Here is a 126,228-nt window from a genome sequence, read left to right as displayed (position 1 = left end):
TTACGAAACGTCACAACGACTCAAGTAATTTCGAGCAAATAGGATAAGCAAGCACCCATGACTAAAAGCTTTTTCATTCTGCATCGCTTTTCCACATCGCGACAAACCATGCTATAGTCAACGCCTAATCCGTAATTCTATATATTCACGAGTGACCTTCTGCGCATGGGTACAATGACAACTGCTGTAAGCTGTTTCAGCTCATACGCCAATCTTATAGCTTGCCAATAGTGCTACACCAAGATATATGTTGTTTACGAACTGTAGGGAGCCATAAATGAGTCACTGAATATTTGCAGTGATTGGCGCTGGATATCTAGATTGAAAATGTTAAGCAATTCTCGATATAAACATTCCCATGCTAAGATAAAATCTGTGTCGAATTGTTATTGTATAGCATGAATCGGGTAATAAAAAGGTGTTCACGAATCACGAGTTAGTAACCGAAAACATGTCCTCAAGAATTATTAGACTCATTCAATATCTTACATTCAATGTTTTGCTTTCTTGGCAACTACCGCTGGCACAGTGTAATAATAATTGTTGGTTGCAAGAGTTGCCTTTAAACAGCATGTCAAAGCAATTGTCGCATTGTCAGAAATGCGTTATAGCAGGTAATTGTAATGTTCTTCTGAAGCTTGAGGATTCAAATACTATGAGCGGAGGTATAAATGTGGGGATTATGGTGCTTAACAGCAATAGCCTTGTGTGCCACAGCTATAGGTGTGGAGTGGTAGCGCAGTGGTATAATCCGCGGCTGCAACACCAATGGGTGCGGGTTCCTAAGTGTTGGAGGTTTATCTAGGCTACTTCGATCGCCACTTCATCCACGTCAGCGGTGTCTTACAAAAAGCCTAGAGGTGGGCCGTGCTATAAGTCGGCAGTTACGGAAAATAATGAACAATATTGGCCTGGTGTAAATGACCATATAGTCGCCAAACACCATGAATACCACAAACAAACAAACCTATAGGTCCTGAAAATGCTATATATACCAGTGGTCTTTTTGGCATCCTGGACTATTAAAACTTGAATATTGCGAACCGGCGGACCTTCAAAATCAAAACAAAGCCTTAATTTATTTACGGAAAATGCATGCAATTCAGACGTAGCATTGTAAACTTCATTTACAGCTGCCTTTATGATATTAGATATTTATACGTGACGTTTTTGCAAGGCGATGCTCGCGATATCCCGTTAAAGATCATTAACTTCCTTTTGATTGTTCGACATCTTGAAGGAAATGAGACTTAGCAGTCAGCTATAGTAGGGTCACAATATTTTGGGAATTGGAAAAGAGACTACTTTTTCAAAATTTTCAGACTTACAATCCCGGAGTAAAGTCCGAAAAAACTGGTAAATGTATTCCGAGTTTGTAGCAGGTTTGCTAAAAATAAGTCATCTTTCTGGCTCGACTCCCGAATGACCCGCCGGACTGTTACTTGATTTCTGATTTCCTATATCTCAGTCCAATTTTCACATACATTAAACCAAATTTTTAGTTGTATGCTAGTTTCAAACTGTTTCGCACAGCACTCGTGCCATTTGTCACGATACACCCAACGTAGACAATGAACTCCCTACTATACGACGCCACGCAGGAAAATATGCCACAAACTTATAAATCAACTTAAAATTCGATGTTTACTTCTCTAATAATAGAAAAGCATCTAACCTCTTGCGTTTTAGAATTGACATTTCAAATTCTTTGATATTTGGCGGACAGGCAGAAAGCTTGCCACCGACCAGCGGTTCAGGACCACTGATATCAACCACAAGACACAGACTCTTTACATTACTATCATTTGCAAAATCTGTAAAGTTTTTGAGATTGAAACATCATCAAGTCATGTAATCAAATATTATCTCGTAAAATCACAGATATCTGTCACGTCTGTACCGCTTTTGATGACAAATCGCTGACAAAGCGTCAATTTTATTCAACCCAACAGACGTGTGCTTGGTGTAGTCCCGACTTTATTCGCACTACCCTAACACGGTTGGAACCATTTCAAGGTGTAATGCGCAATATTAACATATTTTCAGAATATTATATTCCGATGAGATGCCAATAACGCCATTTCATTACCACCCGCAAACCAGATATGTTGATATGGATGCTTGTGTTTATTTTGATAGCGCAAATGACATTTTGAAGTGTCTGAAAGGGTGAAAAAATGAAATTATTTTATTCACAGACAATATAAATGCGAGATATGGATATCTAATACTGGTTTTTAGTATTCGTGAATCTGCAATGCTAGTAATCTAACTAATCCAGTGCAATATCGGATACTGAAACTTTGCGATATCAAATTTAGAATTGAGAAATGGGTATGATATACAGATAGTATGTAAAATTAAGGGTTTATATATACAAAGGACCGCATCGCATGAAGATAGCTTGTCAGATGACAAGTCTTGTCAAAATGTGTGTCATGTCGCGTGCGAAACATCGTGTCGCATAGGGGATAAAAGAAAGCTAATCGCTCACTAAATGCAGTTACTTCTCGTGCGTGCGCGGTTGTGCTGCTTGAAATGTTGTCTGTTTCATTCACTTCTAATTTCGACGGCTAAAGTCGGGCTGTTTTTACGATGCCAATGCCAGAATATTGCCAGAAGATTTCTCTTAACAGCCATTTTACTTCTATATCCATGCGGGATAGTTAAATGGGAATTGCCCGAACTGAATAATTGCAATTGTAGCATTCAGATAGAGTCGAGTAGCAGACCGACATCTGAATTCGTGATCTCTAGCATATTCACTCAAAAATTGATATTATATTCCATGGGAAGGTTAGATAAGTGATTCATAGTTTGAATAGAAATATGAGGCGCCTTGTGTTGGGTGTTCACAACGCGAATGACTTTTAGTATTCACTGCAATCATTTAATATTACAAGAAATGACGAAGACTACAAGATATAAACGTTTACAATCAATATGTATTAATAACAGATTGAAAGAACACAAATTATCATGAGAAACTCAATCGTTTATGGAATAACGTCATAATCAGCAAATACATCCAATAAAAGTAATCATGTTGATATAATTTTGATTTTCTTATTATCATAGCCGATATTATACGCACTAAACAAAAAATATCGAATAAATAATGCTGCACAAGCATCGACAATTTATACCTTTATATTATTATCGTCAAATTTCATCAGGCTTGTATGTTATATCTTATGTGCGTGGATTACCTATTGCATCATACCAATGTTTTTCAACTTTCTGAGGATTCCAATTTTGACCGATAGTAATTACAGACTTGGGCTATACTGTTATCTATGTAGTTTAACAGTTCGATACACCGCCCTTTCGTAACAATTAACTCATTACGCCTTATTTCCCTCTCGAATCTCAATCAACGGCGACTCAATTTGTACAACAAATCCTTTGCACAACTACAATGCCTTGACTTAGCTAGCTCGCGTCACTTCAAAAATATAAGTGACTTGATTTGATTCGCGGGTTCGCATCATCCTACTTTTCATCGCACGATCTTGATATACATGAATCGCAATATATAGTTGAATTGATTAGAATTAAATATATTGCTACAGACTAATAATATAGTGAGGTGGAATCAAAACTATTTACCGTGATTATGTGAACATCCAAGTTTATCAATGACTATAATAACGGGCTTTATTTCTCGACAGTAAACGCGGTACTTTGTACTAGTCAACATCTACATCACATATATCTTTCAAATATGTGTCGAGAACTTCTGCACAGATAGGAATTGTCGAGCGCAGCCACGAACCTGAACCCATAAATGTCATGACCGTGTTGACTATCCCGTCTAGCCACTATAACTTCATGTCCTAATTATCGATCTGCTGATGCTCATGCGAAACTAGTGCTCTGAGTCTCCGATCACGCTACGTCACATTCAATCTTATTTGAATTTTTCGCAGACTACTTCCCTGATCTAACTATTATCTCGAAAATTTCGCAGATCTATCTTTTATTACTTGATGGCGCCGGCGAGAATTTATTGGTTAATCGCCATGATAGCGGTGCTATCTCTTGTGATAATGGATACAGCACTTGCCTATCCTATAGTGATGGTACAATCCAGGTAATTAAAAAATTACTTAGCATACGATGATCTCTTTCATTTTAATAACGTCTGAAACTCCATGGCACCTTTACTGCTATGCATGAATCAGTTTCAATGTTAATCGGTCCTAACTTACATAAGCGCAAAAATAAATTTTACGTTTCATGCCCCATAATAGTAATGTGAGTGAATATCTTGAAACCTTGACTGGTCTTACTGTAAAACTAATCAAATTTCATCGTCAATGCATTTTATTATTGTGCCTTTAGGACCTCATTATTTTATGAGCTCTGTGCATACCACATATGTCTTTAGCCCTGGCAAAATATATGTTACAATATTACACCGACGAAAATTCACTTGTATGCATGTATGTTGAAATTTCTATTTGAATGAAATGAGTCCAGGCGATAACCATGAACCCAAACATAACCTAACCTAATCTAGTAGTCATCCATCCCTAATTCCTAACCCCATGTAGCCTTTTTTCCAAACCACAAACTCAACCCCGCTCTGAATTCAAACTTAATGCATAACCAGGGTTTTAACCAAGTCACAAGGTCCCGAGTCACAGGTCCATCTCACTTTTATATGTTTGACTCGAGCCGAAACGAGACATTTTCACTTCACCACCGAGTCAAGTCCGAGTTCAAGAGGGTAGAGGGTTGGGTCCGAGTCATGGTGTTATGACTCGAGTCCGAGTCATTATGTTCACGGTTCAGTTTTCAGTTCCTTGTGGTTTAACCCCCTTTTTCAACTCTGCTCGAGTGATATATAATGGTACGAGTTCATAATGTAGTGATTTTACTCAGTCTTGACAGTTTCTGACTCTGTTTCCTAAGTATCAGGACTGATAGACGAAATTTTACGCATTTGGAAAAAAACATAACCCAAATCTTGCTCCTAATCCAGAACGAACAACTCATTCATGTACATAATTCAATTCGGTATTTATCACTGAATGATCTTAACTTTCATTTGTCATTTAATTGAGCTATCAATTAAATAAGTTCTTAACAGGGTTGAGTAAAATCGAATACCTCAGTAATTGGATTTCGAATGAATTATAAAGCTTCTCGTTGATCAAGATAGCTAGTATAGTAACAAGCATCTGTAATATTTTAAAAGCTGAACTAAATAAAATCTCTATTTCAAGTTGGTCACAAATCATTTAGTATGTGTCCACCGAAAATATGACATAACACGTTGTGACTACGTTCCGATTCCTGATTGCCTGAATGATAAGTAGATATTATGAATGTACAAATACCTCTGAACCATCAACGTGTTTCGGATGTTGTGGTGTGAAGGAATTATTGATACGATAATTCTTTGTCCCAAGACGCCGATAAATTCAGTATTTGAAATAATTGACTCACACTGCTCGACACATATCAATAGAACATATATGCGACTAAGAAACGAATACCCTTATCGATGTGCCCAGCCCGAGTTGTTACACATATGACTGTCTACCTCCCAGAAATACATATCCGAAAATATTCATGCGTTGAATTCAGCGGTATTTCTTTTTCATATCCAATTATACGTCTCAAGCATTGTTTTTATCTTGCAGTCACGGATCAAGGAGTCCTCAGTCGTGGTGGGGTGGACGACGAAAACGTGGCATCCATCAAATCATTGCCGAACGTGGTGGGTAAACATGCTGCGATATCTACGACTATCCGAATGTAACACGCCGTGATCATCCCGTTATCAGGTATTCCCGACTAACCGGCGGGTCCATTATCAAATCGAACGTGGACGTGATTCAACAACGGAATGCGTTCAACTCCACGGAAAGCAGCAAACTCTCAATAAAGCATTTGCATCAAATTTTATCGTTTCATCACTTAACTGAATCTTTTAGCTTTACCTTGTCAGGACATCTTGCGATAACTTTGGCCATTTTCAGAGAATTTTCATGATTTAAGGAGTTAAGCTATCTTGTAACGACGTGTAGCGTTTGACGCTGTGAATTTTTATACATGTTGCTTGTTGTTGTTGTTATTATTAATATTATTATTATTATTTTGGCATATTTGGTGTTTCGACGACATTATTCATTTGCCACAAACCCGATTTTCTTTATTATGACTCCAAATCTGTATACTATAGTAGCACGGCCCACTCTCGTACTGGTTTCTGCGCTACGCCGCTTAGGCATATCAGATCTGTAAGTGGCGCTGAGACGTGCGCATTTAGTATTGGCGATTCGAGACTATCAAGATTATGCGATTATTGCGTATCGCGAAGTATATGTCAGAGCAATTGGAGCACTTTAACGTGAGCTAACTGAACAGAGGACGACCCGTTAACATCATGTAATGGTTCCAGAGATATCTAGGTCATGTGATTGTTTATTTTGGCTGGACCCATAGATAACCGATCATATCCAGGACATGAAAACTCAACCATGCTGAATCCTCGTAGAACTTTGTGGTAACCGGTGTAGTGTGGCGAGATAGCCTATAGGTGTATGATCCACAGCTGCAACACCAATGGATTATGGGTTCGAGTCCGACAGAGTTCGACTCCAGAATTACTGCCCAAGTGTTGGAGGTTTATCTATGCTCCTCCTTGTCACGTGATCCGCGGTATTTTATTAGTGGGCCGAGCTGCAAGTCGGTAAATACGGAATAGAAATATTGAGTATCGGCCTGGTGTAAAAATGACCAATGTAGTCGAAATATCATGAATAGCAAACAAACAAATAGGTGTCATGTAACATTTATAAGACGTTGTAGGCTGTTACTTGGCGTTTAGTCAGTTTGCCAGCTAATGCTAATAAAAATAAATATTACTAATTAATCACTTTTGTTGCATTTCTTCATAGTTAATACCTATACGCCATGGTGAAAGTCGACTGAAAAGATATATCGTAAGGCGTTATCCAAAATGCTTCAAGCAAAAAGTCTGTGCTGTAATTAACAGCGGATATGTTCAAGCATGAACATGACTCAGCATTGTCGATTTGTACTCCATGTTGTGGAGTCAGTGGCGTAGGTAGAGGAGGGGAAATTCGTCAATTACCTCTCCAAACCCCGAACTTGGACATTGTGATTGCATTCGTTCTCGTCTGGTCACACTGAATATGTTCTACGTCACATTGATATTAAATAAGAATCGCATCCAGTGCAATTTTCCACCTCATAATACCTACGACAAAAGATATATAGGTTTCCCCGATAAATATATGAAACTTTTATCGATCACAGGACAAAGCCTTATAGTCAACATATCGGGCAAATTATGTATATACTTTATTTCCCTTGTTAAACGGCGACAATGCCTGCCACAAGCGACAGACGAAATCTGACGACATCGACAGTCTGTTTATTTGATAAGAGTCTGTTGCGATCACGTTTCGATCACATCCCTTTCATCCCGCCAATCGATGCGTTTCTCCCACGTGACCAGGGGTTAACGCGGCGTCTGCTAAGTTATTGTATCAACACCTCGTTATCTTGTTTAGCAAAATGACGATTGTGTCGAGATTTGGACCACATCAACGAATCCCGTGTCAAATTTGCCAGAGATGTCTCGTCTGAAATTAACCTTATTAACACGCGATGCGCGCATATTTTTGAGACATAAAAAATCATACCTTATCAAATCGATATGCCTTCATGACGTTGATGGGAACATTAGGTTTGCGAGGAAACGGTTACGCCGATATCAATTCCACATCACTCCCGATTGCATGAGTTTGTCCTTATCCCATCACGGCGAAGGAGCCGCAAAGCCTGTATCAGGCTTAATCCTAGGGATGGTGTGAACCTCTGAAAGATTCAGGTTCGTGTGAACGCGAACCTTTTTGAAAGATTCTGTGTGAACGCGAACGTGAACCTCATGACGTCACGTGGTGTCATATTGTAAATTCCAACCCTATATTTCGGTGAAGTGATGTGTAAAACACGCTAATACCAACGGACGACTCGGGCCACATTATGTCACAATGCTGAAGTACATACTGACTTTTTAAACGTTGCCAAATATATCAACTGGAGTTATCAAATGATATGATAATCCTATGAAATCAATATCTTCCGTCTCATTGCCAACAATTTTGACGAAGACTTGCAAGGGTTACGCCTTAACGGTCCAGGCCAGACCGGAATATGTATTCGGCGTCTGCGTATTGATGCATTGATATCGAGCAGAGTATCGAAAGGGTTTCTATACCTGCTACCGATACTATCCCATTAACAAGTTATACAAGAGTAGCCAATACCCCAATAACACGGATTTGTTTTTGTATGATACAATAAACATAACAAATGAAGATGGTCCCCGTACGCCTGCTAATTTTTTTACATTCGACAACGATGTATTCTCCATATCAATTTTATTGATTGGTTGAATAAGCATCATTCGCTGACCATACCTACATGCAGCGTATTTCGCTCTTCATATTGTGTGATTGCGGGTCAAGCTCACAGCAGAGGGTCACTAAATATTTACAAACTGAAAAATGGATATTTCGGGCAAACTTTTGTAACAGAGCAAGTAAAAGTTTTGAGATTGTCAAGGTGCATGCTTGTTTAGTGTTGATTTTTTTATGTTGCCAGCGCCATGCATAGAGTGTTGAGCATAGAGTGACTCGCAGTTGAAATGCAATGAATTGTAACCAAACATATTATAAGGACGTGGAAAATTGTAATATATAAAAGGTTCACAGTGTAGAACCTACCGAGGTTCGTTTGTGAACGTGAACCTCTAAATTTCTGAGGTTCACATACAGAACGCGAACGTGAACCTCACGTGCACACCATCCCTACTTAATCCCCATAAATTATTTTATATTTGTCAATAACAGTTACAGTTTATATTTGTCAATAACAGTTACATGCAGTTAGAGATTTGTCTAGGCTCCTCCTCGACCCGTGATCCACGTGAGCGGTGTCTTATAACAAGTTTTGAAGTGGGCCATGCTACAAGTCCGTAGATACGGAATATAAAATACAGAAAATCGTCCTGCTGTACAATGACCAATGTAGTCGAAACACCATGAAAATCAAACAAAACTGACAAAACAGTTACGTGTGCAATACACATTGTCCAGTGTACATTCACCAACGCCCGAGTAATCTCAGGTTTCTGTGTGGTCGATTTCAAAAAATGACTGAGAATTTAAACATATCCACAATCAAATTGGTCAAAATCATCTGCAATGTAACGAAAGTAAGTTTCAGTGCACTGCGCAGTGAACGCATTACGGCAGGGCTGGCCAACCTTTTCAGCCAAAGGGCCACATTCGATTGACGAACTATTGCGCGGGCCACTAGTCGCGCCAAGCGCGAAAATCTTTTGAAGTTTATATGTCAATAGTATTGTCACTTGACTATATTGCGGGCCTGTTGTATATCGCTGGGCTAACTTTGCGAGGACTGGGCTATTCGGCGCATGGACATTGGACAATGGACATATCGATATCAAAAGCTGCGACCAACATGCGTTAATCATTTCGTGCCTAAGGTTTCATAGTCGACGGTCTTACTGCGAGCGCAAACGCAATGTCGCATATGTTGAACGACACTGTGTCGCGTAATCACGAATATAGTTAGACTCAATCTGATACATTAGGTGTTCTTCCATTTTCACAAACGGGCAACAATATTAAAAACAAGAAATCGAGTGACAACGTGTTGCGCCAAGCTTGTAGAAATTTTTTACCTTGGATAGATCTATCGCAAATTATTCTGCGTAATTGTAGTGAACGAAGATATACCAATATGTGAATGGCTGATGGATTTGTCAATTATGCGTCGGAACTGATATTCTGGTCATCACATCGCAAGTGTTGCGGCCTGACTAATCAAATTTTTGGTTGGCCTTGCAAGTTCACAATCTGTGCAATCCATTTTAGATGATATTAGAAATTTTGAAATTACCTCGCGGGCCACGGGTTGGCCGGCCCTGCATTACGGTAATAGAGTCAGGTGATGATGCCATAGGGCAGTGGTTCTCAACCGGGCGTTTTCAGGGGGTCCATGAAGTCTCTAAATTTGAAAAACGAGTAATAATCTGACTTGTACTCGTTTTTAAATTAGGTAAAGTATGGGACAGTTTTGTTTCGTAATTGCAATAACTTCAGGACTCACATCATTGAAATAGTCGTCTGATAAAAAAATATCCAGCTGTCCAAACTCATTTTAATTGCCAAATTTCCAATAGCCTATTGAAATTCCTAATTCATTTCCTAATCTCTCCCAATGAAGGAATTTAAACCTCGCATCTCGCAACGACATCCATCTTTTCTGTGCTACACATAACCACTATTCCAGAATAAATTTAAGATGAGATGCTAGATAGCCTACTCTGTTTCTCAATTTCGATGGCATATAAGTTGCGATCACACCCAAAGGTGTCGTCGAAACCGATACGCGTTAATATTGCATTCGTCAGCGCCTATGTTTGTGGAAATATCTTCGGGACTCGTTTATATCAAATCGAAGACGAAGACATTAAAGACACTTAATACAGCTGTAGAATTCGCTTCGAAATAGTAAAAGTACGTCTACTCAATTTCTACATATAAGCTACTATGATGTTATTTTCACGAAACGTCATTTTGTTGGTGTTTCTCAGAAGCCTACAGTTACACAAGACAGATGACGGTTGCTCGATAACTGGGCTAAATTTGAACGAAAACTTGTGGGGGTCCGAGAAGGTTCAAACGGGGTCCGCAAAGACAAAAAGGTTGAGAACCACTGCAATAAGGCATAGAATATCATTCTCAAATACCCAAATAAGTACCTGAGCTGATAATTAACCTGATAAGCTTGGAACATTTTCCTTCCCGTACATGAATTCCGCTTGCATGTCATCAAAGTCATTCTTTGCGTCACAGTCAAATACCGGTTTTGCACAATTCGAAAAATTGTAGGAAGAACTGCGATATTGTAATAGATACATGATCCACATGAATCTGGAAAGGAAAGGGTGCGCATTAAAACAGTTTTGTTGCAAGTATACGTAAGGCCAATCATAAGCGGTCAAAAATCGATTAGACGCCAGTGATTGCTTAGACGAGATACGTTACGGGCTCATTACAATATCGAATTCCGGATGATGTGGCTATTATAACATCCGTTTCCGATTGTAGAGTTATTTCGTATCGCAAATTGTGTTGGAAACTTCGTGTAATTCGTTATGACTAATACAACATTATATTTCTTTCTACAAATAACAGTGGAGAGATAGAGCGAGAGAGAGAGAGATTTACTTCTTCGACAACCGGGATCACAGAATGAGTATGCAGAAACAGATACACATACACATACTAAAACACATATACAACAATATTGATGTGTAACTGACTCTATAACGGTGTAGACGGGTGCCGGCGATATGATCCCCAAGATCTTCGTGTCAAGTCAGGACCCGGGAGATTACAAATAAGTATATACAATATAAATACACTCGTGCATACTAGTTTGTAAGAAACGAATAAAAAGAAAAACAACAACAAAGAACACAGTGGATGACTTGATGCAACAGTAGATACATCCGATTAGTGTTTACTGAGAAGTAAGTCAAGGAACTCAGCCTTAAATGACGGGAAACTTATACTTTTCAGTCGCAAGGGCAATTTATTCCACACATCAATTTCAGCACGTTTCAAGGGAGGTAAAGCAATGTCGGAATTCGACATAAGTTAGGTAAAAGAGCTCTTGGAACGAGTACCGTACAGTTGTGTATATGCATCCAGTATTCAAAGTAGTTAAAAAGTGAATTTAGAACTTGTTGTTTGTTAAACTTAGACATCAACTTCGCTAATTCAAAAATATATATATCCTGAATTTTGAGAATGCGACGTTTCTTATAATATGGAGATAAGCAATGATAGATGGTCAGTCCAGCAATGGCCCCAACGGTTTTATTCCGCAGTACGTGTACGGGTTTCAAAATAGTTGGGTTGAAGATCCCCGCGTAATATTGCCGTATTTTAAATGACAGTGAACGACGGAGAAGTAAAGACTTCTTAGCAGAGGCCCAGGAACAATTCTATTTAGTCGCCACAAGACACCAGTATTACGAGAAATTTTCGAGAAAACATGGCTTACATGGGTAATCCAACTGAGGTCATGGTAATTAAAAACTCGCATATAATTCATTGATTTGCAGACACACATTGCTTGACCAGTCACAATTAATTTGGTCTTGTTTGACGATAATTTAATCGCGATGAATATTACGAACAGTCAAATGCTCGTTAGGTCCTGCTCGTATAATGTCCATGGTTTGTTGTTTGTTGTAAGCAACATTCAATCATTTATTGACTGTTTTCTGCTGTATGTAGAAGTATTGTAAATGAAGTACATAGTTTACTTTTTTTTAAATTAAAAGTCGCATATTCAGGCCTTTGGTATGTTTGTTTATGATATCCATGATGTTTGCACTACATATGTCATTTTACACCCGGCCGATATTCTGTGTATTTGATTCGCTATTTACCGACTGGTAGCACGGCCATTTTCTATGCTTTTTATAAGACGACATGACGGGCAGAAGCCTAGATAAACCCATAACAATTCGGTAGAAATTCTGGAACCGACCTGGGTCCGACTCGGACCTGCAACCCATTGGTGTTGCAGGTGTGGGTTACACTACACTACCTCTCCACCAGGCTTTTGGTACATTGGCGATAATGATGATTACACTGGTCAACACAATTTTTGTTGACTTTGATCAGACAATTGATTTTGTTTAACTTACGGGGGCTGAATTCAAAAATGAATTCAATTTCAACATTTCAAAATGCTTTATTTCGCGTTTTTCCAAAATCACAAATCTGATCGCCGGCGGCATGTGGCCCTCGTCTTGGTGACCCTGGTGAGTCCAAAACGAGCCAAGCTTGGTGTGCAGACGTAAACCATACTCATGTTTATGGGGACGCACTGTGATTTGATATGATCTGAACCTGATTTTTCGTATTTATTTTTCATTCACAATTTCATTCAATCCCCAAGTTTTTTGCGAGATTAGTAGTTATAATTATAATCTAATTTGGAAAAGGCTGTGTAGCTTTAATTCAAATTTAATCTAATTTGGAATGATTGTGTAACTCTAATTCTAATTCTAATCTAACTTGGAAAAAATGTGCAGCTCTAATTCCAATTCTAACGTAATTTGGAAAAAACTACGTAGCTCTAATTCCAATTCTATTCTAATTTGAAAAATCTCAAAATTTTCTAGTTGTTCTAGTCTGGATCCAATCGTGCTCTTGATATTGCATCAATTCAATGTTTCTGTATAATTCACGAATACTAACTGAGTATGCAATTGTTACTGTTCCGAAGATGTTGGCATTTTGGAGAATGCCACACCTTATGATTCTTTATGAGCAACCTATTGGCAACTGCCATTTTCATGAGTTGTAAATCGGGATTCCTAACTCCTCCAGTAATCCATGGTAACAGCATCACGCCAATGCCAGTATCACGGCAATACACAAAGCTTCCAAAAGTAGGCCTAAGAAGAAAGTGCTGTTTCTCCTGATCGAAAGTGAGATACTTTCTCTACCTTGCCAAGTAATCTTTTTCAGTTCGTAAGGATGTTAAAAATTCCGAAGATTTCCATTCCAAGTCCCAAAGCTTATGTCAGATCAATAACTTGTGTTTATGAACTACTCTACGTTCTGAATCATCTTCGATATCAAAATCTTCACCATTAGCCTGCTATCCCTAAGATCTTCATCTTGATCCAAATTATCGGGCGTATAGGAGTTTCAAGTTACACTGGATAAGATGAATGGGCCGTTGGACCTATAGCTGATAGTAAATGTAATATTTATTTTCCCTGCCATATCCTGCAGTTTGCATCAAATATGTGCGTGAAATATTCTTGGATGATTGCATCCTCTAATTAAAAATGGTAGAAAGCGTCGGCCGAGGTCGATACCAGTACCTTTTTTCTTGATAATTCAATTAAGCCCTTGGCTATATAACTTATACCGTGGTAAAAGTGTGGATTTTTATAAGGTATCGAAAAGTAATATGGCTAACTAGTGAAACTTTGCCTATTTTGGGCATATGGCATAGAGAAAAAACTTGATGTGGTGGAAGAAAACCAACGGCATTTTTGGAATCAGCACGTCAAATTTAGCCTAAATCAACTGCAAAATCAAAGTCAACAATTTTTTCGTTCAAAATTGTTGCCCAGTGTTAGCTATCTTTTATGCCTGAAAAATCGAGAAGGCCGGAGCTGGTTACAAGGGATCACAGAAATCATCTAGTAGTAGCTTACCACCGATATTATGTAAAAGGAGCTGTACTCAACTGCACACAGTGGGATGATTGCATTTCGAAGTCTTAAGTATTGGCCATGTTGCATATTTTTCCCAAAAATATCTGCATCCCACATAAACATTCTTCTTAGACTCTTTTACGCCTTTCCTTAAACCAGAGATTCATACAGAACTTATTATTTGTTCCTCTAGCGGCTAGCGCATGTGTGCATACCCGCTGTTCCAGAACACACACGCCATTATTGTCCGCAGGAGGCAATTTGGCGCGATCACTAATCGAATTGCGACTGTTATGGTGTTACATCGTACGCCTACGCAGAAGAGGTTAGGGATTCGAAATGGAAACCACATGTTTCTGAAATGCCGATTCTATCAGCAATATTAACTATAGTCATTTGTCATCAAGCAATAGATATCAAGTTATTGCGTTTCGCCGAGCAATACGAAGACACTTTCCAAGGTGAATCCTCGCATTTCTGGACTGACTCTCGAAAGGAAGCAGTTTAATTCCCCTTACTAGCATATTTATTCATTCCAATGTTTTCATTTTGTGTACGGGCATTCTATACCGATGTTAATGAGTGATTGCTGTATGTAGACTTGGTTGTTTGTGTGCAGGCTTCCGTATTAGCGTAATGGCTCCCCATGCCAGTAAAGGTTGTACGTAGAAACCACTGCTCTAGCGACATTTCCATCATCAGCAACTCCGTAGAAGGAAGTTGGCTACAAATGCATCTGAAACTAAGCGACAGCAACAACGAATGCCATTCGGTCATAAAAGGCCGGTTACGCAGAATCGAGTATGCTTTCGTGACAACTACAGAATAGCATAAATGTATAGTATTGTATCAACACTAATATTTATGACTGACACTTTGTGAGCAGTTGAAATCGAACTTCGTAATATATCTATAAGAGTTTTTCTCAGCATTTTTGCGCTCGTATACTCCTTGAGTTTTCAATCAAATTTCTCGTACCCTCTAGTACAGGGGTTCTCAAAGGGTGGGCCATGGCCCACTGGTGGGCCACAGAGCACTTTGAGGTGGGCCACAGAGCTATTTCGAAATTTCAGAATTAATGTATGTTTAGTTATATTTCTTATGTTATTCGTTAAAAATATATTCGTATTACCTAATTATACGTAGGCTACATAAAGCTTTTCATCCGACTCCGATTAGACGTAGTGGCACGTATGAAGTCAGCATTTGCATATCGAAAACGTTACGGAAAAACGGTGGGTTTATCTACTGGCAATGACAACCTACGGCTAACAGCAAATAATATAATTTCAAGCGTATAATAACTGGAAGATAATGCTGAAGTAACCAAGTATTCCTGCAGGGTCATATGTCGTACGCCGTTGAAAGAGGTATGCAATGAACTCGCAATGAAGTGCAATTGATGTACAGATTTACTGTACTTCGGCAGGCCGTATTATTGCAAGCTATGAATAGCCATAATTGCAAATTATTAGAAACTTCTGGCGGAGGTATACTGCACCACCGCAACGGATCTTAATGGATTGAGGATTTATCGGAGCGCATTAATCTTTGAAGTCAGTTTAAAATGTCCGACCTGGAAATCATTGTACAATGTACATAATGAAAGAGTCACAGGAATTGATTGTATCATTGGATTGAATATTCTGTCATCGCAACTTCAGTTGTTTTGGTACAAAACATACAAAGTACATCATGCATATTGAAAAATCATTCTCCACTTCTCTGTAGTACCCCATTCACCAACGAATTGTTCGATGCTGGCCCAGAATGATTATAATATTCCCCACAATGGTATCACAAAAGTACCAATCCCACAGTGCTGGGATCTGATCATTGTGTTTCGCGACGCGAATGGAGCAGCGTACGAAAATAATCTACTTATGATCTACCAGGGCCGTAACTGCCACACCCAAACCCCCAATTGGGGGGGATCGAAGGGGCCCTAGATTATTTCGTTGGTCGTTTGTTGGAGGATATTTATTCAACTTGAAATTTTTTTCGCGCTTCGCGCCATTTCATGTCCCGGGAGATCGAGATTTAAATATTATCAGTTGGAGAAAAATGCGCATATTTTAGAGGAATAGGCATATCGGAGCTGTCCATGACCACGCAAAACAGGATTATGAGACTAAGATATCAGGTGGGCCACAGCACATTTTTAAACCGGAAAATGGGCCACGGCCAAGAAAGGGCTGAGAACCACTGCTCTAGTAATTTTCAACACAACTTGTGGTGGTACCTATATCAAAAGCTATAAGTGCATTGACACGAGATCGTGCGAAGAAAACATTCTTTGCCAAGCATTGTACCCAAAAAGATTCAATTTTCTATCACTATGTAAAATAATGTTAGGTAATAGATGCGCTCATCCCCTGAATTGGTGCTCCGTATATCAATGCGATATGTAGACCCCTGGTCAAAAACAGTCTATATCTGGAACAGGGGTCACTAACACGCGGCCCGCGGCATGATTTGAGATTTCAACAGAACGTTAATTATCGCATTTTGAAATGCCGTAATTTATTTCATTTTCGAGATATTGTTACTGCTGTTTAAAATAACCAATCTTCTAGTGTCCAACATCACTATTCCTCACTAGCTGATACAGCTTCAGTATTTTTCATACCATTTCACGGAGCAAGTCATTAACTGATATGAATGGACGTATTGGCTTGACGCGGAATAGCCAGACACTGCCGTGTCTAGCTAACCCCGAAATCGATTCTTTAGCCGCTGCTCAGAAGGTATCGTGCGCCGCTAATAGTTAACAATAAAATGAACTTGATGAAAATGATATTTTTGTTGTATTTGTATTTCTTTAATAAGATAGTATTTCTATTGTGTAGACCAGGGCTGGCCAACCTTTCCAGCCAAAGGGTTACATTCGAATAACAAACTATTGCGCAGGCCATTAGCCGCGCGAAGCGCGAAAATTTTGCGAAGTTCATAGGTCAATAGTATTGTCACTTGACTATATTGCGGGCCTGCTGTATATCGCTGGGCTCAGCTCGCAAAGACTGGACCACTCGGCGCCTGGACACATCGATATCGAAAGCTTTGACCAACGCGCATCAATCCTTTTGTGCCTATAGGTTTCATAGTTGACGGTCCTTCTGCGAGCGCAAACACATGGTCGCATATGTTGGACGACACTTTATCTCGTCATCGCGAATATCGTTAGACTCAATCTGATACATTAGGCGTTCTTTCATTTTCACAAAGGGGTAATAATATTAAGAGGAAGAAATTGAGTGACAACATGTCGCGCGGAGCGTGTAGAAAATTTTTACTTTTGATAAATCTATCGCAAATTATTCAGCTTTATTGTAGTGTACGAATATCTACCAAAATGCGACTGCCTCATGAATCTGCCAATCCGTCGGTACTGATATTTTAGCCATCACATCTCAATTTTTTGGTTTGACTTGCAAGTTCACAATCTGTGCAATCCATTTTTGATAATATTACCAATTTCGGAAATTACCTCGCGGGCCACTCAAAATCTTCTCGCGGGCCACATGTGGCCCGCGGGCCACGGGTTGGCCGGCCCTGGTGTAGAGTATGCCCGACGCCCAGGTTATAGTGCCCAGCGTTGTACTGGTGTAAAGTTGGTTGTTAGTCTGTGTGGCCTATTTTATCTCGATGTTGAATTCATGCGGCCCGCGGCCTGTACGAAATTTGAAATGTGGACCGCGACCCGTTTTGAGTTGGCGACCCGTGATCTAGAACACAAATATCTAGGTGACTGCAGGATTGGATTCAACGGTATGGCCGATAAACTCGCCAAGGACGCGGCTACGTTTCAAACACAACGATCATCCAGTGACATCCCACTCTTCCTACAAGAGGCCAAAATAATTATCAAAGAACTGACTCACGAAAGATGGAAAAGCGAATTTGAAACGAATGATTCCGAAAATATCTACAAGCGAATTCACGCCGCACGTGATATCTCGCAGCCACTGCGACTATCAAACAGGGAAACAGCAATATTGTTACGGCTTCAGACTGGGCATTGCAAACTCAACGGGCACTTACATAGAATTCAATGTCACGACGATGGCCTTTGTGCAGCATGTGGCGTTATAGAGACGGTTGGGCATTTCTTGTTACAATGCTCTCGATATAGCTCACAGCGTAACTATTTTAAGGACATAGCACTACGAAACCATGTGCCAATAGACTTTGTGTCACTTCTCGGCGACTCTTACACAATTTTGCTTGTGATTTATTATGCTTTCTTCACCGAGAGGCAACTATAATGTAGCAGTAGAATCTAGTACACATGCCTATAACACTTTGGTCTGGTGCACAAGGCCATAGCTGCTAAGCACCATAACCCCAATATACATACATACATGGAACATGGCTGACTGAGTGTTTCGGTGACAGCGAGTCGGTCCTTACTCGAAATATATCATAAATAGAACTGATACTACGATCGCTACGTTGTGTGTCCCAGTGTTGGGATCAAGTCACTACCTTCGAGTCACGAGTCATTTCGAGTCATTGCACATTTTGACTCGAGTCAAGTCAAGTCATTCGATTTTCGAAGGTGACTCGAGTCAAGTCAAGTCACTCGATTTTTTGAGGTGACTCGAGTCAAGTCGAGTCAAGTCAAGTCAAGTCAAGTCACGAGTCAAGTCACAATTCAAGTCAAGTAGCCTTTTCGAAGTATGAGGCATGATTACATCATTGCATTTTACTATCTGTCTGAAATACAGATTGAGTGGTCATTGATTCTGAACCGATGAGCGAATATATAGTTAAATATACACGCATGAAAACGCTGGATCACACACATATACGTAGAACTGTTAAACTACGAAAGTAATTGCATAGCATCAGTTAATAGTTACCAGCCAAAATAGAGAATAAAGAAACGAATTGATAAGATGCAATACATTACCCATTTACAATTTGATATGATCCAATTCGAGCCTGCGCCAATGGCGGAGGACTAAATAAACTATATTCGAGTTCAATTTCAATAAAACAAGAGGTTTGGATAAGGTAAGAACAGAAATCAGAAATAGACATTTTGCATTACCTTACTATACTAGTTTACGATAACGTAAGCTGTAAGCTTCGATCACTTCGTTTGTGGTCAATTTATTTGTGAGAAAACAATGTATAGGCTCAGTAAAACGCACGATCATTGAATGATTGGTCGCTATCACGGGTTACACCAGCGTTTCGCAAACAATCCGACCATATGCAAAATACAGTGATTTTTATCGACACCGATTACTTGATGACTTGAAATTGACTCGTGAATTTTGCTCCGAGTCACGAGTCCATTTACATTTCTGATACGCCGAGTCAAGTCAAGTCAAGTCATTTTAGCAAAGCGACTCGAGTCAAGTCAAGTCATACGAAAAAGGTGACTCGAGTCCGACTCGAGTCAAGTCATGACTCGAGTCATCCCAACACTGGTGTGTCCCCGTATACGTATGTCAGCATGAGCATGTTCCCCAATATATTTTTATGGTGTGTAATGTTGTTTGTGAGGGAGAATGAAACCAACATATTGCAAGGCATATAGTAATTTGACGCCTCAAGTATGTACGAGGATATAACTAAATGCCTGAAGTTGCTGCTAACTGCGACCCGAGCTGTTAACTTATTGAAATTGGTGACAGAAGAACGCTACTGTCACTCTGACTCCGGAAATGTTATTCTAGTCAAGACACTAGCAGCCCATCAAAATCGCGCTCTATCATGAAACTACCATGAGTACCGACAATCGCAGCATACAAGTAACACATTGCACTCTCCATCGTGTCGCACCAATGCGTTCAGTTGGAACTGAGCCATATTTAAGCACCTCTTGACGACTTTCACATCGAAGTGCAGAAGCTCCAGTTTAGTCTGTCTTCACTTCTTCTGAACCGCAGCGTCACCAAGTGGCTAATAAATAGGTAGCTGAACAAATTAAAAGACGTGGTATGTCGACACTTTCACCCTAGAGCAGTGGTTCCCAACGGGGGCGATATCGCCCCCCAGGGAGCGGTTTAGGGGGGGGGCGAAAATGACGAAGGGGGCGACAGGGGAGCGGAAATGGACAAAGGGGGCGACGGGGGCGAAAATAGCGAAGGGGGCGATGACGCGTTAAAACGGCTGACTTTTTTTTTTTAGTCAACCCACGGAAATTTAGTTACAAAAGTGTGTAAAAATAGACATCGAGCCGAAAATTTGACCTTTTTTTTAGTCAACCCGCCGGTGATTACAGTTTGTATGCCCAATTTTCGGTACACAAAATTTGGGGGGCGATGATCGGTGTTGACCTTGAAAAGGGGGCGATGGGAGGGAAAAGGTTGGGAACCACTGCCTTAGAGCATATCAATTGCTGGCACCTCGGATGAAAATATATGTTAGTATGATACACGGTAAGGCTTCTTTACGTGGCGCTAGTAGTGATATTGCGCTGCGATAAAACAGAGACTTCCAAATCTGCAAGTATTGCCATAAACATGACGTCCGCGCAACAGATTATATATCATTATTAAGCAGTTAAAATTCATTACAGTGATTACACAGATGTCTGTTGTACTTTTGTTTGTGACGCCAATAGGACAGCTGACTTCAACCAGTGTGCACGGTGCCCCCAGGGTGCATTAAAACATTTATTAGGGGCGCCATTTCGAAAGGGTAAACAGCGTTGCCTGACACTTAAAACCAGTGTGTGAAACTGATGGTATTGACTACCGTGTTTTCGTAATCTGCCTTTTTAATGGACCAATATTCTAGTAAAAAGGAGTGAATGATGTCCTTTTTTAGTCGGCCCAAGTAAATTAATTAGCAAAGGATACCGATCTCTGACAATTTCACCGTCATAATAAAATATATTTTCTTTTTTTTAATCATCTAATCTGCTCTTGTCGACGGCACACTGAAACGGTGTATGAGCCACAGCTATAACTCTTCAAAAAATAGTAGACGGGCGATGCTGGAATAACACACATTCTGAAATGTCGCAGGAGATTGTAATACGCACACTTTTGTGAAATGATGCTGATATACATGTTGCGATAAATTGGCATCGGTGCGAATTTATTTGGTTCTCGCCAACGTCGCGGTGCTATCCCTGGTGATAGTTGCCAACGCAGTGGCCGACCCAGCTATTCTACGTTTTCAAAATAAGTAATGGAAGAATGCATACAGTCGACTTAACTGAATTCGGGCACTATGGTTGAGCTATAATACCTACCTGGAAGATCACTACACCGATGGAAGTGGATTCGAATACCGGTTATGAACATCTTCTATATGGGTCGGAGGTTTGTTTGGGCTCATCATCGCCGATCTCACTACTGCCGTAGTGCATTGAAAAGCCCAGACGGAAAGCGAGCCGTGCTACAAGTCGGCAGTAGAGACCACGATAGGGACGCATGGGAGAGAGGGCGAGCTTGACGAAGGACTGAGAGAAGAGAACGAAAGTCGTCCTGAAGATTACGAAAATCGAAGATAGTTGAGATTAAAAAAAATTGTGTCATGGAGCACATACTCATGTTTCAAGGTTGACAACGCGTTTTGGAATACCTTACTGTTTCGTAATAAATGAATTGCTGATGCGGTATATTGCAATAATGAGAACTGATGGCATAAAATAGTGGTTCTCAACCTTTTTCACCTCGCGGACCGGTAAAATTTTAAAAAATTTCTGGCGGACCGGTGAACTTTCACAATTGAAATGAAGCCAAAATGTAAAGTATGCAACCGTTTTGTGAAATTATATGGTGCTGGAGAGTGAGATTTATAGGGTTTTGATCGCAATTAACTATCTTTATGACGGCATCCATGTGATTTTATGGTAGCTAGTCTGCTGGGTCGAGGTAAAATTGCCTTGTCCAAATAAACGTGCTACCGCAGAGAGTCTTTTACAGTTTTCGAGCCGAAGGCCGCGGGCTTAACCGACCACGCAAACTCGAATAATATTCTTCTCTTTAACAATATCGAGAGAAGAAGCGTTACGGAGTCGAACCAAGCACCTTGTCGTGCTACCTTGCTCATTCCTAACTGCCACCTGACACATAAGCTAGTCTGGCAACTACGAATGCAATGCGGCGAGTACCGGCAATCCGCAAATACGGGCCGAACAATCACTTCGTAAGCCAACCCCTAAAAACGTTGGTCTTGGGCCACCACAGGGCGATAAGCCAAACTCCCGGGGATTTCATTTCCAGATCCTACAGTTGGGTGGCTATTTTCACCTGTACTTGTTAGCACATTCATTCTGCTCGGTGTAAGCAGAGTTTATGGAGCTTAATCGCGCCAATAGCGAAAATTTTTGGTCATTCATGACTGAATCGGTTTTCTCACTGCCGTATTTGTGGCACACCTTTCAGAGTCCCATGTCAGCCTAAACTTGATTATGTGTTGGTAAGTCATGGCGCGGTAACGGCCGACGCCGAATAGCTATTTCCATAAATAATGCGTATATTTCCCGGAGAAGGGCACCTAATAAGCAAGACATTTAGCGACACTAAATCGCGCGAAGGGCGAAAAGAAATTGAAAAATGTTGGAAAAAGTTTCAAAAGAATACACTGTTATCCATGTTTTATTTGCAAAATAATTTTGGCTCTTTTCAAGCTCGGCCCCTCTCCAATTGGGTGGTTTGGAGTGCCCCAGTTACGGTCCTATACAAAATGAATGAACTGAAAATGAATGATCGCGCAAACTGCGCTGCTTAGCTCATATCTGTTCTGTAGCCTACTTGTCGCTCGCATGTCGTCAAATCACACGTCTTGAACTTCAAGCCAAATCGAACACGTTTCCAACCCTAATGTTACCTCACGAAGTTCTGAATCATTTTAAAATTTGATGTTTTATTCATTTTATCAATGGGCGACAGGGCTGTTCAAAAATAACTTACATCATTCACTAATTAAATTGTCAGGTGACCATAAAAAACGCTGCACACCAAAGTTGGTCATGTCCTAACAACTATAAGACTCCGCAGGTCAGTGAATGGCTGGAACCCAGAAAATAAAAGTTATTTTTGAACAGCCCTAATGGGAGAGCCTTCAAAATTGCTTCTTGAAATTAAGGTAATTGTAATATACCTGGCGGACCGGCAGGAATGTCGTCGCGGACCGGCGGTTGAGAACCACTGGTATAAAACACATGCTAGTTTTACATTTTATTTTAGCCTACAGCATTTCGATATCGATCGATTCAACGGATACTGTATACCAGGGTGGACAAACCTCGGCTCTTTTAGCCTTTGATTACAGCTCTTTAATGATTGCACACTGCACATACATTTCGCCATTTTGCTAGAGAGCTTAATTATATATTGATGCATTTATCGCGTTTTAACAATATGCGTATTGTGTTCGTGTTGTGTCCTTCCTTGTGGTTTACGCAAGACTTGCAAAATTTATGCGACAGGTCTACTACAGGGTAAGAAATTTAAGAAATTTACAATCAGAGCCTCGAATCGAATTCACTTGAACGTTTCACCCGCAGCAATGATTGCCTTGCCATCAATCAATGATAAAGCATGAAGTTGAACAATGAACTTGGTAATTATTTAAGCCACCAAAGGTCACAATAATTTCCGGGCTAGCATGGTGAATACGGCTTTTCCATTTGTATCGTAAAGGCTAGCAATACCTGCTGAATTTGGCCAAGAATAAGTCGCGAGATTACCGAGCTGAAATCTTCCTTAAATTCTCATCAGCATTTAAAGGAACTGCTCCGCACAGCTTGGACGTCATATCCGCGCGTTTCAATCACTTTGCGTCCCAGGTGGAGACGCTCGGTATCAACACACTATAATAAACTACATTTGAAGCATATATTTCCTTGTGACGTCATAAATTTTCGAATTTTTGTGTTGTGGCTCTTTTACTGCTAAGATTTTTGATATGCAGCTGGTGCAAAAAGCAGGTCTGCCCACCCCTACTGTATACCGACTCGTACAAATTACCGTTCCAGTTAGTTGACGTACAACAAACTACGAGTTTTGTTAGTAGTTTTAGTTATAGTTCCATAGGAGCACTTTGAAATGTGATATCTAGTTGCGGATTTTGAAGAGTGGTTAGTTCTGGTTCTGGGTCTACTTTCAAATTTTGATTATCCAGTTGTTCGTACAAGCCTTTCTTCATACCAGGGGCCGGGAACCTTAGGTTCGCGAGCCATATATGGCTTTTTCGGGTGTAAGATATGGCTCTTTGCCAAATTTTTATATTTTTACCGATTCATCAATATTGCAGCAAGTTGTTGGTAAATTTGCAGCATGGCCTGAATAATTATTTTCGTGGCAGCAGAAACATGTCTTTAAGAGGAAAAGACAGTGACGTATCCAGGATTAGGTCTCAGAGCCCTCTTCCAATAATCGTTAAATGTAAGTTGCTGTCGTGCCTTCGACCAATATCACTCGTAAATTCGATTATGCACCTGACATCGCGCGGCTCGAAATCGTGGATTGCACGATACGTTGTTCGATCAAAGAGAATAGCAGAAGAAATACGCATTGTCTTCTTGATCTACGGCGGAAACGAACTGTATTGAAAGTGACATTCCAAATTATACATTATAATTATAAAGAACGCCATAATTATCCACTTTCTTCATTGATGAATAGCTCAACTTGGGTTGCATTTAAAACAAACGGTATTTTAAGACACTTCGTGTAAAACACGTTTTAAACAGTGTTTTAAAGAAAGGGCTTTAATTTTTTTTTTCAAGTTGTAAAATTATGCCATAATTGTGTACACTGTACATACTTTGCAAAAAAACATGTTGTTTGAGCCTACGGACAATTACCAGCCGATATAGCCGACCTATATCGATATGATATGGTTGGAATCCACAAAATAAGTCGGTTCAACATTAATAGTACAGATATTTCGTCAAAGGAGCTACATTTACTCTATATTTTCAATTGTCAATGTCAATCCAATTCGTGACGTCATTGCAAAATAAAACACAATAAAAAACATGCTTTAAATCAGGGCATACTTTTAAACATGTTTGTTTTAAATTTATTTTTGTTCCAATTGCCACCCTAAGCTTAACCGTCGTTGAAATGTAGCCGTGTAGCGCAAAGTCATGTTTTATCGCCGAACACTTTGAGAATTAAGAAGTTGATCAATATTTAGATTTTTGGATGCAGTGCGACGATTACATTGATTATTTGTTAATTAATTAATTAATTCTCAGCTAGTTACGATGATTTTCGCAATCACGGGAGAGGCTTGGTATGCATGTGCCTCACCTGTGCCCTGCATCTCCTTTCGCACTTCATTTTCGAACAATAAATAAGCAAATTGCATGATTTTAAGACTAAAAATACACAAAATCTGTGAATTCATGAACATGGATAGAAAGTAGCAATAATCGTGCAAGATTTCATAATTTTCCTTCGCTCATCCCGATGACACGTGAGACACTGCCTCATTTGCGTCCCCTGACACCACGTCACTGACGTATCACTCGGTAGTTTGGATCTGTACTTCTGTGGTGACCTTGTTTGCTTCCACATAGGAATGCCATCAGTGGTCCTCGTATTTAAAACTAGCATCAAGGAGAGCCTACGATCTCGTGTGACTGATGAAAGTCTCGACTTTTGTATGAAGCTTGACCTCAACAATTCATCAACCAGACTACAAACCCATCAGTAACAACATGCAACACCATGCATTCACTGTAATAAGCGTGTAAATCGCAGATTCACGCCTTTATTCTTAGCTAAATCTGGTGGATATCCAAGTTTTAATTGTCTTAGGATTCGAAAAATATCGTATGACTTTCACTGTATCACAATTTAAAATATGTAACGCAATTTTAGCATGCTAAAAAAAGGCACCAGGCATGATTAGTGCTAGTTTTTACAGAGAAAACATGGCGCACACGACGAATCCCATGATTTGACTTCGAATTAGTGTTACCGTCACGTTACGAATTTCCAATTGTGACGTAACAGTTGATTGACGGAGGAGGAGTTACAATGGAAAATATAGACCCAATATGGCTCTTCGGGCGAAAAAGGTTTCCGACCCCTGATCGTAAACAGTGTTACTATGTAGCACACACGCATTAGGATAAAACAGTACATTTATTATTTAGAAACAGTACTGAGCCATGCAACATGGTGCTAGTTTTAGTCCCAGACTAGGTCGGATAAAAGACCCATCAGTGAAACAAGTATCAATGACTTCCCCGTTTGACGCTCGGCATTTCCGGGATAACATGGTGGTTTGGACAAGATTGGTAACGGTACAAGGTTATCCCCGTATCTTTCTTCCTCGACCAGTGGAATATGGACATCATACATGCAGCAATCTTGGTGTGAATATGCAGATATCGCGTGTATGGATATCATGAGTCAGTGTATATGCTACTGAAAATTAAAGACAAAAGTATATAACGTCCTATGCGTATTTCTATTTTTACATGAAAAAAGTACGGTTCAAATTAATAGCTTACAGTCTGACTTGAAATCATTTACAGAAAAACTAAAAACTCTAGCTAAAGCGTAAGTTGGTAGTTCTTAAAGACTTTGTTCCAAATTTAGTGTCAGCGCCCCTCTGGTAAAATACGATCAGTAACTGTCAAGGCACAATGTGCTTTGGAAACTCCTTCACGATTTTCCACTTAATCATTATTCTGTCATATGTGTTCGGCGAGACTATATTTGACGCCGAGTGAGTAATCGATGAATGTTTTCGTCTCATAGTGAAATCTTCCTTCTATTGTCACGCCCAAGTATTCGTCTGTACATTAATCAAGCGTTAAAATGTCAAATGTCAAAAGCTCACACTCATGTGCCCCTCATTGGCATAGTGGTCTTTTGTATTTGGACCGCATCACAAAATCGTTGTTCACCTCCGATCTACATATGTATTGTTTATTTCGAATTTCTTGCAGTTTCAAGGAAAATCGTTGGAGATTAATTAACCTATACAAGGAAAGTAACGCAAGACTGACAAGAGTAACTTTCAGCTAGAGTGATAAATTTGAATGTGGCTGCGGGAGTGTAAAGAGTTTGATTTCGGGGGCTTCCAAATCCCCAGTTGAAACTGAATGGATGTACAATGCATTAGATACAGAGAGTAACATGCATATTTTTATTGAGTCTATCACATATTAGCTAACTACAGAGATGACACACAAAGTCGGAAGGACCGGTTATACGTTGAGTACGAGGAAAGCTGTTTAATCGACACAATACATTCATGATAATACCTAGTTCGACATAGATCACAACTTGAAACGGAAGTGTTAGCGTCCATTTAACAACCCACATGCGTTTGTGTATCATTGTTGAGTCAATGGTAATTCTGCGATGTCTTGATAAACAAATCGATTTCGGTAATTTTCGAAATTTCCCGACGTATTCACTAACTTTTAATGCATATTCCAAACACATTCTTCATATTACATGAATCATTGCCACACGCGCTACACCCACACTGTGCATCTCTAACACGATTTGTTTGTTATTACGGGACATATGATGTGTGTATGTATTGTGAAAGGCTTCAAACATGATGACTATAAAAATAAATTGCTATCGCTTTCATCATCATTAGTGTTCAGTGCGACGAAGACATGAACGGTCAATCTACGTATGAAGAAACTTTTTGCGGTGCAGGCCAGGCATACACTTTACGTGAGTATTCTTGGCAGTTACATGCGGTACATTCCAGATATAGACTATTGGTTCAGGGTTTTACGTGTCGGAAGCCGCTGAAATCTGGAAAGAGCTCGGTCTTATTAAGATGATGAAGTTTGAATAAAATTAGGGCTATTTTAATCAAGAAAGTGCGAGGACGGACGCCAAAAAATGTGAGAGAGTCGCATAAATATCACAAACATCAACAACGGCCATCGTCGCGATTTGGGCTCTTCTCTAGAGTCTAGACCAGTGGTTCTGAACCGCCGGTCCGTGGCTCTAGTTTCATGCCGGTCCGCCAAATAGAATTTCATATCTCAATTCCAAAATGCGAGAAGTTAGTCGCTTGACCACTAATTAGAGAAATAAAACATCAAATTTTGAATTACTACGTAGAAGTTTCAAACCTATTTTTTTGCATTTTGTCGTTATATAGTAAGTTGATGTCCATTAAAGGCGCAAGTCACAATCGTGCAGGTGTTGTACGAAACTGTTCTAAAGCAACCTATACAACTCGCTGAGAATAAGCTATATTTGTGAAAGCTACGGCTTCTTTTAAACAAACTCCGTGTAATTCTGACAGTGCAATAGGCGACACGTGTCAGTATAATACCGGCTATAGCAAACGTCGCGTTCCTTTCAAAGGGTGCTGAGCAATCACAATCAAATTAGTGGTCTTCAACAGGACTTTTCGAGCTTCGCCTTGTAGTAATTTTAATAGCACCACGTATAAATACCTGAGCTTCGCCTTGGAGTAATTATAATAGCACCACGTATAAATATGAAACACGCATCATTAAAAGAAGTTCCCAATATTAAATTTGAGTTACATGCATTTGCATCACCAGTGTTGGGAAGACTCGAGTCATGACTTGACTCGAGTCATACTCCAGTCACCATTTTCGTATGACTTGACTTGACTCGAGTCACTTTGCTAAAATGACTTGACTTGACTCGGTGTATCAAAAATGTGAATTGACTCGTGACTCGGAACAATACCCACGAGTCAATTTCAAGTCAATCAAGTACTAGGTGCAGATAAAATTTACTGTATATTGCATATGTTCGGATTGTTCGCGAAACGCTGGTGTAATCCGTGAGAGCGACCAGCCATTCCATGATCGTGCTTTTTACTGAGTCTCCGTTGTACCCTGACAAATAAATTGACCACAAAAGAAATGAATGGAACTTACAGCTTACGTTGTCCTAAACTAGTAGTAAAGTAATTTATGGAAAATATATATTACTGTTATCTGTACTTACCTTAGCCAAACCTCTTGTTATCGAATTATCGAATTCGAATTCGAATACAGTTTTATATACTCCTCAACCCTTATCGTAGGCATGAATTGTATCATATTAATATGTAAACAGATAATGTTATGCATGTTATCAATTCGTTTCTCTATTCTCTATTCTCCAATTTGACTGGTAACTATAAACTGAGTTTTACGTATATGTGAGCGATACAGCGCCTTCTTCGATGTATATTCAACGCTATATTCGTTCATCGGTTCAGAATCAATGACCACTCAATCTGTATTTCAGACAGCTAGTTAAATGTAATGACGTAATCATGCCTCATACTTCGAAAAGGCAACTTGACTTGAATTGTGACTTGGCTCGTGACTTGACTTGACTTGACTCGACTTGACTCGAGTCACCTCTAAAAATCTAGTGACTTGACTTGACTCGATTCACCTTCGTGAACCCATTGACTTGACTTGACTCGAATCAAAATGTGCAACGACTCGAAATGGCTCGTGACTAGAAGGTACTGACTTGATCCCAACACTGTCATAATTGAATTTCGGGTTGATTTTGATTTTGAACATTCACCGATCCGCACCATTTGTTTTGAAGTTTTATCGGTCCGCGTGGTCAAAAAGGCTGAGAACCACTGGTCTAGACTACAGATCTAATTTTCATGGGAGTACCTCAAGAACACGCGCTACCTGTTCGACGACTCCACAGTGACTATATGATGCATAACTTTTCACTTCTAACAGTGATGTGAATAACGATGCTACAAATCAGAAAGTGACGTAGTTATAATTCATATATAATGGCCATTCGGCACTGGTAAGTGCGATACTGAATTCACATTAACATTCGGTACTGTGATATTAATATCGTCATGGAGCCTGAGCTAGCCTGCATTATACTGCGCTAAAATGCTATCACTCCGTCATATCAGGATCAGTGGTTGTTAACCTGCGTTCCAAGTTCTAGTTTTGTGTGAAAATTCTTTCAGGAGTGTTGTTCTTTTTCCACTCTACTTATGCGCACGGTGTGTTTTCCGCACCAGCACAATAGTATAAGATGCGTGGATAAACGTGTACTGTGTAAGATTTCTGAATAAGGACTCAGTGAAAATTTAGGGTTCCTCGAATTCTCGTGGATTAGCGAACATGTTTTGGATAGGTTAGTAAAGCTTGAGAACCACAAATTAGGATTGACTGGCTCCACCAAACGACGATTAATGAAAATATGAAATTCCATAAACTTCTCGTTTCCTAAAGAAGTCATTGCCTTGTAGGGCTATGCTGTGATGAGAACATTCCCAACGTCAGTACTTCGCTCGGCATTTTAAACATCCGTGAAATGATCGGCTCTGATGGGTGGCAATGGCGTACTCAAAATAGGCTTGTAAGCTGGCCACTAAAAAGATCCAAAAGTATGGATAACCGGAGAATATCTGTATCAAATTGATTATTATTATGGGCGAACAGGCAACGGATATGAATTCTGTAATCGTCAAATACTCAATAAATAATTCTATTTGTATGAGAAATTATCCATACGACCGATTTCGCGTCGTCGGAAAAGGACGTTCAATATTTCAATGGTATGTCTTGAAGTCGACTTTTATCAAATTTAGCCAACCCGTTCAATGCAAACGCATGGATTCATGCACGGCAGTGTTTCTCAAACTTTTCCACCTATATTGTTTGATACTCAGCTGCGTGCCACTTACCTTCAGATTGAATTCACAGGCTAACATTTTTTTTCTTCAAAAATCATTATATGCTAGATCGAATTAGGGGTATATCAGATGCGGTGAGTACTTTTGCCGACTTAGCTCTATTCTTGATAAATTGCTTCTTCCTACATATGCCATGAAAATTGTATGTTATTGGGTAACATAGGGTATCTTGCGTTTGGGGAAGTGAGTATGGGTTTAGATTAGTTTATAACATCTTTCATCCAGAAACACTGACATATGCGTTGAAGTGCACCCACCAGACAATAGTTTGGTGAATCCATGGAAACTATCATTCAGAGGCCGTTTTCCTGACAGATTACTTTAATCAACCCCACCGCCTATATGAGCTATAGAAAGAGTCAAATTACGGTTATCACATCACCAACGGTTAGTGAGCTCAAAGGTAACACGCTTTCAATATCAGATACTTTCCCTTGCTATCAATTTCAGAAATTATAATTCATGGGGGTTTTAAGTAAGCTACAGCTGGGACGAGAACACGATAAACATCTGCCGATTCAAAGTGTGGATTGTCACCAAGAGAGCTTACAAAGAATAGGCTACTTTTGTATGACGTGAAAGTGAAAGTGTGAAAGAGAGTTGAGGCAAAGACGGCCGACTCATCACAAACAGCTCGAAATTTACTGTAACTGGTATTAATCGAATGCTACTGCCGTACTGATTCTCAAAACTTATAATAATATTGTTGGAGCATCAAAACCCCTCAAAAGCACCAAGGCAGAGAAAATCCGGCTTTTTTACCTATAATAACAGCGCAGAGAAACAATAACCTAGTGAGGCACCAATGAATATGCGTCACTCTAACTGAAAACATTTTCAAATCCAGATGGCCTACACCCGAAGCAAAGTATAAACCATTCGTACGCCAATGTCGATATACCAACTGCACCAGAGCCAAAAAAGAGAAGTTGGAAAAATGTTTGGAGAGCGAGCGCCGTATTGCTAGCAATTGCAATTCTACTAGCGGTTACGATACCTTTGGCATCAAAGGCTAATAATGGAAATAATAATGCAGGAGGAGACAGCAGGTGAGAAGCAGTATAGCCAGAGGACGACCACCGACCAAAGTCGTAATGATACTTACCATATCAACTAATTTTCAATTGAGATAACCATATACTAGTGCTGCCATACGTCCGGAATTTCTCGGACATGTCCGGAATTTCACGGTTCAAACTAGCGTCCGGGAGGAATTTCTAAAATATGCCAGATGTCCGGAATTTTGAAGATTTGACGACGTAGGGTGATAATTTTTTCGTAAATCAACATAAAAACATTATTTTTAAGAATATTTTTGCTGATGAATGATATTTTTCTTCGCACTGCGCGCGATTTCCTTTCACATTTATTGATTTTAATATGAAGACTATCACACCATCGCAAAAACTGCAATAAAATATAAATAAAAACCACCTTCATTTACTGGAATAAGCCTAATTGTAATCGCAATTATAGGAGAACGGTATATTCCTAGAGATCGTTAAGGCCGTTTAAATGCTTTATTCAAAGATAGTGGTTTCAAACGTGGGGGTCGTTTGCCATGTTGAATGTAATTAGCTTCCAATATAGCCCGTGAGTAAATCCGGGAAAAGGTGCTGACTTCTTTTAGTAATCAGCTCGTCAAATTTTGATCCGGGTCACGGAACATTTTCAAATTGGAGACGTGGTCGCGACCATAGGAGATTGGAAACCACTGGATGTGGGGTGTTTATAAAGCTCCGTGATGCGCACCGGCATAAACGATCTTATCGGTTGGGCATGAAAATGACTTAACGATGTACAATTACGCTCCCTGTATTTTCGAACTGATCATCCTCCACCAGTTCTACCGCCAACTCTGATCATGTGGGCGGAGAGTAGTAACTATTTATACAGTAATATATGGAACAACCGAACAATCAATATTATTGACAGAATTGATTCAAAAAATTTAACGACATAATGCATATAGAAACCAGATTCATATAGCAAGCCCCCAACCAGAATTTGCATCGATTACCCTATGATGGGCTCAAAATCTTTGTTGATTTGGGCGGGAAGGGGCTGAAAACATGTGCTTTCGGTCCCGGTCACACAACACACAGGCACATAATCCTGAACCGGATCATGACCACCTCTGGTCTATGAGCAAAGCCTTACTGGTGTGACGTCATAACTCATTTTGAAATCCACTAGTGGGCGCTAAAGGGTGTCCGGAATTCGGGTCACAGAAATTGGTAACCCTACCATATACGGACTTTTCTACTTCTACCGTTGGCTCTATCTTAATAACAGCATGTGAACCCCGGGTATAAATGAATGGATTGATTTATTACTAGAGTGATACAAATACAGTTAGTCAGAGTGAGTAATATTTCCTTTTAAATTAAACATTAAACATTGATCACATCAACTGAACCTAAACTGCCTCTAAATAGAACATAACCTATATCCACCCCAGACCTAGGTGCTAGGTCAAGTAGACAAATACAGAGGCGGTCAGTAACGACGTACTTCTACTTTTTAAAAATACTGTAGTAGTTGTTCGCTACTTGCGGTACTTACTCAAGTAAATCTTATTTCGCGCTACTTTTACTTCGTAATGTTTTGTGAAATACTTACTTTTCGCTATTTTCAGTTGGACAAGGAGAAGTAGTTTAATCCTCCAATCAGAAAGATAGCCTGAGGAATTTCGGGGCTGTTTTCACAGAGTAGGCTACAAACATTTACCTTCCATAAAAGTTATGTGAAGCTCAGTATTTTCGTCGCGCTTCGCTCACAGTAGATATGGAGTGACAAATTTGTTTTCAAGCAGTGTTGGGATCAAGTCACTACCTTCGAGTCACGAGTCATTTCGAGTCATTGCCCATTTTGACTCGAGTCAAGTCAAGTCAATCGATTTTCAAAGGTGACTCGAGTCAAGTCAAGTCACTCGATTTTTGAAGGTGACTCGAGTCAAGTCGAGTCAAGTCAAGTCAAGTCACGAGTCAAGTCACATTTCAAGTCAAGTTGCCTTTTCGAAGTATGTATGAGGCATGATCACGTCATTGCAGTTTGCTAGCTGTCTGAAATACAGTTTGAGTAGTCATTGATTCCGAAACGATGAACGAATATAGAGTTCAATATGCACGCAAGAAGGCACTGCTTCGCTCACATATACGTAGAACTATTAAACTACGTAATTGCATAGCCTCAGTTTATAGTTACCAGCAAAAATAGGGAATAGAGAATTGGAATTGATAAGATACAATACATTACCCATTTACAAATAGATATGATACCATTCGAGCCTGCGCCAATGGTTGACGACTATATAAACTATACTCGACTTTAATTTCAATAAAACAAGAGGTTTGGTTAAGGTAAGAACAGAGAACAGAAATAGACATTTTGCTATTCTATTACTTTACTACTAGAGTTACGACAACGTAAGCAGGAAGCTGCGATCACTGCGTGCGCGGTCAATTTATTTGTGAGAGAACAATCGAGGCTCAGTAAAACGCACGGTCATTGAATGATTAGTCGCTCTCACGGGTTAGGCAAGCGTTTCACGAACAATCAAGATACAGTGATTTTTATCAACACCGATAACTTGATGACTTGAAATTGACTCGTGGATTTTGCTCCGAGTCACGAGTCAATCCACATTTCTGATACGCCGAGTCAAGTCAAGTCAAGTCATTTTAGCATAGTGACTCGAGTCAAGTCAAGTCATGCGAAAAAGGTGACTCGAGTCTGACTCGAGTCATCCCAACACTGTTTTCAAGGAAGTATCGATGAACATAATTTTTGTAGCGGGCTGTGTGGTACCGTCCACACCGGATAGTCGCCCCTATGAAATATTTCATTACAATAAATATGGCCAATCAAGACGTTTGAAACTACCGTTTCGCAATCTAGCAATTATACCTATATAATATCGTAATCTAGCAGCCCATGGCGTGTCCTAATCTGGAAAAGGAAATTCTGACTTTTTTCAAACGTTAGACCTGTGTTAGCAGACAACCATTGAATCATTCTGGACAAGGGACATGAAATATATTTTCCGCTGTTCAGAAGTAGTATTTGTATTTCTCTATCAATTCCCAGTATCTAGTTTGAGTTCTACTTAGTTTCAGTTCTTTTGTCTGGAGAACATACATGTTGAAGTATAAAAGTAGATGTAGTAGTGTCTGTATTTTCTGAAAATAAAAGTACACCATATGACAATTTTACGGTCGGGCGTAGTTTTTTACTAACGCATACTAATCGTGAAAAGTGTTAACACCGTATCTTATAACGCTTCTCTATATTGCTTTTCGACTAAACTACGGGCCTTATAATATGGAGGAGATTTTTTTAAACGGGGTGTTCGAGAAAACCAAGGATTTCCATATCGATAATATCATTTGCATCCCATGACGTGGACGAATACTTAATCTATCGAAAATTGATGCATCCTGGGATGCATTTACACCTCTCTACACCTTCCGCATAGATCAATATGCAGCTTTTGACAGTTCACGCGAGCGAATTACGACCGTTTTCACATCTACTTACTTGAGTAGATATTAAGTCAGTCAAATTATACTTCTTCAAGAAGTATTAGGATGCATTTAAAAGTACTACTTCTACACGTACCTAGGTACATTTTCACGTCGTTACTACTACTTGAGTATTTCTCTTGACTACTTTGACCACCTCTGCGAAAAACCCTTCCACAAAGACTAAACTTTCTGCGATGAAAGGGCCTGACCAGAACTATAGACCAGCTTGTAATACACGACTGCAAGTTGATTAAACTATGAAACACTATGTAATGTCAAATTTATTGAAATACATGAAATGATGGTAACATTATCTAATCAAGTGAACTGCTGCTGACCGAGTCGACATTCGAATCATGTTTGGATCTCAAGTACCGAGGAGTCACAGGCAGTGGAATCAAATCATTGGAGGCTCTTGGAGACAGAAACGAATTGAGAGAGGTTTGTAGGATAGTATGGGCGTGTATATTGACACCGAGTTCTAGCGTTATCCTCTCTTTCGACGAAGCCTGCCTCGAATTCGAAAGACGTGAATAGACAACATTATTCGATATTTGGATGACTCAAGTTCCGTTTTTTGATAGCTTGACTTGACTCCTCGTTTCATACAGCGAGTGTGACTCATTTTAGAAAAGTGAATGTGTATATATATAGTATTTATGTAGTATGTCAGTCATGTTCAAGTCATCAAATGTTCTAGTTCGCAAATCATTCTGAACCTGACCGTGGCAATTGTAATGACCAAATCATCGATACCAATACGTAAATTAAAGAATTATATTTCAATTTGTGTTTTGATCTATTCTACTCCGTCAGCAGCGACAGGCAAGACAAAACATATTCGGCCAACCGGCATGCTCTCAACTGCCGACATATTAGGTTCGAATGAAATTATGTTGTCATATATTCTGGATTGAATTAAATGTAATTAAATCCAAATGACATTTGAGCCGAAAGTCATTTGGTGATCCAAACACTGTTATATAATTCTATAAAGGTGGTGTTCTCAAACTTTTTTCACTGCGACCTAAACGCGAGTTTAATTGGCATCTCGCGAGGCAAGCATAGCATATCGAAATATATGCATTTTAATGTTAGTTACTTGGTTTCACGGGCATGTAGGAAATATATAAGGTCGAGACAATAAGTTGTTCAAAACACAGTTCTATGGAACATGTGTGACGCCGGTGTTTCCGAATGGGGGTGCATTGTTCTACTCGATGGGTCACATGTACGATGCAGGGCTCAGATTGCAAGAACCATTTCGACGATCGGCCATATCAGTATCGAGGGTTTGGACCAACCAGCGATGGTTTTATCGCCGCTGATCTTTTTTGCGCCGCTCTTCGCTCAAACGTATGTTGGTCAAATAAACTTGATGTCTTCATGCGTCCTGGTGCGGAAAGGGTCAGCCCAGACATGCCTGTGGCTAATACTCACGTACCTAGTAGCTAAGTACCTAAGTAGCTAAATCCATGTATCGTTTTCACAATAAACAGCTTGCTTTTAGTTTGGAGGATAAATTACAACTATCAACATCCACCCATAGTCACAATACCAGATTTTCAGCCGCACCTAATTACCGCCAAAATTTAGTAAAGAAGAAATTCTGAATACGATCTCTTCTGCTAGCCGGTCCTAACATCTGGAAGAACATACCCATTACAATTCGTGAACGAAGCTTCAACGGTTTTAAAAAATCACTGATAGACTATCTGCTGGACCCTCCTAATCAACCTATTGGTCTGTGATTGATGCACTGTTGCTATTGCTGTTCGAGCATGGCTTTCTTATGTGTATGTTGTTCGTTTATACCGATCTCTTCCATTTTTGTGTTTTTGAAAATTATCGTTGTGTTCGTCTGTCTCGTTAGATATAATTTGTATGCTCTCTAGGGAAGGGCTTGACTAGATGACCACTCGGTCGTATCGTCCGTTTCCTGTCCATACCGATTATTTGAATGTTTCAAATTTACCCGGTGAGACGAATTTAATAAATGATCTACCTATCTACCCGCAGCATATCCCTTCCCCCCCCCCCTTGAATAAAGCATCCAGATGGTCTACGACAGTGTTAAGCGATATAAGGAATTTACCGTTCTTTTCCAATAAGGAATATACGGAGAAAATCATTTCTGCAACTTATGCGCATTAAAAAAACTTTATGGTTCCGCAGCTATGGCCCCTATCTACCTCTTCCATGTCCGAGTATTATCCACGCAAGTTACAGCTTTCCAGAGAAGCCAAGGTCAGAAAAATCTTCTCATGACATTAAAAAATTATTTCAATACAAATGTCCGCACACATTTATGATCAAACCATATTGAAGTGACCGTTTTTCTGCACTTCCTGCTTATGAATGAACACGGCCACGAACAAAGTATCCTCTCGAAGATCGTGCGATGGGAAAATAAATTTTTTGATTGCCGAAAATTCGGAAAATATTACATACATATTAAAAGATCGCTCTAGTGCGGCCACGACCCAAATATATAGGCTTCGGGACCTATACTTATCAACCCCTGCTATAGAGCTTGGAGAACTCTCCCATCAATTACGTCAACTTTCAGGCGATAGTAGGATCTGCAGATATGCTATATATCAAAGGTTTCCAACTGAGAGCCGCGATCCAAGAGGGTCGTTTTCCCTCTCCCTGATGGTCGCGGAGACGAAAATTAAATGCAAATGATTATAACGAACATATAAATTGAACGTATGAGTTTGATGGCGGCTTATTTTTGAATTATTTTAGTTCATTTTTGGAACATAGAAATTACCGACCTTTGAGAGATGCGGACCTGCCAACCAGGTATCAATCGGAGCGTGATATCAATGTTGCACCCGCTATTACTATAGTATGATGTCTGGCAATGACTTTCAAGATTAATTGTTTTTAATCCAATGGAAAGTACGTGGATGCATTTTGCGGCATGATTACTGACATCAAAAAGTATTATATCCATGGATGGTCCAAACGCTGACCACATCCAGCAGGTACATTCGATTTAGGCCGCCGTAAACATAACTCAGTCATCTGAGTTACTTCACTCCCCAATTCTGATTCCCAGTAAAATTGAGACCGAATCAACCTATGTCCAATTATACATCATTCTGCACAGACAGATTGAGTTTCACTGTTTTCTTTTGAATCGCATATAACACGAAATGTGCCCTCAAATTGATTTTTCATCGAACACGGAGCAGCCAGACCTATTAATTGTCTTGGCTACTTATCGCAAACATAGTTTTTTAATACCCGCAACAATAAAAATTTATAATATGAATTTATTCACTTACCATTTATCTACCAGGTATTGATATTGTTGTGTGGTCACTGTGGGTCTGCCTGGGAGCTATAGGTGATTGAAATAGAGCTGGTATGGCTTCAAAGCACTGTGAGATACTTCCTGCAAGTGTGTTGGTCAGAACTAGGGATGGTGTGAACGTGAAGTTCACGTTCGTGTTCTGTGTGTGAACCTCGGAAAATTTGAGGTTCGCGTTCACAACAGAACCTTGGTAGGTTCTGTACTGTGAACCTTTTTCATATATTGCAATTTTCACTTCACTACAACATCGTTGGTTCAAATTTATTGACTATCAACTGCGGGCCACTCTATGCATGGGGCTGGCAGCAAAAACATTCAACACTAAACGACCATGCCCTTGACAATCTCAAAAATTTACTTGTATTGTTACAAAAGTTTGCTCGAAATATCCAGCCTTCCGTTTGTGCATATTTAGTGTCTCTGTGCTGTGAGCTTGACACGGAATCACATGACATCAAGAGAGAAATACACTGTATTTTGTCAATATATGATCCTTATTCAACCAATCAATGATATTGATATCGTCTTCTGATGTAAAAATCTAGCAGGCGTACGGGGTCAATCTTGACTGCATATGTATACTGTATCATAAAATCCAAATCCGTGCGCCTGGGGTGATGGCTATACTGCTGTATAACTTGTTAATCGGTAGCAAGTATAGAAACAGAAACCCATTTTACACTCTGCTGAATATCCATTTGGCAATACTCAGACGCCGAATATATTGTCCGATCATGTCGAAATTGTTGGCAAAGCGACGCAAGATACTGATTTTATGGGATTAGTATATCATTTGATTGCCCCAGTTGATACATTTGGTGACGTTTCAAACGTCAATATGTACTTAAGTACTGAGCTATTATGAGGCCCCGAGTCGTCGCTCGGTATCGTGTACAGTAGATTAATATTGGCAATCACCTAATTGAAATATGGGGTTTAAATTAGCAATGTGACGTCACGTGACGTCATGAGGTTCACGTTCGTGTTCAAACAGAACCTTTCAAAAAGGTTCACGTTCACACGAACCTGAACCTTTCAGAGGTTCACACCATCCCTAGTCAGAACTCAACAGTGTATCGGCCCGAAACAAGGAAAATAGCATACGTAGTTGAGTCACCTTTTTCGCTGAATGTTGTCCATAGTCCGTAGCAAGATAGCGATGTGTTATTGTCTTTTATTGCACACAAATAGGTTACGGGTTCCAGGTCTACTACAAAATCTCATCATTAGCGTAGGAGGTTTATTTAGCTATCTCCTCGGCCTCTGTTCCTCGTGAGCGGTGTTTTTAAAAGGAGATTACAAGTGGGCGGTCTTCAATGTGGGCAGATAAAGAATCAAAATGAAGAATATCGGTTTGGTGTAAACAATCATTGTAGTAGAAAAACACCATGAATAACAGAAACAACAGACTGATCAAGCGAATTCCCCCGTAACTTCGACTTGGTTAGGTAACTGGTGGGAAAATTTACGTCTTTAACTTCGTAATGACATTTCATCCTATAGTTTCGCAGTCATCAGGCGATGCCCGGCCGCTAAAACATACAGGTTTTCCAATATCATCAACGTTTCGATAATGAATGTAACCTCTCACGATTGTGATTCTGTCGTCAACGTTTTATTTCAAATCAGTGCATTCTTTTTCTCAAATATTTCTCAACGACCTTTACAAAACAATTGTAAATGTTCGTACCAATCATCGTCCGCCCTTGGTTGAAAGTGATTTGCCCCTCCGGGATTAATTTATCAAGGTCGTTGTCCGTCATCAATGCCGCACGTAACTCGATTCGATAGTTCAATTGATCAAATCACACCATGTGCAGTCACGTAAATTTAGCAAGAATTTTTTGAAAATCAGGATGTATCTCTTGGCGAGATAGAGAATTGTGCAATCATCCATTAGCCCCAGTTTGGCCGCCACAGGATGAAACAATTCAGCAATATTTTAGCGAATGCTTAGAAGCCAACATATGGATTCACAAATATAAGCCGCTGCAATGTCGGTGTAATGATATCTTGGTATTTGGGCTAATAAATCAATCACAATGTGTTTTCACTCTGATGTTCATGCAGCCCATATAGCCCGACGAGTTAAGTTAACGAACACACGTAACGGCACGATTTTAAATTTGACAGAGTAAATAATTTATAACATATGTTTCGGAATAATTCTTTCCACTTTAGTGAGTTTGAGAGGGCAATTAAATTAAAAGGGACGCAGTCTGATAAGTTTTTGTGTGCAGGTCTATTGTGACATGCAAACAGATGGTGGTGGTTGGACACTGGTGGCGAGTATCCATGAAAGTGACATACTTGCAAAATGTACCCACGATGATAGATGGTCGACGTACATCAAGGACAGGTCTTCGCATTATACAGGTGCGGGGTTAATAGAATGCACAGTGCAGTACAAACATATTATTCGATTGACTAGCTATAATGAAGGTTGCAGTGTGAAGTTCGTACAGTCGAAAGACTTGGAAAAATGCTTGCAGTGTTAAAATATATTCTATACCAAAATATTGGCCTGGTCCTGGCAGCAGTTTTGCGACTCTTGGAAAGGTGAAGTTGAAAAAGTTTTTCCGTAAATATTGTTGCCCGTAATTTAATTTTACAATGACTGACTGTTAAAATTTAAACGGAAAATTCCCGTACCCAAATGTAATAGAAAATGGCAGTAATACCAAATAGCTGGTTTGGTTCAGTGCATGCATGTGCAACCTTTTTGACATGTGGGTCAGGCGGCAATAAAATAGTGAAATCGCGAGTCTTTCTAGTAGTTGCATGGCGCAGCATATCATCGAGAATTGATACTGTGATTGCGAGACTTAGCAATAATATTCGATATCATACCGCCGAAAAGAATCGTTCTTAACCCGCGGTAACGCGAACGGTACGTAATTAAAAATTTCAGGATATTTAGAATAAAATTTGTGATAAATATTGATAGTTTATTCGATGTAACCGTGTATCATCGAAAATTGTACATTGAATTAGGCAATCTAGTCACCCTGAATATAAAATATTCCTTGCCGGTGAGGTCATATATTGTGATACGAATGTTGATGTACAATGCTCTTTCAAACTCTCTACTATAATTGTTGACAATTACCACTGAGTGCCCTGACGAGTGTCAGTCAAATATTCGGGTCACATTTCAATATGAATACACCATTCAATTTCATATTGAAGATCTATACCTCCAACAGGCTCTTGAGGTTATATTCGCTATGTTGCCAGGTAAAACGAACTGGGAAAACAAGGTGACGTTTGGTCACGTTCGTGAGTGCTTGCAAGATGACTTTAAAAGCCAAGGCTATTACAAAATGAATGTAAGTGGACTTGACGGAATGCTCTTTCCGAGAATCAGAATGAAGCAGTGCCAAAGCAGTTATAAATTACGCCGGGTTTCCAGAATATGGAAATTTTTTCTTAACAATTTGTTAAATCCATAGATCCGAATTATTGGTAAAGCGACCGAATAATTTCTGTTAAATTACCAATCTTCATAATAAACTATTGCAACGCCTCCCTACATTCATGAATTATGTGCATATGGTAACGTATGGTAAATTGATCCCTATACTTTCAATGTAATTATCTGTTAATATTTTATATGTCTTGAAGCTTACGCACAATTTGGGCTTATGTTAAATTGTTCCTGAGATATGTTGGTATTGCATAGCAATAGATTCCCGGCGTGAGATTCCTGGCCAGAAATCACGACATATATGCACAACAATGTATTTTCAGTGTGAACGGTGCTCTTAAAATGAATGCCAACTTGTGTGACTTAGATCCTACCGATAATTTTTCAGGCATCTGACGTGATGGTGTGGCATGTTCAAGGTCAGCAGGAAATGGTATCGTTGCAATCAGGAGCCATAATGAAATATCGAACTACTAATCGATTTCTGAAGAGCTTCGGGGGAAACCTGAAAAGTCTTTTCAGTGATCACTTCCCGATCGGATCACCTCCCATTGGTAGCTTTTTATATGTTCATATTCGTTTCATTTCTTCTGATAGAAAAGTGTTGGTAGAAAAGCGTTTTTGAAAATCGAGGTAGCAATTTCGTGACTTCCGTTTACCGGACAATGTTTGACCTGGGATTCTGTCCGAAACGCAGAAAACTGAATTTGATTGGCAAATTGGTACATAGAGAATTGATGATCTGTCCGGGTGTGAAATTAAATTCGAAACTCTAATATATACGGAAAATGCGAATTGATAAAAGATAGCACGAACAAATCGTCCAGAGATTAGTGGCAAAAAACGAGCAATTACAACGTATATAAGTATCAATAAACGAATCACGCTCTGTGTAAATTTCATACATTTATTTACCTTGACTTAGCGCCATCTCTGCTTTCTTTAAGAAACAACTGTAAATCATTACATAACAACGTCAAAGCCAATGTTGTGATAACCACCAATCAATTACATCCCGCAACGCGCAACGATATAGGCTACTTCCTGCTTCGCTATAAAGCAATATACCGTAGTTTATCAATTCAAATGCCATTCTGATTGTCATTAGCCTACTTGGAAAGAACAATCCCGCCAAGAATAATCCATCTTCATCTCTGCTCTGCAGCCCGTGCCAATTCTTCATCTATTGCAATTCTGTAATCTGAGCTCTTCATGTATTTCATATAGGAATAACAATTTGACTGCCTTACTGAAATTAAAAAACAATTACTTCATTCTCGCTATTTTCTCTTGGGGCAGCTTCCTTCCCGGCCCATGTGTGTTTTTACCAGTTTCACTGTGAATAAAGAACATAAGAATATTGGTCAAATTATATCGATGGTTCTCAACCGGGGGTCCGCGAACCATTTACAGGGTGTCCGCAAGACCTTGATATTTACAAAATGGTTGACGCCTTAATTTGTATTTATTTAAATTAGGAAAATCACGAGGTAGTTTTGCTTCATTACTGGTAAAGCTCCAGGACTCACATTAACAGACCTACCGTCTGAGATGAAATATCGTGCTGTGCAAACTCATTTCAATCTTTAAATTGTTAATGGCCTACCGATACAAACATATTGCTGTTTAGAGATGTTTTGTTGAACCTTGTGGAAAAATAAGAAGTTGAAGTAGAAAGGTCAATCACGATGACTTCGAAATGTTTACAGAGATCCATTTTCTTCTGTTATATACACAACCACTATTCCATAATAAATTCAAGATGAGATGCTAAATGAAAATGACAAGGTTGGACGTTTTATATCCATTAAAAGTCTGTTTCTCAACTTTGGTGTCATATTTGTTGCGATCATACTTAAATGTGTCGTTAGAAGCGTTGCGCGTTATTACCCTATTTGTCACCACCTGTCTTTGTGGAGTGGATTTAAGAAACCTGATCGTATCAAATCGAAGGCGGAGATGTTCAAGACACTTCCAAGCAGTGGCGAGAGAGCCCAGCCATGGCGAAGATCCTCAGATTCTTTGGAATTCCTGAGGTGATAACGTACGCCATTATGGCCCTCTACATTGACACACGAGAACGAATCCGAACAGATGATGGCCCAAGCTGAGATTTTACCACTTCGGCTTGCGTGCTTCAACGTGACAACCTGGCACCATTCTAGTTCGTGGTCATCCTTGACTTCGCGCTACGCACAGCCTTCCCGGACAACACTAACTTTTTTGAATGGCGGCCACGGCAAGCAACGCGTACGCGTACGACTCGCGAGGCTATCTACGTAGGTATTCCTGCTTACGCAGACGACCTCGCCTTGCTTGACCCGAATGCTGCATCAGCACAGCACCTCATCAACCAGCTAGAGGCCTCCGCCGCTCTAATTGGCCTCCAGATCAATGCCAAGAAGACTGAGGTTCTGGCCATACCAGCTCCGTCGAAGAACGCGACACAAAGTCATCTTGGAAAAATCGGGCTCAATAATGTAACGAGTTTTGTATACCCCTAACCGGTCATCTCGTGAGGCATCAAGACGATCAACCAGTTGCCGCCATCATTAACCACATTCCGACGTAGCCGTGGCGCAGAAGTGGCTGGAATAGAACCACATGGCGCTAGACAATGGAGACCGACCTAGGGCAACACGAACTGTCCCTCGAAGATGCCCACTACCGCTCACGCTGGAGGCGCTTAACAAGTGCCCAAAACTGATTCTCTTGATGTATTTCTGCTTCCTGTTTTCTTTTGCCCTTTTTATTTAATCGAAAAGTCTTTTTCTATATATATCCATGGTTAGGGGCTAATATCTCCCTTTCCAAAATCCTCAAAATTAAGTTACTTTAGCGCCGACGACTAACATCGCTCGCGAATTCTACCTACCCGACATCGTGCACCTCGAAGTCGTGTTTTGCTTGATACGGTAATTGATCGAAGAGACGAGCAGACATGAAAACACTTGCCTGACAATGCAGTCTTCAAATTTCCTCCCTGATCCACGCCGAGAAATAAACTGCTATGGAAGTGACATTGCCAATCACAAATTAAAATTAAAAGCAATGCCATTATTGCTATCCATGTTATTGATTGGAAAGTAGCTTTGCAGTAAGCTACAGCAGTAAAAATGTAGGTTAGGTATGTAGCGCAATGTACGCCGAATACTTAAGAGGTTGATTAATATTTAGATATCCGGAATCGAAGTGATGCTAACATTAAATTATGATAAGTGATTATCAATTCAAAGCTATTTTCGATAAATTGCGCTATATGGCAGGTGAGGCTAGGCAACTCTGTGTCTCACCGGGGCCTTAACTCTACTGTCTTTTCGAAAAAGAAATATGAAAATCTAGTCATTTATAAACATCAAGAGACCGTATCAACATTCATTCAAGGTTTCAAGGTATGCACTTCTGCAGTGACCACTGACCATGTTTGGCTCCACCTACGCATGTGAGCAGAGAAAATATGGCGCACACTACGATTCTCATATAATAACTAGTGCTACCAGTACCTCAGAAATTTTCATTTTAGACGTAACAGTTGATTGATATGAAAATATTGGGCCAATATGAGATTGAGCCGGGCTACTGACATTGTCTATTGTAGCGCACACATTGGTCTTTACCATCCCAACATAGCAAAAATCCTACATCAAATTATCCAACGATATTATGGTGAATCTAAGCTCATGGCGCACAATTTGAATTAATCAAGATCCGCAGAGTCGATTTGTTAACAGAACATTGAACAATTAATAGCAAAAGCGAGGTTTTTTGCGCGGATTTTAAACTATGACTATCAGGAGATGTGTTAAAGGCCCGAGTACCAAATACGGACAATTGTTATTGCAACAGCCGAGCTAATTCGTCGCCAATTTCATCAATACATAAGAGATTCCGCATTCCACTTTATAATTTGTGAGAGCTGATATAATTACCAACTCGAGGTCGCGTTCTTATGTGAACGCGAAATGGCCGGATATCTTGCTGTGTTGTAACTTGATCACACTACTATTGCTCACTTTTGATAATTAAGGGCAAACTATGTATCTCTTTCTGCTGTTATCTCAGCCTACCATTGTGGTTCTATATCTTACAACTTGGTTGAGTGGGTAAGCTACGGGCAAAAATAAAAAAGATTGGAACGTCGGGCGGGCGTTACATTGCACTGAACCATGTCACAAGTTATCACGATATATCAGATTCCGGCTGCACATATCAACATTCGTGAATCTGGTTCTGATACGATATTAGTCTGCACGGGCGTTTTGTCGATTGTCGATGTCGCAACTCGCTCTCAGTAATTAGAAGCGCACCTACGAAAAGAAGTATTGAGGCTTCTATCAATCGTAGCATACGTCATTGGCGCCATCTTTTAGTAGACCATGGCTATGTAGATATAAACGCATAGAGTTGTTAACTCGGGCGAGACTATCTGATACTTGTTGTGGAAGCCTTTTTGCATACAATTAGACCGAAAAATCTGGTATAATTCAAAACATCCTCTGTTGACAAAACATCCTCTTTTATTCTCGGCTGCGGCTACGCGCCTGATAAGACATTTTTCCTAATCGAGATCGAAAGTGCGAAAAGAGCGTAATTGTAACAGCGGGAGCTTGAATTATATGATTGTAGGAATTTGAACAATATTATTGGTATATTTAGATTACAATGCCATGGTGCTGCGCAACGTTTCCCAGGATCTAACTGTTAAAAATTCGATATCTGGTTGGTTTGACTATGACATGATACCAGGCAGGCATTATATAACCGATCGCGAGATGTTTAGCTCCCATGGAAATTATGTAAGTATTTTGAATTTGTATTATCACAGAGAAGACTTGGATCATCGTTTATCGAATTTCTCGTGCCACATTTTCAATATGAAGCATACTTCCTAAACTTACTTTTCTGGTATATGCGTAACGCGAAGAGGTTTAGCAAGGTCGCAGCCAGAAGAAATATATTTAAATCTGGCGAGTTTTTCATAAGATGAGAGAAACTCACCCTTTCCCGGGGAACCCCCCCTTCCCCATATTCGCCCGTCCCTCTATTAAGGGCGATTCCATCACTATAGTCTTCACACAATTCATAGACATCGCACACACATTAACTTGCAGTAGCGAACAAAGTCCGGCAATGCAAGAGAGGTTCACGAACGAGCCCGAATCCCTAATAAACAACAACAACAACAACAACAACGTCAACAGTTAGACACTGTACAATAGTTTAGTAGCATAATTATTATAATAGTCAATAGTGTGTTAATTGAGTTTCAGGCAAAATTTCAGCAGGGGTCCGCAGAATTAATTTGACGAAAGCTGTCCGTGACAACAAAAAGGTTGGGAACCACTGTTGTTTTGTTTTCAAACATAGGAGGTCAGCGAGAAAACAACGTTAAACAGCACTTTGTTACAAAATATTTTTAAGATCTTTCATGCTAGCTCTAACTATAGAGAGAGAGAGAATCTTTATTCGTATACATTACATATCAACATAACACTACAAAAATGTAACAGTGAAATGCGACATGCAAGGTAGACGAGTGGTACGATATGACAAAGTCTTCAGAGCCGAGGAACCATATCCATTTGTCTGTCATAAATTCAATCACCGGGATTGTCACTTGATTTAACACAGGGGTCACCAACACGCGGCCCGCGGGCCGCATGTGGCTTGTCAGGTCATATTTTGCCGCCCGCGACATGATTTGAGATTTTGGAAGAATGATAAAAAAGATTTTGAAATGCTAACATTGGCGTGCAGTGGCCCAAACACTGCCAATACCGAGACGCTTAGAAAACGGCTTAGGGCAGTGGCTCTAAAACTGAGGGTGCGTCCGCCTATAGGGCCGCGAAAGCAGATAAAGAGGGGCGGAGCTGCGATTTGCTTCGATTTCATATTTATAGTTACTGTACTACTCTGTGTATAATCCGGAATTCATATCATAGAATTCTCTCATCAACATTCATAACCTTCCATGCCATCAAACTACCTGTTGCTAGCATTGTGGATGCATTTTGTGATATGACGATAAGGAGGCGCGAAATTTTTCAGTATAATAAATGGGGGCATGTCTAAAAAGGTTTGAGAACCACTGGCTTAAGCCTTGTACCCACAAGATTAAGCATCAAGTGGGGATGGTCTTTCAACTAGTTAAGTATATCGCTAGCCCTGAAAAGCGTTTGCAGGTATCGTGCACAGCTCGGAGTTCAAAATAAAATAAAATTGATGACAGTGATCCTTAGTTGTATTTTTATTCCTATAATAAAATATTACTTTTTGGTCACTATACCCATCGCCTATGTTAGGTAGCACAGCGTTGTACTGACGTATAGTTTTAAAAGTGGTTGCCCACTTTATATCGATATTGAATTAATGCGGCCCGCGGCGGCTACGAAATTTGAAAAGTGGCCCGCGACCCGTTTTGAGTTGGCGACCCCTGATTTAACATTTCCTCGAATTAACTTGTACCTATATGTGCTCTAAATATACATTACTAACCTACGGATGGATACGCAACTCCCGTCGCTACGCTGTAGCAAGCAGTTACACTTCTTGCTGAGCAATCTGAAAGCATAATTGAAACAATGCCGATTTCAAAACTTTCAGGGTTGATCTTAGGTGGTTCCATTTCCCTGACGCGATTTCAATTCGTATTTTTGGAATGAGAGCGACAGTAGCTGTCAATTAGGACAAGTTTCATTAAATTTCAGCACAAGGGTCGCAAGCTATAAAACCATCTATTATGCTCCTTTTAGATAGGGTTACCATATTTTGGATATCTGAAAAGAGGAAACTTTTTCAGAATTTTCAGACTTGTAAAACCTGAGAAGAATTATCAAAAAACGGTCAACTTTTTCCACTTTAAGATCGGTTGACTAAAATAAAAAAAAGGTCAACTTCCCGCCTGGCTCCCGGAATACCCACCGGAGCGTCACTTTGGAGCTGATTTACGGCATATCAGTCGCAGTTTGCTATAAATATGACCAAAATTCTTAAAAAGAGTCAAAAATCTCAAAAAATGGGACAAAATGGCGTCCTCCGAGGACACTTTCAAAAAAGTCAAAAAAGAGGACAAAATCCTTTTAAAAAGGACGTATGGTAACCGTACTTTTAGATTGCTCAGCAACAAGTCCAACTGCTTGCCCGAGCGTAACGACGGGAGTTGCGTATCTATCTGTAGGTTAGTATTCTATACTCTAAATCAGTGATTCTTAACCTTGTCTCCAGCGTCACCCAGGGGGTGATTTGGATTTTAAAGGGGTCGGAAACGCCAAGGGGGCAATATGCGGGACGCTGGGCTCAGGGGGGCTGTATGGGGGGTGCTGAAGAGAAATAACGTAGCAGAACATGGTGTAGTAGAGTCTTATGTTTATGTAGTAGAACAAGAGTTCTCTATTTCCCTGAATTCTCATTACAAATTAACATTAGACAAAATCAGTCAAATCTCGAAATTTTTCGTCTTGCTCTGCGCGAAATTTATTCATACCCTGACTCCATGAATGCAGTGGTTTGTTATAATTGATGTAATGTTAATTGCGCGTACTTTTGGATAGCCAATTCTCCGTCAAAACACTTCCGTCAAGCTAGCTCGGATTATTCCCTACAAAATGTTTCCAACTATACTAATTGTATACACTGCAGCGCATATCGCGTCAAAATCGAAGAGGTACTGCTGTACTCCTTTCGGGAGTGATGCCCTTTGTACATTAAAGAAGATTTGAAGCTATCAAGCCAATGAGAAATGATCTCTGTCACATTCTCAGTCGATTTACTAATAACACGAAGCGATAAAACTAAAACCAATACAAATACCTTCCCGTATATTGCCAATCGCAGATGTGAAATCGGGATGTGTAGATCGTATGGTATGGTATGAACAGGTAGGCCTACCTACCCGGTCGTCCTTATAAATTACAATCTTTATTTGATCCCGAGTATAGCACATATACAAGTATTATATCGTTAATTACTCGAGTGGTCCTCGGGCACGATTCAAGCGCGAAATATTTCCAATAGCAAAGTCTCAACCCGAAAAAAACTACTGGACTTCGACCATATTCCCATTTTTTCACTAAAGTCCCTAAAATAGGGGGTCGCCAGGCCCATGCAATTGTTGAAAGGATGTGCTGGAGTGAAAAAGGTTAAGAACCACTGCTCTAAATCGAACTTTCACTTGAATGGCTATAAGTGGCATTTTTACTCAATCGAGAAGTCATTCAAATGAACTGGAACAAATCTGGTCTTGAGTTATCATTCATTGAAATCACTATTGCCACCTTTGTCCCTCAAATAAGCGAAATATTTGTTTGTCAAAAAGCTGTTTGTCAAGCCGAAAAAATGTACTTTTGCACAACGGAAACACATATTCTACTGTATCAATTGGTCATTCTACCAAGATTAAAGAGGAGTAGCATGTGTCCTTGAAAAGCTTAACTACAATACTTATATGCGTCTCATTTCTTGTAAATGGATAATTTACCGCCGAGTCAACAAAGTGGGTATTCCTAGCAGGAATGACTATCCCTAGCAGGGATTCCTAGTCGGAGTCTGGGTAATTTTAGCTTGATGGAGTCGGAGTCGGAGTCGTGGAAACTATAATAGCTGGAGTCGGAGTCGTGGGGAAAATACTGACTGAAGTCGGAGTCGGAGTTTGTGAGAATGACCCTGACTTCGACTCCGACTGCGACTTCTCTATCATGAAAGCATTTGCTTTCAAAGAATTTTCAATATAATTTTTATGTACCACCAATCCCTGTTATTAATAACCATACAGATCAGGTGCGGCCATCCCGCGGCACGCAGGTCAAATTTGGCACACGAGAAGGATAGGTGTGGCCTGCGAGGTAATTATCGAAATTATTTATGACATCAGGTGCAATTGCAAGGCCAACCAAAATTTGATTAGCATGACCGCGAAATTTGGTGATGACTAAAACAATAGTTCTGACGCATTGACGTATCCAGGGGACAGCCACATTAATCCCAGATCTTCGTATATGACCATAAAGTATAATATTTCAAAGCTGATTTATTTGACTTGAAATTTTTCTCGGTACTTCTCATGATTCATTGTCACTAGATTTCTTGCATTCAGTATTTGAGAGTCCTACTGAAAATTATAAATACATATTATTCACAGAATTGAGTCTAACTATATTCGCAATTAGGAGATAACGTGTCGTCCAACATGCGGCTTCGCTTGTGCACTCGCAGCGAGATCTTCGACAAAACATTTGCACAAAATGATAGAGGCATGTTCACTGATACCGTCAATTTTGCTATGTCTAAACGTCGAATAATGCTGTCCTTGCCAAATGAGCCCAGATGCGACCCCCAATGTATGGTAGCAACATATTTATTGATATAATTCAGTCTTGCGAATCTTGCAAAAAAATTTCGCGCTTTGCGCGACCAGGGCCTGATTGCGCACTGCAAAGTTGCATGACATATTGTTATCAAATTTAGAGCGTATTAATATAAGTATTGTTACCTAATTCGGTTCGCTCCTATCGGACGACTAAAAATAGGTTACCAACATTCCAGCTGCCCGCGCAATGGTTTGTTAATCTCATGTGTCCCTTTGGCCGAAAAAGTTGCCCATCTCTGACATAGATAAAATTAGACATTACTTGCAAATTACAACTCAGTTGTACAGGGGAAGAAAATCGCAATATGCGTTTTCACGATGCAGTCAAAATTGATGCAATTTTTGGAATTATACCGTGATACTGTGACAGAGCAAATGCATCGACTGGTTAAGTAAAATTGTAAAAATGATGAGAATTTGACCAAACGATGCTTTACATTGGACAAAATTAAAAATATTTGTAGTGTAGCTTAGCTGTTTGGGTCGAACAAATCATTAAGAAAGACTGCAAGTCCAAATCCTTAAATACTTGATTAAGTACATGTATACTAGACATAGGCTATGGTCTTGGGCCACTTAACTAAATTCCATTTATGTCCAATGCCTATTAGTAGTAAGAGTGTGTGTGCCTGTAATCAGTATAGTGTGCAATGACAAAATTAGTAGGTTCAATCTCTTTATTAGTTGCTGACTCATACACAAGAGCTGCACTTGGATTTTTTATCTATATTTTTATTATACCGGATTGGATAGCTGCCATATTTGAATGATTCATAAACTTCCGGATATTATAGAGTCCATGTTATAAAAACTTCAAAAAGGAAGGATATCTACCAAATCGTTCTTTCATGTTAATTGCATAGTGGATAATTCGACCTGAGCCACAATGAAAAAATTTAGCATATCACCGTTTATCATATGTTTGCATATGTTTAATGGTTGTATGATAGTCATTCAACCGACAATGAAGTAAATTGGTAATAATGCTGGAGTCGGAGTCGGGAGTCAGAGTCAAAGTCGGAACGTTTAAAGACCCAGGAGTCGGAGTCGGAGTCGAAGTCGGTATATTGAAAATGTGTGTAGTCGGAGTCGGAGCCGGAGTCGTTGGTAAAATTTACCGACTCCACAGCCCTGATTCCTAGTATACCTATCAAACGAGAAGCCCAAATCTGGTATCTTTGATGGATTACCGATTCGAATAGGTAGTTCACTACATTGAATATCTCCTAAGATGTAGCAAAGAAAACTTTTTAGATGACTACAAAGCACCCAATTACAAATAGTTGGTCCGAACATTCGTAGCTGCACATGGAGAACTTGGAACAAACATGGCATAAAAGTTCAATTCTTGTTCAGTCATCTTGATATATTTCCCGAATTTATTGTTTATTAAGAAGAGAAGAGGTTCCGCCAAGTCATCAAAACATCAAAAGAAAGTTACCAGGGCAGTTGAGATGAGCATATTATGGCAGACCATTGCTGGAACCTTTTGAGAAACTGAACTAAATTGCTTACAAGCGAAAATCGTACGGAAAACAATTGTGCTTCAATATAATTTAATAATGTTATATTCCAACTGATTATTTCCAATTTATAATAGGTGGTTAACGTTAAACTGATTGAATAATTGCCACGGTATTTGAGTATCTATAGGTAAAAACTTATATATATGACTGGAGTTTTTTTTTAAGTAGCCTATATGATCCGTGAAAGTCTATAACTATGATAAATCTAATACCCCTATATAGTGCTGTTGCTGTATTTTGATTCAAAATAGTCTACTGTGTGTAAAAATAACAAGTAGATTGAATGTCTAAATTTCATAGTACGACTAAACCGCTTTTCTATCTAGCTATTATAGCAAAAATGGGGGATTTTGATCAATATAGCCCCAATGGTTATATCCAAAACAAGAGCTAATTTGAAAAAAACTAAGGTCATATTCGTAATCAGTGCCTCCCCCAGATATATCACCAAGTGAGGGTGGCCGATCTTTAATGAAGCCGACAATTATTTTGTGAATGAAAATAAATTATGATGCATCTTTTGAATGATAGTCAACTTATTTCATTTTTTCGCGCATTGCGCGATTTGCCATAACTCATTGTTTTGATCATTGGGCGCCCCTTCCCCGTGAAATACGCATGATTTCTTACAATAGGCATTTTGGCATCAACGATTATCGCACCACGACGGACAGATACATAATTAGGTTTCAGCTTACATGGGACTCCGAAAAGTGTGCTGAAATTTCAGCAGCGAATAAACCTTGTTCAAAAAGGACGAGCCTTTGATGACCGAAAACACCGATATATTCATTTTTAATTGTCCACAGGGGCCTAAACGGCTGGCACCGAGTCTCGCTGTCCTGGTATTCTGTACTGTTACTACAGTAATCTGCAGGGTTTAGTGTAGGGATTATTGTCATCAGTTGATCAGGCGCCCCGTGCTCTGTTCGTTATATATGTTGATTGAGCGTCGCCTCTTGGTTTGCTGATGTACGTTGTTGCTTACGTTGCGGTATTCGTGGTCGCCATAGTCACTAACTTGCGTTTTTTATCGTGCAGGAAGTGCCCTCATCCAACTGTGGTGGGCCAGAGATCATCGTTTTTTTGGGGGTGGGGGCTGCCGAAGTGCCCTTTCGGCGCTGATTTTGTGGATTTCCGGGTATAGCTGTTGTCAGGCGTTTTCGTGCCGTTGCCTACCATGTATTCGTAGTAGCCCGATTATAGCCTACGTTTGGTGATAGTGACCAATGCGAGAGGTAGCGCGATAAAGTGTTTGGTTCTACTCCGAAACGCTTCTTCTCCCGATATTGTCAAAGAAAAGAATATTATTCGAGTTAGCGTGGTCGGTTAAATCCACGGCGCGAAAGACTGTAAACGAATCCCGGCGGTCGACTCAGCAGACACACTACTGCAAAATCACATGGATGCCATCATAAACGTAATTAATTACGACCAAAACTCTAAAAATGTCACTTTTCAGCACCATATATATGCAGAAAAACGGTTGCATACTTTATATTTTTGGTCGATTTCAATTTTTGAAAGTCCACCGGTCCACAAAATATTTTTTCGAATTTTACCGGGTCACAAAACGAAAAAAGTTGAGAATCATTGCACGGTCGATTTTAGAATTCCTGCTGAAGTGTGGGAGGCTTACCTAGGCTACTTCTCGCTATATGATCCGAGTAAGCGATGTCTTCAAAAAGCCCAGAAGTTGGCCGTGATACAAGTCGGCAACTACGTAATAAAAATAGGGAATGTCGGCCTGGTGTAAATGACCATTGTAGTCGACAAACACCGTGACAACAACAAACACTGCAATAGAGCACTGAGTAATATTGTCCTATTGTCTTCGTGAAAAATGCCAAAATATAGTTGATTTAAAGAATTTTATGACAATCATAGTTAACTGATTATTATATTTTAACGATATCACCTTATTCTTGTTATCATAACCATAGAAGAAAGAAACATCGTGATTAAAAATTATAAGTATATATGTGTAGGACTAAAACTTTAATTTATGTGAAATGAAGTCATTATTTATTTATGAAGGTGTATATCAGGAGCACCAGGTGGTCTGGCTATGCGACCTACGGAAGGAATGTGACGTAAGTATTCTTTTTTCTCTACTTTCACCAGCAGGGCATATATAGTGTAGTATGGAATGACATGTTATGGAAGTAATCTATGGGATGTAACGAAATTTCTGTATGGAATACGAAAATGTGTGGTATTTGGGGTGGTCTTTAGGGTTACATTCAAAACAAAAATCAGTTTGTTTCAAATTGATTCTTGTTTATTATTTTAGCCATGACATCACAAATAAATAATAAAGACGTCAAAGTATATTGGCATTGACAATTGAGAATATAGCGTAAATATGGCTCCTTCGACGAAAAGAGCTTCCGACCACTGTCATAAACGAATCAAAAATATCTTTAATCAGGACTACATCGCTATACAGCATTTTAACAGTCGGTGGTCATCATCATCAGAACACCCATTCCGTACCAATGATCTATACCACGGGTGGGCAACTTCCCCGGTCGGCGAGCCTGATATGGGAAGTTGAAGTACTTAGTGGGCCAGAATACAGAATCGATACATTAATCGCGCATTTATCCTCCTATATAAAGAGCTTCTTTGAGGTACAGAACTTCAATATACAATTGACAAGTATATTCATATTGAAATAAACCCGAATATTTTCGGCTGACACTCGTTAGGGGCAATCGTTAGCAACTAGTAGAGATTTGGAAAGAACATTGTATATCAACAATCGTATCGAAAATATGACGTCACCAGCATGAAATTTCGGAAGAGAGAGCCTATGTAAGAAATAAACCGTATTATTGTGAACTATAGGTTTAAAGCATAGAGACGGAAGAACAGTATTTGATAAATTTGTTAACCTAATGTCTACTGCAATAGCTGTTTAATTCAATCAGACATCTGTGGTCGATCAAAGTTGTCAACAAGTTCTTTTAACTTTGGCTGCGTGTCGCAGAAACCCTTGGTAAAGACTGCACGTGAACATCAGTTATGTTGGCATGCATTCTTGTCTTGCTAATGTTAACGGTCGAAATTGTTTGCCCGCGAATGTATTTAGACACGAACAGAACCAATAGTGCCATGACTGTTTTTCTCATCTTGACAAACTGGGATTCATTCTGTGACTCATAAAATTTTACAATACTTTCAGACTGGAATTTCACTTTCAGGGAAGGTTGCCCGCTTCTGATCTATATCTAAGTGATAAAACTGTTTAACCGAAGACGATAATTTCGTGAATTGACGTAAATGTAGTTTTTGAATATTTATGCAACTTTTTTGAAACATTTTCGCGATTGTAAAGGTCTACCCCCGAAAACCATTCACCGGAAGGTGTCTGTTTCAATCGCAAATTGCGACACAGACTTGACCACCCTGGTCTAGACATTTTTTGAGGCAAAAAGTTGTCAACGGTGGGTATAAGAATGAGAATAATATTAATGATAATTATTCTAATGTACAAAAAAATAAAAACGAAGGTTTGCGGAAGCGATCCAGCGTTACATATCGAAACGTTTACTGCGCAATCTATGTCAAGAATCTAAAAATCGTAGACTGAAATTCTAGCAGTTAGGCTACAAGAGCATTTAAATGAATTTGCTGAACCCAGAAATCATTACTTGCGCTTTGCTTCCAACTTCCAGTTGGATAAAAATAAGACTCCCTCTCGCTTAATTCATATCGTTCTGATTACCATCACACTATATCGATTTTGATCATTGCATAATTATAATTCACAAAGATATAGCTTCTCGGGGCCGTGTTACGTCATGTCGTTCCTCATGCAATGTAGCTTCATCTACTCTGGTTATCTCTGATTAAAGAATGGACACCGCCGGTGTTTTCTAATGATGCTAATCAGAATGACCCATGATTTCCGGAAATTGGCCGTTTGATCCGTTATCGCGACATGTACATAATCGACCGTTATCGGGTGCTCGCAAAAATCGAATAATGATTCACGAATGTTAATTTAAATGACAGCACGATAAAGTTGAAATTATTTAATGTATTTGATGAAACCTCCCTATCGTTCATTACCTTCGAATGTGTATTCTAGGCTCGAGTTCGAGGACGTAAAATTAATGACATTGTCAATAATCTCGATCACTCTTTCATTAGCGAGAGCGTTGAGATTGACTATTCGGAAGTTACATACCGTGGTTATTATATAAAACCTTGAAATGTTGGCTAAATGAGATGACGACTTGTTTCGTATCACATTAGCACTCTTCACACCCACGCTACCAGAGGTGGTCAAAGTAGTGAGGAAAGAATCTCAAGTAGAAATAGAAGAAGCAACGCTAAAATCTACTAAAGTACTAGTAGATGTAGTACTTTTAAAATCAAACGGAAACTAGTTCAAGTAGAAGTAGAATTAGCTGGCCTTAAAATCTACTCGAGTAAGTAGGCTATTTAGGCAGTTCCGAAAACAGTCATAATACATTCGCAGGAACACCCAAAAGCTGCAAATTGAGTTATACGGAAGGTGTAGAGCAGTAGTTCGCAAGCGAGGGTCCGTAAAGCAGTTTCGAAGGGTCCGCGAAGCCTCAAAATAGTTGATAACCGATTTTTTTTTTTAATTCGGGATATCACGAGGCAGTTTCGCTTCATGACTAGTGAAACTCCAGAGCTCACATCAACAGAATGGCCATCTGAGATAAAAAAAAATCCTACTGTGCAGACTCATTTTAATTGCTAAATTGTCAATATCCGACTGATACAAACATTTTGATAACCTAATTTGTATTTCGTTTCAATTCGGAATATCGCGAAGCAGTTTCGCTTCATTACTAGTGAAACTACAAAGCTCACATCAACAGAATGACCATCTAAGATTAAAAAAAATCCTAACGTGCAGACTCATTTTCATTGCTTAATTGTCAATATCCTATTGATACAAACATTTTGATAACCTAATTTGTATTTTGTTTCAATTCGGAATATCGCGAGCCAGTTTTGCTTCACTACTAGGGAAACTACAAAGCTCACATAAACAGAATGGCCATCTGAGATAACAAAAAAAAATCCTACCGTGCGGACTCATTTTAATGGCTAAATTGTCAATATCCTACTGATACAAACATTTTGATTACCTAATTTGTATTTTATTTCAATTCGGAATATCGCGAGGGAGTTTCGCTTCATTACTAGCTAAACTCCAGAGTTCACATCAACAGAACGGCCATCTGAGATAAAAAAAAAATCCTAGCGTGCACACTCATTTTCATTGCTAAATTGTCAATGGCCTAGGGATACAAACATGTTGCAGTTTAGAGATGTTTTATTGGGGATTGTAAAGAAAAAAAATCGGCTGACTACGGTCAATCATGATGACATTACAAAAAAACATTTTCTCCTGCGATATACAAAACCATTTTTTCCATAAAAACTTCAAGATAAGCTGCCAGATAGACATGATCAGGCTTGACGTTATATGTTCAATAAGATAATATGTTTGTCAATTTCGGTGCCTTATTTGTCGCGATCATACTCAAATGTGTCGTCGGAAGCGTTACGCGTTAATATTACATTCGTCACCACCTATATTTGAGGAAATTGATTTTCGGCACTCGTTCATATCAAATGGAAGAAGCGAATTTTCAAGACACCACCACGTATTTCAAAAAGTGCAGTTGCAGAATTTACTTTGAAATAATAGAAGTCAACCCAATTTCTACATGAATAGTATGATATTATTCTCATGAAAAACCATTCTGTGGCTGTTTATTACTAATCCTACAGTTATTATTTGCACGAGACAGATGGTGATTGCACGATAATTGAGCTAAATTTGAACTGAAACTTCGTGGGAGTCCGTGGGGGTCCGTGACGGTCCGAAAGGGGTCAGCGAAGTCAAAAAGGTTGAGAAACACTAGTGTGGAGCTTGATTTCTATTGATGCATCGGAGGAGTCATTAATTTTCGACAGCATAGGCCAGGGGTCGCCAACTCAAAACGGGTCGCGGCCACTTTTCAAATTTAGTAGAGGCCGCAGGCTGCATTCCATATCGATGTAAAATAGGCAACTTCGTTCGAAAACTCTATACGTCAGTATGACGGTGAGCTATTTCGAACTGTGAGCTGTACACGATACGTGGAAACGCTTTTTTGCGACTAAGGAGGCGATATTGGGACTAGTGAAATCCGTTACTATATGGAAGACCGTCTCCACGTAACGGTTGATCTTGTGAGAAAACCCTAGGCCAGTGGTTTTCAAAATATTTTGGACACGCCCCCCTTTATGATACTGAAAAATCGTCATATCACAAAACGCAACCAGAAAGCTAGCAATCCCAACGGCTAATTTGGTGACATGGAAGGTTATGACTGTTGGTGAGAGAGTTCTATAGTGAACTCCGGACCATACACAGAGTAATAACTATTAATTCGAGGTAAATCGCGTGAAGCGCAAACATTTTTCAGTTGAGCGCAGCTCCGCCTCCCCTTCAGTTGCTTTCGCGCCCCCACAAGGAGCGCGCGCTCCCAAGTTTGGGAACCACTGACCTGAGCCGTTTTCTAAGCGTCTTGGTCTTGGCAGTGTTTGTGCCATTGCAAGTCAAGGCAATATGTCCATTCATAACAGCCGATTATCCCTCGATGGAATGCTGTTTCCATCACCAAAGCCGTTTTAGCTAGTGTCAAATATTGATGTTGGGCACAGGAGGATAGCTTATTTTGAAACAACACAAAAACATGTAGAGACAGTAGTCAATTTCAGCATTTCAAATTGGTTTTCTTAGCTTTCTTCCGAAATCTCAAATCACTGCGGGCCGCAGAATATGACTTGGCGGGCCGCGTGTTGGTGACCCCTGGCATAGGCTTTTGACTGCATCATGGGATGTAAATGATAGTGTTGCTATGAAAAAGCGATTATAATCTTTTGTTTACTCAGAAAATGTCATGTCACTCCAACGGCCTCCCCCGTAATATAAGACACGTAATTCAGACCAAGGGTAATACGTAGAAGTTATATCTGATAGGTCGTACTAATCAATGATACTGCGAAATGAAAGAGAAATAAAAATACTCTTTCTGAATAGCGAGAAATACATTTCATGCCTTTTGTCAAGAAAGCTACGATGGTGGGTCTGCTAAAACAGATATAACGATGAAGAAATTCAAAGACCACTTTTCTAGATTAGGACACGCCGCAATGCCTACGATTGGATAAATAGATGTTATATTGCCTAACGGTAGTTCCCAACATTTTGATGAGCCATTTTTTCTGCGATGAAACATGTCATTTGGACGACCGCGCAAACCCGTTACCCAAATTATATTCACTGATTCTTTCATGAAAACATACGTGTCACTGCTTATCTACTTTGAGTTAAGCGCAACGAAAATGCAGGGCTGAACTTTACTTTCGCGAAAATTAGATTATCGGATGGTACTCCGTGAACACAGTCCCGAAATCCCTGTCGTTCCTCTGATTCAGTGGTTGTCAAACGGGGTAGCGCGACCCCTTGGGGGCGTGAAAGCATGTTAGGGGGAACGCAAAGCCACCTGTGAGAAATGATGTTTCCTGAACTAGGGATGAGTTTCATTTATGCTGAAACTTCCAAGTCTAAACAATGGCAATAATATTAATTATGTTTTGATTCAAATGTAATTATTGCACCGTAACATCCACACAGGGATGCTAGATTTTAACGGATATCGAACCTCGCACTGATCAGAAGATGCCCCCGAATGTAGTGTAACTGGTGAATGCATGTAGCTATGCCATTGAGTTGTTATTTAACTTATGGTCAGGTACGTTTTTGCAATAAGCTCGAGTGGGGTAATGGATGGGATTAGGCACCAATATATATATATATATATGCGTGTTACGTTCTACCATTGCACATGATTACGTATAACAAAATATTCAACTAGACATTTTTCCGCGCTCGGAGCCATTTACCTCCAACTGTTGATTTTCGCACTGTGTATATTAGGGGTATTAAAAATAACTATTTTTCTCAAATCGTACCGACTACTCCATAAAATTGTTAGGTTACCTAATTTAAGCCTACACAGCAAATTTGGTTCAATTCCAACCACTGGAAGCGGAGTTATTGATGTCGAAAAATTTGGATTTCAATAAAATGGTATTTACGGTGGGCACCACTATAATAAATAAATAAAGAATTGGTCACCCTAAATACTATTTTATTCAAATCCTAATCCACGACGGCAGTAACTCCGCTTCCACGGGTTGGAATTGAACCAAATTTCGCGAACATCATTTCTATAGACAACCTAACACTGCATGTCACCAAACATTGCGTTGAGATTGCAAAGATTATGGTTTAGAAATGACGATAACGAAGAGTAAAATTTTTCACTATCATCGAGAGGGGCCTGCCCAAAAAAGTTTGAGAAACACCGTTCCAATTGAAGGAACACAATACTTCTACTTGACAATCTGAAAATAGCGAATATTCTAAGTAAATCGAAAAATATTACGAATTCAAAGTATTGGCAAATTAGATTTACTCGAGTATGTACAACAATTAGTGGAAAACGACTTGAGTACGTCCAAAAAGTAGACTGATTCTGCACGGTACGTAAGAAGAAGCAACGTATCAACAATTGTGGATAGATATGGAAAACTATTGGTTCGCTAAATCCACACTCGATGGCGCATTATTTCATGACAGTGCGATTACCAGGTCGGTAGGGCAACAAAAGCAAGGCTCATTAGTTTGTGACTCGACTTGCATTGCTTCACCGCAATGTATTTGTACGTAACAATGCCGATTTCCACATTCCTTGGCGATTTTGAGAGAGTCTGGATTCCCATGTAGTATTCATGGTGTTTATCTTCTAGAATGGTCATTTACACTGGGCCGATAATCTTTATTTTTAGATCCCGCACCTCCCGACTTGTAGCACGGCCTACCCCGTATTATCAAGATAGTCGACTCCACTTTAATTCGGAAAATTCGGTTCCTCTCTCTTTTGGCCGAATCAAGCGGAGAAACGGCGTTGTGCGAATTAGGCGAAAATCACTTGGAAGACAGCGCATTGAAATCAATGTACTGTTGCGAAATGGTTGAATTACAGCTACCGAGCTGCAGTAATTGACACTGAGCCCATCAAACACCCAAAACTATTGCTTCTGGTTAGTTGTACTGTACATTATTTTGATGCCTAATAAATCAATAAATATTGTATTGCCATGTTACACAAACATTGACACATAAAAAGTTACAAATAGTACAGTATTATTCATATACAGTACAATGCGATTCAGCAAGATGAAACGGTATTTTCTGTACGATTCTGTTCTGCAGCATGGACACGATTCTGTCGAAGTTAAAAAAAACAATTATGCCATCATGGCCCTGTATGAGTTAACCGTCTACTACCACTGCATGGCAGTGGCGGCTCGTGACAATATCGGGTGGTGGGGCAAGGGCTGCACACGACTTTTTATCAAGATGACGTCACAATGGCGTTTTCTAACGTAAACAAGTAACTAAATGATGGTATGGTAACATGAATTTCTCGGCAACAGTGATTTTAACGTATGTGCCACGAGAGGTCCGCCGGTGAGCTGTGACTTGAAGTATGGCAACTGCGTAAACGGCGTACGGAACAAAGATTCAAGACGGTTCATGTTCGCACTAGACCTGACTAATTATCTGCAGAAATGGAAATGACTATAACTCGAGAGATAGTGTAAGTCTAATTGGAAAGGTCAACGAGTTCGGAAAGATACGCAATTGTTATCTCATAGATTGGGCCTGTCACATTGAATCCAAATCATCATTCTGACGAACTAGGAATAGCAGCCTCAGAATTTAGGTCTCGGTACAGCATAGAAGATTTTGGCCTTGAAACTAGAGATTGTAACACGACACATAAGTCTTTATTACTGTCTATAGGTCTGCTGCGAAATCGCCTTTGGAATATATATTACGGAATAAATACGTGGATGAAAGCCTTAAACTTAGTACACTGTTACATGACATCATCGAGAAGTGGCCTCATTGCCCTTTTCGATATGGCACGCTGTCAAAATTAATGCGAACAGACCAACACCGAATTTTGCGTAAAATTTACTGAGGAATAGGCTGATCAAGTGATCAGCTGTTGGCGGCCATCGAAAACTAAATAGCTATCGCGCTCGACAGGGGGTTGTTAGCAAACGGCTTGACGGCCACAATTTCACGGTGAAATTGACATTGGAGAATATAATATCAAAGTAAATATTTGAATGCAAACTGAGAATGATATTATCATCTCAGTTAACGTTACCGCAGATAAAACGGCTTTTGCGTGAAATCCGCAATGCGTTGAAGGCTAAAATGTCAGATCGGAGCACATCTCTACCATACTCGACCTTGATAACGAAATTACGGCCCTAATCAGTGAGTGTCAACCTTGAGACTTGGCATAGCGTTCGATACTAAAATCAAGACAAACCGTGCAAAAGCTGATGACGGATCTAGGTAAGGAGCATCGTTAAAATCAATAGATACCAATACCAGCTTTGCGTATAATCTGTTAGCGATAAATGACGAGTCAGCTCTCATTCGAATTAGGAAACGAAATTACCACTAACACAGTTCAGTGACAAACTTGAAACTTGGTACAGCGTTCGATATCAACATTAAAACTTACCGTGCCAAATTTCATAATCGATCTCAGTATTGAACATCGTCAAAATCAATGGATACCAATACCGGCTTTTGAGTAAAATCTGTTTGCGATGCATGACGGATCAGCACAAACTCAACTTCGGAAACGGAATGACTACCCTAAACTTTAAGTAGAAACCCTGAAACTTGGGCAGTGTTAAATACCACCATCACGACATGACATACCAAATTTCAAGAGTGTTCATGGTGTGAAACATCATCAAAATCGACCTATACCAGCAAAGGTCGACTAAACGCATATTACGGTAATTGAGTTCACATATAGATACGATTGTTACATCACACCTTAGGGGCGACCAGGCATATTCGCCCCGGTTGCTCGGCCACTTTACGAATAGGAGAGAGTAAATCACCGTTTCTTTATTGTGCGCGGCTTTGAGAGAATAGACAGTGAAAGCTTGTTATGAGCGCTACCGGGGCATCCCCGGCTAGGCATTCGCAAGCGAAAACACGGAAGAGAATTCGATTTTCGCAGAGACTTCGCTATATATGGGCATTTACAAGCGAAAGGACAAGAAGAATACGATTTTCGCTGTGATTTCGGTATATATAGATTGGTGTGCGTCTATAAATGATAAAGAATTGTTATTGAACAGAATATTAGGTGGGGCAATGCCCCAGTTGCCCTATAGGACGAGCCGCCACTGCTGCATGGATCTCATTGTTTCAACCTAATGGTCCAGCTTCTGTTGAAACGAACGAAGAACTGTTCATTGTGCCATAACTAAAGCGATTATTATTTGACATGTGTCAAAAAGTGTCGGAATTTTGTCGTGAGTGTAGCGTTAGGTCAAAAAATTGTCGAAACTGTGTAAAAAGCAAGCAAAATCGTTTTTATGTTGTGGAAGTTGTTCTCCGCTACTGTTCAACCTCCGATCTCCATTCTTGCCAAGCTACAGGCAGGCAGACAGTTCGTATGATATCGCATTTTATAGTTATTCCGAATCAATATAACTTTACTTATTGATTGACTGACTGACTGACTGACTGACTATCAGAAAATATAGTATAATATATCCATTGCAAGGGTTTCAAACTAGGGATCGGGACCACAATAAGGTCGTTTGCCTATTCTCTTGGGTCGCGGAAACGAAAGTTAAATACTAACGACCATACCAAGAATGACAATTAAGCGGATGGTATCGGCGGCTCCGAGGAATGCAAACACTGCCAGCAAGGTATCAGATCCGCCAGAGCGTCATTTTAGAGTGCCCCTTACTATAAGGTAAGGATGGTTTCTGGCCACCACCATGGAAATTAAAGTGTCAGGAGTATACAAATCCATACGACGTTAAGTTATCCTTTCATGAGAACTAAAAGCGACTGGCAGTGTCGTAGTGGTGTTGTTACCGGAGTATAATATAGGGGTTATCAACATATCATGTATAACGGGTCCCATTTTAACAGCAAAGCAGGCTGCGGGGGCGCAGAACATTATTACCATGTATTTGCAGGCTGTATTAAATTTTCTTTATTTACCAGTCGTAAGGGACGTTTAATAGATTTTGTTGCATTCTAAAGCATTGTTGAACAGCGTTCGTAAGTTAGAAATTACTGTTTCTGTATGAATTAGTCATCTTCCAATGGCGCAAGTCAGCTTTGTCAAGTTGATGTTTTTGGCTGGTCTTCGATAAAAGCCCCTCAATGCAGAACGACTGTCCCCTCCCACGTTTGCCCTGCATTTCCTCTTCAAATGGGCCCACTCTAAAAAAATGACGTAAGATTATTTAGCTACGTAATATCTGTGGGTGAGTCGGTGAGCTCCTCCAATGCAAGGTCAGAGTAGCCTGTGCGGCAACGTGTTTCCGAAACTACGATAACAGATCGACATTTGCCAGGTGATGTTGTCGTTGTTGCTAAATTCTGGAATCAATGAGTTCCCACAGCCTTTCTTAAAATTCCACATAGTATACTTGACTTCTTGGCTTCAACGATATTCCAAGCAATTGTGAACAATGCCTCTTTAACGTTATTGCCTCGAAAGATGGATTGCCGGGCTTGACACCAGCAACACTTTTTTTAAAAGATCAGGTGGACCAGGTCCATGTTTATTTTCGAACTCTAGATCAAACTGTCGGTGATGTCGTTTTAAACTTTGAATACCTGCGAAAGCAAATTCATCGTTCAACGCAGACTTGCAAACCCAGTATTCGTCGCTAATTTCTCTTTCCTTGTCGCGATCTGTTCAAGCCAGTCGTGGCGAGTCCTGATTGTAACAGTCAAAGAATGAGTCACAACAATACAGACACGGTTGTTGTTGTTGTTTGTGAACTCATGGTGTTTGTCGACTGCAATGGTCATTCACACCAGGCCGATATTCGTCATTTTTGATCGCGTAACTGCCGACATAGAGCACGGCCCACTTCTAGGCTTTTTAGGACATCGTTTACACAGATAAGATGGCGAGGAGGAGCCTAGATAAACCTACAACACTTTGGTAGAAATTCTGGAGTCAGCCTCGGTCTGACTCGAACCCACAACCCATTGATGTTTTAGCAGTGGAGTAACAGACATGCTGCCATGAACGAGCTAAGTAGATAAATTAATATGTAACAATACCATATCAACAGTATAATTGCCTACAAATAAACGTCTGCGGGTTGAGAATTCCTGTTATAATACAGTTGGTTCATTGCACATCAATATATCACCAATACCATCAAAAACGGACCACGACCTGACCTATCGATTCGCCTTCCATGACATGCCACCCCATCTTCTTTCACTGTCATTCAGTGTGCATGCCTCCTCTTTACATCGCCTAGACTAGACCAAGGTGGGTGTCTGATTCCATAGACTACTCCAAGTCGCTTCGTCACCTACCTATCCATTCGTTGTATCGCATTTTTGTGGTGTATTGAACTGATAAAATTGCTAATAAACCAATGATAGATAGAACGATAGTAAAAATTATTGTCAATCACAAAGTTGCATGTAGATAAATCTATCTTTTTACCTCCAGCTTTCCATGCGGATCAACTTATTTCAGTAGTTCTACTCCTCCATCGACAACACTAATCTTTGTGAGGAATGACAACCAAGAAAGCAGCTACTATAGACTACAAGTGAGTAAATTCCAAGTAAACCACCATTTTAGTTTCGGCGAAGTAATAATATGACGATACGCTCCCACCCATGGTGGTAATAATGATTCAAAGATGGAGGTACTGACTCGATAATCAATCGGTCGCGTCGCAAAGCCATTGCCGAAAGACCTCAACGTTTCACACTAATATAAATTAAATTCCTATTCCTCAATGGATGTTGCTCACTAGGCCTACCGCATGCGGCCCGCGACTTGATTTGATATTTCGGAAGAATGCTATGAAAAGCGTTTTGAAATGCTCAAATTGAATACAGTTTCAACATATTGTTGTTGTTTCAAAACAAACTATTGTCTTGTGCCCGACATCACTATTCCTCACAATCTAAAACGGCTTTGGCGATGGCAACATTGGCAACATCATTCTGTCGAGGGAGAATCAGCTGATATGAATGGGCATTGGGCATGGGTATATTACCTTACCGTGCAATGGCCCAAACACTGGCAAGACCGATAGACGCTTAGAAAACGGCTTAGGGCTTCGCCATAAAATCAGACTTTGTGTACTGTAGATGGTCTTTCAGGTAGTACGTCTCTCGCAAGCCCCAATATAGATTCCTTAGTCGCTGAAAAACGTTGCCAGATATCGTGCACAGCTCAGACTTCAGAATAAAATGAAAGTGATGATCATGATTTTTGTTGCATTTGCATTCCTTTGATAATACTACTGCTTTGCGGTGACTATGCCCATCGCCTATGTTAGATAGCACAGCGTTGTACTTACATGAAGTTTTGAAACGTGGCTGATAAGCTGTGTTGCCCATTTTATATGGATAAAATGAACTCGAAATTGGAAACAACGAAATTGGAAATGTGGTTGGCGACCCCTGCCTTAACCAAACCTCTTGTACAGATATAAATTAAATTCGAATATAGTTTATATCACTCGCCAACGATTGGTGTAGGCCTAAATTGTATCCCATGGATATATAATTGGGTAGTGCCTCATATCAATTCGTCTCAACTATCAGAAGTTTCGTTATTTTATAATTCAGCGGATAATTATAGACGTAATTCTACGCATGCGTGAGCTATACAACGCCTTTTTGCATGTCTAATTAATTCTGTAGTCGTTCCTCGATTTATAATAAATGGCGAATGCAAAGACTCAATCATACCTCATACTTCGAAAAGACAACTTGACTTGAATTGCGACTTGACTCGTGACTCGACTTGACTTGACTCGAGTCAAAATCTGCAATGATTCGAAATGAGTCGTGACTGGTAGGTATTGACTTGATCCCAACACTGGTTACAATATCGCACTATCTTTTATCGGCAGCCGACACTTTCATTCAACAACCTGACAACTGGCAGTCTTTAACTCGTTTAACCAGTATGATGCAACAGATAACAGGGCACACAACACAACTTGGTTGCCAACTTGAGACACCTAGGGTATAGGCCTAATCATCGGGCGTAACCTTGTCCGATTTTATGCGTCCCGATTAGCAGTTTTTAATCAGATGATTAGCATGATTCCGGATCAGCTAACTCTAACTTATGATCTCCGCCCAAAATGCGCCACGATTAGCAGTCGCTAAATTAATCAAAATAATTGGTCGTCATTGTCTGCTGTGGCTACATTGCGCTAAATTTGGTATGCTATCTGCCCAATCTGCTGACTATAAATAAATCATCAAGTTGGATTCTGATTCCTCTGAGTTTACTCGTTGAATTAGGCAGGTTTTCCACGCTCAGTCACTTTGACCCTGAATACAAACGTTTCACTAATGGCGTCGTAAGGGAATCGACATGGGTTTTCACCGATTTCGAGCAATTTGATCTAGAGCAGTATTTCACATTATTTGTTGCGCAAAGCCCCCCCCTGCGCCCCTTGGGCCTTAAATCAGCTATCAACCGCTCCCTAACCCCTCCTACTCCCGAAAAATGGCTTGGTATATTGCACACTGCACAGTCACTACATTGTCGCGTATACTTTCTGTGGTAATCCAATTGATTGGCAACCCGATATACGTTATGTCAAAGCCCATATTAGGACAAACACAATAGGGGAAACCCATCGTACAAAGAATTTCTGTTCCAAATCAAATTACTTCATATTGGTATGATAGGAGCTGTAATAAACTCCGACGTCCTCCTGGTACATGTGTTTGAATGTGTGCTCATAACTTGCGCTAAATAAGTGTCACTGGATTATTATAGTCTTTATGTTTGATTCGAAACCACATATTCATAAATCTGACTTTGGTAGACAGCGCGAGCTCACTGATAGCAATCACAACAGGTGGTTTAATGGCAAGCAAGGTTATGACTGCTCATAAGAGAATTTTGAAGCATGACATTCTGACTAGACAGTGAACAATATCAATGGATAGGAGGTAAATCGCGCAGCGCGCGAACGTATTTTCAGTTGGACTCGACTTCGCAACCCTCCCCTCACACCACCACCCCAAGGGCGGACCCATCCGCTTGAAAACCACTGATCTCTAGAGGCGGTCGCGGGGCCAAGAAAATCGTCTGGCGATCCCGGCTGTCTGAACAGTGTGTACTGTCTACCAGGGTTGTAATGACTCGGGTCATGACTCGACTCGAATCATTGCGCAGCACTCGAACCAAGTCATACCACTCGACACGTCGACACTCAGACGGCTAATACCGACATTTCATTGCAATTTCGAAAAATAGTATAGTAACCACCAGTGTTGGGATCAAGTCACGACCTTCGAGTCCCCCCGAGTCATCTCAAGTCATTGCAGATTTTCCAAAGGTGACTCGAGTCAAGTCAAATAACTCGATTTTTGGAGTTGACTCGAGTCAAGTCGAGTCAAGTCACAATTCAAGTCAAATTGATTTTTTGAAGGGCCAGTGATAATTCAGACTCATAACATTTTGCCAGCTGTGTGAAAGACAGAATAATTATCCATTTATCTTGAATAAAATAACGAATATAAGGTTAAATATACATGCAAAAAGGCGTGTATCGCACCCACACACGTAGAACTGCTAATAAAATACGTGAGTAACTGTATAGTTATATGCTACAGTCTGTTATTATCGACCAAAATAGAGGATAGAATACGAAGCCTAGAGAAGTTTAAACAAATTGATATGGTACAATACAATACCCATCTACACATCCGTGAGAATATAAACGGATTGACTATATTCATTCGATTTAAAACATACAAGAGGGTTGATAAAGGTGAGCACTGCGCAATATAAGCAGTGATCCGTCTACGAAAAGGAGATACGTTGCTATTAAGCTACTACTAATGTGTCAACGTAAGCTATGATCATTTAGTTTCCGGCCAATTTATTTGTGATGTAACAATGGAGGACCAGTGAAACGTACAATCAGTGAATGACTGGTTGCTCTCACCGGGGTGACACCGGCGTAGCGCGAATACTCCGAACAATTATTTGACCCCATTTACTTATTGACGACTTGAAATTGACTCGTAAATTTTGCTCCGAGTCACGAGTCAATCCACATTTCTGAAGCGCCGAGTCAAGTCAAGTCAAGTCATTTTTCCGAAGTGACTCGAGTCAAGTCAAGTCATACGAAAAAGTTGACTCGAGTCTTACTCGAGTCAAGTCAGGACTCGAGTCATCCCAACACTGGTAACCACACTATTATGATTTTGTCTACTGGTACTGGTACTTGAAAATGTGACCAGAAACTGCTAATAGTGATGAAATTAGTCTATTATAAATGCAAAGCATTCGATATCACCAAACAGAGTTATAGAAAGTAGGTTCAACAAGACTGACTGGAAACTGAACAGTCAAAACAATAACTTGGACTCAGGCTCGAGTTATAATATCATGACTCGGACTCGGCGGAATTGCATTCGGACTTGACTCGGTGTTGAACTGGAAGTAACTCGACTTGACTCAAGTCAAAACTATAAAAGTGAGAAGGACTTGTGACTCGGAGCTTTGTACCTTGGATGCAACCCGTCTGAAAAAATGTCTTCCATGATGGAGCACGTATCTACTAAACGTTACAGTTATGTGATGGAAATGATTTTACAATTATAGCACTTTTTAAGACAATTAGCCTAAAGTGAAATAAACGATAGAAATCAGTCTTTGCCTTTTACCTACCGAAATCATTTTAAATAATATGCTTTGACACCATAGGCATGATCAAGCAGAAATTGAGAGATGTAAATAGTGTAGTTTCACGACTTTCGCTGACGCCTATGCTTGACTTGTTTATTTTCGATGACATGAATATAAAATTCATGGTATTGATCATTTCTTTTAGTCACCCACTCATTTGTTCGGTCAATATATTGGGTTTGGGGATAGGGTATTGCCAGCTCAATATGTAAGTAGGTGACATGGAGCGATTTGTTAGAAGTGATGGATGGCAGAGTCGTGTTAAGTGTGTACTCTGCGCATTAAGGTCTATGTGACTGACGCTCTGATAAATAGGTTCCACTTCTCAGAATATCCGACTGTTGTGTTGTTTGATGAGGTGTTGAACTCTGCTTGCCTCGCGGGCCGGATTCAGATTTTCAGACCGCTCGCGGGCCGGATTAGTCAAATGATTCTAAAATGTTGCCTCAAAATCCATGTTTTTTTTTCACTTGAATACCATGTTAACAAGCCTTAGCAACGCCTTTTTTTCGCAAACTGTGGAATTGACAAAATTACAATGGGCACCTTTTGAGTCAAAAAAGCTGCAGCAGTGTAATATCAAATATTTGAATTATATCTCGCGATCATTTTATTCTCCATTTAATCTGCGTATTGCGGCTTCGCATCGGCGTTTTCGTTTCTGCGAAGAATTATTTTTGCTTCAATTTTCCCAACCCTCTGACATCAGTGTGTACCTTCTACGTTTCTTGAATCGGGTGTCAATGCCAGCAACTTGGTTCCTAATGGGGAGTAGTGGAACTGTAACACCGCGGTCGGGTGGTTTAATGTGACCTATGAACATACTCGACATTTGTTGTGTTGAGGGGCTATTTAATGAAAGTATTTCTTCCTGAAATCTAAACATTCGTCAAATATGTGCTGGATTAATTCACGTAATATTTTCATTTACTCGAACTTGTTCGCGGGCCGGATGAGGTCCGCGGGCCATATGTTTGACAGCCCGGGATTAGAGGAAATCGTCATCTGTAAAAGTAGAGGAGCAATTTATTTTACAGGTGCACTCGTATAGAATTCGCTACGAGAACAGCAATATCACCTACTTCGAGGGTAACACACAGCTTGGCGACTTCCAAATCTACTTCAGTGCGATCCAGTTTTATCAGCCGAACCAGAAACTAAAAACGGAATGCCGTTTCCACTTCTACGTGGCGAGTACAAAGGTTCGTGCTATTTAATAACTGGTTGCTGCCTGTATTACAGGGGGAGGGTGAGCAATTATTTTTCTCCGTGGGCCAAATGAGAAGCAGAAAATACGTTGGCGGGCCAAGTCAAAATTTTAGCTGTATTCTCTACCGTATTAATAGTATTTCTAAATTGAAAGCAGAGAATGACACTGGTAATAAATGCTTCTCAGTGTTGATATTATGAATGAGAAAGTGACGGTTAATTAAATAATTATTTACCGTTATATTTGTAACAATGTTAAACATGACATATTTTGAACTCTCGTTACACCGCTATCAGCTTTTTTTTCTATCAAGAAATTAAAATGAATTTGGGATACTACAAATCCTATTGCTTTGGTCACTGCCTTCGGAACAGCGTTCAGTTTGGTAAAATAGCCTTGTTGTTGTGTTAAGCTTGCAGTCCTTCTAAAATTCGCCCTCTCTGAACGAGCGTATGTCTTCGTGTGTTGGCATAAGACCGACTTAAATTACACTCCCTAAAGACGGCGACCTGCTCGGCAGGAACTACTAAAAATACGGGTTTACTCCTGACTCTAAATATTTAGTGTTCGAAACCTACTTTGAATTCCAACTGTCGGCCGTGTTTTTCCACATGCCCGTTCATTCTTTATGGGTGTTAATGACTCGTAGTAATTACGGGCATTAATTGACTTGTTTTACGAATTAGGGATTTGGCAAAAAAGGGGTTTTGTGTCTTCTTGTGACTCTGATTGTTACGAAATAATTTGCTACCTCGGCAATATTGTGAATCCGGATTACGCAATCGCATGCGAGGTACGTAGGCTCGTAATTTCGGCATATTAAAGAACTAGACAGGCTTAAAAGCAAGCGAATTTTCAGTTCAGTTTATACAGACTATGGTTTTATTCCGCGCAGTAATATTGAGTAGGTTTCCTGTTTGAATTCCAAGCAACTTTGCGCAGGCCGCATATAACAGAATCGCGGGCCGCATTGGGCCCGCGGGCCACACATTGTCCAGGTCTGCTTTAGTAGATATCCTGCTTGTGACGGGCGTCGGGCTATACTCTCTACTAAGACCAATTAGTTATGACATCACAAAAATTTCATGTTATTTTGTGACATCAAGACCCACAATTTAAAATATTCAACTCGATACATTTTTGATCACCATTTTTATAACTTTGCTGGGTCATGATGCATTTCTTTATTAGCACCTAGAAATAAGAATAATTTTATTCATTTCGATTTTAACTGAAGTAGTCTGTATAAAACTGCTTCGCTATTTCACCTGCATAGTAACCCCATCCATAGTAATACCATCATGGTTCAGTGGCATAACGATTAACTTGTGGCAAAAGTGGAAGGAGAAGAATGATTTAGCCTAACTGTGCTTGGTTTCAGTTCGTGAAACCCTCCAAATCAGTGATTCCCAACCGCGGCTTCGAGAGCTGCATACGTCTTCCGTTGACGTTTGAAAATCCTACAAAAATGATGAATAATCAATGTATAACAACAAAAAATTAGATTCATTTTCAAAAAGTGCCGTTGCTTGGCTTGGAGTCTAAAGTTTGTAATTAAGGGTGGAGACCAATTTCTCTGCTGTCGAGTAGCGATTCTCTACTCAGCAACGATTTCGTTACTCAAGTCACGCCAAAAAGTATACTCACAATCAAATGCGTTGGGATCAGCACTCATAGTTAAGTCAGCTTGTGCCCAGACTTAAGTTCAGGCGGTGTGACAACATACTTTCCAACGGTATATGGCCATCACACCAATGGATCATTTGATGCATACAACAGGCTGAACTTCAACTTTATTGATGAGTTTTTTGCCCATTATGAAAATGTTTTCAAATCTTATTGCAGTTAATGTGGCCACTGCCTCTAGTCATTTTCAACTGGAGTTGCTAGACATGCAGTCAGATATCGAGCTCAAGTATTATTTAAAAGTGTGGACTTACTGGAATTTTGCAGTCAAGTCCATACGGAACCTATCACAACTTGATTACCAATGACCAAATAAACGATTCTCTATTGTGATCAACTTGCGTATGTAAAGCACTTTTCGACAAAATGGTCAGAATGAAAAATCAAAAGAGCAATCGATTGACCGATGCCACCTCAAGCAGCTACTGCCTACTGCATTCTCTGCAATCACGCTTCGCTTTGACACGCTTCTTAAAGCTCAAAGCCAATGCCAAGTTGGACATTAAATTGATTTGTGTATATTTTTTCTTGTTAGTGTTGCTATCCGTTGGTACGTGATTTCATGCTCCATAATATTTGGTATACCTTTGGTGAGTGTATTCGTGCGGCCCCAAACGTACTCTGAAATTTGAAATGCGGCTCCGAGACACCAAAAAAGTTAGGGAACCAATGCTCCAAATGAACCGATATTGTAATATCAAGTATGCGAATTAATATTTTACTGTCTTCATTAGTATTCTGAAATATTGAATCACTCAACACCAAAAATATTTGATATTGAAAACGTCCAAGGATGATTACAGTTTAGTCGGGATCAACTATGTTGCTCTCATTGAGCACAATATATACTCGAACTCAATATAATATTGCGGCTTCAGAAAATGAAGTCCTTTACAGAGCTCCCTTATATCAATATGGAATCAATTTCAGACATGCAATGTGTGGATGCTAAGTTATGATTGTACGCTTTCTTTCTATATCACTGCTATTATGGACGTTCTACAATTAATTTCACGCGATGCCTTTGAGCACTTGCCATCGATGGATGCATTTTATTTAGCAGAAAGGATAGTGTTGAAGGAGACGCAGAAGGAGATAAACTCTCAACGCATATTAACAAGCACCGTGACTCCAAAATTCGATACTTGAGATCTGAAGGCGCGTGTCGTTACAGTCGACTATATGTGATTCCCGTCTATATGTAGCATAATATATTTCAAGTATTATGAATATATCTAATTGTGAACTGTCTATCAATGCCTAATTTTATCCTATGAAATACTTTATTATTCTCACGGAAAATACCGGTGACTCAATTCAGTAAATTATTTTACGAAGGTGTGGAATTCCAAACATCCCTCCAAGCTTCGAAGGTTATCAGAATCGACATCTTCTTACGGTTATAGAAATGCTGAATACATAATTGACGGATCGCCTGCCCGAGTACTTTTCGGATATGTATTACTTTCACGGTAACTAATTGCACTGTATTAATTTTCTGTCCGCGTTCACCATATCACCGTAATCTTACTGCAGAGAAAGCGGGATGAATTATTCGCAATCCGAGCTAGATGCGGTGGCGGACTCGGTTTTACAAAGTGTTTACACCTATCAATATGAACTAATAAAAGGTATGGGTCTACACATACTGTGATCAAATTTCTACAACGCCAACTGTTATTATATCTTACCGCGGTGGGGTATAGCGGAGCTATTTGGGATGCAGCAATGGTACTGATGAAAATGCAAAAGTCCGGTTCGCACAGTGGGAAGCAGTGGTTTGAAAAATTTTTCTCGCCGCGTACCACCGCGAGGTTCTATGGCAGGGGTGTCAAACTCAATTCGGGTCGCGGGCCGGATTCAGACCTTCAAATGTCTCGCGGGCCGGATCAGTAAAATGTGTTTCAACACACATAAAAATGAAGTTACTGGCTTATTGCATACACGTACAGTTTACTGAGTAAACATACTAACGTTGCGGGGATAAGCTATACCCCTCGAATATACGTCTTGTCCGCCCTTCGCGATACGTACCTTCTCCCGAAATTTCGTGGCCAGGACAGTCTTCTTTCCGACCATCGACGGCGCACCGTCAGTAGCCAGGCTGATGGCACGGGACCAGACTACCCCCACCCTGTTAAGCGCTCCAACGAGTGCGATGAAAATATCACTCGCTGTTGTAGTGTCGGTCATGGGAAGGAATTGAAGCAATTCCTCAGTAATTTGTAACGACGGATCAACACCCCTAATAAATATGGCCAGTTGGGTAACATCTGTGACATCGATGCTCTCATCGATCGCCACTGAAAATGCGATATATATATTATGTTTTAATTCTGTCTTTTAATTCGCTTTCCAAGTCATTTGATAGGTCAGCTATTCTATTTGCGACCGTGTTTCTTGAAAGGCTGATATTGGCAAATGCGTGCCGCTTTTCATGGCACACTACCTCCGCAGCCTTCAACATGCACGTTTTTACCACCTCTCCATCAGCATATGGCCTGGATGCCGGAACCAACTCATAAGGCAGCTTGCCATCACAGATGCTTCAGCTATATCCCGGCCGCGGGTAAAGGTGGATTGCTGATCTTCAGGCGGGCCCTAAGTATTTTTATTTCGTCACTTCGTGAATGTCCTTTGAAATCTCCGTATTTCCTTTTATGGTGAGTCTCGTAGTGGCGTCGAATATTATATTCTTTGAGGACAGAAACTTGCTGATTACTAACCAAGCATACTGGTTTCGCGTCCACCTCTATGAATGAAAAACTCTCGGTCCATTTTTGTTTGAATATTCGGCACTCGGTATCCACTCGTTTAATTTTCCCCATTTTCGGAATGTGAATTTACCAGCCACGAATATCGTGATAAAATAATAACTGGGTCGGTTAGGAATATGACTGTCGTCATGTCGATACAATCTCCAGTGCCCCACGCTGAGATAAGAGCTCGCAATTTGTCGCAAACCAACTAAGTGTAATTTCGTTCGGTCGTCACTTGTGTCACCAGCGGGCGAGATGCGATGTCAACGACAAGCGTATCACCATCCGGCTGATGCCAGTCACTCGAATTTGCAACTGTGTACTGTTCATTCCTGCTGATTAGCAGCATTCATACGTAACAATTGAAAGCAACGCGCTACAACGCGTCTGACTGATTGCTGTCGTAATGTTATATGATAAATACAAACCGTTGCTAAAACTGAGCAATCTTAGCATGCGTCTTCTTCAATTATCCAGAAATGGTCTGGCGGGCCGGATGAAATGGCTTCGCGGGCCAGATGCGGCCCGCGGGCCGTATGTTTGACACCCCTGTTCTATGGTTTTGATACATACCAAGAAGTTAACGAAAAACCCAACTTTAGTCGAAACGTATATAACCTACAGGGTTATTAGCATTGGCGGATTAGCAAATAACACGGGACAGAAATTTGGAAAGAAAGGTGGTCCACGAGCTATTCCGTCCATGTTTAATAAATTACGGACACTAACACGGCGTAGGCGGAGTCTAATAAAGCTGTGCTACAAGTCGGCAACTACGGAATGAAATGAAGAATATCGGCCTGATCTAAATGACTATTTATTAGTTGACAAACAATAAAAACACCACAAACAAACAAGGCAACATCTAAGGTGATTGTTGCAATTGTTTTTTCTTTCACAAACTGATCAAGGCGGGTTGCGACTAAGTGGAATGACGCATATAAGTATAAAATTATGCATTCCTTGAAGACATTTCTTGCATTAAAACTAATGGCGCTCTTGAAGACAGTAACTTTACTTAAAAATAAACGTTTATACTGCGTACCAACTGAATTGACTTCGTGTACATCTAACGGTATGAGTACCAAAGGTTGTGACGCTATGTATGCGTATCATAATTATGTCAAATTCTGTCTCAGTGCAAGTATTAGTGGGGCATGATGAATCTTTTGAATAGAACTATTCATTCCTCGAAAACGATCACTAACCTGTTCTAGTCCATCATCAAGAGCTGCGATTGGTCAGTGCAGATTGATCCCAAAGCAGGCCAGAGCCCGACAGGTACAAGTAGGGTTGCATTTAAAACAGCCGATGTTTTGAAACACTTTGTTTAAAACATGTCTTAAATAGTGTATTAAACAAGGACAAGTAAAATAATTACAAAATTGTGTTTTCTTTCAAGTTGTAAAGTTATGCCATAAATTGTGTAATTACATTCCAAAAAACATGTTGTATGAGCCTACGGTCAATTACCACCCGATTTAGCTGACGCGTATTGATGTGGGATGGTTGGAACCCTCAAAATCGGTTCAATAGTTATGGTACAGATATTTCGTCAAAGGAGCTATGTTTACACTATAATAAATGCAATCCTCAATGTTAATAAATTATGACGTCACAATTGAGTAATGGTGAATAAACAATAAAAAAACATGCTTAGGGCCTCGTTTTAAACGTGTTTGTTTTAAATTGATTTTTGTTTTAAATGCAACCCTGGGTACACGCACATAGGGGGGGGGGTCGATTGCAGATCAACGTGGAGACCGCGCTTGTCCATATATAGCTCGAACCGGATCTGGAAATAAAAAGTCCAGCATGACTCCCACTTTTGGTCTCACCTTAGTGTGACATTCGTTATATATTATAATTCAGACAAATAGCTATAATTGCGCGCTCGCACTGAGTTTGGTAAGTTGGTATAACTACTTTTATCAAACTGTTGTCCAAGCAGATAAATTGCGGACAAGTGAATCATGTTAATCGGTCTATTTGCTCACACTACAGCTCAGTCTGACTCTGAAACTGTCACGGTGCCAGTGACATTCGACGATGGATCAATCAATAAATTGAACGAAAAAATCCCAACGGAAATGAGATCTCTGGTTCAAAGCGGATTTTTACAATTTCGAGCGTACAATGTCTACGGTTATGCAAATGCCCTTTGTCCGGGTGTCAGGTAGGTGTTGTTTTAGTTCTATTACCCATGTCTTCAATTATCAAGTTATCTGAAGCATCCGTATTCAGCTATTGTTATCACATACCTAAAAGCGCAGCTTTGTTATTCTGAATATTTTTCTACTACGTTTTATTTTCATATTTGCATATATTCAACCTCTCTCCTCATGACAAGTCTCACCATACCCAGTGACAATATTCCATATTAAGCTCTGTAGGTACGATGGGAGTCCACGGTGGCATGACGACAGATTTGTAAACGATCTATAATTTGACATAAGAATTATGTTGACACCCTGACCGGGTCAGACCAAAGAGCTGATCTGTAAAACTTGTATCCGTGTTTCCCCGCTTGGCATTCACCATTTCTGGGATAAATGACCGGGTTTTGCAGGACTTAGAAAGCCTTGAATTAAGATTTATAACGTATAACTGTCTAATATATTGGTATATACCACTATAGCAGTGTTGGGATGACTCGAGTCATGACTTGACTCGAGTCAGACTCGATTCACCTTTTTCGTATGACTTGACTTGACTCGGCGTTTCAGACATGTGGATTGACTCTTGACTCGGAGCAAAATTCACGAGTCAATTTCAAGTCATCAAGTAAAAATCACCTTATCTTGCATCTTGTTCGGATTGTTCGCCAAACTTTTGTGTAACCCATGAGAGCGACCGATCATTCAATCATCGTGCGTTTTACTAGGCCCCCAATATTCTCTCACAAAGATATTGTCCACAAACGGAGTGTTCGAAGCTACAGCTTACGTTGTCGTGTACTAGTAGGCTAGTAAAGTAATTTAATAGCCAAACGTATATTTGTGTTTTCTGTTCGTACCTTGACCGAACCTCAAATTTTATTGAAATAGTAATCGAATATAGTTTATATACTCCTCAACCATTGGCTCAGACTCGAATTGTATCATATCAATATGTATAAATGGGTAATGTATTTCATCTTCTCAATTTGTTTCTCTATACTCTATCTTGACCAGTAACTATAAAATGAGGCTATGCAATTACTTACGTAGTTCAACAGTTCTACGTTTATGTGAGCGATACAGCACCTTATTGCATGTATATTCAACTCCATATATTCGTTCATCGGTTCAGAATCAATGATCAATCAATCTGTTATTCAGAGACCTAGCGAAATGCAATGACATGATCATGCTTCATACTTCTAAAAGGCAACTTGACTTGAATTTTGACTTGACTTGTGACTTGACTTGACTTGACTCGACTTGACTCGAGTCAGCTCCAAAAATTGACTGACTTGACTTGACTCGAGTCATTATCGAAAATCGATTGACTTGACTTGACTCGAGTCAAAATGTGCAATGACTCGAAATGACTCGTGACTCGAAGGAAGTGACTTGATCCCAACACTGGTATATAGTAATATTCCTATGATGAAGACACGATCAGGAAAAGACGAGCAAGCAATAATAGAACAAATCCGAATTCAACTTCCTGAAATCGTCAAGTCATGTCTTGCTGAGATCAACTCAGCAAATGCTTCTGAATCTGCTGCTCTGAAAGCTACTCTATCAGATATTAAACTATCACTAGATTCAATGAAGAAAGAGCTTATAAAAGTACAAGAAAGTCATGAATTCATTGCCTCCAAGTTTGATGACTTCGAGAAACAACTTGAGAACAACACTGCAACAATAAAGAAAAATGAAGAGATTATAGAAACCCAAAAAGGACAGATCCAACTCCTGAGAAGGAGAACTGAAGAGATGGACAGGAAAGCGAGATTAGACCTGCTAGAATTCCATGGTATTCCTGTTAGCTCAACAGAGGACACAGACTCACTGGTTATGGATGTCATAGCAAAAATCACCTCATTGGATGACAGTAATTGTATGAGCTTTTAGCGCAGGAAATTCAAATCGAGCGATGCAAAAGCGAAGCCTCCTCCAATCATTGTCAAATTTACTTCGCGCAAAATTAGAACCAACATTTATGAATCTCGTTCCAAGCTTCGGCCAGCAGAGAATAGCCCTCATAAAGATACACCTAAGGTTTTCATTGTTGAAAATCGTACAGAAAAAAACCGAAACTTACTCTTTGAGGCAAGAGACCTGAAGAAAGCGCTTTGATACGCATACCTATGGATCAACAACGGTAAAGTGCTTATAAGGAAAAACCAAAACAGTACAGATCTCCAAATAAACAGTATGGAGGACTTGAATAAGATGAGTAAGAAGTCCAGCCACTGAATCCACTGCATCCGGAGAAATTATTTTTAAGAAAACCTTTCATACAATGGCTTCTCCAACGCATTATTTGCCTGATCCTAATGCGGATCAAAATGATACCGATGATGGCATAAGTTTTATAAATTCCCTACCATGTCAGGAATTATCTCCGGACAACCTGAAAGAAATTGGAAGAAAACTGACTATCATGCATATGAATGTGCGATCATTGCCAAAACATCGCAATGATATTTGTACGATGCTGTCCTCCATGCAAAGGACACCTTGCATACTTACTATAACTGAGACTAGACTAAAAGCGACTTCATTTGAAGATGTTGATCTACCCAACTTTCACTTTTCAGCACTCGCCCTCCAGTACAAATGCAGGCGGAGTCGGTATCTATGTCGAAGATGGATATACATATATTCCCGGTACCACGTATCAACTCAACTGCCCATATGTTGATGAAGTATGGACTGAGGTTACATTAAACCCCAACAACTCAATATCCTATGTCAATGGTGTACTTTATCGGCACCCCTCTGGTTGCTTGACAAATTTTTTAGCCCTGTTTGAAAAATCGATTGAAAAACTAACCCATATGAGGCAAAAATTCATCATATTGGGTGATATCAATTTGAATCTAGTGAACGACACGATGCATACCAGACGGTACGAAAATTGCATCAACTCATTCGGTGCAGCCCAACTAATACCACTTCCGACTCGAGTTACAACACACTTCCAGACACTACTGGATCACATCATCACACATATCACTGATGTGGAACTTGGAGCAGCAACTCTTGCCTATGAAATTTATGACCATTACCCAATCCTCTGCGAACTAGACCTTGTGCGAAAGACTTCTCCCCCCAACTATACACTACGAAGGGACCGAAGCAATTTGTCCAAAGATAACCTGCTACTTGATGCGTATGACAAGTCCAGTAATTTTGTAGATGTCTCTAACACTGCTGACTCAACCCTACTTAACATCAAGTTCAATAACTTTGTTCAAGACGTCAGAACCCTTATTGATTTCCATGCACCACTTCAAAGAATTACAAGACGCAAGCACAAACTCCATCTCAAACCTTGGCTCACACCAGGCATCCTACACTGTAAAAATTATTCTTGTTAATAAACAAGAAAAAACATGCTAGACTCGATTACAAGCTTACAGGCTTTTTCTAGTAACTCAGTTACAAGCTGACAAGCTAAATCTTGTTACCTGAATACAAGCCCCTAGCTTGTAAATCTCTTTTTTTCTCTCTCTCATTATTCCTAAACCTTGCACCTGCACTGGCAGTACTATAAAGCGGAAAGACCCAGTGCATTCGGTGGCCATGACTGTTAACAAATCTATAGCAAAAGGCTCATTTATTTACAGCCAATTAACAACTGCAGCAGATCAGCAGGCAATATATACAGGCTCAAGCACAGTATGGACAATAAACAGCAGCACTAGAAAAGGCAATTGTGCAAAAGCAATGTTTGCATGACTCGGCCTGCAGAAGACCCAGCACGCTAACTCGAATATTCAGGCAAGAAGCAATAATATTGAAGAGGTAAAAGGTTTTAAGGCAAGCTCATGAGCGTGTCAACTAAAGACAGCATGCTGCTGCTGAAGAAGATGAATTGTTTGACAATATCTCGTGTAGTTTTGAAAGGAAATTATCAAGTCCAGTACAAACCTATTCCATGACTATTTATACTTTACGGCGTCAAAACTGTCAAGTAATGAAGTATGCTGAAAACATAATCACTTAACGCAGAATCTACTTTAGCATCCCAAAAAGGCAAAACTACTTCATAACGGACCAATTTGGATATCAATGATCAACTCAATTTCAAAACTGCACATCAATTTTTATCACACATTGAAGCGACTGCAGACGGCATACGCAGCGTTTCGATTTTTGCAATGCAGATGGACAAGAAATGTAGAGTGTTATTCGCACCACGCGCGAACTGGATATTGAATACCCAGTGCAGTGACAGAATGAGAGCCAAAGCATATGTAAAATCTACTACGTCATTTATCACTAGCCCGTCGAAGTGCACCGTCCACTTGGTGTCTTGAGTGTCAAGATGTATGATTGGGTAGGGTGATGCTGAATTATCCTGAAACAAAGAGGGCACACAACTGTATACTGAAAGGCAAGGAGAGTATGAAATTATATAGCGTATATTACTACCAGAATAATGGTTGACGTATCAGGTCAAAATGATGACTATTGTGCATCTTCTTGCCTTAAATACGCTTCTACAGTATATAGATAATATAGATATGAATTACTTCTACACATATCTCACGGACGAATCTAGTAGGGATGGTGTGAACCTCTGAAAGGTTCAGGTTCGTGTGAACGTGAACCTTTTTGAAAGGTTCTGTGTGAACACGAACGTGAACCTCATGACGTCACGTGACGTCATATTGCTAATTTGAACCCATATTTCAATTAGATGATTGCCTATCTATATTAATCTACTGTACACGATGCCGAGCGACGACTCGGGGCCAGTACTGAAGTACATATTGACGTTCGAAACGTCGCCAAGTGTATCAACTGAGGCAAACAAATGATATAATAATCCCACAAAATCAGTATCTTGCGTCGCTTTGCCAACAATTTCGACCTGATCGGACAATGTATTCGGCGTCTGAGTATTGCCACATGGATATTGAGCAGAGTGTAAAATGGGTTTCTATACTTGCTACCGATTAACAAGATATACAGCAGTATAGCCAACACCCCAGTCGCACGGATTTGTTTTTTTTTTATGATACAGTAAACACATGTAGTCAGATTGACCCCGCACGCCTGCTAGATTTTTACATCAGAAGACGATATCAATCTCATTGATTGGTTGAATGAGGATCATTTGCTGACAAAATACAGTGTATGTCGCTCTTGATGTCATGTGATTGCGGCTCAAGCTCACAGCACAGAGACACTAGATATGCACAAACGGAAAGCTGGATATTTCGAGCAAACTTTTGTAACAATACAAGTAAATTTTGGATATACTCAAGAGCATGCTCGTTTGGTGCTGAATGTTTATGTTGCCAGCTCCATGCATAGAGTGGCCCACATTTGAAAGTCAATAAATTTGAACCAACGATGTTGTAGTGAAGTGAAAATTGCAATATATGAAAAAGGTTCACAGTGCAGAACCTACCAAGGTTCTGTTGTGAACCCGAACCTCAAATTTTCCGAGGTTCACACACAGAACACGAACGTGAACCTCACGTTCACACCATCCCTAGAATCTACCCAACACACGTGCGAATCAGTTTCCCAAGTACAACACCAAAAGTAATAAACTTGATGGATTTTCGAATTTAAAAGCTCACTCTTGATCCGAATATGCCATTTCCGTTTCGACTTTCTGTAATGTTTGGCAATTGAAACCTTTGAAAATTCGTGGGCCTTTGCAATCAGGCTATTGCGCCATCAATAATATAAAAATAATAGTAAGACTATGATATCATTGTCATGGCGAAATATATTAGGGAAAAGATTTGTCAAGACGCTGCAACGATCAGCATTTTCCGTACGAGTTATATTTTCTTGAGACTTCCGCGGGCCACACAAAACGGTGTCCATGGCCGTTGTTTGGCCACCCCCGGTCTAGTTGATCATCCCTTACGAAATTTAAACCGCTATTTCATGAACACACGTGACCAACTTTTCATATTTAACTACGTTGCGTTCTGTAGGGTGACGAGCATGCAACCGGAATATGTCTGTGTGGGTGGAGTTTCGAATGACATCTCTCAATTCGGCACATGTGGTGATTTCGCAGGTATCTAATTGCCACGTATTATTATTTTTAATAATTGGCAAGGCGCAGTGTTACCACGGCAAGAATTTTTGCCAGATTTTCATTGTAATGAGCATGGAAGCTTAAAATGTGTGATTTGTCGGAAAATCGTTTTCCTTACCTCGGTCGCATATTCTGAGGCAAACTATTATAGTGACGTGGCGGGCTTTTCTGATATCAGATATGTCGACCTTATACAGTCACGAGTGACATGACTCCATTTCGATCTCGGTTGGGCTGTCGTATATAAAAGTATTCTATTGGCAGTATTGACTACAACTCAGTTATCAATGGTAGTGACCTTTGTGTTGACCCTTTTTATTAATTTAAACCAAATATATCCATTTACAAAAACAGAGCGAGTCAATTTAACTCACACATCTCCGCAAATTGATACACATATAATAATTATTGTGAACATATTTGTAAATTTAGAAAGGTGTTATTATGTATTTTAGTATGAGTTTCCATTTCGCACCAATATTAGCCTATATCCTATTCTGAACTGTTTTACAGGATGGTATGGCTCTGGAAGCGAATTACTCTTCCCCACTCGTCCGACTACGTATGGTCATTCACTTGAAGATATCCGTTCCACTATATTGATATTTTATCGTTGACGTAGTGTATTCATGGTTGTGAGATATAGCACGCAGATTTAGAATGAAATTACGATCTCGATCATTTTTGTTTCCTGTGGGGTTGCATTTAAAACAAAAATCAATTTATAACAAACATGTTTAAAACAAGGCCCTAATTTAAAACATGTTGCTTATTGTTTTTTGTTGTTTGTTTTCAAGCCATGACGCCACGAATATGCAATTGTGACGTCAGAGTGGATTGACATTGACAATTGAAAATATAAGGTAAATATAGCTCATTTGACGAAATATCTGTACTATCAATGTTGAACCGACTATTTTGAGGGTTTTAACCATCCCATATCGATATCCGTCGGCTATATCGGGTGGTAATTGTCCGTAGTCTCATAAAATATGTTTTTGGAAAGTATTTACACAATTATGGCATAATTTTACAACTCAAAAAAACACAATTTTGTATTTTAAAGGCCTATGTTTAAAACACTGTTTAAAACATGTTTAAAACAAGGTGTTTTAAAACACCGTTTGTTTCAAATGCAACCCCAGTTTCCTCGTTCTCGCAAAAGTATGGAATAGTGGTTGAATGGGATGAATAATGATGTATTTAAATTGATAACAATATTTCAAGCTAAACATGAAGTTGTTTCATATATTCTATATTTATGATGGGGTATATTTTTAACAATTAGAAACATGAGAATGTAGGTTCCCTGCTGGCCTCAAATCTCAAATAAAGCATCTTATGGTGGAGCTCTTATGCGTTCGTTATTTCACTGTCACTTTAGCACGGATGGTCATCCTGTTAGTCTCGCCAACATAAGGATGCCATGACAGGTTGGATGGATGTGTTTATTTATTTAGCACATATGGGATGATTCTAAACGGCACATTTGTTTCGAGAAAGTGCATTGGCGCATCCGACATAACATGCATATCAGGCTGCTTATCTAGTAACCTATATATAGTCTACTCGGCACTATTCAATTAGAATCACCAATTAGTGTCCTGTCTCTACTGTGTGGATCTTGATTATTTGTGGTTTGAAATTAAAGCACACGTTGTTTCGTTCATATTTCCGTATTTGAAATGTATCGCAATAGTTTTATTCAAATGACAATATATATTTAGAAGTGTGGTTCTCAAAAAATTTTCGACACCCCCTTTGATGACAGCGAAAATTTTCGCGCCCCTCTTATCGTCATATCAAAATATATTAAAAAGTGCAACTAGATTGCTTGCAAAGCCAATTGATTGTTTTGTGGCGTGGAAGGGGTTATGAGTGTTGAGACACTTCTCAAATTTGGAATTCGGTTTATTAGCAGGTGAATATAATTTAGGGTTACCATATTTTGGAATTCTGAAAAGAGGACACTCAAAAAACGGTAATTTTTTCACACTTTGCGGTCGGTTGACAAAAAAAAAGGTCAACTTTCTGGCTCAGCGCCCAAAATACCGTTTCTTCCTTTACATTGTCAAGTGGTTGACTAAAAAAAGGTCAACTTTCCGCCCAACTCCCGAAATACCCGCCGGAGCGTCACTTCGGTGCTGATTTACGGCATATCAGTCCAAATTTGCTGTAAATATGACCGAAATTCTTAAAATGAGGACAAAATCTCAAAAAAGAGGACAGAAGCGCGTCCTCCGAGGACACATTCAAAAAAGTCCAGAAAGAAGACAAATTCTCTTAAAAAGAGGACGTATTGTAACCCTAATATAATTATACGATCTGGCGGTAAATTTCCTGTTGGATATTCTGTTAAACATATAATCATATGCAATGGTGACACGTAGCACATAAATATTTTAGCGATTTTGGTACCTAAACTCTTCTACTATCCAAATTGAGCTTAAACGTAACTGACCATCATAAGCCAAATCAAAAGCCAATGGCACAGCAACACGCATTCACCAGTTTCACTTCATTCAGGGACATCTTCTGATTAGTGCAAGGTTTGATATCAGTCAAAATCTAGCATCAGTGTGTGGATTGTGGATTGTACGACACAATTATGACATTTGAAGTCGAAATATAATTAGGATTATTGTTGAAAATTTTAGCACAAATTACACTCATTCCTAGTTCAAGAAACATTATTTATCTCAGACGGTTTCGTGCCTCCCCTCAGATGCTTTCACGCCCGTAACGAAAAAATACCATGTAGTGTAATTGTATTTTCGGAAAATAGACGGCGATGCTACACTTGCTTTTAAATTTAAACATGTATGTTCTCCAGACAAAAGAACTTAAACTAATTAGAACTCTAAGTAATGATACTGCGAATTCATCGGGAAATACCAATACTATACTTCAAAAAGCGGAAAATGTATTCCATGTCTTTTGTCGAGACAATTTTAACGGTGGTCGGCTAAAACAGGTCTAACGCTCAAAAAAGTCAGAGCACACTTTTCCAGATTTGGACACGCCATGGGCTTCTAGATTACGATCTGATGGGAAATGCTAGATTGCGAATTAATAGTTTCAAGCGTTATGATGGGCCATATTTACTGTGATGAAATATGTCATATGGGCGACAATGAAGGGCGAAGAGAATCACGCAACCTGCTACCTAAATAGTATTCACTTCCGTGAAAACATAGTTTTAACTCCATATCTACTTTGCGTGAAGCGCGACGTAAATTCTGGCTTTCACTTGAATTTTCTTAAAAATAAAAGTTACAACTCCGTGAAAACAGCCCGAGAATTCCCCAGTTTCTATTTCTGATTGGAGGGATACAGTACTTCCACTTGACAAATTGAAGATAACGAAATGTAAGTAAGTAGATCACAAAATATTACGAAATAGAAGTAGAAGTAGCAAAAATTCGATGTACTTTAGTAAGTACCAGAAATAGATGAAAACTACTTGAGTACCTACGAAAAAGTAGAAGTACGTCGTTACTGTCATATGACTCGAGTCATAGTGTTATGACTCGAGTCCGAGTCCAAGTCACAGCATTGAAGTCATGTTCAACTTATGTTCTCAATCCTGCTAGGGCGATATCGAATTCCTTGCTTGCCAAGCATGCGTATTTTGTCCCTACCAGAGTCTTGGCACATGTATATTTAGGCAGATAACGGACAGTTCCTGGCCCGATTTACCGATGCTACAGATAGATAAGACAGGCCGCCAATATGATAACTTAACTAATCGTAGAACTTTATCAAATATCTGTCTTGTCGTCAGTCTGATACATCAAAAATACAAGCCTTCAGTTTTTATTACGAGCACATCGACGACAGCTCACAAATAGCTTATAGATAACCAACGAATTCACGTGTAGATATTAGCTGATAGAGAATCAACATATGCATGTTTATGTAGATGCAGAGGTACAGTTTTTCTTTCACATTATCAGGTAGTTGACTTAAAAAAGGTCAACTTTCCTGCTCAGCTCACGAAATAGCCACCTGAGCGTTACTTCAGTGCTGATTTACTGTATCTTAGTCGAATTTGCACTACATTTACCAAAAATTCTCAAAAAAGAGGACAAAATCTCAAAAAGGATGCTCATAAAAGAACTTGAATTCGAATTTTACCGGCTGCCTCGTGATATGGTTATATTGTGTAAAAATATGATTCATAACAAATTTGACTCAATTCCAACTAGAAGAACGAAGTCATTAGGGTTTGTTTGTTTGTTTTGTGCTATTTATGGTGTTTGTCGACTACTATGGTCATTTACACCAGGCCGATATTCTTCTTATTTTCCTTAACGGCCGACTTACAGCACGGCCCACCTCTAGGCTTTTGTAATACACCGCTGACGCGGATGAGGTGGTGAGGAAGAGCCTAGATAAACCTCCAACACTTAGGTATCGGAATTCTGAAGTCGACATCGGTCGGACTCGAACCCGCACCCATTGGTGTTGCAGCCGCAGATCATACCACTGCGCTATATCGCCACTCAAGTTAATATGTAATAATATTATATGAAATAATTTCTCACTAAAAATACTCTATTTATTTTCAAATCCAAAATGTTCTCCTCTCATATCATTGATTCTATTTTTCAAAATTAAGCCAGTATTCCTTTTATGTACCATAATAATTTTAAAAAATAGCCACCCAGTAGAATAAAAAAGAAGTTATTTTTGAACCGCCCTAATGTACAAACATTACGCAACATTAGCCATTCATTATCACTCACGTGCAAAATGCACATACCTAACAAAACGTCAAATGGACGGAGGGTATTGTGTGTTTTCACAGACAGCAGATCAAATCAATGAGTTACACTTAAAAAATACTAAAGTGAAAGGGAGATCCTCAGATATGTTAAAGCGGCAGGGACTTATAATAAATCCACATCTACTGAATACACGTTGCACTGGTGCACTAGATGCAGGAATTGCCCAGCATTTTTGAACCACACTGAAGAGCATTGAATACTCATTATTTCTAGTCGCCCAAAATGCAAAGCATCATCCCCTTCAAATCCGCACATGAGCTTATCAGTCTCTTGCAAGTACTTGACCATCTGAGTCATTTCATTGGCTCTAATTGAACTTGGTTTCGATTGATGGATTGTATAGTCTTGAGTACTTTGATTGCGGAGGATCTACTACCTCTTCATCACTGGATGATTTTGTGCAATGCATTGCTACTATGTACCATTGTCTGTTACTTTTACGGCGGCATATCTTATATCAGACGAGTGCAACGAAAGCAGTGGTGACAAATAGCGATGTCGGCAGAACTCGTCAGATGCGTTGATCTAACCATTACGATTCGCAAATTAATCATCTTCAAGTCATATGAAATAAGCCGAGTCAATGACTTGGGTACGTGCGTAATGACTCGAGTACAAGTCGAGTCAATCCAAATATTGACTCGAGTCGAGTCGAGTCATTTTCCCATTTCAAGAAAATGACTCGAGTCAAGTCGAGTCACAAAAAAATCGTGACTCGAGTCATTACAGCCCTGTATACGAGCGGCTTAAACTGCCGAGCTGGACTATTTAGCGCTCGTCATTTCGGTGCCTGAGCAGTAACTATATAAATGCCAAACGTTTTGGCCAACATGCGGCGGTTATTAAATTTCAAGGTTTCATCACCGCCAATCATTTGGGCAGCGCACACCTCGCACGGAGTCGCATGCTGCCTGAAATGTTATCTCTGGGACTCTAGAACAGTGGTTCCCAAGTGCGGCCCCGAGGGCCGCATGCGGCCCTCAGATAGCCTTCTTGCGGCCCCAAAAATATAATAAGAAATCGATTTATGAAAAAAAAATATTTAAATTTAGAAAATAGTCTTGCTTGGAGTATAGACTGCTAACGTTACGTCACTGCTGTTTCAATGCAATGTGCCCTAATTTTCCAGTTGAATGAGGAGTAGCTATAGATATAAATAGGTCTTGATAACTTTCAAAACCGGAAAAAAATCATGAAAAATGGTAAATTTTTCCCACTTCGTGGTGGCTTGACTAAAAAAGAAAAAGAGGCCCAACTCCTGGAAAATACAGTTTTTATTTCACATTAACAGGTGGTTGACTGAAAAAAAACGTCAACTTTCCGGTCCAGCTCCCGAAATAGCCGCCATGACGTTCCTACAAGGCTGAATTAATTTATATCAGTCGAATTTGGCCCTATATGTAACCAAAATTCTTAAAAAAGAAGACAAAATCTCAAAAAAATAATACATTTGGACGTCCTCCGACTACACTTTGAAAAAAAAAATCAAAAAAGAGGACAAATCATTCTAAAAGTGGACGTAACGGTAACCCTATGATAACTAGATGCACAACACGTGACTCACGGCTGAATACGCCGAGATCCAGTTTTGCTTAGCCGGCTAAAAGCAGCATAATTGATTGTCCTATAGTCAGGGCCGTAACAGCCGCACCCCAAACCTCCCCCCAATTGAGGGGGCCCAAAATTATTACGTGAATTAGCATAAATTATGGAGTATTTTTTGAAAATTCATGCAACTTTTTCAAAACTTTTTCGCGCTAGGCGCGATTTCAATTCGCCACATATCTTGATTATTGGATAGGCTACCCTTCCCCAAGAAAAAATACGCAAGATTTATAGAAATGGGCATATCAGCGTTGGCCATGACTGCATCACAACGCACCAAGACATATACAGTTTTATGGCATGTAACATGTTACTCCAAGAAGTGTGTCAGAAAGATAGGCAGCGAGAAAGGCCTGGCCGTAAAGGACTGCTTTTCTGCTGACCAAAAACTTCGTTATATAAACAAAATGCATATAGGTTTAATTGTCCATAAAGGCGCCTAAATGACTGGCGACGAATGTTCTTGTCTTGGCAATCTGAACGTCACAAGACAAGTACCATCCCGCATGAAAGAAAATTATATGCCAGTGAAGAATACCGATCTGAAATCGTGTGATCTTTCAGTTTAGTACGTTTAGGCAATTCTACATTTTTTGATATAGCAGACAGTAGGTCACGAAATAACATCATCTAAAGAAGTTATACCTGGGGGTCCGCCCGCCCGAAGATGTTTAACTTTACGGGGTTTGCAGTTGCAAAGACACCTCTCACTCAGCTCTACCGGTAAATCTGATTACGTGGGCAAAGAGGACAACCATGCAATTTCCGATCTTATTCACCTATTTTATCATGAATTATCGAAATATTCGCGCGTCGCGCTGTCTCACTAAACAGTACAACTTTAATTTAGTGGCAAAGGCAAACAACGTGATGCGGGGTCAGTTTATCACCCTATGGTAGCCCGGGGTCATGACGAAGTGCTGTTACTTTCCTGCCAACGGATATACCATTATACCCCCGGAGAGGTTTAATTACTATTGAGGGGGCCCATACCTTTTCAAACACACCTCACTCAGCTCTACCGGTAAATCATAATACGTGAACAGAGACAGGATGAAAATTGATAGCATGCAATTCCCGATCATATTGACCGATTCAGTCATGAAACTAAAGAAATTTTTAGCGCTTCGCGCGTTTAGGCGAGCAAAGATGATTCACTCAACGGACACCCAATGCAGCAGATAAAGTAGGGTAAACAGTGTACAGTTTTGATATCTCGCCAGCGCCATAAAACTACTCCGAAATAGCCATGATGACTGTTTGGGTCCGTTTCATAGCCGTAGTATTCGTGCGGCCCCGACTGTACTCTGAAATTCTAAATTTGGCCCTCAGACGGAAAAAGTTTGGGAACCACTGGCGTAGACGGTTAAATCCACGGTCTTCGACGCGAAAAGCTGTAAACGACTCTCGGCGGTCGACTCAGCAAACTCAAAACCATAAAATCACATGGATGGCATCGTGAACATAATTATTTACGATCAAAACTCTGAAAATGTCACTCTCCAGAACAATATACTTGCAAAAAGCGGTTGCATACATAATATTTTTGGTTAATTTCAATTTAGGAAAGTCCACCGGTCCGCCAAATATTTTCCGAAATTTTACTTGTCTGCGAAGTGAAAAAGGTAGAGCACTGACTAATATTGTTTTCTTGTCTTCGTGCAAAATATCACAATATAGTTGATGTAAAGATTTACGTGATAACCATTGCTATCTGATTTACATACTTTTCTGATATTCCATAATTTTTGTAATCATAACCAGAGAAGAAGGAAACATCGTGATTAAAATTGATATATATAAGTGTATATATAAGTGTAGGACTAAAAATTGAATTTATCTGACATGAACTCAATATGTATTGATGAAGGTGTATATCAGAAGCAGCAGTCGGTCTGGCAATGCGTTATACGGAAGGAATGTGACGTAAGTATTATTTGTTTCCTACTGTCACCCGCAGGGCATATAGTGTGGTATGGAATGATATGTTATAGAATTATCGTATGGTATGAAACGAAATTTCTGTATGGAATATGGAAATGTGCAAGTGTGGTATTGGTATTAGAATTTACATGTATTGTTAGGATATTTTTCAATATTTCTATACTTCGACAGTTTTTCCATAATCATGAAAAATATACAACTTTCTATTGGTCAAACCGATTGTATATTTCAGAAATAATCCCGGTGCCTATATTATATTCACTGATACTTACGTAGAAACATGCTTCTCGCTGCATATCTACTTTACCTTAAGCGCTACGAAAATGCTGGGCTTAACTTGAATTTTGTGAAAATAAAATTATTGATGATACTTCGTGAAAACAGTCCTAAAATTCCTGTCATTCCTCTGAGTCAGTGGTTCTCAAACTGGGTAGCGCGCTCCTATTAGGGGAGTGAACGCATTTGGCGGGGACGCAAAGCCACCTGAGAGAAATGATGTTTCTTTAAACTTCACAGTCTAAACATTGGCAATAATCCTACTTAAGTTCGATTTTAAATTTCATTATTGCGTCGTATCATCTACAAACTGATGCTACATTTTGACTGACACCAAACCCTGTACTGATCAGAAGATGTCCCTCACTGTAGTGTAACTGGTGAATGCGTGTAGCTATGCTATTGGTTTTTTATTCAACGTATGGTCAGGTATGTTTGAGATAAGCTCTAGTGCAGGGGTGTCAAACTCAATTCGGGTCGCGGGCCGGATTCAGACCTTCAAATGTCTCGCGGGCCGGATCAGTAAAATGTGTTTCAACACACATAAAAATGAAGTTACTGGCTTATTGCATACACGTACAGTTTACTGAGTAAACATACTAACGTTGCGGGGATAAGCTATACCCCTCGAATATACGTCTTGTCCGCCGTTCGCGATACGTACCTTCTCCCGAAATTTCGTGGCCAGGCAAGTCTTCTTTCCGACCATCGACGGCGCACCGTCAGTAGCCAGGCTGATGGCACGGGACCAGACTACCCCCACCCTGTTAAGCGCTCCAACGAGTGCGATGAAAATATCACTCGCTGTTGTAGTGTCGGTCATGGGAAGGAATTGAAGCAATTCCTCAGTAATTTGTAACGACGGATCAACACCCCTAATAAATATGGCCAGTTGGGTAACATCTGTGACATCGATGCTCTCATCGATCGCCACTGAAAATGCGATATATATTATATTTTAATTCTGTCTTTTAATTCGCTTTCCAAGTCATTTGATAGGTCAGCTATTCTATTCGCGACCGTGTTTCTTGAAAGGCTGATATTGGCAAATGCGTGCCGCTTTTCATGGCACACTACCTTCGCAGCCTTCAACATGCACGTTTTTACCACCTCTCCATCAGCATATGGCCTGGATGCCGGAACCAACTCATAAGGCAGCTTGCCATCACAGATGCTTCAGCTATATCCCGGCCGCGGGTAAAGGTGGATTGCTGATCTTCAGGCGGGCCCTAAGTATTTTTATTTCGTCACTTCGTGAATGTCCTTTGAAATCTCCGTATTTCCTTTTATGGTGAGTCTCGTAGTGGCGTCGAATATTATATTCTTTGAGGACAGAAACTTGCTGATTACTAACCAAGCATACTGGTTTCGCGTCCACCTCTATGAATGAAAAACTCTCGGTTCATTTTTGTTTGAATATTCGGCACTCAGTATCCACTCGTTTAATTTTTCCCATTTTCGGAATGTGAATTTCCCAGCCACGAATATCGTGATAAAATAATAACTGGGTCCGTTAGGAATATGACTGTCGTCATGTCGATACAATCTCCAGTGCCCCACGCTGAGATAAGAGCTCGCAATTTGTAGCAAACTAACTAAGTGTAATTTCGTTCGGTCGTCACTTGTGTCACCAGCGGGCGAGATGCGATGTCAACGACAAGCGTATCACCATCCGGCTGATGCCAGTCACTCGAATTTGCAACTGTGTACTGTTCATTCCTGCTGATTAGCAGCATTCATACGTAACAATTGAAAGCAACGCGCTACAACGCGTCTGACTGATTGCTGTCGTAATGTTATATGATAAATACAAACCGTTGCTAAAACTGAGCAATCTTAGCATGCGTCTTCTTCAATTATCCAGAAATGGTCTGGCGGGCCGGATGAAATGGCTTCGCGGGCCAGATGCGGCCCGCGGGCCGTATGTTTGACACCCCTGCTCTAGTGGGATAAGAGAATGTATTTGGCACCAAAATATATGTAAGTACTACGTGCTACCTCGCCAAGGCTCAACCAAGGCTTTGGAGCAGTCGTAAATTTTTAACTGCTCCGGCTCCGGTTCCGGAGCTCTCTTCGATTACGAATTAGCTCCGGCTCCAAGCTCCAGATAGCATTGATACCACTGCTTCGGCACTAGCTTCGGCTACCGCAACTATCGCTCGGTTGTAACCATCGCAAGGAATCATCATTTTGTGGGGTATGCAAAGTCCTGTGACCTGATAATTACTTCGTGTCGTCTGTAGATGACGTCATATCCGCACGAGAACGCAATTTACTCCTTGCCATTGCATGTGCATTGTACATTGTACACACATGATACAACATTAAAACAGTGACGTCATGTTTTATTGCCGGTACTGCGCTCGTTAATATCAAGCCATACAGTCCAATTTAATCTTGAAATGGTGCGATTTGTTCAGATGTAACTGCAGAAATGACCGCATGTCGCGACCTTATCAGCAAAAATCCAATTTTTACCAAATGTATTTGTGCGCTCGTTACAGTGATGAGCGGATGTTGGATTTTGAGAATCCGAATCCGTCCGACAGTTTTGGTGTCTGCGGAACTATCCGTCCGACTCCGGATAATCTCATCCAACTATCCGAATTTATCCGGAAATCTCCTACAAGAATCCGGAAAATCCTTATCGAATAATGACATCGCAGAATATCAATTGTACAGCTGAGCTTAGTTACAGTTCTGCACAAGAAGATCACTAATTGTATCTATGGAATGAACAAAAATTGGAATTTCATTTATGGGAAAGTTAACGCAAAGAAACAACGCTACTAATTTGAAGTAAGTGTGTGAATGAAAGTGGTATCTCGATCAAAAGCAAATGTAAAATGACAAAGATTATTAGGCCATAGCCATATGTAACAATCAGGCATTTAACCATATCACCCAATATATATCAAGAAGTAATAGTAGCAAGTTGTGAGCATGGAATTTCACAATCGGGAGATGGTCAATATTAGATGCAGATAAGCCACATTTTGCCCACAAGTGCTGGAAGGCGTGAAGGCCTGTTTAGTAGCAACTTGCTGATGCTTATAATACCTTTGGTCAATCAGTTCAAAGCTTCGAGCATGACGCTTATAGTCGTGTCACACAAGATGTGAATAATAGCACCATCCTGATTCCTGAATGTACAACATTCTGTCCAAATTTCCTCTCCAGTAGCTGGTCAGTAGTTGTCTTGCCGACTTGTTTATTGGACGAGAAGAAACTCATCTTCAACTGTGCTGTATCCTTGGCCTTTTGGATATGGTTTGTAAGGTTCATTGTACCACTTGATAACGTGTGGTGTTTCACTTGAACATAGAAATTATAGCATTCAGCAGAGCCAGTGTCCCATAAATCCGGATGCAATCCCTCTACACTCCACTCTGGCTGTGCTATCTCTCAAGACGTCGACTTTCTTCAATCCATTATAATTGAGAAACGAAACTCCGACAGTACGGAATCATAGCTGAAATCGACACTCAGACGAGGAGTTTGACAACATTCAAGGTCTTCAAATAATGCAATGCACATTATGCACTAGTTGATGGAGCTCCACTCAAGAGATATGACGCATCACTAACGTACTGATCAACACTCCTTGGCGTTGACTTTCAAACTGTTTACATGGTCTCCCGTTGAAATCATACGGAAAAGCACCATAATCACGCCAAAGTCTTTTTTCACAATTCTTTAACTGAAATCAAATTTACTTAACAGACCATTGCTTGACAAAAAAACTAACAGCTTTTTCTTGTATGGCTCAGTGGTTCTGGATGATTGATTCCGTCAATCATATTGGAGAAAATATAGCAGCTGAAGGAAGGGAAGAGTAAGCAGGACACTTGAGTAGGTTTGCTTTCTTTGTAACGGTATATAGGAATTCTGGATTTTATAGCCTTGTTATATGTTGTTAGTGTGCCTTAGTATGATATGCATGTATCTTGAATGATTTCAAAGAGGCTGGTAGGCTGCTGTATCGTCAAGGCATCCTTATATTAATTATCATACATTTTATCTATATATCTTCTTACATATTTTTCTATATAATTATCTGACTCCAGAAAGTTACTTGTACATGTTTGTATGCATATTCTTATTTGGTTGACCGGGCTGCAAGTGTGTGAATAGCTGTTAACTCGATGTGCCAAGCTGACAAGAAGTCCAAGTCCACACTGGGAGTACCTTCTCACAGAATGGAGTTATTACATTGTTGAACGTCATCAGGATATATTCCGTTATGATCATGAACTGCTGAAAGACTCATGGTAGCCAAAGATCGTGCCATAGCACAAGCACCGCTGTATAGTGTTGATCGAAAGGGTATCATACAGCTACTGTGGGTGGCAGCATGAAAATCATTCATGCTACAAGTACGCAAAGAGGGATTTGACTTACCGCTATATCAATCTACAGAAGACTGCCACAACAACAATTTGAGGATTCTAGAAATTGTATGCCCTATTGTGACATTCATCAGCAATGGGTTAAAAAACTACATGTGAAGGCGAGAAGCATACGCAGTTTTGTGACTGATGTTGAAACTATACCTTCAATTTTGCGAACTTCAGACACTGCTCTGCGAGAATACCGTACTGATGATAACCATGTCAGGCGAGCTCATGTCCAATCATACCATCTTTTATCAGTTCACATATTATATATCGTTAGACTGGCAAGTATGGTATACTTTGTGTTTTAGCTAATAAATCTGATAACATGGCTGATCTTATAGTATTGTCTATTCTTGAATGGTAGTGGCAATAGTTGATCTATATTATCTTGGACTCTTGACAAACATTTTTAGACTGCTACCAGTCATATCGCAAGGTGTCAGCTGTCTGTAATTGGTTATTGAATTGATGACTTCTTTCTATAGGCCTGTAATCAAATCTCACATAAGGTTACAACTATCCGGAAATATCCTATCAAAAGTTACAACTATCCGACAATATCCGAAAAAATATTTGTGATAATATCCGAGTCCTATCCGACTGCCACAAAATCGTCTAATATCCGGTCCGAATGCCATCCGAGTCCGTCCGATGCTCATCACTGGCTCGTTACCAGTCCGTCCATCGTCGATCAAGTTTAGTGGAGTATAGAGAGTTCCCTTTCAAACGAATCGAATAAACTCAAAATTAGTGACACTGACAATCAGGATGTGAATCAATATCTGAGAACTTAATTCAACGTCATGCACTGTAACCAATTAATCTGCAATCTCGAAAGTGACATTAGGCGACATTTCAACAATACGAGTATATCAAGAAGACAAGAATGAATACACAAAATGGAGGATTAGAAATTGGAAGGCGCGCATCCAATCACTAATAGCCCTCTTATATTCAACACTAGGGCAGGGTTCGGACACCGCATTGACTAGCTCACATCGCGGCAATTGTAAGCTATGCGTACTATATTAGCGATCTGGGCTGCTTCAATCCATTTCCCCATTTACGTTCGCAAATCGATACTGGAGTAAACGATCGTGCGCTTGAATGAATTTCAATTCACAGGCAAAAACGCTAACACACTATCCAATTTGGCGCTACGATTAAAAAACTATCAACGAAGAACGTGCATTTGCTCGTCCATTCCAGAAAAGATACCATGTTTCTCGGCGTACGGCATGCGCGCGTCTGAATCAACATGTGCAGCAAGTTCATGGTTATATCCTATGGCGTCGCTTATATATTCGTCTCATTACTAATTAGGTATATTGCTCAACTCACATAAGCATCAATCCCGTTTTATGAGATGCATGGTTTTCAATATTTTTCGAACCACACAATTGGCCATCGGAGTTGTGCTGATTACGAATTTGAGGGTATGCCTATAATACAATAATTACGGAGTAAGCGTGGCAAATCCAGCCTACCCGGGTTTAGCGCCTATGTATAAACAGGGTTACTAGTTAGTTAGAAAAGGTGGTGTCAACAAGAAAACATTTCCTAATTTTTTTTTAACCACTACCAGTGAACTCGGCCTCTGGGAAATTTTGTATCAAAATATATACAATGTATCAATACCTCCAAGAAGCTTTTGAAATGAAATGTTGTAACCACTATTAATATGAATTAATAAACTAATGATATTATTATCAAGTGATTTGTCAATATTGTACGGAGGTCGCGGCGTGATTAAATCACGGATTGCGCGTTGCCTGCTCCTTATTGTAACTGTAGGTCGGAGAGGGGAGATAGTAGGGTTGGGTGAGGGTTAAGGTCAAAGTTGGGGTTAGGGTATCTCGAGATTAGGATTGGGTTAGGGAGGATATTAGGGTTTGGGGAGAGGGATATTAGGGTTGAATGTGAGGGAATATTGGGGTTGGTGGAAGGTACATATCAGAGTAGGAAGTGGGTTAGGGTCGAAGTTGGGGTGAGGATATCTCAATATCAGGGTTGGAGGTGGTGGACATTAGGGTTGAGAGTATCGTGCCTCTCACCTGAACCTTAATCTTGGGATTCCATAACCCGAGCTTTGACCCTAACCCTCCCCAATCCCTAATACCCCCCGTCCCCTCCCCAACCCTAATATCCATCACCCCCAACCCTAAACTTGGGATATTCCAACTTTTACCGTAACCCTCCCCAACCCTACTACCCGCGTAATCCAACCCGGATCTTGGGATACCCTAACACTCCCCCAACCTCAATATCCCCCTTCCCAACCTACAGTTATAAAACCGAGAAGCCCACGCGAGGCCGATGTGAGCGTCGTGTTATCTCTCGCGCTTACGCAATCCGTGATCACGTGATTTAATCAGGCCGTGATCTTCGTGCAATATTCACAAATCACAAGATAATAATATTATTGTACGTAACAATGCCGATTTTGACATTCATTGGCGATTTCGAGTGAGTCTGGAGCACGAGTATTTTTTGTTTGTTTATGGTATTCATGGGGTTTGTCGACTACAATGGTCATTTACACCAGACCGATAATCCTTTTTTTGTGATTCCGCAGCTGACGACTTGTAGCATGGCCCACTCCGCAATATTAATACAGTCGACTCCACTTCAATTCAGACAATTTGGTTCCTCTCACTTTTGGTCGAATCAAGCGGAGTAACGGCGTTGTAGGAATTAGGCGGAAAGTAATTAGGCGGACAACGAATTAAAACTAATGTTCTGATGCAAAATGAATGAATTGCAGCTCCCGAGCTGCAGTAATTGGCTCTGAGCGCGTGAAAAACCAAAAAGTTATACCTTCTGGTTAGTTGTATTGTAGATTTTTTGATACCAAACGATTCAATAAATATGGTATTGCTCTGCCAGGTGTAGCGTTAGGTCAAAATATGTCGGAATTGTGTACAAAGCAGGCCAAATTGTCTTTGTGTTGTAGAAGTTGTTATCCGCTACTGTTAAACCTTCTTTCTCCATTCTTGCTAAGCCCCTACTTAAGGACAGACAGTTCGTACCATCCTAATATATCGCATTTGTATAGTTCTTTTGAATCAATATAATTTTATTAAATGATCGAGTTACTGACTATCAGAAGATGTAGTATAGTATCTCTAGTGCAGAGGTTCACGAACTAAGGGTCGCGACCCAAACGGGTCGTTTGCCTAATCTCTGAGGTCGCGGAGACGAAAGTTGAATACTAATTACCATTACGAGCATGACAATTAAGCAGATGATATCTACGGCTCTGAGGAATGCGAACTCTGCAAGCAAGCTATCAGATCCATCGGAGCGTCATTTTGGAGTGCCCCCTACTATAAAGTGATGTTGGTTTCTAGCCACCACTATGAAAATTAAAGTGTCAGGAGTATATAAATAATTTACGACGTTAATTTATCCTTCCATGAGAACTAAAAGCGACCGGCAGTGTCGTAGTGTTCCAGTATAATATATAGGCCTACACACGCGCTCGTCGCGGCCTGATGACTTATATAACGTTATCTGTATTTTTAGTGACTCAAAATTTCACATAGTCACACAGACCTATATACGTTGCTATAGTCTTGACTGACGGATGTTGACGAGTTCATAATTGCATAATTGCTAGTACTGTTGTGCATAAAGTCACCAGATTCCCACATGGACCACGTTTGGGCAAAGGTGCTGACCATATTTTTAGTAATCCGAACGACAAATTGAGAGGTGGGGTCGCGGAAAATTTTCAAATCGAAATTTGAGGTCGTGACCATAAAAAGTTTGGTAACCCCTGCTCTAATGGTTCTGCAATAAATTTCTAATTCTCACGCAAAATTGCGTAACTTAACTATACGTGAGTTCTTCGCGAGTCAAAATATCAAGTTGATTCCTGAGTGAAAAATTATCGCGCGCTTGTTAACGACACTTTCCGCTTTTGTTTTGTTCCTGAGCATTTTGATCGAATAAAGCCCATGTCCGGGTTGTCGTGTATTCGAATTATGCGGATTCGACCGTATTGGATTTTCGGATTCAGTGCGGCATTAGGGTTCGACTAATATAAATACAGAGCTCGGATCGCTATCACAGGTGAGACTTTGCTTGTCTCAGTCTCACCTCTACTTTCGCTCAAGTTTGTGAACGATAAATATGAAGATTGCATTGTTTTGGGTGTTAAAATATTCAATATTATTTCATCATGAACCTCACCAGACCAGGGGTGACAGATACACCGTCCACGAGTCGCATCCGGCCCGCCAGTCGATTCAATCCGGCCCGCGAAGCAATTCTTAGGAAATGAGAGAATGCCTGTATTATCCACCACATTTCTAACAAAAGTTGAGATTTTCGACATAAATAGACCGTCAAGACAGCAAATATAAAACATCTCCATAGGCTGCGCTATAACGATCACTCACCTGCGTTGAGGTTTAACTTCCATCATTCCGAGGGGCAAAATAGAGCTCACTCAGTTCAGAGTTTTCTGAAGAAATGAAATATAAGAAATAGCAGATGCAAAAAGCCAAATGCTAAACCGTTTTACATGAATAATATAATACTTACATAGAGAATACAGTCTGTATATAATGGTCGTACCTTGTACCGTTGCCATCGTCATCGAGTACATTGATGCTGTAATTGATCAAAGTCTAACAGTGAACATGATTGTCATGATTGATTCACCGTGCATGAATATATCACTAATAACGTCCCAAACGTTTATAAAAATTACTGGAACTGACAGTGTTGCATCTTGAAAAATCGATCTCTTTACCTCCAGCTTGCCATGCGGATCAACATATTTCAGTAGTTCTACTCCTCCATCGACAACACTGATCTTTGCGAGAAATGACAACCAGGAAAGCAGCTCCTATAGAATACGAGTGAGTAAATTCCATGTAAACCACCATTTTAGTTTCCGTGAAGTATCAATATGACAAGACGCTACCTACCTATTGTGGTGATGATTCCAACATGGTGGTGCTGACTCGATAATCAATCGGTCCCGTCGAAGCACCTCGATGTTTCACACGAAAATAAATTTAATTCCTCTTCCTTCAGGGATACTTCCATATTTATTGATAGTATTCATCAGACAATAATAGAACAGGAGGGCTGGTTTTATGTTCGGGAAGTCGGTAAGAATGATTGAAGACATTTTGAGGTGTGATCTCTCCAATATGCCTTAGACCAGTGCTTTTCAACCTTTTTGAGCTTCATTCGCACTTTTTTGTAAAATAAATTTCATTCGCACAAACTAACCGAAAATTGTTATAGAAAAAGAAGATGAAAATACAACATTTATTTGCTTAGATGTGCAACAAATTAGCTACTATGTATCTCAAGATATTTAGTGTCTCAATAAAAAGGTTTCTAATTTCGCTCGTTTTGATTTCAACTATTTCACGAAAACGCTTCTACCAGTGCTTGGATGGCCAGGTCCTGATGTCTGTTCTGATATATAGGTTACATGGAAAATATATTAGAGGTCTCCAGCCTCTAGAGCAGTGGTTCTCAACCTGGGGAGTCTCTACTCGATTTACCTCCAATTCAAGCGTGTTTCTCTATATATAGATCGAATTTAATATAGTTTAATTCTCTTACCAACAGTCATAACCTTGCATGCCATCAAACAATATGTTGGGGTTGCTGGCATCCCGGTTGGATTTTGTGATATCACGATAAGGGGGGTGCGAAATTTTTCACTATCATAAACGGGCGTGTCTAAAGAAGGGTTGAGAACCACTACTCTAGAGAAACTCGAATCGCGATATAATACAATGAAGGAAATTCCAACGTCCCCGTTTCTATTCCTCACAACGCGTTCGCAGGGTTGATGCCAATACATCACTAAAACGAAGGGAGCATAAAAATATGCCAACTTGAACCATCGTTAGAGCCACTGCATTATAGGCTTATAACTTTATTCATCCGCCAAATTATGGTATCATTGCCAATTCCACCGTTTGCGAATAAAAGGTGCAGCTAGAATAGAATCCCTATGATCCGTCATGTAATGTAACACACTATACCAGGGGTTCTCAACCTGGGGGGCACGGGAGGCTCTCAGGGGGGGCGCAAAAAATTGACGAAGTCAGTATAGGGGGGGCGCGAGAAATTGACAAAGTCAGTATAAATTGTACGTGTCTGAACATGTGTTTCACATCCATTATGAGAAGACGATTAATGAAGATGAAATTTATTCCATATTCAAGAAAGTTTGCAAAATACAAACTCTATAGCAACCGCGCTCAACGGAGTATAGTCTGATTTCAACTTCATTTGAGCAAATTTTTGAAATTCTTTGTAAATTTAGAGCAATTCCCACGTGTAAGTCATTCATTGCTTCATAGCTTTGACAGTAGCCTAAAGCTTGTGGCGCCGGGCAGCTCTTGTCAGTAGCTTGCGAACTGCACTGCCTAAGACAGACTTAGATGCAACATAGGTTGCCCGGTTTCGCCCTCAATTAGGCTATAAATCAACACAATTTAATTAATTTCCAAAACTTATCAAATTTAGCCTGGCAGGACAGAACGACGCCTTGCTCTCTGTACTCACTACCAGCATCAGGATTAGTCTCAGGGTGACCTACCTTGAAATTAATTAATGGATGTCTTGTTCAATGTTTTTTTGTTATTTTCAAACAAGTTTGGAGAAATTTGTCAGCAATGTAAAAGACTCAACAACTGGAATGTAGATTCAAAATTGGCGTAAGATAGACCTTATGTATACTATTAGATCAGGGGTGGGCAGCCTGCGGCCGTAGAAGGGAATTGGAGCGGCCGTCGACGCCTCATTCAATTAGTATGTGTTGGCGGCCGTAGACATGCAAATTGCAATTACGAATTCACTCCCGCATTTTCGAGAGATTTTAATTAGTCTTGAAATTTTCTTCGCCCTCTGCGCAATTCAACAAGACTTCATTTTTCAATTTTAATGCAGTAGCTCCCTTCTCAATCTGAGCCGGAATGGGAATTGGCTAGAAATAGCAATTCGTTCGCGGCCCTGAAAAATTTTCGCGCTCCGCGCAACAATGTGCACCTCCCGGCAACTATTCATAACATTACCACTCGCGATTTCGGCGCGTACAATAGGCCATTGTGAAAAGTAGAAGTCCGGAGTTCACCGGGAATGGATATGGACAGTTTACCATAGGTATTTTGCGTCCAGATCGTTCATTGCGGCTATGCCCTGGAATGCGGCCTTACGCTACATAAGCAATCGAAATGCGGCCATGATTATCAAAAACGTTGCCCACCTCTGCATTAGATGATGCGCTCTTTTTGACATGACGATAAATGCAATGGGGGTCAGGGGGGCGCGATTTTTTTGACCATCTCCAAGGGGGGCGCGTGTCAAAAAAGGTTGAGAACCACTGCACTATACTGTGTATATATGCTGGTTAATGGAGTATGAAAATGAAAAATAAGACATGAATTTTTGAGGTATTTTGGGAATGGGGAATTTGGGTGCGGCCCGCGAGCGATCTGAAGTGTTGAATCCGGCCCGCGACGCTAGTTGAGTTTGACACCCCTGGTCTAATTAGATTGCAAGAACGGGACGATTCCGTGCCGTCAATGGAGCATATCCATATCGAATGGTTTGGCCATCCAGTATCGGTCATTTTGTGGCCAGGGGTTTGTCGACGCTTATGTTTTGGCATTGCATTTTATCAGTGGTTTGTTGATCTAAACTTTCCGTCTTCCTGTGACCCGACGCAGAAGGGGTTGACCTCGAAATGAATAAGTTTCATAGACCTGAACTCGCTCGTTGCACATCCCTAGTCCCTACAGTAGTTCATCCCAACTGTCTTCGACAATGTTTTCCGGAAAAACCAGTCGGGCAAATCTTATCCTGAATTATCATGATAAAGCCATATTTTCTGCGTGTCTCGCTTATTCGCTCCAGTACCCAACACCGTGACCTTAGATTTGTAAAAACTATAGCAGAATTTTTGCAATAAATTCAACAAATATTACATACATATTAACAAATAACTCTGGCACTATGTCGACCCAAAATTATACCTTTTGCAGTCCATAATTCAATAACCATTGAAGGGGTAAAATTTGCGTTACAGTAGGGTTGCCATACGTCCGGAATTTCCCGGAAATGTCCGGAATTTCACTGAAAAATCTGCGTCCGGGAGGAATTTTTAAAATATGCCTAAATGTCCGGAATTTTGAAGGCTTGAGGTAGGCTTGAAATTTATTCGTAAATCAACATAAACTATATTATTTTCAAGTAGATTTATGCTATTCAAATTTTTTTCTTCGCGCAGCGCGCTAGTTCATGCAACGTATATTGATTTTAGTATGGAAATCAGGCAGCACCCTCGACAAATTAGCAATGAAAATAAATATAAATGACCATCCTATACTGAAATAAGTCTAATTGTAATCGCAATTATAAGCTAACGGTAAATTACTAGAGTGGGTTAAGGCCGATTGGATGCTTCAGTCACAGGCAGTGGTTCCGAATCTTGAAATCGTTTTCCTTTATCTGGGGATCACGATGATGTTAGACGTATAATCAGCTTCCTATGCCGTAAGTTTGGGCAAGCTGATTTGTTTTTAGTAATCGGCTTGTCAAGTTTGGAGCTGGGCCACGGAACATTTTGAAGTTGGAAATGAGGTCGCGACCATAAAAAGTTGTAAATCACCGGATGTGCTACCTGCTAGTGCATTTTATAGTAGACTAATATATGGAATAATCAATAATATTGAAGGAAGTCATTCAAAAAATTTACCAGCCAAATGCATATTGTAAGTGCCCAAGAAGTTACATCGACTACCCTGTGTGGGGCCCAAGATCAGTGTTTTTTTCGGACCTGATTAAAACACATAACCAGATAGCCGCACCGACCAAACAGTATAGCAGGGCTGTCAAACACAATCCCGAAAGGCCAGACACGGCCCGCCAGACAATTTTATCCGGACCGTGGAGAAATCTATTGCAGACCCTATAGCAAGTAGCAATCACCAGAGCCCTGGCCCAATTCATGACCTATGTTCCACTCCATTCCTCGTATACCAGTGGTTCGTGGTTCCCAACCTTTTTTCACCCAAGTACCATTTCTAGTTTTTATGCAGTGCTCGCGTACCACCTACATAAGATAAGCGCGCCGAATGCGGTAAAATGTTTCCACCGTGTTGAGGTGCATTTTAAGGGGCAGTAGATGATTTCTGTAGTGGGACCATTTGAAATTCTTGGGGCCAAAGATACTAAAACGAAATTTGGTTAGGTAAGAAACCCAATGCTTTACGACTAGATCTCTTCGCCGTAGGCCGTCACTGGCGGGATAGCCCCTACCAACGACGACGACCTTACCCAAACGACGGCGGCTTCAAAAACTCAAAATCAACCCCACCTGAACTAATAACACCCTTCGGTCGAAAAAAACAAAATCAACTCGCCTACCACCTCGAAGACCTTCGCGTAACATTACCACTGCTGTATACAGTCGATGGGCAATGCTTTGCTAGTGTGACGTCATATTGACACTCAATGCGTCAACTCATTTTTAAATCCGCTAGTGGGCGCTAAAGAGTGTCCGGAATTCGCTTCACAAAAATATGGTAACCCTACGTTACAGTAACCTGCAAATGGGAGTCTGTGATGACGGTATTTACAATTATCCTCGTGCCTCGCACTAATCGAACAGGTAATACGAAATTATGATGATTGTTTACGTAAGTAAGCAGAAAGTCAATTTAACGTCAGTTTCCCAGCCTGCCGCAGGCTCAGACAGCCTCCAAACCAGGCCTTTGGTTACGTAATAATTAGAGTGCGAAAATATTAATTCACTACTGCTTGTGAGAGCTACGACTAGTGGTGCGTCGTAAGTTAAACAATTTTTTACAATTGCGTCGCAACAACAAAAGTTACACTGCTCTACCTGTAAGGTTTATTTGAATTATTCCAGGCTAAAAAAATTAATAATTATTATTCACGATTTCCATTCGCACTCATCCGGGATTTTCATTCACACCGTTCGCACCATGCTCGTCATTCGCACTGTAATTTTTTTCATTCGCACAATTGCTAACCGTCACACAGGTTGAAAAGCCCTGCATTAGACCAATTTTGATTATCACGGTTCCCATGCGAACGTGAATGTGAACCGAGGGCTCGCAATATCCGTATTAAGTAAACCTAAGGTAGTATAGCGTCCACACTGCAATAGATTTTCATATACCTTCCCGAATTTGCTAAATATTGATAGAGATGTGACAAAGTTACTAGCTTTAAAACTGTTTTACTACCTCAATTCTACATAGCCATCGCCGGTAATCTGAATAATCATTCTCAAGTTATGTCAGACTAATGCTGCGTTGCGGATAACATCTTTGTGTTATATTAGCATTCCTTCACTTCTACCCACAGAAGTAAATTCATATTAACACTATACATGGCTATATAGTATGGGTTCTTAATTTGGGGTATGCGAGAAACTTCATTTTCATTGAGACTGTGTCAATTTTCTGCAACAACGGTTTAAGCGTATATGTGACAAGCGACAAAATTTACAAGTTTATCAAGTACAGCGTCTATTACAGCTTAAACTAGAGGCTCCCTAACCAAAATCCCCCCCCCCCCCAAAAAAAAAAAGAAGCAGTCCCATGCAAAAAAGTCATTAATCAAGAGCAAGATGGTATATTTCGAATGCGGACTACATTACACTTTGGTCAGGTGCCACTGGCCAGTTCCATATCGAACATAACACTGGACAACAAAACAAAATTCATTATGGTAGGTGAGAACGTTTTAAGGTAAATCGAAGGTGCTGGGACGTAAAGCTGGAACTGGAATTTCAGGGGGGTGGGTAATTGTCTGTAAAGCAGATTCAATGTTGAGGAAGTGCTATGACTTCTTGTTTTTGTTCCAATCTTTCATCTCATTCATGTAGAAATATCAATCATCATGGTGGCTCTTTTGCTCGCAAAAAAATAAGGGGATTACAAATTGTCACATTTGGACCAGAGGTCTCAAACTCAAATGTGCTTGCAGGCAAATTTCCTACATTTTGATGAAGTCGCGGGCCGCAGCATCAATAATAGGTATATTCAATATATAATTTCAAAGTAGGCCTTATATGACGGGACCTTGCCGACAGGCACTCCACAAACAAATTTACTATTATAGGCGTCTATTCACGCTTGACACGAAAAAAATCACGTTTTCAAATATTTGAAAAAAAATTGTTTTTGTGCAGGCATAATTTTTCTAATTAATGAGTTATAGACATCATGTAAAAGGATGCATCATAACATCGGAAAATTGGCGGGTTCTAATATTGCAATACCGAGAATGGACATTACCGAGAATGGGCAATACCGAGATTGGATATTACCGAGAATGGACATTACCGAGAATGCAATGTATGCAATGCAGGCGTGTTATGCATATGTACGGATCGTGTGTGTGCATCATGGCGTTGCCACATTCGGTATCGATTCTCAGGTATAAATTTCTCGACAACGCCCGTTACATTAAGCTAGATTTTTGGCATTGGGCATTCACGGTAATGTCCATTCTCGGTAATGTCCGTTCTCGGTAATGTACATTCTCGGTAATGTCCGTTCTCGGGAATGTCCATTCTCGGCAATAGCATTCTCGGTAATAGTATGGAACCCTCTCACCGGCCTCAATAAATCGCCCAAAATGTAGCTAGAGCTCCGTCGAGGTGCAAACGCCGCCAAGGGGCGCTGGAGCCAACTATGTGAACCACGGATCTAGACGCTGTCGCTGACCCAAGAAAATCGTCTGGTGATCCTTGCTGCCTGTACAATGTACAATGTACAGGCTGTCTACATATCTTCTAATGAGAAGCGTGTCTTAATAAACACTATAGTTATGTGATGGAAATATTTTTTTCAATTATATCATTTTCTAAGACAATTCGAGATAAAGTGAAATGGACGATGAAGAAAAGTATTTTCCTTTCACCTACCGAAATCATTTCAATTATTACTCCTTGACACCATAGGCATGATCAAGCCCAAATTGAGAGATGTAAAAATATTTTATCGAAATTGATTGAATAAATGCCAGTGACGTCATAGCATCCAGGTCCAAATTGGAATGGTGGGACGAAGGTGCTTTTCGCTGCTTGGCTACGCTTGTATATATTCGATGACAGGAATATAAAATTGGTGGTATTGGTCATTTCGTGAGATACGCATTAGTTCGGTCAAGGAGTCGGGATTATGGATAGGGTAGGATCAGCTCAATGGTAGAAGACGACATTGGGTGATTTGTTTAGACTGATGTCTTGTAGAGATGTGTAAAGCGTGTAGGCCAGGGGTGGCATAACTTTTTGCTATTCACCGTTGCATTTATACTACAAATGTAGCACACGGCCACATTCCACGACGTAGAGCCGTAACGAAGCCACTGGTCGCCAAATATTTATGTTCAACTGTCCATGTCCGTTTCAGGTCAACTCCGGACTAATCTACTTTTACATATCGGCTTAATATAGGCCTACGCACCAGAATCGCGAGTGGTCACATTAGGAATAGTTACTGGGATACGTTATGGTAGCGCCAGGCGCGAAACGTTTTTCAGACTCACTTTGGAATTTCGATCGTCATTAGTATTAGTGATTACATATTACTAATGAATATTTATCATTTCTCATCCCGTTTGATCAGATTAACCGGTAAAGATGAAGGAGGTAGTGTTTTCGAAAATTTAGGACAAATGTTGATGATACATCTTCGGGCGGTCAATTGTTATTAGTCATATCACCAGTTTGATGCTGTCATTTCTTGACATCCTATCAGGATTGTCGGTGTAGTGGACAGATATTGGAATCATCCAAACGTACCACAAATATATTTCTTTCGTGAGGAGTGCACTATTCTTAGTTAGTATTTATGTACGAGGCGCATAATTTTACTCTTCTGTTCGCATCTGTACTGTGGGGATCAGTCTACGAAGGGCTGTACTTTATTAGGATCGGAAATGAGGCGCATTGAATCGTGCATAGCGCGAAGAAAACATGAATAAATAATGACATTTCGCGAAAATTGGGGAGTCAATTCCTAAATTAAATTTGCATATCGACGATCGCCAGCACAAAGTAATCGAATTACGTGTTGACGGACGCAAAAATTTCCTTCTACGGCTGCAGGTTGGTCACCCCCTGGTGTAGACATACCGTGCGCATTAAAGTTCATGTTGTTGAGGCTCTGACAAGTACGTTCCTCATCTCGGAATATTTATCGGTTATGCCGGTGTGGATAGAGGATATCGTCATATATGAAATTATAGTGGATGCAGCAATTATTGTGATAGGTGCAATCGATCAGGATTCCCTACGAGGACAGCAATATCACCTACTTCGAGGGTAACACAATGCTTGGCGGTTTCGAAATCTACTTCAGTGCGATCCAGTTTTATCAGCCAAACCAAAAACTAAAAACTGAATGCCGTTTCCACTTCTACGTGTCGAGCACCAAGGTTCGTGCTTTGTTAGATATCATGTTTTTGATGGGCGTTGGGTTACTCTCACTAAGACCAATTATTTGTAACTAGGGATGATGTGAACGTGAGGCTCACGTTCGCGTTCTGTGTGTGAACCTCGGAAATTTAGAGGTTCACGTTCACAAACGAACCTTGGTAGGTTTTGCACTGTGAACCTTTTTCATATATTACAATTTCCACGACATTATAACATCTTTGGTTGAAATTATTTGCATTTCAACTGCGGGCCACTCTATGAATGGCACTGGCAGCATAAAAAAATAAACACTAAACGAGCCTGAAACCTTGACAATCTCAAAAATTTTATTTTCTTTGTTACAAAAGTTTTTCCGTTTGTGAATGTTTAGGGACTCTAGTGTGAACTTGACTCGCAATCACACAACATCAACAGCTGAATATGCTATACCTGTAGGTAGTCCGCGAATGATGGTCATCCAACCAATCACTGAACTTCATATAAAGAATGTATCGTTGTCTAACGCAAAAACTCTTGCAGGCATATGGGTTCCATCTTGATTTGATATGTTTATTGTGTCATAAAAACCAAATCCGTGTGATTGTGCGCAATATCGATGTAGCAATACTCAGACCCCGAATTCATTGTCCGGTCTGGCCTATAGACCGTTAAGGCGTAAGCTTATATTCCTTCGCAAGTCCTCGTCGAAATTCCCGGCAAAGCGACGAAAGATGTTGATTTTACAGGATTATTAAATCAATTGATTGCTCCAGTTGGTATATTTGGGGACGGTTAAAAAGTCATTATGTACTTCAAAATTGTGGCCTGAGTTGTCGCTAGGTATCGTGTACAATGTGTACATTAATATATCAATTCAATGAAATGTAGGGTTGGAATTAGCAATATGAGACGTCACGTGACGTCATGAGGTTCACGTTCGCGTTCACACAGAGCCTTTCAAAAAGGTTCGCGTTCACACGAACCTGAACCTTTAAGAGGCTCACACCATCCCTAGTTATAACATCACAAAACTCTCATGATCTTTTTGCGACAGCGCGACCCATCATTTGATAAATTCAATTGGATACATTTTTGATTCACTATTCCCGTCACTTTGCTGGATCATGACGTAATTCCTTATTAATGCCTTGAAATAAGAATAATTTTATTCATTTCGACTTTAACTTAGGTATAGTCTGCATAAAACTGCCTTGCTATTTCTCCTGCAGTGTAAACCCATCCCTGTTAATAGCATTATGGTTCAATGGCATAACTATTACCTTGTGACCAAAGTGAAGGAGAAAAACGATTTTTTGCCTAACTGTGCTTGGTTTCAGCATCGTGACACCCTCCAAATGAACCGATATTGTAATATCGAGCATGCCAAGTAATATTTTAATATCTTTTTAAGTATTCTGAAAAACTGAAGCAGTCAACACCAAATATATTTGATATCGATAACGTCTAATGATAATTGCAATTTAGTCAGCATCGACAATGTTGCTGTCACTGAGCACAACATATACTCGAACTCTCAATTTAAAATTGCGGTTCAAGCACATAAAGTTCGTTACAGAGCCCCATACATCAATATGGAATCAATTTATGACTTGCAATGTTTCGATGGTATATTGGTATTGTACGCTTCCTTGCTTTATCACTGCTATTATGGGCGTTCTACAATTAATTTCACACAATGTCTTTGAGAACTTGCCATCGATGGATGCGTTTTATAAGGCAGAAAGGATGGTGTTGAAAAAGATGTATAAGGAGATACACTCTCAATGCATATTAAGAAGGACCGTGACTCGAAAATTCGATATTTGAGTTCTGACAGCGCGTGACATTAGTCGACTATATGTGATTCCCGTCTATATGTAGTATAAGTAATATGAATATGTCTAATTTGAACTGATTATCAATACCCAATTTTATCCTATAATATATTTCATCATTCTCACGATAAAGAGCGGTGACTCATTCAGTAAAGTATTTTACGAAGGTGTGGAATTCCAAACATCCATCCGGCTTCGCAAGTACTCTGAATCGATATCCCGTTACGGTTCAAGGATTGTTGAATACATAATTGACGGATCGCCTGCCCGAGTACTCTACGGATATATATTACTTTCTCGGTAACAATAATTGCTCTGTATTAATTGTTTTGTTCGCCTTCACCATACCATCGTTATCGCATTGCAGAGAAAGCGGGATGAACTATTCACAACTCGAGCTAGATGCGGTGGCGGACTCGGTTTTAAAAAGTGTTTACACGCATCAATATGAATTAATAAAAGGTATAGATCCACATATACTATTATCAAATGTCTCCAACGCCAACTGTTATTATATCTGACCGCGGTGGGGTAGCGTAACTATTTTTGATTCAGCAATGGTACGGATGAAAACGCAAAGGTCCGGTTCGTACGCTGGGCAGCAGTGGTTCGCAAACTTTTTCTAGCCCCGTACCACGTCTAGGTTATATGGTTTTGATACACACCAATAAGTTAACGAACTACTCAACTTAACCTGAAACGTATTTACAGACTTATTAGCAAGGGCGGATTAGCAAATAAGTAGGCCCGGAGATTTGGACACAAAGGTGGCCCACGAGCTAATCAGCCCTTGTTTAATAAATAACAGACACTAACAAGGCAACATCTAATGTGATTGCTACAATTGTTTCTTCTACACAAACTGATATAAGGGGGTTGCGACTATATGTCGAACGGCGCACATAAAGTATTCAATTATGTATTCCATCAAGACATTTCTTACATTAGGCTACAACTATCGACGTTTGGGAAAACTGTAACTTTACTGTGTACTACCTGGAATGACGTCACGTAGGCTACATCTATAGTGACGCTGTATATACATGCATTCCTTAGTATAATTATGTCAAATTCCACCGATGCCCATGTCTCAGTGCCAGTGTTATTTTGGGGCATGATGAATCTCTTCAATATATCTATTCATTTCCTACAAACGATTAGGCTACTTACCTGTTCTGGTCTGTTACTTAGAGGTGAGATAGAGCCGTGTATATTGATCCCAAACACGGTCAGAGTTAAGGATGGTGTCAACGTGAGGTTCACACACGTTCTGTGCGTGAATCTCAGAAATTTAGAGGTTAACGTTCACAAACGAACCTTAGTAGTTTAACTTGTTGTGTTACAAAAGTATGCTCGAACGAAATCCACCACATGTGGGGAGTCAGCAAATGATGATTATTCAAACAATCATTAAAATTTATATAAAGACTACATCGTTTTCTAATGTAGAAAATCTAGCAGGCGTACGGGATCCATCTTGTGTTGATATGTTTATCGTATCATAAAAACCACATCCGTGCGATCGGGGTATTGGCTACTGTATAACTTGTTCATGGGGTAACATCGGTAGCAAGTATATAGGCCCGTTTACACTCTGCTCAATATCAATGTAGCAATAGTCAGAAGTCGAATGTCCGGTCTCCCCTAAACCGTTTGGACATAAGCTCATATTCCATTGCAAGTCCTTGTCGAAATTGTTAGCAGAACGGCGGATGATTTTGATTTTACTATAGCATTTGATTGCTCCAGTTGAAACATGTACTTCAGCATTGTGGCAAAATGTCACCTGAGTCGTCGCAAGGTATCGTGTACAGATATCACTTCACTGAAATGTAGGGTTTAGCAATTAGCAATATGACGTAACGTGTCGTCATAAGGTTCACGTTCGAATTCACACAGAACCTTTCAAAATGGTTCGCGTTCACACCAACCTGAACCTTTTAGGCGTTCGCACAGTCCTAGCCAGAGTCCGACAGGTACAAGCCCGATCTGATGGTTTGATTGCAGATCAAGGTGGAACAGCGCTTGCCCAGAGATGGCCCGAACCCGACCGGGAAATAGAAAGTCCAGCATGACTTAAACTTTTGGTCTCGCCTTAGGTAAAGTGAGACATTCGTTTTGAATTCCAATTCAGACAAATACCCATAATTGCGTGGCTTTCATAGTGCTGATTAAGTGGATATAACTACTTTTATCAAGTTGTTGTTCAAGCAGACCAAATGCGTACAAGTGAATCATGTTAATCGGCCCTATTTGCTCACACTGCAGCTCAGCCTGACTCTGAAACCGTCACAGTGCCAGTTACATTCGACGATGGAGGAATCAATAAAATGAACGAAAAAATCCCAACCGAAATGAGATTACTGGTTCAAAGCGTTTTTTTACAATTTCGGGCGTATAACGTCAACGGGTATGCAAATGCCCTTTGTCCTGGCGTCAGGTAGGTCTGGTATTATTTGTATTTACCATGCATTCCAACTATCAAGTTATTTGAAGCTTCCGTATTCAGCTATTAATATCGCATACGTAGAACTGCAGCTTTGTCATTCTGATGACTTTTATAATACGTTTTATATTCTTATTTGCATAGATATATGTAGGCCTATATCATTCCGCTCCTTTTCAATCGGCCTCTCTCCTCATGACGAGTCTCAACATACCCAGTGACAATATTCCATATTACGCTCTGTAGGTACGATGGGAGTCTACGGCGGTATGACGACAGATATTTTGTAGACGATCTATAATTTGGCATAAGAATTATATTGACACCTCGACCGGGTCAGACCAAAGACCCGATCTGTAAAACTTGTATCCGTGTTTCCCCGCTTGGCATTCAGCATTTCTGGGATAAAGGGGACGGTTGTTGCAAGACTTAGAAAGCCCTGAAAAGGTATATCGGTACCGTCCTTGTCTAGCGGCAAAAATACACATGCACTGTGTGTATATCATGTGATCATGAGCAATGTTCCCTCTAAGCTACGCACATGCGCAATTGAGCAGTGCTGACACGGCCTCTGCGCACAAAAACTCCAAGCTGCGCACAAAAAATCCGAAGTGATGACCTTTTCTAGTCGTTACGCATTGTTGTCCAAGGGACTGCGCAGTGAGTTGGTGAGTGCTCGTAGACTCGTGAAAAATAAGAGGAAACATTGATAATGGGTGAGTGTATACGTCGCTAAAACGTCAAGGACGTCCTATACCAGTTGTTTCCAACCTTTTTCGACTCATCGACCCCTTATCAATCTCGAAACGAATTTTCGTCCCCGCCCCATACTTACGGACCCGAAAAAGAGGACATATAATCGGGAAATGATTTCACCTCACTCTCATCGCTGGTGAATTTAATAAAAAGTCCATTTTCCGAGGCGGTAGGTATTCGGAAAAACGGTTTCCGCGTCTACTTTCCGTTGCGTTGAGCTCTTTACGCGTCATATGCAGAATAAGTCGCATCCACGTGCATTTTTTGACCGTGTTAATTAAATACATCTACATGGAAGCTCCAACATTTTCGCCCCCTTTCGCCTCTCAGTCGCTCCCTTTGTTATTTTCGTCCCCTCGTTACTCATAATTGCCCACTGATGGCGATATCGCCGACGTTGAGCGGGAACCACTGTCCTATACCGTAGCAGGTCGTATCAAGTACGTGCAATAAACCTTTGGTGTGTCTAATTGATCATCGCTTACGAAATTCAAACCGCTATTTTACGAGCACACGTGACTAACTTTAAATAATTTACTACGTTGTGTTTTGTAGGGTGACGGGCGTGAAACCGGAATATGTTTGTGTGGGTGGAGTTTCGAACGACATTTCTCATTTCGGGACATGTGGTGATTTTGCAGGTAACCAAATGTCGCGTATTATTTTATTAATTGGCACAGCACAATGGTGCTTATCGCCTTTTAAGGCCTTTGGCAACGCGACATGAATTTCCGTAAGTTTTTCATTGCAATGAGCATGGAAGTTTAACAAGTGTGATTTGTCGGATAATCGTTCACCTTTTCTCGCTCGTGTGTCTTGAGATAAAATATTACACTGTCGCGATTGGTTTTTTGGATATCAGACAATTTTTCGATCTTGTAGTCACGAGTTACTTGCACCTTTCTATCTCGGTAGGCATGCCGTGTATATATGTATTCTCATCACATAAACCGATGAGTTGCATTTACAGAAACAAAGGGGTCAATTGAAGTCACACATTCTCGGCAAATTAATAAATATATATATTAATTATTGCAAACATGTTTGTAAAGTTAGAGAACTAGCATTATATATAGTCTGAAGCTTCTTTTGCTCCAATATCAGCCGATATCATATTCCGAACTGCTTTACAGGATGGTATGGTGCTGGAGACGAATTACTCGCCACCACACGCCCGACTACGTATGGACATTCACTCGAAGATATCCGTTCCACTATATTGATATTTTATCGTCGACGTTTTGTCGTATGAACTATCAGTCGATTTAGGGTCGTGAGATATAGCTCGCAGATCTAGAGTGAAATTACCATCTCGGACATCTTGCTTTTTGTGCTCTCTCAAAGTATGGAATAGTCGTAGAATCGGATGAGTATCAATATATTTGAATTGATATTAAAATTCAAGTTTAACCTGAAGATGTTTCATTTATTCTATATTTATGAATATGTAAATTTTACCAATTTGAAGATGTTCCACACCGTGTTGCTGTTTCTGCAATCTTGCAATGCTGATTACACCACAATTATTGATCATGAGCTCCATGATATACGGACCAATGCCAGCATTACAACATGTCAACCTATTTGTATCAGCTGACCGTTTATGATTCACAATGAGCAGACAATGGACCGTGAACAACGGTAGGCCTGTAGAGTAGGCTATATCACGAATTTTCATTTTTATTGTTCAAGCGTTGCACAGCGTGCCTCACCTGCGGCAATGCAATTCATAATAAGAAGCTTAGAATTCGTATAAACTGAAATCAATCAAATGCGATTTTTGCACCGATTCCAATAATCCGAATATTAACAATCTTATGGCATTGGAACCGCCTCAAAATCGGCAAGGAATGTGAAATTCAATCTTATTACGCAAAATGACAGCACAGAAAAACAACAGCCAGGTGAGGTACATTCGAATCTGCCTCACTCACTATTCGCTAACAATCGGACAATCGCACCACAGCGAGAGAGAGAGAGAGAATTTTATTCATCCTCGCAAAATAACAAAACAGGCAATAAAAAAGGATAAACGTCAGCAACACACGTACACATACAAAAAATGGTTACAGTGTCAATTTCAAAGCAAATAAGATATGTACGATGTACATTGTACAGGTCATAGAATGAAGACCAATGTGCTCGATGATTGCAAGACGAAGCTGCAGAGAAGTGATCTGTTGATCATCGAGTCTACTGCAACTGATTCGAGTAGATTGGCTAAAAATTGCATACACCGCACTGCAGCAGTGAATTGTAAGACTGACAGGATAAATGTAAGAGCACATGTTAGGATGAACGGAGGAAATGAAACACGTTAGCAATTTCGGAAACCGACAGCGTTGTGTGAATTGTATAGTAGCGACGGCTAATAAGTAATGCGGAGCAAATACATTCCTTTATACTGATGTAGCTGTTATATATTATCCATTCATACAGCTACCTGAAATTGTGATCTATGTGTACTTTAATAGCCTGCATTGTCGTTTGTTTGTGGTCTTTATGGCGTTTTTAACTGCAATACTCATTTACTACAATTCGGTATTATATGTTATGATTCCATATTTGCCAACTTGTAGCACGGTCCACTTCTAGGCTTTTTTAAGACACCGCTTACAATGGCATTAGCGTCAAATCAATTTGAAATACATACTAACACAGGGGGGGGGGCAAACTTTTGAGCTCGCGGGCCGCATTCAACATCTGAATTCATTCGCGGGCCGCACTATATAAAATTGGAATTGTAAACCAAAACGAAATATTGCTGGTATTTGATTATATGGGCAGGACATGGGGATAATATATATGCTTATTCATAACAGTGTTGGGATGACTCGAGTCATGACTTGACTCGAGTTAGACTCGAGTCACGTTTTTCGTATGACTTGACTTGACTCGAGTCACTATGCTAAAATGACTTGACTTGACTTGACTCGGCCTATCAGAAATGTGGATTGACACGTGACTCGGAGCAAAATTCACGAGTCAATTTCAAGTCATCAAGTATTCGGTGTCGATGGCAATCAATGTATCTTGCATATGTTCGGATTGTTCGCGAAACGCTGGCGTAATGCGTGAGAGCGACCAGCCATTCAATGATCGTGTTTTACTTAGCCTCCATTGTTTTCTCACAATAGAATTGCCACGTACGAAGTGATCGAAGCTTACAGCTTACTTTACGTTGTCGTAAAGTAGTAGTAAAGTTATTTAATAGCAGAATATATCTTTCTGCTCTCTGTTCTTACCTTGGCTAAATATTTTTGTTTTATTGAAATTAAATGCGAATATAGTTTATATTCTTCTCAACCATTGGCGCAGGCTCGAATTGTATCCTATCAATATGGCATTGGTTAATGCATTGCATCTTAATCATTGGCTGGTAACTATAAACTATATAGGTCTATACAATTACTTACGTAGTTGACCAGCTCTGTGAGCGATAAAGCGCCTTCTTGCGTGCATATTTACCTTTATATTCGTTCATAGGCTCAGAATCAATGACCACCCAATCTGTATTTCAGACAGCTAGCAAAATGCAATGACTTAATCATGCCTCATACTTCGAAAAGGCAACTTGACTTGAATTGTGACTTGACTCGTGACTTGACTTGACTTGACTTGACTCGACTTGACTCGAGTCATCTGCAAAAATCGGGTGACTTGACTTGACTCGAGTCACTTTCGAAAATCGATTGACTTGACTTGACTCGAGTCAAAATGTGCAATGACTCGAAATGACTCGTGACTCGATAGTAGTGACTTGATCCCAACACTGATTCATAAGAAACTAAACATTGCTATGATGATATAATACACGCGCCAGAAACAATGGCGAGATTTCATAGGCTGGTCGACCGCAATAACATATTTGTCAAAACTATAGAGATGAAAATCTGTTGTCCCGATACTTAGAACAGGATTGAAATGTAAATCTGCTCATAGATTTACTAATTCCACTTTTGGTTCAGTCCAGGACCCACAATGCTGACACCAGCATAACCATGTTAGCTTCAAACACGCTTCTACTATAAGTGTAGATAAAACATAAATACCCTAATTCTACGGAAAAAGAACGAATCTAATGCACGAGTGAGCAAATCGTTTTTTATAAGCACATCACTGAAATAATTGAAACTTGGGTGGCCAATCTGAAATCACACTCGTGATCCGAATTACGTCTATCTCGTATAGGAATTTTGTGATGTTTAGCAGTTGAAACCTTTCTAACTGCGTGGGCCTTGAGATAGGGCTGTCGCGCCAGAATTTAAACATGAAAAATAATACAGGAAATATTTACCCTAGAAAAATGGTTCTCGAAATTCGAAAGACATGCCCCCCCCCTTTATGATGGTGAAAGATTTCGCGCCCCCTTATCGTCATATCACAAAACGCAACCAGGATGCTATAGCAAACTTAACGGATAGTTTGGTGGCATGAGAGGTTACGACTAGGGCTTAGCATAATGATTCGAGTACTCGAATCTGAATCGAGTGTTAATTGTGATGATTCGAGTCGAGTAGTAAAATGCGATTTTTTCGAGTACTGGAATTATACGCTTCTCGCCACGGGAAGTTGATTTATAAACGAGAAATATAGTTTCGACAATAGTTTTCGCTGTTGAAGCCTTGAAACCTTGATTGACCGTATCGTAGCATACGAAACATGTAGCACAAAGCTACGAAGTTGCTGGAACTAGTAGATTTCCGAAGTCATGATCGTCCCGCAACATTGTCACCAAGTGCAATAAAATCGGCATGGTCGAAAAAATGCCAAAGTACCATTAATGTGATAGATAACAAGCATTATATTATTTGTGGTGGCATAAAAGGTACACATTTAAACTTTCACATATTATGTTCTGTAATGACGTCATAATTAGGGATACTCGATTACTCGACTCGAAGCATATTACGTGATTCAGAATCGAATCACTCAGGTACTCGATTTTGCCCAGCCCTAGTTACGACTATTGATGAGAGATTTTAAATATGCAATTCATACTAAATACAGAGAAAATATTATGAACTGTAGGTAAATCACGCGAAGCGCGAAAAAAAATTTCAGTTGAGTTCGGCTTCGCGATCCCCTTCAGATGCTTTCACGACCCCAAGTGCACGTGTCCCCCAGGTTGAGAACCAATCAATGCCTTAGAATTATCATGGTGAAATATACTAAAAAAAGTTTGTTAAGGTCCCTGCATTACGGTAATTTGATTTTTAGTACGAATTTTATCAATATTTTTAATAAGTTTCTTTAGACTTTTGCGGGCCACACATAACGGTGTTGCGGGCCGCATGCGGCCCGCGGGCCGTAGTTTTCCCACCCCTGTACTAACATATTCATTGTTGACATGGTAACACGTGCCGGTCTACCATTTGTTTTGTTACTATTACGTAGCACAGAAAAATATATTTCTTAAAAAACGCATTTGATTGACCGTATTGCTTACTTGCGTCGAAAAGTCTCCCGTCAATCAATAGGCCCTAAGGTGCAGCTGGAATCACAAAATTTTCCAAATTTATTTTATTGCAGAATCTTAAATTATGAAACTAGTTCTTTTCAAAAATGCATTGCTCTTGTCTGATTTCGAATTAGAAGTATGTTAAAATACGACTTGAAATATCCCATTTTCTGAGAAAGTCACTCCCCATACACTTTCGTTCATTCAAACTCGCTCAAAATTGTCTATAAGCACTCTGCAATGCTGATTTTATACAATAAATAGAAGAGCCATATGTCTGATCGATGAGGCGTTACTATCAAAACATACAGCTGGCCAGCAGCCAAGCTGCCGATCGCTAACCTGGGAAGAGCTGAAAGCTGTTGATATTATGAGCGTTGTTTATCATATTGTATATTTTTCAAGATGCCTTGGTATATTGTTGATAGCTTAATTGACGATTAGGACAAAGCCATACACTACGAAGTCATTTGGCATAGGAAAAGATGAAACCATGATAGAAAAGAACCAGTGGTTCCTGAACTGAATAATCGAAGAAATCATTTGAAAAAGATTGGAGCTTTCAACATCTGATAATGGTGGTTTGGATTCGGCGGAATCGTTTTTCCTCGCAATTTCTACATTTTTGATACAGTTGTTCTAAATATTGTGAATTGCCTGACTGTGGCTCATCCGGAAAAGGATATTGGAACTGCACAGGCTATGCATAACGGTTATGCAACTCAAATTAGTGCCGGAGTGTTATGATGACATTGATGCTAAAAATTGTATGTTCGAAAGATCTCGGGGGAAAATATGAGTGTAGTATCTTGACTCATACCAACTGAAATGGGTATTTTGACAATGTCGCAGTATTCTTGATATGTTGTTTCATTTTGACAACATCTAACTATTTTCCAATCAAGGTTTGCAAATTTTAAGTGTGGTATAGCAGTTTTGAGTAAAAAGTGATCAAATCACTCATACTCTACACGACTTATTTTGCATTTAGGCACATTCAATTGTCTTCAAATTTGGCTATGTACTGATTAAAGCATGCCTGCACCATTTAAAAGCAATAAATTTCAAATACCTGCTTTACTTTTTCACCAAAATATTTTTCAATTTTCAAAGTTGATTTTCTCCCATTTCTAGTTTTTCGTAATATGATGTCACGGGGAGAGGAAATTTTGATATCAGAAGACCTTCAATTCTTATCAAACTTGGCTCAGTACAAGCAGTAAGAATGTTCTACCTGGTGAACTTATTGTTTTTGCTATAGGAGTTTCAGTGTACTTGCAATGCTACTTATTATCTGAATTTTATTTAAAAAAATCGAAAATCCAGCACTGTACTGGTACAAAACAAATATTTTGTTAATTTTTTCGAAAATTCGTTAGTTTCAAGTAGTTCACCAGGTGCTTACAGGCCTCAGGACACTTTATGAAGCATTGGTTAGAATCTCTCAGCATCCATCGATGAGACAGGCGTTTCCTGGTACTAACCGTCCGATTAACCAATCTCCCCCCCAATTTGGGCCCAAGGAATTATTGTGAAATGCTGAAATTTATACAGTATATGAAGTTGAGTATGAATAGTTCACACACCAATTTTTGAGAATCTAGGTTCGACTGTTTAGAAAATATTGCAATTTGAAAATTTTGCAAGTCTAGCTGCACCTTAGGGCCTTAAGGTTTAAAGATCATATCTGGTGTAAACTGTAAACCCTTAACTAATGCATAATATACAATGTTACGAATCACTATGTAGAGGCATATTCGTTGGAGGACAATACAATGGCAAATATACAATGACCACGCGATTGGATACAATTATATACAGAGACCTGCGGGTCACAGCGATATCGATTTGGATCGACAGGGGAGAAGTGACGATATTTTGCAGCAACTGACGTAAGTTCAAAGTGCGCATTTCGGGGATAGAATAAAGCAAACGGATTTACACAGTTATGATAAGAAACTGTATGCAGTCAGAAAGTGAAACACGCTCTTACATGCTTCTACCCAATATATAAAGCGGTATTGTTTGAATACGAACAACTAATGTAGTAGGAACAATTTTTCACACAAATATTCAGTGATATCGCAAAAAAAAAAAACAATGCAACGAAATATTGCGTGTGTCCGTTCACATTATTCGCAGTGAATGGAACAGCACTTCGGACAAAGGTTCGCTCTGTAGTACACTTTTACCCTGTAGTATAACATAATGAAGTCACCAAAGCCTCCATTGTTTCGATATAAACAGGATATGTAGTCACAGCAATAATTATACCTCAATATTCATTCACATCCACAACACAATACAACGGAATGTACGGGTATACCCAGACATACATATTATTGTTCGCAGTGAACGAACATGATGTTTCTCAAACGTCACCCCCCTTGTATAAAAGTTGCATGCCCCGCGTCGTTGATTAATAAACTTGTTGAAGATCACCAACGTCGTAGTTATAGCAAGTGAGTATTATTAGATTAAAAGTGTCGATATATGTAAGTTCTATCTCGGTGATTACTCTGTCTTCACATGACTGACATATTCAATGAATGGATGTTGTTTGAGGCGGTGGTCTACAAACTTTGGAACGCGAGTGATATGGAAACTGGTGCAAATATGTGAAGCGCTGTTGAATCTTCCTATACTAAATTGTCAGTGGTTTCACTAGTTGGATTACAGTCGGCTGGTGCAAAGCGTTTACATCATTCTATCATGTGTTGCATGTAGTACGATCGCAGCAATGTGGGTGGAGTGGTGTCGGTGAGTCTTAGCATTCTTGTACTGCAGCGTCTGTTAAGACAACATGTTGCCATTTCCCGGAACAAAATCCTACTTTTGCAAACAATACTGTTGCCGTTGATGCACCAATCAATGGAGTGATCTATGGCAAGAGTCGTTAGCGGTCTGCCAAGTTGTACAAACTCTTGAAGCGGAAGCACGAGCTGTTTTTAATAGAGCACACTGCAATCCGACTCAATTACTTATGCTCACTGGCTGTTACTATTTTAAGCGAATATAATGCAAATGATCCCCGGTTTCAGCGGTGACGTGGACATTAGATGAACACGTCGCTGTTTTGTATCTTTTTACAGGTATTTTGATGCATGCTGTTGATTTGACACCATGATGTACGACACAATTCGTCAAGTTCACAATGTCCAATCGTGAATATACTTGAAATAATTTTCTTGACTTCTGGGCCGGCCCACTTACAAATTTAGACTTGATCTCCGGTAACACTACATGTCCAGATATGGCGTGATAATAATAAAATTCCACTTGTGAATCACAGCATAATTTCTGTAATTTCGATTCTTTATTTTCAATCATCTCTACCTCTGCTCTGTAACCGTCGTCAATTCTTCATCTACTGCAATCCCGTAATCTGACATCTCCATGTATTGCATAGAAATAATAACTTGACTGTATCACGGAAATTTAAAAAAATTACTCCAATCTCGCCATTTTCCAATGGGGCTGGTTGCTCCCCTTATTATGTGTGTATTTATCAGTTTTACTGTGAATAAAGAATGTAATAATATTCATAACTTACTACAGTACATGTGCATTATAGCTTTCAGACCCCGCATTATAGCTTTCATCAGTAAGACATGACATCCCCATCTTGGACTGTCACTGTTCCTACGGATAGGAATTTAGATGACCAAATGAAAACATCGATCAGATCCAACGTGAGATTGATCATTTTTCACAGCATGTGATAATTCAGACATTTCAAATAAAAACTGTATGTAAAATAAGCCAAAAATATTAGTCATCCTCGATAATTTTCCTTGTAATCTCACGATCGGATAGGGTACACCTAATCCCGCCAATGCTACGCGTTGCCTGATGGAACCAAAATATCTATTTGTAGTAGATTTTGACTAAAGGGAGTTATTAGTTTAAGGGGGGCTGATTTTGAGTTTTTTGAAGCCGTCGTCGTCGTAGGGGCAATAACCACCAATGACGGCCTACGGGGAAGAGATCTATAGTCGTAAAGAATTTGGGTTCTTACCTGACCAAATTCCGCTTTTTATATATTTGATCACAAGAATTCCAAATGGACCTTAAACTGGGCAGTTATTTTTCTGTTTCGCTGCCTTCCGCAGCTCAAGACGGGGGCAACATGTTTGACCGCTTTCGGCGTGCGTAACTTGTGTGGTACGCGAGTACTACATAAAGCCTCGAATTGGTACTTGGATGGGAAAAGGTTAGGAACCACTGCTGTTAGCGTTAACTAGTAATAATAGAGATTGAATTCTTTGAATATATAGAGCAGTGCTTTCCAGCCCTGTTAAGCTCCATTCGCACTTAAAAAAGAGAATTTCATTCTCATCAGCCAGCTGGACTTTGGTTTATACAAAGAAAACAGCTTCCTTGAGGTACAGAACTTCAATATACAATCGAATAGTATA

At 39.9% G+C, this 126,228-nt stretch overlaps 1 protein-coding gene and 1 long non-coding RNA gene across 3 annotated transcripts; both read left to right on the top strand.

Moving 5' to 3' along the window:
* Positions 1 to 3,646: 3,646 nt before the first annotated feature.
* Positions 3,647 to 6,889, top strand: LOC145433525 (uncharacterized). The gene is made up of 3 exons (XR_013913124.1): positions 3,647 to 4,093; positions 5,652 to 5,728; positions 5,796 to 6,889. It is a non-coding gene; the product is annotated as an uncharacterized LOC145433525 (long non-coding RNA).
* A 20,684-nt stretch (positions 6,890 to 27,573) lies between these two features.
* Positions 27,574 to 117,765, top strand: LOC145454155 (uncharacterized). 2 transcript variants are annotated; one of them, XM_080332207.1, is made up of 15 exons: positions 27,574 to 27,951; positions 31,788 to 31,989; positions 35,790 to 35,907; positions 41,032 to 41,167; positions 42,029 to 42,120; positions 42,607 to 42,772; positions 46,875 to 47,014; positions 55,146 to 55,201; positions 66,761 to 66,863; positions 72,028 to 72,192; positions 75,225 to 75,358; positions 75,423 to 75,517; positions 78,650 to 78,821; positions 116,905 to 116,990; positions 117,483 to 117,765. In XM_080332207.1, the coding sequence occupies exons 1-15, from the start codon at positions 27,891 to 27,893 to the stop codon at positions 117,599 to 117,601; spliced, it is 1,845 nt and encodes a 614-aa protein (XP_080188333.1). In that variant the 5' UTR covers positions 27,574 to 27,890; the 3' UTR covers positions 117,602 to 117,765. The 2 variants fall into 2 exon arrangements, with proteins under 2 accessions (XP_080188333.1, XP_080188384.1); XM_080332258.1 differs by lacking the exons at positions 116,905 to 116,990; positions 117,483 to 117,765 and adding exons at positions 84,762 to 84,847; positions 85,382 to 86,224.
* Positions 117,766 to 126,228: the final 8,463 nt, after the last annotated feature.

Source organism: Botryllus schlosseri, chromosome 1, assembly GCF_051294905.1.
Source record: "Botryllus schlosseri isolate E-star chromosome 1, Bs_hap1, whole genome shotgun sequence".
In the NCBI taxonomy this organism is placed as follows: domain Eukaryota; kingdom Metazoa; phylum Chordata; class Ascidiacea; order Stolidobranchia; family Styelidae; genus Botryllus; species Botryllus schlosseri.
This window is presented reverse-complemented; position numbering and strand designations above follow the sequence as displayed.

Bases quoted from the DNA above. Each gene is read 5' to 3' on its own strand.
- LOC145454155 (XM_080332207.1), top strand. From the start codon at position 27,891: ATGAACGGTCAATCTACGTATGAAGAAACTTTTTGCGGTGCAGGCCAG. The intron at 42,121-42,606 runs GTAAGTGGACTT...ATAATTTTTCAG, and splicing joins AAGGCTATTACAAAATGAAT to GCATCTGACGTGATGGTGTG. The intron at 116,991-117,482 runs GTAACCAAATGT...ACTGCTTTACAG, and splicing joins GACATGTGGTGATTTTGCAG to GATGGTATGGTGCTGGAGAC.